At 38.8% G+C, this 144179-nt stretch overlaps 1 protein-coding gene across 4 annotated transcripts; it reads right to left on the bottom strand.

Moving 5' to 3' along the window:
* Window positions 1–31011: 31011 nt before the first annotated feature.
* Window positions 31012–137317, bottom strand: LOC146004622 (uncharacterized). 4 transcript variants are annotated; one of them, XM_083143508.1, is made up of 7 exons: window positions 137270–137317; window positions 77903–77949; window positions 76359–76562; window positions 71655–72790; window positions 51529–51735; window positions 43073–43180; window positions 31012–31448 (listed from the first exon to the last, which is right to left on the bottom strand). In XM_083143508.1, the coding sequence occupies exons 2-7, from the start codon at window positions 77921–77923 to the stop codon at window positions 31307–31309; spliced, it is 1818 nt and encodes a 605-aa protein (XP_082999634.1). In that variant the 5' UTR covers window positions 77924–77949; window positions 137270–137317; the 3' UTR covers window positions 31012–31306. The 4 variants fall into 4 exon arrangements, with proteins under 4 accessions (XP_082999634.1, XP_082999633.1, XP_082999635.1 ...); XM_083143507.1 differs by having other exon boundaries at window positions 137249–137301; XM_083143509.1 differs by lacking the exon at window positions 137270–137317 and adding an exon at window positions 137188–137246.
* Between the last annotated feature and the right edge of the window lie 6862 nt (window positions 137318–144179).

Genomic DNA, 144179 nt, shown 5'->3' with positions numbered 1-144179 from the left:
TCGGTATTTTTTTACTGTTAGGGTAGGTAAAGTTTCCTAAATATATGAGTAGGGTTCCATATATTCTTGTTCTTGCATGTTATTCATATGATGTGATCAGCACAACTCTCCAAGTGCCTTTATTGCATGTTTCCATTTTATTGAGGCTTAGTGATTCCTAGAGCCACTTTATGCATGAGAGCTTGAAAATTTCGATCTCAGGTAACCCACAACCATATGTCAGAGTATTTTCGAGTATATTTTATACTTATTATGTGCCACAGGAATATCACTGCTTGCTTAATTTTTAAGTATGTTATGCTATTATTGTGTTTTTAGCTATTGCTTACTAGATAATCTATACGAATTGTTTAATATTTGTACACTTTGGACTTATATGAGGCCAAACTTTTAAACTAACTAACTCCCTAGCCTTCTTAAACCCGAAGGTTCATGGCTGCAGCAACACAGGCCTTCCATCTTTCCCTATCTTGAGCAAGTTCTATATACTCTTTTCCATCCCTACCGATTTCCATTAGGTCCATCTCAACGTTGTCCCTCCATCTTCGTCTTGGCCTTCCTATAGGTCTCTTACCATCAGGTTTCCCAACAAGAATCCTTTAAACTCCTCTTTCCTCTCCCATTCGCGCTACATGGCCTGCCCACCTAAGTCTTCTTGATTTAATTATTCTAATAATATCTGGACATGAATACAAATTATGTAGTTCTAAATTATGTAACCTTCTCCACTCACCTGTCTCCTCATCCCTTTTAGGTCCAAAGATTTTCCTAAGGATCTTATTTTCAAATACTCTCAATTTATGTTCCTCTTTCAATGTAAGGGACCAAGTTTCACATCCATATAATACTACAGGCAAAATTACTGTTTTGTATATTTTAACTTTTAGTTTCTTAGATATTAAACGAGAAGACAAAAGTATATGAAGAGAGAAGTAACATGCATTTCCTGAATTAAGCCTACTTTTTATTTCCTCTTTAATATAATTTTCATTTGTTAATATTACTCCTAAGTAGCTCAGTTGGTAACGCGTCTGACTACCATGCTAAAGGTCCCTGGTTCGATCCCCGGCCGGTTCAAATCCGGGAACTTTTCTAACGATGGAAGCGGCTCAGGTGGCCACCCAGCGTCGAATAACATGGGTACCTGGGGGAAACCCTGGGTGGTAAAGGCGGTCAGGGGCGTGATGCTGATCACATCACCCCCACTCACGACCGGATCAAGAAAGTGTCGGGCATTACCCCCACACCCCTATACGCCTTCATGGCGTGGTGCTATACACAGGGGAACACTTTACCTTTTCTTCTTCTTTTTTAAGTATTTGAATTTGGAAACTGGTTCAAACGAGTTGTTATCAATAATTAGATTTTGATTATTACCTACCACTTGGTTTCGGCCTGTAAGCATATATTTAGTTTTCTCTTTGTTAACTTCCAAACCTATCTCTTTAGCTGCTTTGAAAAATATTTTAGCATTATTCTTAATTGTATTCACATCATCCCTCAGTAAGCCTACATCATCTGCATATGCTAACAACTGAGTCACACCATTTAATTTTAGTCCTTCTTTAGTTTCTTTTACCTTCCTAACAGCATATTCTAAGGCAAAATTAAAGAGCAATGGAGATAATGCATCTCCTTGTTTTAACCCATCATGAATTGTAAATTTGTCAGACATATTAATACCCACACGAATTTTACTTTCTGTTTCACTGGTGCATATTTTTATCATACTAATAAGCTTCTTAGGTATTCCAAACTCTACTAATATATTATATAATTTATCTCTTTTGACCGAATCATATGCTTTTTTGAAATCAATGAATAGCTGATGGACATTTTGATTATATTCCCACTTTTTTTCAAGTGTCTGTCTGATGTGAAAAATTTGATCTGTTACGTTTAAATCCACATTGATAATCACCTATAATTTCATTAGCATATAGGGTTAGTCTTGTTAAAATAATGTTAGATAATATTTTATATGTTGTTGAGAGTAGAGAAATTCCACGGTAATTATTGCAGTTCATTTTATCACCTTTTTTAAACACAGGAACAATTATGGATTCTTTCCACTGTTGAGGGATTTCTTCTTTATTCCATATTAAACTAATTAATTTATGAATTTGACATATTAATGAATTTCCACCATATTTAATTAACTCAGCTGGTATTAAATCAATGCCAGGTGCTTTGTTATTCTTTAGCCTGTTAATAGCATCTTTAACTTCAGTCAAGTTAGGTTCTGGGACTAAAGGTTCTGCTGTGTGTACTTCATTCACTTCTGATTTATCTCCTACATGAACATTTAAAAGGTCATTAAAGTAGTTCTTCCATCTATTTAGAATATCGCTTGAGTCAGCTAGAAAATCACCGTCTTTATCTTTTATCAAGTTTACTTTAGGTTGCCACCCCTTTCTAAACTCATTTACACCTTTATATAAATCTCTGATATTTTTGTTTTTGCTGTTTGTTTCAATTTCGTTAATTTTGCTTTTCAAGTAATCCATTTCTTTTACTTCTAAACGTGCGGTTAACTTCTCGCTTTATTCTATTATAATTGTTTAGATTTGTATCATCAGAGTTATTTAACCACCTAAGTCTAGCCTGATTTCTTATTTCTATTAGATTATGACATTCATTATCAAACCATGGCTTACTTTTTCTCGGTTTATGGTATCCTATACTTTCTTTAGCTGCTGATTCTATTGCATTACGTATGTGCTCCCAATTCTTATTTACGTCTGTTTCATTTATATTTTCATCATCATTTAAATCCTGCAAAACATCAAATCTATTTGACAGTTTAATTTGGTAATCTTTCTTAATTCTTTCATCAGTAAACTTTCCTGTATTAAATTTTAGAACTCTTAGATTTTGTTGCTTATGATTTATCATTGAGAGTCTTTCTCTTAATTTAGCAATTACTAAATAATGGTCACTGGCACAGTCAGCACCTCTATGTGTAGGAACATCAATTGTACTATATTCCTTTCCCGGATTCTCTGGAGTAAGAGAACGCGTTTGCGTTCTCGGCGCATGTTGAAGGGTGTGCGCCTCGTCCAATGACCGCGCGGAGGGGAGGGGCATCCACGGGAGGGTGCAACTTGACTGCTCATTCTTGGTACAGTAGTTCCGTAGTAAACATGTCAGCTCGGAAGTCTAGGGGAACTCTGCATTCAGGAGAGCGCCGCATAGTGTTGAATGTGTTCGAGAACCTATTTGAACGAGGTGGTAAAACAGTACTTGAATGTGTTTTGGAGACAGCTGCCCTAACGGGAATTGGGAAATCCACCGTCTATAATATCCGGAAGGAAGCGAAACAATCGCGAGGAAAGGATGGAACATCCCTGTTGGAAACGCCGGGCAAGAAGCATCCGAAACGAGCTCAACGATTTGCAGACTTCGATGAGTTTGCGCTAGAGGCATTACGAAGGCTTAAATTTTTGTTTCTCAAGTCTACCTTTTGATAATAGTGATTCATGTGGTAGAAAGAGGGAGTGGATATTCAATTTTTGTTACTTAGCGTCGCTTTTCTGCCACTTCTAGCTAATCGCAACAATGAGTGATGACGTGAAATTGATGAAGAGACACTCATAAACAGTGCCGCAACCACAGGGGCAGAGGGCATTGCCCCCCCCCCCCCCAACCTTGGACCGAAGTCCATTCTAGGGGAAGCAAACATGGAAGTAAAAAACTAGACTAGGAGAATCTAAGAATAGCAGGACAATTGGGTAGTCATGATGGAATTAGTTTCTAATGTGTTTCTTGCATTTTTCTTCCAGACGGCCAAGGGCACTTGCAAGGGGCACAGAGGGGCAATTGCCCCCCTTCGATTTCAAATTTTATACAAATAAAAATACATTTCGTAAAATTTTCTTGATCGCTTCGCTCGCAATCTCTCCTATTATTGTAGTCAAAGTTCAGAGCCATAGCTATGGGGCGGCGGGAGTCGGCCCTGGGAGCCAAACGATCTATAGTAAAAAATGTTAAAGATAATGCCATGGCGCTCCGTAAAGTTATTTGCGCCCTATTAAAAGAATTTCTCTCTATGAAACTTAATATGAAATATTAATGATGACACTGTAATCCCTGAAGTCATGAATCAATCAAGGGATTACTATTTATTTGTCAGGTGTCAAAACATGTATTTCAACTATAATATAATACAATTCACACAATATTTTGCAAAATGGTTAACGTACCAGTAGGCAAACGTTGTGTGTAGTGATGCAAGAGTCTCCCCTTTGAAGGAAATAGAGTCCGTGGTGGACTAAGGGACCCATGTTTTAATGTTTTAGCAAGTTCAAAAAAATGTATTACAAATTTTTACACAAATCTTCAAAGTGTAGATAATATGTAACCATTAATATTTAATTAATTCAATTTTTCTTGCATAACACAACACAATGGTGTTGCTGGATTCTCGTTAGATTCCTTTGTGCGTAAAAATCTTACATACTGGAAACTAAGACGGAATCATTATAAAGCATTATTTTGAAAGGACTCACTTAATCAGTTCTGCAGAGAGGCCCAAAGCTGTTGGTACATAATAATCATCTATTAACATTATCGACCTGTAAATATCAAGTAGATACAGTCCCTATTAGCCTATTTATGTTAAACTTATACAATATTCCAAATTCTTTGGCAATCTTGAAAGGTCATTATCGAAATATTGCTATTTGATGTTTTTTTGTTTGTTTGTTTGTTGCAGTTTCTGTTACTTATCTCTTTTGGGGGAGGGGGCAAGTGCCTCTGCGTACCCTGCTATATATGCCAATGCGACACAAGATATTAAAGCCCCCTCTAGGATTGACTTCGCCCCCCCCCCCCCCTACAAAGAATATTTGGCTACGGGCCTGACTGGCCATTGTTGAGAATAAGAGAAGAAATTGGCAGCAGAAAGCGTTTAGCTTTACGGCCCTTATACCGCGCAGCACTTCGTTGCTTTCATCCCGCACCCTTCCCCACCCAGTCTGGCCCCGCCCACAAGCTTACCCCTCTGCGCGTCGGTACTCCAGAGAATCCGGAAAAGCAGTATAGTATGCCTTCTCTTATCAATGAGAATATGATCTATCTGATTATGAGTTTTACCATCTGGAGAAGACCATGTATATTTATGGATATCTTTATGTTTAAAAGTGGTACTTTTTACAATTACATTCTTTGAGGTTGCAAAAGTAATCAATCTTATACCATTATCATTACTTAATTCATGAAGACTTTCTTTACCAATCGTGGGTTTAAATGTCTCTTCTTTGCCAATCAGTGCATTACAGTCACCTAACAGAATTTTCATATCATACTGAGAAAATTTATCAACTCTGTATAATCATCTTTAGTATTATCATCTTTATCTTCCGTTGGTGCATGTATGTTTATTAAAATAATTTTACACCACCTACCCTGTAAAACTGCATATGATATCCTATCATTAATAAACTCTACTGTTTTAAGAGCCGAGATAATTCTATTATTTATGAAAAACCCTGTTCCAAAATTATGATTTTCAGTACCACCATAGAAAAAAGTATAATTTTTAGTTTTACAATTCCCTTCTCCTGGCCACCTACCTAACTTCCTGGACAGCTACTACATCTAATTTATACTTTACTATCTCATTAACTGTACATTGAAATGCCTTAGGCCGGTAAAGGCTCAGAACATTCCAGGTGCCTAATTTAATATCCTTATTCCTAATGTAGATCTTATCCTTAGTCCAGGGACCTCCCAAAGTAGTCCCCACCCGGAGATCCGAACAGGGGACTATTTTACCTCCGGAATATTTTACCTTGGGAAGATCCATGGCCTTATATTGCTTTTTCTTGACTTTTTTTTTTTTTTACAGTGCAGAGTTGTCAGCTCTACGCCTAACCCCCAATATGAATGGAGGAACTACTACACAAGACAAACACAAACACATTAGACAGCACAATTACTACACAAGACAAACACAAACACATTAGACAGCATAACTACTACACAAGACACACACAAACACATCACAACTACAACACAATATAAACACAAACACACCACAACTACTACACAATATAAACATAAACAAACTACGCACCACAACTACTACACAAGACAAACACAAACAAATTAGACAGCACAACTACTACGCAAGACAAAACAAACATACTAGACAAAACAAACATACTAGACAGCACAACTACTACACAAACATACTAGACAACACAACTACAACACATGACACATACATACACATCACCAATACTACACAAGACAAACAGAAATACATTAGACAGTATAACTACTACATAAGATAAACACACTAGATAGCACAACTACTACACAAGACAATCCCAAGCACACTAGACAGCACACCTATTACACAAGACAAACCCACATACAAGCACACCACAACTACTACACAAGACAAACACAAACACATTAGACACCACAGCTACTACACAAGACAAACTCATACACTACACAGCACAACTACTGCACAAGACACACAAACACATAACAACCACTACACAAGAAAGAAACAAACGCACAGAAAAAAATGTTTGGACACTAATTTTACAGGATCTAATTTTAAGAATGTGTTTTTGTCGACAGAATGCATAAAGTGTTTGGCAATGATACTAGTTCATTTCTTATAGTGTATGTGGATGACATTATCATATTTTCATCATCACTGTAAAGTCATTTAAAACATGTGGACTACGTGTTGAAAACTTTGAAAGAAGTAAATGTGTCCATCAAATTATCGAAGTGCACATTTTGTAAAACTGAAGTGAAATTTCTTGGTCACATAGTATCAGGTGAAACCATTGCTGTAGATCCAGAAAGAAATATAGCAATAACTGAATATCCTACTCCAACAAATAGAAAAGCGTTAAGAAAATTTTTAGGAATGGTACATTGGAGGAGAAAATTTGTGGATAAGTTTGCAATGATTGCGGCTCCTTTATACGATTTACTTAGAACGAATAAGAATGAATGGAATGAAGCACATCTCCAGGCATTTAAACATCTGAAGGAATTGGCTTGTCTCCGGAGATGTTAGCTCAACCTAACTTGAACAACACTTTCCATGTAAATACTGATGGCAGTAAAATAGGAATCGGTGGAGTCTTATGGCAATATTCTGACGATGGTAAAACTTTGATTATCCAGTATGCGAGCAGAGTTTTACGAGGTTCAGAATTAACATATTCTGTGCATGAAATAGAATGTCTTGACATCCTTTTCTCCGTGGAAAAATTTTCAATATAACTATTGGGCAGACCATTTGTAATACACTGTGACCATCAATCACTTTCTTGGTTAAATTCAGCAAGATCGCTAAATCCAAGGCTTAATAGATGGGCTTTGAAATTGCAAAATTATGAATATACAATTCAGCAGTTCTGCAAATACGGCTGCGGACGCGTTAAGTAGATATCCAATTAACTCACAAAACAATTTGTTTTCTTCCACTTTACATGTAAACTGCACAGATATTGATTTACTTGAAGAAGATAATACTTTCTGTATTCTCTTTCAAATCCCCCTTGGAAGAACCAAAATGACCGAAGCTGAACCCATGAGGAGAATGTGCAAGTTATTTAATTCAGTTTCTAAAAATAATCCAAGCGTAGACCTACTTAAATGTAATTGTAGCATTAGATCTATTCGCTGAATTTCTGTGTTTTGTTTTGTTTTGATCATTGAATTTTGGTTTTCATTTAGCTTGTAAGGTTATATACAACAGTTTAGCGTCATTTATTATTGTTTTGTCTCTGTGTTCCCTTTGCTTCTAATCTAATAGTTAATTTCTCACAATTTGTCTGTCCAACGACACAATGACATATCTCATTTTTTTTGCGAAATTGAGTTATTAACATCGTTGTGATCATACCGGTGCCCTGCATCACCTGGCAAATCGGCGTAAATTAAATCCAATTAATAAGGAAGTTATGAATAGGCCAAACTAAAATTATATGGCCGCGGTGGCTCAGTCGGTAACGCGTCTGACTACCATGCTCAAGGTTCCGGGTTCGATCCCCGGCCGGTTCAAATCCGGGAACTTTTCTAACGGTGGAAGCGGCCCCGGCGCCTACCCAGCGTCGAATAACATGGGTACCTGGGGGAAACCCTGGGGGGTAAAGGCGGTCAGGGGCGTGATGCTGATCACATCACCCCCACTCACGACCGGATCAAGAAAGTGTGGGGCGTTACCCCCACACCCCCTATACGCCTTCATGGCGAGGTGCTATGCACAGGGGAACACTTTACCTTTTTTTACAAACTAAAATTATTGTGTGTCTATGAGGACTGAAATCCCTTTACCAAGAGGACTGTAACTGGACGTTTATTAATATTGTTTATTTTTCCCCTTAAATATAACAATATAATGACAAATCACAGGACAAGTCGATGTTAGCAGATGACTACGTGGCTCTTAAGTCCACCTGCCAAACTTTTCTTACCATGCTATTTAGCCTTATAGGTTTTTATTCTTGGTACTTTTCAAGAACTATTGACTTTTTTGAGTGTTTGATTAATACCAGGGGTTATTTGTATCTGTTATACTGTATCATTCGAAGCTTCTATTTTTTATTCTACAATCACTATATGTCCCTGAGGACTAACTTCCACTGACTGAAGCTTAAAGCTTAGGCTCTACAGCATGTTGAATGGTTAATCACTGGTCAATATGAACCTTACAGAGGCTTGTAGGAGGCATAGGAAAACATGCCAGAGCCTTATTAGAGTGCAAGAAGCACTTTCCAGGGAGTACTACGAGGAAACGAAGTTGATTTTTTGAGTGCTTTACCAGTTACACAGCCAATATTTGCTATTTCAAGTAACTACATGCACCAGAACATCTTACAACCCAACACTAACTAGACTTCAATTTATACTATATTAGGTGCTAAATGTAGCAAGAACACTGATTGTACATACTTTTGAGAATCCAACTATATAAGTATATTTTTATTGATTACTAACTTTCGCAGACCACTCAGGAAGACTGCAAAATTCACTAAACATAATACTATAGTGTAGGTGATTGCATGAAAAGTAGAAATTATATGAACCACAAGATTTCGCTTTTTTTGCTTTTGTGACTAATCGTGACGCTGAGGATGAATGGATGGCCAAAAATCTGAAGTACTAGAGTACTGTTAGCTTTCAAAATTGAGGTTATACTGTACTGTTTCTTAAATATTTTGTGTTTGGCACGCTTAACAAGTTCCACTTACATCCATTTCAGGACAAATATTGCTAAAACTCTCAAATTTACTGTGTACAAGTTGATATTTCTGCTATCAGAGGAATTAACAACCCTATTTTACAAACAAAAGGTATTGTTTACACTTTATTTACTTCAATCAGAGACTAATATTTTACAGTAATAGAATCATTCAGCCCTAGTCAATACTTTACTGCATCAGAAAGTTTGTTATTAATCTAATAAGTAGAGCCCGGAAGTTCAGGCATTTATTTTCGTTAAAATAGGCAGGCAAAAAGGCATTTATAATGTGGAAAATAGGCACTAAAATTAAAAAAAGGCAAAATAAACCGAAAAAAGGCACATTTGGAAGTCACTTACTTTTATCTATAATTTCTGGCAAATGTTAAAATCTACATTGGGAAGAGCATTTCAATTTTCACCAAATCCATGCACGTAATCATGTAACTTACCACTTGATGGCACACTAAATTTCAGCATGATGACAACTACACGATCCTTTCCCTCCAAAGTGCAGAACTAAACTAAAGATAGAGAACTTTATTTTGGAATCGATGCAAAGGCCCTTGGGCATTAGTGCTGTTTCTTGTCAATAACCTCCTGACACGGACGCTGGACGTGATGACGTAATTGTGAAGATGTTCTATAACAGGTTTTCAGCAGTCAATCATGCACAAGGAAATGTTAACCGAGAGGCAATATCCTAACTCGGCATGAAATACTTTTTTCTCACACTTTTCTCCTTCAACAATGTTGAAACATGCATGAGTTCAATATTAATTAAATAAGGCGAAAATTATTTACATAATAAACGGAAGAAAAATAATTGTGAAAAATAAATGTCAACAACGTTTTTTGGGAGAAAAATAATTTATATACACAGTTTTTTTTAAAAAAATGGCCCAATTTCATTGAAAAAGGCAAAAAAGGCATTATAATTAAAAATAGGCATTGGGGTCCCAAATAGGCAAAATAGGCAAAATGAAAAGGCTTCTAAAACATTCGAAACAACATAAAAAAACGTATATCCGGACAAATTTTATCAATATATGCAGTAGATAAAAAGAGGCATTTTGCCAAACTTCCGGGCTCTACTAATAAGTATGCTATTTTGTGCTATTCTAAGGCAAACATTGTTTAATTTACTGGCAAACTTTTGCACAAATTTGATATATTCACTACCTTCAAACCAAACAATTGTACTTATTTAGCGCATTTCATTTATATTTCTTGTAATTAACTTATGTTTCTTATAATTAACAAACTAAACTAATTACTTTGTCATGTTAAAAACCTTATTTTTTACTATTTCCTATTCTATCAGGTATCAGGTTCTATATTGCTGTTTTTTTCTCAATTTATGTAAGAGCACACTCTGGTAAATACACACATATTCTCTTTTTTACACACATACTTACACACTTATACGAACATACATGTGACTTTTTTAAATATTTTACTATGAAGTTTGCACTGTCGCTATTCAAACAAGGGCAGGCAATGTAGTATTTTTGAGTATTAGTAATCCCAAAGTGCTGTTTTTGGTGTCCAAGTTCAGATGAGAACTGAGCTGAGAGACTGCTATGTGACTTTTTTTCATGGGATTGCATGTGAACTGTATGAATATTGAGCACTACTGAGGGTGTACACTTCCAAGTTTTGCTGTTATTTTCCTATAATTCTGCGAGTCTGTAGAGAGTTCTCCCTTTTCAAGCAGTTTTCTTTCATTGATTGGATACTTTTTGGGAACTTAGCAGATTTTTATGTTATAGCAGATTTGTGTAGACTATTTTACATGGGCTTTTGAGATATTGAGTGTCTGCTGTAATGGTAGTAATTATCTTTCCTTCTTGTGTTATTGTTCTTGTGGTGGTTTCCTATTTTCGGCCAAGTTGCAGTACTTAGAAAAATCGCTATTGACTTATTGATCTATGAAGCTCCCCTGAATAATCATTTGCATGATGCCCTATACTCCAGGCTGTACTTTGTTCTGAGTGCTTTCTTTTGAAGCCTTAGTGTTCTGATAGTACAGTATTATTAACGTAGAGGTAAATTAGTTCGTGAAAATATGTATTTTTTCTGATTAACTATAGTCGCTTAGTTGTTTTAGCTATGTGCTACTGCTGATGTTGTTAATTTCCTATTCTCATGTGCTATGTATGGTGTAGCTTATTTGGGTAATTTGAATTCTGTACTGTAATTAGCCTTGGCTGTGCCTTTTATTCCTATGTTGCTGAGTTTCTCCATAAGCATGCCCTGTTTTACTCTATCCTATGCCTTGTTGCTGCTCGATATCTGAGGTATGTTGCTGCTTGATATCTGAGGTATGTTGCTGCTTGATATCTGAGGTATGTTGCTGCTTGATATCTGAGGTATGTTGCTGCTTGATATCTGAGGTATGTTGCTGCTTGATATCTGAGTTAGCTTGTTTGACTACCCATTATTTTTGCTATGGCTGTGGCTATTGATGTCCCTTTATGAATTACATGTTGGTTTCTGTTTATCCTTGTTGCTGCTTGTTATCAGAGTTAGGTTGTTTGACTTCAGTGATATCCATGCTTACCAAAATTTTAAGTCAAGTACACAGACATTTATATATCAATGACACTTTTTCCAAAACTGAATAAAATAGTTATGTACGTTAGTGCATAATCTCGCACATTTACATTGTAATATAATTATAGAGGAACGCCAATTTACTGTGTATCGTACAAGCACTTTTAGTTTACAGTGTTATTCACACCAGTGTTTATGAAATAGTTATGTATGTAGTGTACAAATACATTAACTTTTGGCATACCACACACCTTTCGGCCAAGCTTCAAAGTCTTTTGGCAAGTGTGGTGTCACGTACATAAAATTCTGTATTGCACATAAGATATTCGTCAATAAACGCTACAATAACTTCCTTCTCATTACTGACAAAGAATAGTACAATCATGGTTGTTTAGAAATAGTTCAATGCAATACTACAAATTATCGATGTAATTCCTCGTAGTAATTTTGCATTATTAATACACAAAGTACCTGCGTAATGAGCACATGCAAAAGATTGTGCTTATGTAATTAAATATACATTGTATTTTGACGGTTTGTTTCCAAAACTTACAAAAAAGAATTGCTGATTCTTCTCTAACAACTTTGAAGTCATTCATCTACACAAAGATTCAAATTGAAGCTGAAATAACTACAAAGTCAGCTTTTTTTCCAAGATGGCGTCAATGCTGTTATATATCCAACCTGCTCGTTGGTGAATGATTATATATTCACTTGAAATAAAACGGCTTAAAAAATATCTACTTAAAACACTTTGGCTATGAACAGTACATTGATTCGTTTTCTGACATGTTTCCATGTGGGAGAAAGAGAGAAGCAGTTTCCTTACCTCTGGTGAAGACAGAGGATGACGACGTAATCCCTTTGTCTTTGCCTGTCATCCAAGATTTTGGCAACCAAGACCTACCTATCTGGATTTCAGTACCCAGTATCTTCCAACAATGATACTCGTCGGGCCGAACTCATGTTATTCAACCAGACACTGCTGCATTCATCACAATCACGGAATCAAGCTCGCAGCCACACATTACACGAAACTTCAGGCGTCTATTTCCTGTTGTAGTCCCTTTTTCCACTCGCTGCAGTTGTTTGATGAAATGTCCCGTGGCAGGCGCTGGTATGTAGCCAACTGTGCAAAATTGTAGCCTTCATAGTTAAATGATAATCGCTTTCCAAGACAAACAATACTTTTATGTCAATACAAAAACGTGTTATTTAATTCAGACACGTAAACATTCACATACTTCTCTTATGGATAAATTCCCGAAGAAGAAGTGATACCTAGGGATAATCTCGGAAACATTATCTTACTAACGGATTGTATGCTACTGCCACCTGTTGTGATTCTCGCATATGAATTGTACTTGAGACATCATCGTGATTCTCTTGCCGCAAATACTGAAACAGGCAAATGCTATGATTTCAAATGGACATTATGATGCAAAAATTGTCATACTATGAGTATATATAAAAGCCGTGGTAGCTCAGTCATTAGGGCATTTGACTACCATGCGAGAGACCAGTGTTCGATTCACGGCAGGGGAGAACCGGAAATTTTTCAACCTGTTCAAGCAGCTCCGGTGCCCACCCAGCGTCGTATAAAGTGGGTATGTGGAGGAAACTCCTGGGGGGTAATGGCAGGCAGGGGCATGATGCTCATCACATCCCCCCACCCCCACCTTCAACCATGATCAAGAAAGTGTAGGGCCCTAACTCCACACCCCCATACACCTTCATGGCATGGTACAAAGCACAGGGGAGCACTTTACTTTTACTTTTCTACAACTATATATTCCTGCCTGAATAGAACCCATTTGAACTTTGCATGCCGCGGTCTGTATCTAGACATTTATATTATTTCACAACAAAAAGCTTTAAATTTATACTGATATTTTACTATATTGAATATATGTTTAATACTCCAAAGAAGTGCTTTTATTTTGCCATATTTTCCAAGGCTTAAATGTCATATATACCTCTCATCAAGGAATTCATTTATCTTATTACTTCAACTCTCTTGTTCCAAATCTAAATTTCTGACACACACCGTCTGTTACCTGAATTTCTCTGATAGCATAACTCCATCATAGTAGATTGTATGCAGCATAAACTATTGCCTCCCTCCCATGTTATCTGTGACAAGTTCTTAGATTCCCAACAATGTATGTTAAGAGGTAGGGATTGTTCATCGCATTGTTGAGTACGCAATACTGTCAAAACATTTTGCTTAGCATTTTCTGGAAGAGATTAAGGAATTGAAGAGACGTAAATTTAGAAGGTTCCACTAAAAACGTATCTTCTGAAAAATTAGCAACATTACCATGTCCAGCAGTTTGAGATCTGGGAAGACAGAAATGCTACAGGCTGGAGTGAAACAGCTCATGGAACTTCGTTCGTATCGAGGCTGCTATGCCGATTCTTGTCCACACCTGCTGGAAATTGCATCATTGATGACAATGTTGCTCTGGACCAGCAGATGGCAGCACCAATGAGATATGAAAATGTATTTGATGGCTGCCTGATACTCGAATACAAGATGAGAGTACCTCTTCAGAGGATGTCCAACTCCTCAACCGAGCAGTTTTTGGCTTCGATTGTAACAACAGAGTCTGAAGTTAGAAAAACAAAAAAAAAGTATGTTCACTTCACTTCCACTCCGATTGGTGTGGGGAATTTTTTAACCTCGACACACTCTTCACTTTCCTTGTGTCTTCGGGGAGTTCTCACCATTAAGACCACATGCATTGTTGAAATGAGTCTCAGCCAGAATTTGAAAGCAAGAGATTGGTTCGTCCAGAGTTTCCAAACACAAAAATGAACAATTTTTTGAGGAATTGACTAAGAATTCTAATTGTATCTTTTTATTTATGACAAGAAGATAACTTCCACAGAACCTTGACAATGCAAAACATGGTTATTTTCAGTGCTTCTAAAGCACTATATAGTATATTTGGAAGAGAAGAATTTTGCTTCTTCTCTTCGACCTGTCGGCGACTTTGAATGGGATTAAATGTATTTTTCTCCCTTTGCATCGCTCTGGCTCCACTGAGCCTTCAGTTGGAGGTTATCCTCCCACCCTCCTGTTCTCCCTGTATATCTGTTCACAGCAAGTTCCCATATTAGGCACGAGGTTTTTTTCAAAGTTAATCAAGAACCCTTTGTGACTCTAGGCTTGTATTTGAAGATACAGTGAAACCCCGATTTTACGTTTTCCCGCTTAATACATTCATCCATTCAGGCACCGACAAAAGGTCATGTTAAATAATAGGAAGTTCACCTCGATTTTACGTTCGCTTTAACTCCGGTTTCCCGCTTTATACGTTTTCCAAGCCGTGACGATGTCTTAAAATTTGGCAGAGACCTGTTCTGTTGACTATGCCTTCTGCCTTCCTTTTGCTTTGGCAGCTGTTTCATTCAGCACGCAACCTTGAACTTCCAGATGTTAGGCTTTCGTGCGAGAGGAGGGAGGGGGGAGTACAACTTGCATTTGTCATACCTCCCTTGAGGGAGAGGAAGGGAAAATGGCACTTCTTGCATTCCTCATGAAGATGAAATGGGCCACTCCTTCTGCCGCAGGTTCAGACAACAAGCGCACTGTTGCCAAACTGATTCTCTCTAAATGCTGCCTTCCCTAGAGTTTAGACACAATGTGTGTGACTGAGGTGTCTTCGTTCGCCCTTCCCCTCCAGAAAAATGCAAGTGGAAAATTGACAACGAGACTCGATCACCACTTACTTCTTTGCCAACACATTTACTGAATCCTTCCTAGTTGACGGGAACGAAAAAAGAGGGGGGGGGCTTGTTTGGAAAAACCTTTCCTTTCTTCTTCTTCTTTGCAACGTTGAAAATAAGTATTTGCCATACTGGATAGCAACTGCACTTTTTCTTCAATGGAAATTCGTTTAGATTCCTAAGGAAATATGATTGGATGTAGTTCGATTATTTTTAATCTGAAGTTTTTTCACGAAGGCTATATCATTTGGTTATCAGAATGACGCTGAAAACGCACAAGCTAAAGTGATAATTTTTTTTCTATGGGCAGATAGAACGATTGCTCACTGACGGAAAAATATTTGTCAAATCAATTGTGGGTGTGTGGGGGGGGGGACGAGGTTGGCATAAATGGTTCTTCTACGTGAGGCAGAGAATGTTTTGATTGATTGATTTGGTGTTTTAGGTCCACTTTATGCACAGTTAAGACTAATCGGGACTGGACCTACAGTTTAAAGTGGAATCCGAACCACTATGTGCCTACACCAGGTATCGAAACCGAGACCCCTTGATTACAAGGCAACAACGCTACCACTGTGCCATGGGGGAGGCCCCAGAGAATGTTTCCTCTATGCATATTGCGTGTTGTAAAGTGATGTGGCCAGTAAAAATGAGTGAATAAACGAAGGGTGCGGCAATATTTTCTGAGCAGCCAAATTTAGTGCACATATAAATGTCATTAAAATGCGTATTTGGGCGAAAAGAGCAAGGGGGCTGCCCAAGCATGGTGCTGATCACACTGCCTTCAAAAATTGGCAAAAATTCGAAGAATATGTGGGGTAAAGGCAGCCAGAGCATGCTGCTGATCACACCATCTCCCATATCCACCTATATATATATACACACACAGGGTGGCTACAAACAATCAGAAATGAAATTCCCTGACTTTTCCAGGTTTTCCAGGACAAAATTTACATTTTTCCCTGACAATTACAAACTAAACAAAATCTATGTTTTTGCAAATGGAAATAATAAACTTATACAGATCCAGGTATGGATTTGTTAAGTACCAATATTATCTTCTATGAAATTGACTTAATTTATCTATTCTCTATGATTTGAATTCAAACTGCAAAATAGTGAATTTGCAAAATTATTACAATTCACAAGCTAGGGAAGGATTAGAGAATTTTGTCATACAGAGCAATAATTGATTATTTTTAAAGTTACGACTAAATGAGAAGAGTGAAGAGTGGATGATTAAGAAATACAATTTGTAATTTATCGACTCCTTATACATTCGCGGTATTATATGTTGATATTTCCACTGAGGTTTGGAACCCTCTGCTTGCAAGAACCATGAGTGCGGACTCATTTTGCAATGCATCAAGCTTCTTCTCTGTAAAGCAAACAACTTAACTCTTCCATATAAGTGAAACAATTGAATCAAATAAAATAAAGTGTCATATTTCCTTACATTGTCAATGGGATTTCTGCTTCAGTACAGTATATCCAAGTGAAGTACTGTGAAACTGACAACATGCAGTTATACCATCAATGCTAACGAAAAGGGTATGTAGGTATTAGAAATTTAACGCAAGGAATTTATAGAATTGCATTGCATAGGTACCTGATTTAGCTAACCACACATTAAAACAGAAAAACTCTAATAATAAAAGCTTCTAAAAGTTCATATCCTGAAAAAAGCTCCAAGGGTGCCTATACGCAGCACTAGTGATCGGAGAGCGACACACACAGATGCAGGATGGAAGAAGTGGCATGTAGCTGTAATCTGGTACAGTCGCAATGCAGCCTTTTTAGGACACTTCTAGGTTAAACATTGCAGCTCTCATACAGTCTCCCACCGACTGCTATGTAGCCTACATTGCACGCTCAGAATTTGGCACAGAGCCACCAGCAATTGTGTGAGGTGTGCAGACCGGACGTCGTTAGTGATGTCAGACAATGGTGCAGACAAATCACGGAAGGCCAATCGAATGTCCACAACCCCATACAGCTGAGTACACACGGGCCCTTTGCATCACTTCAGATGAGAGATCTTGGACCACTTCCTGTACAGCCCTGTCCTTGAATGTACGGACTTTCATCTCTTTGTTTAACTGAAGAGGTTTCTGGCAGGGCAAGGATTTGACAGCTACACTGCGGTAGAGATAGTTCCAGTCTTTGCTGTCAGACACATATACCATGGGCATACAAAATTTAGTGCCATGCTACGACAAATGCCAGAACAACGGTGGTGATTATGTTGAAAATTAGGTTAAGACTCACTGTTACTAATGCAATAAATTACAACTGATATTCATGCTTTATTTATGCCTAATCAGTAGGGATCTTCATATTTTGTTATTTTTTTCAAATTGGTGTATTATCTTATTTTTTACTATACGGTATTATTTTTCCCAAAATTCACATTTTCATTTTAGCGCATTTTCTGGCAAATATCTGAAATTATACCTTCATGGGTTTTTAAACTATTGTTTCAAATTGTAAGTCACATGGCTTACGCCTCTTCGTGAGAGTTTGATATCTTGAAAGGTATTTTCCATACCCCTTTTTTAATTTTAAGGTAAGGATTTTAGATAATGGAATTTTCCCCATATATATTGAAGGGTGCATAATGACCATAAGTGGTGACGTACCCATAAAATTAAAATCAACCAATCTCAAGTGACAGATACCGATCATATTATGGCACCAAAAATTGACATTATCTTTTTTGACTTGTTAGTGTTACGTTTCCCAAAATTTGCGTTTTTGTTTTAGAACATTTATCTGCCAAATATACAGAAACGTAATACTCCATTGCGCTTTTAAACTATTATTTTAAATTGTAGGTCACATGGTCTACGTATTTTCATGACAGTTTGATATGTTGGAACAGATTTTTGAGGAAGTAAAGTGCTCTCTTGCACTTTTCCATGAAGGTGTGTAGTAGGGGTGTGGAGTTAGGGCACCACACTTTCTTGATCACGACTGAAGGTATGGGTGATGTGATCAGCACCCCACTCTTTGCTACCTTGATCCCTCAAAGTTTCCTCAAGGTCCCAGCTTCATATGATGCTGGGTGGGCACCGGAGCAGTTTGAATAGGTGGCAAACATCCCGGTTCTCTCCCGCAGGAGATCGACCATGGGTCCCTCACATAGTAGTCAGATGCCCTAACGACTGAGCTCCATTATTACTTGCTCAACAAATGCCAATGGTGCGCACTTAGCTTGGTAATTCAAAACATATCTCGTGTGACAAATACGAAGATGTGGCTCCTGTGTGACGGTAGATACACACTCGATCTCCTGTTAGAACCCTGCCACTTTGCTCTGTGATGCAAACGGTTTTGATAGAAGTTGAAAAAATCGTGGGAAATGCATGATTTAATGTGGCTGTCGGAATTATTCCATGTACGTATAACTCTATAGTTTACTCTTGAGTAAAATGTTGGAAAACTTGCATGTTCTATGTACACAAACATGGCCTAGAAAAGACAAGAATGTTGGATTTCATGGAATTTTTCGTTGTTTTAGAACATCTCTTTAAAAAAATCGCTAAATTCTCCAACAATTCGCATTTTATGCCAAATTTACATTATTTCGATATTTCGAATGGGAGAAAAATGTGTCCCACATTCCTAAACATAACTTCTCAGCAATTAACATTTTACACCGTTTTGGCGTTTGCGAAAAATCAATGTCCCTACTAATTGGAAATTACTTTCTGGACACCCCTCAAATAAATCAGTAGATGGAAAGTGAAAATTTAGCAGGGATGGCAGAGAGAAGTCAATTCTTGAAGAAAGTGATTTGCTTTTATGATTGAATGATTCGAGTAAATATGATATTAAAATATTTATGTATTTCTTATTAGTATTTTATTTCATAATATTGGACATTAACATTACTCAGTGAGAGATTAATGACCATATCTCATGAGTTTAAACAAACAGGACATAGAGTGGTGTTAATTTCATTGCAATACTAGTGTTGCAGTAAATTTGAGGTTGGAAGCATGCACTTGCCAATTTTTTTAACGTTCACCAATGCAGATGTATGTTTCACTTTTTCGTGATAGTATTCAATATGTATCCGATTTGGTTGGATTCTTCTTGATATCTAAGAATAGTGCAATGTCATTGTAAACGTATGTTAACTTGTGCGAAACCAGTAATACGTCAGGATGATGAAAGAAAACCTTCGTAAGCACTGCTACATTAAATAAGGTGAAGTGAGCCAGAAGAGTAATAAAATTCCAGCAGCATATTTGCAGTCTAAAGCTCGTCTTGTTTATGCATGCGATTTTTGTTGGATGTTGCAGTCCACGCAATTTCTGTCGCATGTTGTAGTGAGATACTTTGTCGGGTGGCGATATTCGACAAAAATCGTAGGTATGTTATTTCAGTTTGCCCAACAAAATGCCTTAGGGTAAAAACACAGTGCAGCACAACGACCCTTCCTAATCGAAAGAAGCCTGGTCAAGCCATAAAAATGTCAGGATATAATGAATGAACCAGATGTCGGACAGGCACCTCGAGCAAGCCTCTCCCACTCAAACTGGTCCCCATTCTTTCCGTTGAGCGGAACTCTGTCAAAAGAAACTGAGAAAATGAGGAGGGTGTCTTCCACGAAGGGGAGAAGTGACCTTGAGTGGACCAATCACAGAACCTTCAACTTGAAACAAGAGACCCAAGATCAAACCGTGTTTGATCCTGGGAACATCTTGCGATGAGCGGGGCTCCACCATGTTTTTCCCCATTTGACTCCATGGTTTTGAATTACCGGAAACTTGTCCCTGAGAGTTTCTGGCGATTAGCGATGAGGGATGTGCTTCAGTGTTTTTACCCTTACTTATGATGTCCGACAACTATCGGACGGTGCCACCCGCTCTTATCCCTTCCATCTGTTGACAAGTCCCCTTACTACTCCCATACGGAGAAGAAAAAATGACAATTCCATGCATTTTTCATGTAATAATTAGAGGCTTAACCTTTATTCCCCTGATGATACCATATGGTATCATCAGAGTAAGGTTGTACTCACCCGATGATACTATATGGTATCATGTTGCTGATTACGAAATGAATGTGCTTTTTGGACCTTCATACTATTATGTTTGGGTGGAGACTTTTGACACAGGTCTGGATCAAGCCTGGGAAATTCATATTGATGACCAACCTCCCCCTCTCCGCAACATATCCATGCCACATTTCCGAACAGAGTTTCACATTTTGGCTCATTATTCAACTTCTATGGGACCCAGGAACATGAAACATGTTTCAATCTCTTTGGAAACGTCCATTCTTTGAAGAGAATACTAAGGTTTGAGACTTCTCCCCAAAATAGCAGGAGAAGGGGGAGCGAACTCCAGCTTTTTATGGTTTTTTCATTGAAATTTGGTGGTCATGCTCCCAAACCCCCCTTCCTCGGTTCGGCATTCTGAATTGTACACGGTTGCATTCTATGATGTTTTAGCTGCAAAACAAAACTTATCCGAAGTAGATTGCTCCCATACTGCAACAGTTATAACAATTTTCTGAGCAATATGAAAATTACCTATTTATCCTAAAAAACAGAGTTTCACATTTTGGCTCATTATTCAACTTGTATGTCACCCAAGAACATGAAACATGTTTCATCCTCTTTGGAAACGCCCATTCTTTGAAGGGAATACTAAGGTTTGTCACTTCTCCCCAAAATAGCAGGAGAAGGGGGAGCGAACTCCAGATTTTTATGGTTTTTCATTGAAATTCGGGGGTCGCGCCCCCCAAACCCCCCTTCCTCGGTTCGGCGTTCTGAATTGTACACGGTTGCATGCTCTGATGTTCTAGCTGCAAAACAAAACTTATCCGAAGTAGATTGCTCCCATAGTGCCACAGTTATAACAATTTACCTCCTAAAATGCAAACTACCTATTTTTCGGGGGGAAAAAAATCACTTTGGCTTATTATTCAACTTGTATGAAACCCAAGAACATGAAACATGTTACGTTCTCTTGAGAAATGTCCATTCTTTGAAAAGAATACTAAAGTTCGCGCCTTCTTCCCAAATAGCGGGAGAAGAGGGGGCAAACTCCAGATTTTTTTTCATTGAAATTTGGGGGTCGCCCCTCCCAAACCCCTTACTCGGTTCGGCTTTCTGAATTGTACACGGTTGCATGCTCTGATGTTTTAGCTGCAAAACAAAACTTATCCCAAGTAGATTGCTCCCATAGTGCCCGAGTTATAACAATTTTCTGAGCTATATGCAAATTACCTATTTTTCGTAAAAAACAAAGTTTCACATTTTGGCTTATTATTCAACTTGTATGGCACCCAAGAACATGAAACATGTTTCATTCTCTTTGGAAACGTCCCATTCTTTGAAAACAATACTAAGGTTTGCACCTTCTCTCCGAAATAGCGAGAGAAGTGGGTGCAAACTCCCATTTTTATGTTGTTTTTTCATAGAAATTCGGGGGTCGCCCCCCCCCCCACCCAAGCCCATCGTCCTCGGTCCGGCATTCTGAATTTTACACGGTTGCATGCTCTGATGTTCTACCTACAAAACAAAACTTATCCAAAGTAGATTGCTCCCATAGTGCCCCAGTTATAACAATTTACCTCCTAAAATGCAAATTACCTATTTTTCGTAAACAAAATCACATTTTGGCTTATTATTCAACTTATATGGCACCCAAGAACATGAAACATGTTACGTTCTCTTGATAAATGTACATTCTTTGAAAAGAATACTAAAGTTCGATGCCTCTCCCCAAAATAGCGGGGGAAGAAGGGGCAAACTCCAGATTTTTATGTTTTTTCCATTGAAATTCGGGGGACATGCCCCCCCACCAAGCCCCCTTCCTCGGTCTGGTGTTCTGAATTGTACAGGGTTGCAGACGCTGATGTTTTAGCTGCAAAACAAAACTTATCCCAAGTAGATTGCTCCCATAGTGCCCGAGTTATAACAATTTTCCTCCAAAAATGCAAATTACATATTTTTCCTAAAAACAAAATAATCACATTTTGGCTTATTATTCAACTTGTATGGCACCAAAGAACATGAAACATGTTTCATTCTCTTGTGAAATGTCCATTCTTTGAAAAGAATACTAAAGTTTGTGCCTTCTCCCCAAAATAGTGGGAGAAGATGGGGCAAACTCCAATTTTTATGTTTTTTCCATTGAAATTCGGGGGACATGCCCCCCACCAAGCCCCCTTCCTCAGTCCGGTGTTCTGAATTGTACAGGGTTGCAGGCGCAGATGTTTTAGCTGCAAAACAAAAGTTATCTGAAGTAGATTGATCCCATAGTGCCAGAGTTATAACAATTTTCCTCCAGTGTGTGTTCGAATTTAAAATTCCCGCCGAGAAGCCCGGTCCAGAGAAATTTCTCTGTCTTTTTCTCCTCCTGCCATCACTGGTTTCTGGCGCCGTGGTTGTGTTGCGCATAAAAGGGGCCTAAAAGTTGAGGCCAAAACTTACGAACGAGATTCCTGTTCCCATGCAGAGTTCCATAAAAATATCTTTAAATAAAAAAAAAGGTCAATGAAGACAAAATTCCCTGACATTTCCCAGACTTTTTTTGACAGCCCAAATTCCCTGACCACCTTTTTCTCATTTGCAGGGGGGTGTTTGTTTTCTCATTGTGTTGGGCGATAAATCGCAATATTGAAAAAAATATCGTCCAGGTGATATCAACTAGACGAAATATCGTCACGATATTTTAGCAATATATACCGTGTCGGCGATATATCGTCACGATATTTTTGGTGATATATATAGTGTCAGCGATATATTGTCACGATATTTGGCGATATAAACGGTATTGTCAATATATCGGCATATTCGGCGATATATCATCACGATATATATCATGTCAGCAATATATCGCCGATATCACGATACGGAAAAAAATACAGTATTGTATCATCTGTGACAATTTTCTTGATGATATATCATGATATAAAATTTCCAATATCGTCCATCCCAAATCACTAGTCTTGTAATTACTGAAAAGGGGAAAGTATTTCTGCCCTGAGTATTTCTTGTTCCTGCGGAAGTGAGCACCCGTACACGAGACGTCTTAACCAATTAACATAAAGACAAAAATACTTTCCTCTGGCATCTAAAATTACGCAGTTGCTCTTCAACCTGAATACGTGCATTGAAGGAACATAGCGTACTGCAAGTGAAAGAAAAATATGCCCATCTTCCCCCCACATGAGCTCATTAATCTGCCATTGTGCAGAAAAAGATTCAGCCCCTGTCTCATTCTTTAATGCCCCGCCTCGGAAATCTTGCTCATATGTCTGAAGCATTGACATGACAACGTGGGAGAGCTTCAAGCAGTGATCCTTCTCCCCTCCCCCTTCTTTCTTCCCACCTCCCTTCGGGCAACTTGGCTGGGAATTAGCACACTTCTGACAAGATTTGTTTAGTGCCACTCCACCACCTGTTTGTCTTCCCCTCCCTTTCATTAGAAACTGGTGGGAGTTGTGTCTGCGAGCAACGGGCAGCTGGCGCCAAATGTTTCATCTCCTGGCTCCAGAGCTATGACTCATCCATCCACTCTGAAGGGAAGAAAAATGGCATTATTTTGAATCTCCTCTCCCAAGGTCAGGGTGGCTACAAACAAGCAGAAATGAAATTCCCTGACTTTTCCAGGTTTTCCAGGACAAAATTTACATTTTTCCCTGACAATTACAAACTAAACTAAATCGATGTTTGTAAATGGAAATAATAAACTCAAACAGATCCAGGTATGGATTTGTTAAGTACCAATATTATCTTCTATGAAATTGACTTAATTTATCTATTCTCCATGATTTGAATTCAAACTGCAAAATAGTGAATTTGGAAAATTATTACAATTCAAAGCTAGGAAAGGATTACAGAATTTTATCATACACAGCAAGTTTAAAATAAAATACTTGCTTATTTTTCAAGTTACGACTAAATGAGATTACAGTGAAGGGTGATTAAGAAATACACTTTGTTATTTATCAGTTTCCTTATACATTCGCGGTATTATATGTTGATATTTCCACTGAGGTTTGGAACCATCTGCTTGCAAGAACCATGAGTGCGGACTAATTTTTCGATGCATAAAGCTACTTCTCTCTTCAATGTAAAGCAAACAACTTAACTCTTGCATATAAGTGAAACAATTGAATTGTACAAAAGAAAGTGTCATATTTCCTTACATTATCAATTGAATTTTTGCTTCAGTACAGTATATCCAAGTGAAGTACTGCGAAACTGACATGCAGTTATACCATAATTAGAAATTTAACGCAAGGAATTTATAGAATTGCATTGTATAGGTACCTGGTTTAGCAAACCATACATTAAAACAGGAACACACTGTTAATAACAGCATCTGAAAGTTCCGTTTTGAAAAAAGCTCCAATGGTGCCTATACGCAGCATTAGTGGTCGAAGAGTGACACACAAACATGCAGGCAGGAAAAAGTGGCATGTAGCTGTAATCTGGTACAGGTACAGTTGTAATGCAGCCGTCTTAGGACAGTTCTAGGTTAAACATTGCAGCTCTCATACAGTCTCCCACCGACTGCCATGTAGCCTACGTGTAGTAATCAGATTTTTTTGCATGCTCAGAATTTGGAACAGAGCCACCAGCAATCGTGTGAGTGATAGTATGGTCAGATGATGGTGCAGACAATTCACATAAGGCCAATCGAATGTGCACAATTACAATTACAATCCCATACAGCTGAGTACACATGGGCCCTTTGCATCACTTCAGGTGAGAGATCTTGGACCACCCCCTGTACAGCCCTGGCCTTGCATCTACCGACTTTCATATCTTTGTTTAACTGAAGAGGTTTCTGGGAGGACAAGGATTTGACAACTACACTGCGGTAGATATAGTTCCAGTCTTTTCTGTCAGACACATATGCCATGGGCATACAAAATTTAGTGCCATGCTACGACAAATGCCACAACAAAGATGGTGATTATGCAGAAAATTAGGTTATGACTCACTGTTACTAATGCAATAACTTGCAACTGATATTCTTGTTTTATTTATGCCTAATCGGTAGGGATCTTGATTTTTTTTTTCAAATTGTTTTAATTTTAATTTTTTACTATTCGGTGTTATTTTTCCCAAAATTCACATTTTCATTTTAGCTCATTTTCTACTGTTTCAAATTGTACGTCACATGGCCTACGTCTCTTGGGAAAGTTATTTTTCATACCCCCCTTTTTAACTTTAAGGTAAGGGTTTTCGATAATGGAATTTTCCCCGTATATACTGAAGGGTGCATAATGACCATAAGTAGCAATGCTCCCAAAAAATTTGCATCAATCAATCTCACATGAAAGATGCCGATATATTATGGCACCAAAAATTGGCTTTTTTTTTTTTTTTTTTTTACTTGTTAGTGTTACTTTTCCCAAAATTCGCGTTTTTGTTTTAGAACATCTTTTTGCCAAATATACTGAAACTTAATACTCCATTGTGCTTTTAAACTATTATTTTAAATTCTAGGTCACATGGTCTACGTATGTTCGTCACAATTTGATATGTTGGAACAGATTTTTGAAGAAGTAAAAGTAAAGGACTCCCCTGCACTTTTTGAAAAAATCGTGGGAAATACATGATTTAATGTGGCTGTCTGAATTATTCCATGTATAACAAGCATTATAGTTTATTCTTGAATAAAATGTTGGAAAACTTGCACGTTCTATGTACACAAACATGGCCTAGAAAAGACAAGAACATTGGATTTCATGGAATTTTTTGTTGTTTTAGGACATTTTTTTAAAAAAATCGCAAAAAAACCCAACAATTTGCATTTTTATGCCAAATTCGCATTATTTCGATATTTCAAACTAACTAACTAACTCTCTAGCCTTCTTAAACCCGAAGGTTCATGGCTGCAGCAACACAGGCCTTCCATCTTTCCCTATCTTGAGCAAGTTCTATATACTCTTTTCCATCCCTACCGATTTCCATTAGGTCCATCTCAACGTTGTCCCTCCATCTTCGTCTTGGCCTTCCTATAGGTCTCTTACCATCAGGTTTCCCAACAAGAATCCTGTAAACTCCTCTTTCCTCTCCCATTCGTGCTACATGGCCTGCCCACCTAAGTCTTCTTGATTTAATTATTCTAATAATATCTGGACATGAAAACAAATTATGTAGTTCTCAATTATGTAACCTTCTCCACTCACCTGTCTCCTCATCCATTTTAGGTCCAAAGATTTTCCTAAGGATCTTATTTTCAAATACTCTTAATTTATGTCCCTCTTTCAATGTAAGGGACCAAGTTTCACATCCATATAATACTACAGGCAAAATTACGGTTTTGTATATTTAACTTTTAGTTTCTTAGATATTAAACGAGAAGACAAAAGTTTATGAAGAGAGAAGTAACATGCATTTCCTGAATTAAGCCTACTTTTTATTTCCTCTTTAATATAATTTTCATTTGTTAATATTACTCCTAAGTATTTGAATTTGGAAACTAGTTCAAACGAGTTGTTATCAATAATTAGATTTTGATTATTACCTAACACTTGGTTTCGGCCTGTAAGCATATATTTAGTTTTCTCTTTGTTGAAAAGGGGATGAAAATAAAGCCAATATTTTAAATCTAACAAAACTTCAACCCCCTAAGGCCTTAGCGGAGATTATGAAAATGGGGCATAAGTTTGCCATTAGGGATGAAAACTTCGAAAAAGAGGAATTCGTCATAGCGGCGGAGAAAATAGTGGGAAAATTAGACGAAAAAGAAGATAAATCCAATGTCAGGGTAAAAATTCGTGACATTATAGATGAACAAATGCACCTAAGTATAAGGGAACAAGGCCCACCCGTTACCAATCATAGGGCACCAAAGGGGAAAACGGAAAGTAAGCTTAGGGGGAGTCTTCGTAATGTGAAAAAATGGGTTAAACAAAGTGACGTGTATTTGGTTAGATCGGATAAGGAAAACAAGATGGTTATTATCGGGAAAGAGGAATACCATAGTAAGTTGGAAGATAGCTTTAGAAGTAATGACTACGAAGAAATCAAAGTTAACCCCATTAATAAAATCAAACGAGAAATCAGAAAAGGCATTGAAACCAGTTTTACCTTGGGAAGCGCGGAAAAAAAGAAATTACTTAAGGGGGTTAAGGAAGGGAATATTCCTACGGCCTTTGGGATACCTAAGACCCATAAGGAGGGGATACCCCTCAGACCCATCATCCCCATGTATGCACATCCAGGATATGGTTTAGCTAAAGAAATGATTAAGAGGATGGGAAAAATGAATATGGACACTCCGTATAGCGTCAAAAACTCTCTTATGGTCAAAGAAACTATTGAGAAACTCACCATAGGAGAACGGGACGTAATCTGTAGTTTCGACGTTATTAATCTGTACCCCAGTGTCCCCCGGGACAAAGCTGGAGATTGTTTGTATAGATGGTTGATTGACCAAAACGTTGAAATCTTGGTCGCCTGGGAGTTTGTCCGGTGGTTTTTTCTCATTACGGGGTACAATTACTTCTACGTTAACGATAAAATCTTCCGACAAAAAGAAGGGTTGGCCATGGGCAATCCCATCTCTGGCCTTGTGGCCAACATCTTCATGCACTACGTCGAAAAAGCCGCTATGGAGCATGTAGGGGGGAGGGGGGAGGTAAAATATTATGGGAGATACGTAGATGACATCCTCATCATAGGGAATGAAATCAAACTTGACAGCATTTTCGACCAATTGGGGAAGCAGGACCCCAGAATTGGGTTTACTAGGGAAGATATGGCCAACGGAAAGATCCACTTTCTTGACTTGTGCCTTACTAAAACCGGACAACGGATCGTAACCGGGGTCTTCCATAAACCGTTGGCTGGAGAGTTGTACCTCCATAAGAGATCCCAACATTCCAATAGGACTAAATTAAATGTTTTTCTTAACTTTTTCATTCGCGCCGAAAGACTGTGCAATGACGAAAAAGAGAAAGAGAAAGAAGGGGAATGGATAAGGAAGGTGGGGGTAAAGAATGGGTATACTATCCGCGACCTGGAAAAAGTAGCTAGGAAAGCCAAAAGGATTATTAGACAAGAAACATCGCAAAATGACAAAGAGGAGGAAAAAACTGAGATAGGAAACGGTGAAAAGAACGCATATTTTGTCGGGATCCCGTATTTTAAGGGGGTCTCAGAGAAAATTGAAAAGTCCGTGAGGGGTTACGGAATAAAATGTGGGGTAAGAGCGCCCCGGAGTATAGAAAAGCACTTTACGTCCTATAAGAAAAGGAGGGGGGATAGGCGCAATAACCCTGAAGAGCGGAAGGGAGTGTACAGGATAGTGTGTGAATGCGGAAAGGAATATGTGGGACAGACCGGGAGAAGTATGCAAGTTAGGTGGGGGGAGCATGATAAGGACGTAAAGGAGGGCATACCCAAAACAGGATTATCTGAACACATATTGGTTAACCGACATAAGATTGCTAAAAGGGAGGTTATTAGGGAGGTTAACAATAAATTGGACAGAAACGTATATGAAGCTGCCTATATATGCGCGAAAAATTGGAACAAACTTAATAGGGACGATGGGAAATTAGAAGACGGCTGGGTTAATTTCTTTAAAAAATGGGATAAAGCCGCAGTGAATAGGGACGAGATGGGCTTCCGTGTTACTCCTGAGGTTAGGAAAGCCGCCGAGGTGGAAGTCGACTTCTCCTTGGATTGGTGACTCCCGAGCCCCAGTTTGGAAGGATTGAGGAGGGGAAGTTTTCTTTCCCCAGGTACGGGCTGACACCGTGCATTCGCCTACCCCGAGCACTGGTCAGAAGTTCGCCGACTTCAGCCTTGGACGTTCTTTTGTTTTTTTATAGTATTGCGCGGTTTTAGATGTGTAATTTATATTCTTTTTTAGAAAGTGTCCTTCATGCAACTTTTTAACCTAAATCCTTAACCTTCACTTTCACGACGAGGCACCATGTCAGGTGTCTGAATAACATCGTTTCAACCTGAAGAAGGAGGTAGTGTAACCTCCGAAACGTAGTACGAAAAATCTCATACTCACACACGTAAGTTGCTGATTTTTAATCTTTTAGCCTAAAGTTTATATTTAATTGTGAGTAATTCGCACATTATCAGTATGATATTTATGTATTTATTATTAGTATTTTATTTCATAATATTGGACATTAACTTCACTCAGTGAGAGATTAATGACTATCTCTCATGAGTTTAAACAGGCAGGACAGAGAGTGGCGATAATTTCATTGCAATACTAGTTTTGCAGTAAATTTGAGGTTGGGAGCATGCACTTGCCAATTTCTATATTGTTCACCAATGCAGTTTTATGTTTCACTTTTTCGTGATAGTATTCAATATATATCCCATTTTGTTGGATTCTTCTTGATATCTAAGAAAGTGTAATGTCATTCTAAACGTATGTTAACTTGTGCAAAACCAGTAATACGTCAGGATGATGAAAGAAAACCTTCGTAAGCACTGCTACATTAAATAAGGTGAAGTGAGCCAGAAGAGTAATACAATTCCAGCAGCATATTGCAGTCTAAAGCTCTTCTTGTTTATGCATGCATTTTTGTTGGATGTTGCAGTCCGAAGACATTCAACAAAAATCAATTCCATACGAGTGTCATGCATGTAATATCTGTCACATATTGTAGTGAGATACTTTGTCGGGTGGCGATATTCAACAAAAATTGTATGTATCAATGGTGCCACCCGCTCCCATCCCCTCCATCTGTTGACAGTTATATATCTATCTCTCTCTCTCTCTCTCTCTGTCTTTCCCCCTCTCCCTCCCTCCTCCTGCCATCACTGGTTTCTGGCGCTGTGGTTGTGTTGTGCATAAAAGGGGCCTACAAGTTGAGGCTGAAACTTAGCAACAAGATTTCCTGTTGTTGTGCAGTTCCATAACGATATCTTAAAAAGTCAATCAAGACAAAATTCTTTTTTTTTCTTATTTTTTTGATTTTGTCAATCAAGACAAAATTCCCTGACTTTTTTTTTGACACCTCAAATCCCCTGACTTTTCCTGGTTTTCCAGGTCTGTCGCCACCCTGTTGTTTTGTTTTGACGATTAGGAAACATGAGTACCAGAAACAAAGCTAGTTTTTTTCTTTTCCTCTTGTTCTGTCTTCTGATAAACACCTTGAACACACAGAGCAGTACAGGAAGGAAATGCACATGATGCTAAGAATAATATAATCGCCATTAATCATCATTAATGAAGATCTGCTGTGCTGACAATTTGGCAATTCTGGCAAATACCAAAAGAGCTGATTCCCCAGAAATGAATTTAAAATGGTTCGGTGCAAACTGATTGTAATGTAAATGTCTACAGTTTCCATCATAAGGCACAATGTGCAGTGAGGTGATCATGTTACCTCCCTTGTGACCGAGATCAAGTCATGTAGAGTCCATCTCTACATAGACAGTAATATGAATTGGTTTGCTTCACACAACTGAACACAGCATTTCATTTTCTCCAGATAAGAAGTGTTGTTCGTTGTTTATGTTGACTGAATTGGATTCAATAATACAAAAATTGAGGCAGTATAAAGATTTATTTACAAATTTTTAATGTAGAATTACTCAAAAACAAAAATCTTCCAAATAAAAGTATTTCTGTAGTGCCCAATACACTACTAGCTAGTTCATGGAAAAATAGTCATGTGCACCTCTGTATCATACATTCCAAACTAAAAATATGAATTTGTACTATTTTCAAAAAGAAAATGAGGTAATTCCCTGTCCTTTTTCACACACACATGTGAAAGCTTCAACACTACGATCATCAATACACTTAATAAAAATTTCACAAACATCCAAATATTCGTTCCTTACTTTTCCTTAACAACTTCTATGACGCTGTCATCTTCCTTCGGTGGAAATCTTAAGAATTCATCTAAAGGTGGTCCATCCTTGCCCTGTGGATCCAGCGGCAACATTAAAATGTCACCAACCCAAGTAAACATGAGTAATCTGCAATAAAAGAATTCAAATTGCAAACATACATACATAGGAATAGGCACCAACGTAGAAATTCATATACAATAACCCGTAGATGTTGAGGCTCTTTTCAGTGCTATTTGCCTAAATGCCAAAGTTTTTCGGCGTCAACTTTGACATCATGTCCTACTCAACCAACCATTTATATCTGAGAAACTATGAATATTAGAGTTATGAACCATATTTCAATTTGTTTAATGTAGATGAGGCCATGAGCAGTGACAGATTAAGGTGGGTGCTATTGATGCTGCAGCATTAATTAGGCCCATTCCTGAAATAGGCCCAGATGAAAATAGACGAGATTTTTCTGAAAGCTGAACAGTTTTCTTTTGCTATATTAACCTGAAAAAAAATCTTAGAATGAAATTTGGAGTCCCAATTTCGGACACCTAGACACAGCGTTACTTATTATACAGTTACTATTATTCTTTGTGCTGTGACATAACTATAACGTCGTCATGTTTATTGATCACCAAAGATTTCAAGTTAATGCTTTCAATGCAACATCAGGCCCAATTTCATCTTAATCAGGCCCTGGCCATGAGGCTATTCTCATAGTGGACTCTCACACTTGAACAGATGGAAAAAACGAAAAACTACGGAAAAACTAGTTTATTTTTATTAAAAATGAACTTTACCCCAAACCCTGTAGACATTCTTGGCACTTTAAAAATGTCTACTTTATGGCATAGTTAGGATAATTGGGACTGGACCTACAGTTTAAAGTGTGATCTAAACCACTGTGCAATGTGCCTCCAATGTAAAGGCAGCTGGAACATGGTGCTGATCACATCACCTCTAAAATGACAGAGATCGAGAATGTGTGGGACCCTAACCCCCCATACATAGTTTCCTTAACCATATATCAGGTTAGAATGTAATGATCATAAGTTACAGCAGTTTAGTCTATTTATGACATTCTTTTCATGGGTTAACGGTCATCCTTCTGATTTGCAACCAGACAGTGACAGTATGTTCTGATGTCACATCGTGACATTCGTGGGGTAAAGAGGGTTTCTTGTAGGTATCAGGAGTGGCACCAACCAATGTCTAAGACCTCAGAGAATTTAATAAAATATATATTGCATAAATGGGTCGTTGTAAGGATGGTTGCTAAAATACAGCACATTCGGTTTAGCCTGAGCTATGGCATGCGCAAAGGGGGAAATTTGCCATCTGCTGCTCACAGAAGCAGTGTTGCAATTTGTGTAAGTTACAATTCCACCAGACATGAAAATGGCAAAGACTATATGCTGTTGTCTCATTTAAAAAACACACAAAATACTTTTGCAATCGTTTAACGTTCAACACAAGACCACTGTCAGCTTCTTTCTTCATAAGTGTATGCATGTTGAGAATAATTTATCTACTCTGACTGTCCATCACTTTGCTTCCTCCAATCTTCTTTGCAGTTGTCACCTCAGTTAAATAAAAACACCCTAAACAACACAGGTCAACAATCACCTTCCTCGCAGTAACAGGATCTGCCCACATGGGAGGAAGAGGAGCATGAGGGAGGATGCCTCTTTATGACAGACAGACAGGTGCATTTCAGAGGCTGCTTGCTTAAGCCTCCTCCTGCATGGTATATCCATCAACAGCCAAGGTTCCACAAAATGCTTGCAAATAAATATTGTCACTGTTTACTTTTTGGATTGTATTTACTTGAATTCATACTTAATACAAAAGTCTGATGACTAGCGGCATGGATATTTTATTTTTGACAAAAACATAAAATGTTAAATAACACATTGTAGCATTAATTTTTCATGTTTTTCAAAGGTGTGAGGTGCATTTTGATACCATGTTACGAAATGATGGGAAATAAACTCTTAAACACGAAATTTAAGGTTTATTTACTGATGCAACACCTTCTGAGGTCTGAATTATCCTGTGAGTTATGCAAATCACAGAAAATTGATTAATTCTGCTGTAAATATTTGAGACGCAAAAATGGACTCCACACAGGAATAAACTTCATACTCTAACAACTATAAATTAGCTATTACAAGCAAAATGTTAATTTTTTGTAATAAGTATAGTTTTCACACAGGTTTTCATTCACCGTTTGAACACTAAATTGCCATTTCATTTACCGCTTTTGATCCAGAAATATGCCAAGTTCTTGTACCAAAATAATGATATTTTATTCACAATAAATATGTGGCTCTATTGATGACATATAATGTTCAAGCCACTGGTTGTATACTCAATACTTGGTTTATAACATTGCATTAGCAGAAACAGGAAACTTCATGTTGCATAAGCATCTGCTTCTCAAGAATATACAAGTGGGTCATTCCATGTGAAATAAACAAAGTCCTCAACCTTACATTTCTTCATTCATTTGAAATGGACATTTGGCACACTGGAAGAGCCACATGAGGTACGATAGTATGCAAAGTTGCAGATCCATGTCTTTTGTATTTCCGAAATTACAATGTTGCAAACTGTGCGATTTTGACCATTTTTTTCCAACATCATGTTAACTTTAAATTACAATATTTCGGCAACCAGGGCACCTATAGAAGCGATTCGGATGGCATTGGCAAGGTCCTGAAAGGCTCTATCACGTGAGATATAGTATACCTATGCCAGGGTAAAAAAAAAAACAATTGAAGGTGGTGTAAAGAAAACTTTGGTAGCAATTTTTTCAAAAATGGGTCTTTAAACTTTTTCCAAAAAATTACATGTCATACATACACTAGGGATGGCCAAACGGATCCGGATCCGAAAAATCCGGATCCGTTTGGATCCGGATCCGGATCTGCTTGGATCCGGATCCGAGAAATCCGGATCTACTTGGATCCGGATCCGTAAATTCCGGATCCGGATCCGAGAAATCCGGATCCGGATCCGAAAATCCCGGATCTGGATCCGGATCCGAAAGTTCCGGATCTGGATCCGGATCCGAGAGTTCCGGATCTGGATCCGGATCCGAGAGTTCCGGATCCGCGGATCCGGATCCGGGTCTGAAAGTTTCGGATCTGGATCCGGATCCGAAAATCCGGATCCGGATCCAAGAGTTTCGTATCTCAATCCCATTATAATATTACCACACCTTAGTCCTACAAGAATTTTTTTCAAGTGTTGTTCCTAAAATACTTTGCTACGCATCGGCTAACACACTCGTGCACAAATGTCCGAAGTGATTTTGTAAATGCCATTGAAACGAATATGTATTCATTCGAATGTATTGGAAATGAAAACACACATAAATGTGAGACATTCCATTCCAGGATGAAACCTTTAACACATATAACAAGATAGAAATGTTATAGAAAAATTATACAATTGTTCTACAGTTACAGTTTTACAAATTAAAATAAAACATTATAATATATGTAGTGTTAAATAATTACAAAGTGTAAGACTAACAAGGGAGGTTATCTAAAGGTCCCCCTCCGATTTCCATGAAACTTGGCAGTATAGTGGGGCCCAAAGGAAGAATTACGTGTTTTTTTGTTTCAGCTAAAAAACGGTTTTAGGGGGCAAAACCCCCTCAAATGTCAAGATGAGGACAAATTGAAGTGAGGATCTGACCCCTGTGTCTTTCCGATTTCCATGAAACTTGGCAGGTGTATAGTGGGGCCCAATGGAAGAAATACGTGTTTTTTTGTTTCAGATAAAAAAACGGTTTTAGGGGGCAAAACCCCCTCAAATGTCAAGATGAGGACAAATTGAAGTGAGGATCTGACCCCTGTGTCTTTCCGATTTCCATGAAACTTGGCAGGTGTATACTGTATAGTAGGGCCCAATGGAAGAAATACGTGTTTTTTTGTTTCAGATAAAAAACTGTTTTAGGGGGCAAAACCCCCTCAAATGTCAAGATGAGGACAAATTGAAGTGAGGATCGGACCCCTGTGTCCCCCTCCGATTTCCATGATACTTGGTAGGTGTGTGTATAAACGGGCCCAAATGAAGAAATACGTGTTTTTTTTGTTTCGGCTAAAAAACGATTTTAGGGGGCAACCCCCCTCAAATGTCAATATGAGGACAAATTTAAGTGGGCATTTGATTTGTGTGTCCCCCTCCGATTTCCATGAAACTTGGCAGGTGTATAGTGGGGCCCAAAGGAAGAAATACATGTTGTTTTTTTTGTTTCAGCTAAAAAACGGTTTTACAGGGCGAAACCCACTGAATTGTCAAGATGAGGACAAATTGAAGTGGGGATCTGACCCCTGTGTCCCCCTCAGATTTCCATGAAACTTGGCAGAAGAAATACGTGTTTTTTTGTTTCGGAAAAAAATTTGTTCTAGAGGGCAACCTCCTCTCAAATGTCAAGATGAGGACAAATTGAAGTGGGGATCTGACCCCTGAGTTCCCCTCCGATTTCCATGAAACGTGGCAGGTGTATAGAGGGGCCCGAAGGAAGAATTACGTGTTTTTTTGTTTGAGCTAAAAACTGTTTCAGGGGGCAAAATCCCCTCAAATGTCAAGATGAGGACAAATTGAAGTAAGGATCTGACCCCTGTGTTCCCCTCCGATTTTCATGAAACTTCGCAGGTGTATAGAGGGGCCCAAAGGAAGAAATACGTGTTTTTTTGTTTCGGCTAAAATACTGTTTTAGGGGGCAAAACCCGCCTCAAATGTCAAGATTAGGACAAATTGCCGTGGGAATCATCTGACCCCTGTGTCCCCCTCCGATTCCCATGAAATTTGACAGGTGTATAGAGAGGCCGTATGCCCCCTGTTTCTTCCTATGCCATATTTACGTGGTTTCGGGGACTTCAATTTCTCCTCATCTTGACATTTGAGGGGGGGGCTCTATACACCTGCCAAGTTTCATGGAAATCGGAGGGGGAGACTTAGACCTCCCTAGTAAGTAAGTGTATTAATTAATTACAAACCGCGCACCTGAGCACACACACTATATATATATATATGTGGATCCGAAAATTCTGGATCCGGATCCGAAAATTCTCGATCCGGATCCGAAAGTTCTGAATCCGGATCCGAAAGTTCTGGATCCGGATCCGGATCCGAATCTGAAAATTCCGGATCCGCGGATCCGGATCCGAAAGTTCTGGATCCGGATCCGGATCTGAAAATTCCGGATCCGCGGATCCGAAAAATTTTAGGATCCGGATCCTAAGGATCCGGAACCAACCGGATCCGGATTTCGGATCCGCCAGGATCCGGATCTGGCCACCCCTAACATACACTAGTACTCAATAACTGTACAAAATTTGGAAATGGAACGCCAATGGGATCCGGAGTTATGTAAAATTTAGGGTAGGGTATTGTAGGTTAGGTAATGAATGATCACAGATTTTGATAAACAAATTACTGATATTCAAAAGTAAAATTGTAACAGAAATGATATGCAATACTGATTGAATTAACGTACATGAATAGGATGTTTAAATTTGCAGTTATTATACATACAGGGTGATTCAAATGTCCGGTCCATAGAACTCCTATTAGCGTACATAGCGATAAATGGAAAGAGGGGAAAGTTATTGGTAATAGGAGAGTTTCAATCTAGAGTGCTTGAATTTTTAACATATCGTGCACTGTTTAGGTTGTACACTGGTACGAGCCTCATTGGTAGCCGAAAATGCCACATGCTTGGCCCTGAATACTGCATGGCATCGCAATACAGTACAGGGTAAATTAAGAATTGATGACAATAATTACAGGTAAACTAAACAAATGTTTGTACTGAAGTATAAAAATGTGAATGTGTGACACGAACAGTGGCACAGTGTGAAGTACAGTCAACTCTCGATTCTACGACCCCGGGTATAACGACCCTCTCGAAGTAACGACCCTTTTCCCGGGAACCATGAAAAATTTAGAAAAAGTTGAAAAATTTCGAAAAAAAGTTGAAAAATTGAAGGAAATCGGCCGAAAAATGCATCTCTTTCTCCCAATCATTCCCTTCACGAGCGCTCTACCGCTCACAATTGGGTCTGAACTAAAATTAGACACCACCACACCATGCTTGAGTGATATCCAATAGCACTTGACCTCTGCCCCCCCCCTCCCTCAAGCGCACCAATGTTACCCCGCACCCGACAGCCGCTATCCAATGTGCCAGGCTTGTTTTGCCACGCTTTCTCTTGGATACGCGAGAAGAGAAGATCGAATGTGCTTGGATGTTATTTTAAATCGACCTTGACTTGTTTCCTTGTCCTAAGAGCTGCTGAAAACTCGCAGGTGAGGGGGGGGGGGGGGAGCAGCCCGAAATGACTGCTGGACTTGCAGTCTTTGCCAATGTGTATGGCAGGTCAAGCTCTTTCATCGATAAATACACCACCATGAGAGATAAGATCGCAGGAATGTTCCAAAATACAGATGCGTGGCGCCTGGAAGTCTGGTCCATCTGTCCAGCTCTGACCTAGATTTCAGCAGGTTCCCGTGAGTGAGCAACTCTCGACCTTGTAACCCACAACTTCCAGTAACCGCTTTCATTTAAAACATGTTCTTTGTTCCCTGCAACACTTCATAAAAAAGCGAAACTGTTAGAGATAATCAAAGCCACATAGGCGAACTAGAGATCGTCAACCTGCTTAATGCGTTGTCATCCAGGTTTCCACAAAAGTTTACTTCGATCTTACGTGCATCATAACTCCCGTTTCCCACTTCATACGTTTTCCTAATTGTGTCGTAATATCTGCCAAAAAAGTGTTCCGTTGGCTGACTGACTTCTCCCCTTTTTCCTGTCAGCAAAGGGGGGAGGGGCGATTTTTTTGCTCGTGTGCGCACACGGGCTGATTACAGGCGAGGGTGGAAGTGGACCCACCCCTCTTCCTTTAACGTCTAAAATGGGGCAACCAGTTCTGGATATATTCTTGAAAATGAACAAAAACAGAATAAAAAAAATAACCCTCCCCCCTTTTCCCAGCTTATTCTCTGCCACTGGTATGCACGGCACCTCCCCCCCCTTTTCCCAGCTTATTCTCCGCCACTGGTGTGCACGGCAATGTTGATAATTGCAGAATTCAGGTCTTTTCTTATGCTGTTGTCTGCATAGGAAATATTACCCGTATTATTGTCTGTTGCATGGTAAAACGTAAAGCAAGGGACATTTCTTTCTTCTTTACACTACTGTTAAAAGTTCCGTCTTCGACAGTTGCCAGTTGCGTTATCTTTAAAATGCTGGGATTTTTCTCTTCCGCCACCTGTTGCTCGAACTTCCAACCTGTCTCCTTGTTTTTACGATGCAGCTGGCGCCAATGTTTTGTCTAGCGTCTCAAAGCTCTTGCTTGCCGATAACAGCAATGACTCATCCAGCGTGAAGGAAAAAGTTATTGTTTTGAATCTCGCAAAGCTGTTTTCATTTGACGATAACGAAATTCGATCTCCAGAAAGGAAAACAAGAGTTAAAACAACTTCATGTTCTGCGCCTTCTGATAAGCAAAGTTGTAAATTTAATTCACATCCGCTTTTCTTCAGAACCATTCATGTGAAGAAAAAAAAAAGTACTCAATGTAGGAATGGTCGCTGAGATCGATTAAAAATACATTATTCAAGGGGAAAACTTTTGGAGGAGTGGGTGTTTGACATCAGGAATACTCCTAAATCCAACATTAAATCATCGATTAACGTGAGAGTAAATAACGATCTACCATTTTGATATGTAAAAGGGCGCAGTTTCATAAAGCTTGTTTTAAGTTCATTTTATGCTGATGGGCTAATCAGGACTAAATATACAGTTTAAAGTGAAATTCAATTCCAAACCTAAATGACTTTCGACTGGGACTGTTTAATGACGTGTCCTAGAATACGCATTGGGTGAAGACAGATCGCAAGTTGCACGTTTCCTTTTTCACACTGGATAACAATGCAAGTCAAGGAAGGAGTTTAGACTGCTCCCTTGAATGGGGAAGGAGGGTGAATGAAGTTGGTTGAAGCAAAGAAAACGTATTTTTTTTTCCGATGTAATTTACACAGCCGAACCAGAACGAAAATTACAGCCCCGCCCTTTTTTTTTTGTCTGGTGCCTATAAAGGTTGTGTGGTTTCTCCCGAGACATCTAATCTTACCAGTTAATCTTGTAACAGACAATGCTCCACTAGACACGTATAAAATCCAACATTCATTCTGCCCGATTATCTCCCGACTTTTGCTGGCGCCAGTGTAACTGGTGTCAAGATTCTTCGAGTTTCGCTTGCAATAAGCAAGAGATTGTTTTCCTTTCCATAGGTCTCGGTGCAAACAGCTTTCTCATGAACTATAATTATAAGAATTTCCTGGAAAAGCAACGACTGTGCGCAATTGAAAGAAAGTAACATTATTTTTTGTGAAAACGTTTTCATGTTCTATTTTCCTTCTCACAACACGCATCCTGTGCATAACAGGTTGTATAACTACCAGGATAAATGGTGTTACCATCTCCTATGCATCTTTGCATCCGTTTGAGCTCCGTTTTTAACAGAAAATTGGGGCAAATTCCAATAACGACCCCTTCGAAATAACGACCCTTTTCCCGGGAACTGTGAGAGGTCGTTGAATCGAGAGTTGACTGTACTTATGTATTGCAGCCTGATTCTCATTTCTGAGCTTTTACCCTTTCTAGAGGTCGGGAGAAAGGAGAGGTCTGCACATCACATGTTCACATTTTTAATACTTGCTTATTTTGCATGTAATTATTGTCATCAATTCTTAATTTACCCTGTACTGTATTGGGATGCCATGCAGTATTCAGGGCCAAGCATGTGGCATTTTCAGCTACCAATGAGGCTCGTACCAGTGTACAGCCTAAACAGTGCACGATACATTAAAAATTCAAGCACTTTAGATTGAAACTCACCTATTACCAATAACTTTCCCCTCTTTTTATTTATCGTTATGTGGGCTAATACCTATGGGACCAGACTTGTGAATCACCCTGTATTTATAATAACAGCGAATTTAAACATCCTATTCATGTATATTAATTCAATCAGTATTGTGTATCATTTATGTTACACTTTTACGTTTGAATATCAGTAATTTGTTTATCAAAATCTGTTATCATTCATTACCTAACCTACAATACCCTACCCTAAATCTAATATATATAACTCCGGATCCCATTGGCATCCCATTTCCAAATTTTGTACAGTTATTGAGTACTAGTGTATGTATGACATATAACTTTTTGAAAAAAAATTAAAAGAGCCGTTTTTGGGAAAATGGCTACCAAAGTTTTCTTTACACCACCTTCAATTCCTTCTTTTACCCTGGCATAGCCATGCTATATCTCGTGTGAAAGAGCCCTTCAAGACCTTCCCAATGTCATCCAAATCACTTCTACAGGTGCCCTTGTTGCTGAAATATTGTAATTTAAAGTAATTTAAAGTAAACATGATGTTGGAAAAAATGGTCAAAATCGCAGTGTGCAACACTGTAATTTCAGAAATACAAAAGATATGGATCTGCAAAGTTGTATATTTTCCTACCTCAGGTGGCCCTTCCAGTGTACCAAATTTCAAATGTATCAAAATATGTGAGGTTGAAAACTGCCTCTTGATTGTTTGATTTCACATGGATGCCCCAAGTTTTCTTTTTTCAGGGGAAAGGGGGGGGGGAATAATAGTTTTTCACTGAACTTATAACAAAATCAACCACAATGAGCACACCCTAGTGCCTTCATGAATGTTCGGTTACAATTGTTTTGGAAGATCTCATTACTGTTAAACAAGTGAATGTGGTGAAAAGAGTGTAAAAAATGTACATTCTTTTGTGAAATATTCTTTAATTTTTGTTATTTGCTGCTTTCATTTCAGCTGTACAAATTCTGAGGCACTAAAATGCATTACCCTTTTGCCGCCCAAGGCCTTTTTCACAAGTAAGCCTCTATTGCCCGAGCCGATTTTGAGCAAAGTGCAGAGTTTCAATTAAATGAGTGTAGATCGGAGGCTAATTGCCCTAGAGAGATGAGTGATATAGCGATGTACGCGGAATGAACCAGAGATTCAGACTATATCAATTTTTTGCAAATTCGGCGTATATGTGGTGGGGAGGGAGGGGGCTAACTCTCAAAATTCCAAAATTTCGGGGAAAAAAATTTTGTTCCCCCACCCTCCCCTCAAGCAAAAAGTACATGACAGTGTCGACATGCACATGGAAATGATTTCTAACATGTAAGGAACACAAAAATATTTGCATTATTATCATATGACCAATGTAACTTGAGTTATACCCCCAAAAGGAATTGTCGGCACGCCACTGATTCAAGCTTCAAAATGCAGCGGTATCTTGAAATGACTTTAGCTCAGAGACTATTTGCCCCGGAGATATGAACGATATACCGTTGTACGCAGAATGAATCACAGATTCAGACAATATATAATTTAGACACATTCGGCGCACATATGGAGGGGGAAAGGGGGAAATCCCCTTATTTTTATTTTAAATGGGGTTTCTCCCCCCCCCCCCCCCGCCCCCCGAAAAAAGGGATATGAAAAGTTCAAAATGCACATAGAAATTATCGCTGACAAGTAAGGAACACAAAATTATTTGCATTATTATCATATGACCAATGTAACTTGAGTTGTACCCCCAAAAGGAATGGTCGGCATGCCACTGATTCAAGCTTCAAAATGCAGAGTTACATTGAAATGACTATAGCTCAGAAACTAAATGCCCTAGAGATATGAAAGATATACCGTTGTACGCAGAATGAATCACAGATTCAGACGATATATAATTTATGCACATTCGGCGTACATATGGAGGGGGAAAGGGGGGAAATCCCTCAAAAAAACTTTTCTTTAAAAAAATGGTGTTCCCCCCCTAAAAAAATGTCAAAATGCAAAATTTATGCAAATTTGGCGTATATATGGAGGGGGAATGGAGAAAACCCCAAAAATTATTTTAAAAAATTGTCACCACCCAAAAAATGTCCTTGCACTTGGGCACAAAACGACAAATACGCACAACATTCACGGACGAAAAGCTAGAACGTAGTGAAAAATGAGCACCAATTCTTGCAGCTGCTTGAAATTCTATTTTTAGACAATGCTGGGTAACCCCTGTTGCCACTTGTGGACACTTGTGCTAAAAAAAAAACAAAGGTTTCCTTCAGCGCACTTCGAAATTCCATTCTCACAACGCAGATTCAACAACCAGTTTTCCCCCTCCCCTCCCCCACCCCCTGCATGCGACCTCATGGAAAACTTTCATTTTGACATCGGATACTGACAAACAAGCTTCCTTCGAATGCACTTAGCAGGAGGGAATGCAAAGCATTGCTTTAGAACAACAAAGCCGGTCTTCCTTTGTCGGCAAAAATTTGACGTTGAAAAGAGCCGCAAAAGAGAAGTACCTTTTCCCACCTTTTCCCCTCCATTTTCATGAAGACAAAAAAAAATGCAAAAAACCATTTCTGTTAAATACATATGTTAGGGACAATATAAAAAAATAAAATCGAAATACTAGCCAAAAATAGAAAAGTTATAACGTAAAAACTACGACCTTGACACAGCATCTTGATCGAGACGCTTGGGACAGTGAGGGTTACATTTGGGTATCTCGTTCGAGACGTTTGGGCGGCAAAAGGTTAAGTACATTCTGTAAGTGACATCTGTAGAAAATTCCACTTTGTATGAATGCAAATAATTAGAACTACTAAATTCAAATTCAGATTTAATAAAAATATTAATTACCTGTTCTTAATGGTATCATGCCAGGCTTCGTTTTCCAACAACAGGTCTCGGAAATTATCTGTAGAAACAATAATTCCACCCACTGTAGCCGCATACTGAACGATGAATCTGCAAAACATGCACAGTGTGATATTTCCACAACAGAACAAACATTACCAACCACCACAGCACAAGGCAAAATAAAATCTCACCAAGAAGATAGCCTTTGTATGCACTAGTGAATGTACACTGATCAATAGTTACTAGTACATTATAGTACTAAATGCACGGATATGAAATTAGGCAGGTGGCAGAAGTTTGCGCTGTTGCCACGTCGAAACAAAACCCTGTGTTCGGAGGTTTAAGAGAATGAAAGATCTTGTTGTATAGAGCAACCACACGAAAAAGAACCTTCCGCGAAAAGTCTCCGCGCAGCTTTCCCTTCTTCTGTTCAGCATGGGCCATAAAGAAGAATGCTCCACTCTCCCCCTCCATGCAGGAGTACGGTGCACAGTAGTCGCGGGTCTGTGCAGATTTTTGTGCTTGTGGTTCCACTATTAAGTTGATACTTGTAAAACAAATGTCAATTTACACGATCACCAGTCTGTACTGAATGGGACTTGAAAGTGCCCCAGAGAGAGGTTGGTCTGATGCTCGAACTAGGCAACACAGCCTAGTTGGTGTTGCCACACAGTGCGTAGACACCGGCCACCTTTGTCCCGCTCTCGCCTTTCCCATATCTGGCACCAGTGCCATTCTGCTCAGTTGCCTGTTTTCATGGCCGTGATTAGTATACTCGTCTCAATTAGTACTCCAGCATTTTATTTCTGTACACAATATATTTGTAGAAGATACAATTCAAACTACAAGTGTATCAATATACAATGTACCCGACATGCTTACTTATTTCCTGTTACTCCGCTACGGAGCATAGGGCCTCAACGAAGCATCGCCAGCGGACTCTGTTTCCAGCCATCTTCCTTATCTCATTCCAGGTCTTTCCTGCTTCCCATATTTCTTGCTCTATTGTCCTTCTCCAACTCATTCTTGGCCTTCCTCTCCTACGTTGTCCTTGTGGGTTCCAGCTCAATGCTTGTCTCTCTATTGCCGATGGATCATTCCTCAATGTGTGGCCAATCCACTTCCACTTTCTTCTTTTGATCTGTATTGCCACCGGTTCCTCTTGCGTACGTCTCCATAGATCTTCATTTGAGATAATATCTGGCCAATATATTCCCAGAAGTTTCCTTAGGCATCTGTTTATGAATGTCTGTAGGTCTTTAGTATTTTCTTTGTTACTAACCACGTTTCACATCCATAAAGGAGAACTGACTTCACATTAGTTCTAAAAATTCGTAGCTTAGTTCTTATTGAAATTTCTCTGGCTTTCCAAACTTTATATAGCTGAATAAATGCCACATTTGCTTTCCTAATTCTTGATCTAACATCATCTTCTGTTCCCCCTGTATTTGTCACCAAACTCCCCAGATATGTAAACTCCTTAACCTCTTCAATATTTTCCTCATTCAAGTGGAAATTTTCCATCTTTTTTACATTTGTTCTTAATGATTTTGTCTTTGTACTATTTATCTTTAAACCAACACTTTTCCCTTCCTTATCCAAATCTCCTAATTTCTTTTCCATATTACGGTATGTATGAGACAGCAGACAAACATCATCTGCAAAACACAAGTCTTCTAGCTGTTGGGTGAGACTCCAATTTATACCTCTCCTTTTTCCTTCCGTTACCCTCTTCATTACTTTATCAATTACCATCAGAAATATTGTTGGTGACAAAATACATCCTTGCCTTACTCCTGAAATAACTGGTATTGGATACGTAAGTATTCCCTCATGCACAACTTGGCATGTGGAACCATCATAGGAGTTTTTAATAAGATCAATCATATGTGCTGGAATGCCATATTCTTTTACAATTGTCCACATTTTCATTCGATTTACAGAGTCAAATGCTTTCTGGAAGTCCACAAATATAAGGTACATATTAGAGAAATATTCCATACTCTGTTCTATAATAATACGCAGTGTATTTATCTGATCTATACAGGAGCGGTTGCTTCGAAAGCCTGCTTGTTCTCTCCGGATCTTTTTCTCAACACATCCTTATTACTAAATTCGTTAACCCTGTACAATAAACCTACAGTCAGTAGCGTAGCAAAGTTACCTGGGGTCCCACTGAAACTAAAATATTTGGGGCCCCTGCAGAAAATTGAAGTACCTTGTCACACTATAGTTAAAAATATCTCAATTAATCTGAAACACGTAGCAGGTGTGAACAATGTGAGAAATTTGTCTCAGTTCTTATTTGAATATGAAAAGGCTTTGAAAATTTGAGATGGAAAGTTACATTTTAAATACAACACACAAAACAAATATTAGTGGTAAAAGTTCATGAATTACTAAGTTTTATTGGTTATTGTGTCACAGTGGTGGCGATTGGGTTCCAAAACTGAAGGGGGGGGGAGGGCAAGGGGAGTTTACTCTTCCTTGGTAGATAAGGTTTTGCATAGTGCGGAGGCAAAAGTGGCATAAAATGGGGGGCAATTGTCTCCCTAATCGCCGATACTCATTGTGTGGCAACAAGAAACAGACTGGTCGAGCAACTGAATCTTCCTACTGAATTCATAACTGTAGACAATTTATACTCGAAAGATTTATATCTATAAAGGTGGGAAATGAGGGATTTCTTTCCTATTTGAGGCGATCAGCAAGCATTTCTGAGGGCCCACAGGTTAAGTTGGCAGGGCTCCTCTGATTGAGCCAGTACACCCCTGCTTTTTATCGCAGACATCGTCTTATGATATGTTACAGGGAACCCACTCGACCACATCCCCCATAAAAATATAAAACAGTACGTTTTTTGTCATGCCCATTGACTAGTACAATACAGTAAACGTATTCTAAGTTCACAGACAAGAAAAAATAGATCGGGTGTTTCTACTTAGTGGTCATATCAGTGAATTTCGAGTTCTAATTTTGTCATTGTTGACATGCTTTTGTCTATTTTGTATTTCTTTTTTTTAATAACCGACATTTTCTGTTGGATTTGTGAAATTATATAAAACTTCAGGAGCTTAGAGAGACCAATGCGAGGCCCCTACACCTACCCCCCCCCCCCCTGCCCCTGCATCGCGGGGATGGCTGCTACGCCACTGCCTACAGTACTAGTCACAGCAATACACTAGAAAACATGGATATTTCAGTACATCAATGTACAACTATGAAACATGCTTGGAGAAGAAACACACATTGAAAAAGGTCGAGGAAAAAGTGGATGGGTGCTGCAAGGAGAGCAAGTGATGATATGTAGCACATCAACTGTGCAGACAGCACCTCATTTACCGAGTAACGCATCATTAGGGACATTGAGTTTTCATGATCCACGAAAATGTGAAATGTGAAGAAACGTTGCAATTTCTAACATTCTGCAAATAACTACATCACCAATGATGAAATATGTGCAAATTTTATTCGCGAAGTAACGCGAAATGTGTGCTTTTCAACGAAATTAACGCCTTTTCATGAAATAGCTGCGAAATATCATTGAATTAAGTAGGAAACGTGCAAAAACCGGCAATCGAGGCGGTGTGTTTACACTGCCGATTTGTGACAAAACAGTTGTCTAAAGTAACCTACTACTAGCAGTTGTAAAAAAAATGTCTTCAATCACATCGGAAAAAGCTGCAAATTGTGATTTCTCATGTGCATAGTCTCCATTCAAAAAGTTTGCTAATTGCCATGCTCATCAAGCTGAATTTATCTTATTCTCTTCACAGCTGTCAGTTATATTCAACTTGCTAGATGCAGCAATGATTTCAGGATTAGTCTGTCTGCGAAGAGTAAGATAAGATAAGAAAGGCTTGGAGAATGAATCACCCTCCCGCGAAGCCAAAACTTAAACAAACGTACTCTCTCAGTGTTCACCATTTTCTAAGTAGATTCATTGTTAGACTTGAGAATATATAACACAAGCAGATGCTGATCACAAAACTTATTACTTTTTTTTTAATATGTTCTCACCATTCAAAAGTGTGTGCCGAAAAATTTTTTACACCACTGGTATATACCGCCAACCTAACATTTTTTTTACCGCTCTCCTCAGTTTATTTACCATAACTTTGTCTCCCTACGCATCATTGTTTACTTCCAATTGTTGCACAATTGTGGCAATATGGGAAACCCAGCATGATGCAATTTTCCTCAGGTTGTTTTCACCGAGATTTCCAAACTCCTTAAGAAATGCACTTACCCATTGTGCAACCATCAGACATGGCTAGGTATTGTTGCTACAGGCTTCATGCAAGTCTCCAACCCAACCCCTCTTTTCTGTTATGGCATTTGTGATATGGTTGTATTTAGAAGTGCATCTTCCATAACCAACCATTGACTGCTTCCCCAGCTTTGGCCTGACTTGTGTCAGTGTAGTGCAAGTGTCACAAAAGCTATCAGATGGAATCACGAAAGTTCAAACTGCATCCTAGTCCACAGCATTTGGAGGTGCAGTTGCCAATGAAACAGAGTTATAAAAGCATGGACACCTTGCCAAGATATGCTTGTCGGACTCGCTATGGAAGCTGGAGGCAGAAACTATAGTGGTGGTTGTTCAGTTCTGCATGAATCATAAAATTGCACAAAATGGAAGTTGCGGAGGTAGAACTCAATGGCAAGTGTGTCATTCAATACTTCAAATCACAACTTTTTCAAGTAAGTATTACATGGGTCATTCCATGTGAAATCAACAAGGTCATACACCATACATTTTTTTGATTCATTTGAAATTTCGCATACTGGAAGGACCACTTGAGGGACGAAAATATGAAAAAGTTCAAGATCCATATATTTTACATTTCTGAAATTATAGGGGTGCAAAATGTGAGATTTTGACCATCTTTTTCAACATCTAGTTCATTTTAAATTGCAATATTTTGACAATCAGGGCTCCTTAGAAGAGATTCAGGCGGCATTGTAAATATCTTGAAGGGGTCTTTCAGAAGAGGTATTGCATGTCTTTGTCAGAGTAAAAAAACAATTGAAGGTGGTAGAGAAAATTTTGATAGTAATTTTAGCCCTGTACAGTGGGCTGAGGAAGGGCTAAAAATTCTGAAATGAGAATCAGGCTACAATACGTGCTTCACACCGTGCCACTGCATGTATCACATAAGTCTTTCTACTGCTTCAAACACTGATGATTTAGCAAGTTTTTGGATCCAATTTGTGATGAAATGAGAATTTCTCTCAATGTGATACGGTGCAAGGAAAAGCAGATCAAAGTAGGCAAGTCATATCACAGGAAGAGAACAGTGACCTCCCCAATATTGTAGCGGTAGCGTTATCGCCTTGTAATCAGATTGGATACCCAGTGGAGGCACATAGTGGTTCGGATCCCACTTTAAACTGTAGGTCCAGTCCCGATTAACCTTACTGTGCATAAAGTGGACTTAAAAACAAAAGCCAGTCTTTACAGGAAGAGAATAACAGGATGGTGTGTGTTAAAGTACATGCAATGGCAAGATTACACACAATTTTAGGTACAACATCCAGTGTATTGATAATGGAAAACTTTTCTTGCGAACACTATCCATGCAAGCTTCATTTAAACTACAAACTTGTGAAAACCTCAAGGAATGATTATTGAATATTCTGTGGGTGCATGGCATCACATTAAATGAAGTGCATTCCATTACAATGGACAATGCCTGCCGCAGGGATGCAGTTAAGACCTCTGGGACGAGGAGACTTCATGAGAAAACACTGACCTGGCATCAAAGTCCCGGTAATTATGTCTTAAGTGGCACAATATGTTCCGCACATACACTCCAACTTGCTGCATGTGATGTTTTGCAACAAGAACCAGCAAATCCTTGACAATAGAAGCACATATCATTGCGAAGGTGCTTATAGCACAGAATATGAGTAACTTGCTTAAGTTCCTCAAGATCTTGAAACGACGTACGGGCTGCTTTACTAGACGGGGGTCTGCATATTACATGATCGTGCAAGTCAGTTTTGTGAGGACATAACTTCAAGCAATGGGTTATTGCATGTCTGAACAGTGGACAAATTTAGAATTTACAAATTTATTGGAGGCTGCAGGGCAAGCAAATGGTTCCAGAAGATTGCTGCACCATCTGGAAAGCATGCCAACTAGCCGTGTAACATTGAACCGCAAATATTCTTGTTATGAAACAACAGTCATTTAAGGTAAATTTCAAGACATTTCAAACAGTAGATAACAACAACACACGATAATATTATTGGTTCATATCAAAAAAAGGAAAGAATAATTATCATTGATCACATCATTCTGCATGCTTGGTTCATCTTTTTATTATTATTATTGTTGTAACTGGATGTATTAACTGATTTCCTACCATCTTTGAATTTTGTCATATACTAATTTCGAACACTCTAATTATAGCAAATATCTGTTAGTAAAACAGCAATGTTCACATCTGCTGATCAGAGAAATTTTGGGGGTTAACTTTAACCTCTCATCACAGGAACTTAAGCTTAGTCCAACTTTTATGCAAAACAGAATCAGAGTTCAGCATGACTGCCAGTCAATTTTACCGGCTAATCCAGGATCAGTTGTTTTATACAGTCAGTCCGAAGAGGTCCTGCTCACAAAGGAAGCTTGATTCAGACTAGAGTGCTGCATCAAGGCTCTTTTGCTCGATCGTCTAATAGTTTGCACAGATGGTGCTAGATGGCTTACAGAATAGACTGTTTCTTCGCTCGAGCATAAACGATCAGTATACGAACATGCTTCATGAAGCAAGAGATGCAGTGAAATTGAAACTTAAGTGAGCATAGTCATCATCTCAAAGTTAAAGTGTAATATAGTCTATCTTATCCATACATACCACTATATGAAAATGAATAGATGATAATGGGCTGAAACTACCAACACGAATTTTACACATACATACTATATTTGTACGATTATTGTCACATTGAAATGATATTTGATGTTCTATATATTCGAGCGAATCACGCTCAAGCGTGGGAGATCTGATCGAGTTTGAGCGAGAGAAAGTGGTCCAATGCAGTACTCTAATCCAGACCTATTACATGAAAATATGATGACAGGGCCACAAGATTTTGTTGCCACTGTTGGAACTGAGTAATGCAGTTTGCAAATCAGCATCCAGTGGTGACATCTCAGTGACCTGCGTTACGTTGTGCCTGTTCGAGTGATGCCAGGAGAGATGGCCGGATTTCCAGGATTGTCAAGTAAGGAGATTAGATTAAAACTTGAGGGCTGGGAAAATAGCTCAGTGGGGGTGGATGAGAAACAGTAACGAAACCCAGCTCTCAATACGGTATGAGTGGTCATTACTCAGACAATGAAGAGACATCCCAACCCCTTCCATCTGCTTCCTCTAACTGGCAGGCTTCCGAATCTGGATCTCTGATGCATGCCCTGGATCCAAGACTAGCTTGTTGAATGAGAACTCATTTCCCTTAGACTCTTTCAGACTTTTTGTTAATGACAAAGTTCTCAATATTCTAGTGGTGAAAACCAAAACGTAGATGACCACATCTGAACACTTCTTAGCTTGTCCCGAGTTACTCAGGGTGGCCACTATAGGACCATCATAAAATTCAAGTAGAATTCCCAGTTGTCAAGGCAAAATTTCAAAAAATTCAAGGGTATAAGCAGATGTTTTCTCTGTTTCAACCTTATATATTACAGCCTCTCACCACCCACTAACACACACAAATATATTAACGATATAAAGGATCTGTGCAATTCCAATGTTTCCAAAAAACCTAATCCAATTAAATTAAATGGCATATACACTATACTTAAAATATTTCATTTAAGTGCAGAGTTTACTCAGGACAAAAAACATCTACAAGCACAAGTTTCAAATGTTACAGGATATACTAATCTACGAAAAACTTTTAATTGTATAAGAATTTCAACTCAAATTTACGTAACTAAAACTACAAGATATCTTATCTTGCAATAATCTTTCATGTCAGATAGATTGTTTGGCGAACGACACTAACAAAGTAAACGGATTGAGAGAATTATGTTCTATATTCCATGCAGCATTCTTTTCATTCCGCAATAAAAGCTAAACCATGAAAAACTTGCCTCAGAGCATTTATAAATATGTAATAATGTAATGGGCTTCGAATTAATAAAAGTTTTAATTTAACATATCTGGAGAGAAAAAATCAGACAGAATACCCAGAGACAATAATTTGTGTATAATTCTCGGTGAGTACAGAGAGCCACCCTGTATTAGATGTGGTGTGCCATTCTGCATAATGCCACTTGTCATGGAGTGACCTCAAGTATCTCTACTGCACTCGGCAACAGAGGCAGAGGGTGTGATCTTCAATTGTCAATTAAGTACAATGGTGTTCCTCCACCAATTTTAACATACATGAACGTAAACATTAAGGTATTTGTGCGCAGGCCACGCACTATGATAGAAACTTACCTATCATCGTAGGAAGATCTCATTTGGCCATCCACAAAGCGACTAGGAGTGAACACCACCAACTTTTCCTTGTTCAGGTTTTCAAGCAAATCATTTCCCTGTTTTCTTCTGTACTGCGGCACGAAGGCCACAACTTTGTGTCCTCTTTTTACAAAGTAGTCAATACATATGGCAAGACCTTTTGTTGAAAATGTTTTATTGCCATGGCTGAAAGAAAAAGGTCACGATAATTAAAAGTGGTAATGTATAGGGTTGAACATAAGGAATTTTGTCATATTTTTTTGTCACAGGAAGTGCTGCATAGAGTAACCTTGTAGACTGATAATAAATTTTTACTCTACAGATAATGTACAGATTACAAATTTACTGATATTGGCATCCTACAATCTGATATAAAATTGCAGGTTTTGTAACAAGAGACTGAAATATCCTCCAGGCAACTGAAATACGTTAAATTTGAAAGTAACTTGCATTTGCACATTTACTTTACAGAATAAAGTACATGATTTTATAACTCTATATTTAGGAATTTTACACTAGATTTCAAGTTATTTATAGGCATACTGCATCAGTAAATTTATCCACAAACCAACATGCTAGTGGTTCCCAAATGTAACTGTGGGTTTCAAGTTATAAAGAGACGCTCTTTTTATAAAAGAATGGTAGCATACCAAAATATCAGATTTTACTTTTAACTACTGTATTCTTATTTTTCTGGGAATAATATATGCTGTGTGTTGTGATGCAGTTTCTTTCACGTTCGCTTCATTTTGGGATAAAATTCACTATTTAATATCATGCACAGGATGTTCTTTCTTACTGCAAGTGGTGGGTGCGGTCATTGCATTCCAAGTCATGCAAAGAAAAAAGAAAAAAGGTGAAAGGTGCCAACATACATCACATTTGTTTTTTAAAGATAGATCTCCTTTTGGATAACGAGGGTTAGTCAGGTTTCATTCATTTAAGAAAAGATGTACATTTTGGAAATCTGTGTGTTTACTCACTAAATATATTCTTTTACAGTAAAGAAAAAGGGTATAAAAAACTTACGTGAGTATAATGGTTGCAGATGAACATCCGGGGCAGCTGAAAAAATTCCAAGATGCCGAATTGCAAGCACTGTTGGTTGAAGACTATATGCTAACACACAACAACTGGCAGAGAAGTTAAATGTTGGTCTGCAACCATTATACTCACTCACGTAAGTTTTTTATACCCTTTTTCTTTACTGTAAAACAATAAGAAAAGATGAGTCACTAATAACTGGTAATATTATAAAACTTTTCCAGCTGATTGTAACAAAGATAAAGCTAACATTCTGTACACAAGAACCAACCAGGAATCTTTGCTTAAAGTGTGCTTAAGAATCTATTGCAATTCATCACAGGAGATTTTGTGCAGAATTTAAGGGTTAATAACATTTAGAAAGCAGTAGTTACAGACTTGACACTGACATTTTTTTTTCGAATTTTTTTTTGTTTGTTACTGACAAAATTTCCAACTATTGAATGAAAAAGGCAACTTCACAGCCTTTAATTAAATTTGGCATCTTTACTGTGCATGGTAAACTTCGCTACTTTTCCAATGTCCACGATATTGGCGCCCACCCAGTGTCGAATAACATGGGTACCTGGGGGAAACCCTAGGGGGTAAAGGTGGTCAGGGGCGTGATGCTGATCACATCACCCCTACTCACGACCGGATCAAGAAAGTGTGGGGCGTTACCCCCACACCCCCTATACGCCTTCATGGCATGGTGCTATGCACAGGGGAGCACTTTACCTTTTACGAAAAAGAAAGAAAGAAAAAAAGTCAGACTGAATTCACAGAAAATCAAGATCATCTGAAAGAGAAAAACATGGGAACATTTTCATTTTACAATGTTGACATTATTCTAAGTTTAAATGTATTTCAAAGCATGTGCCCTGTGCAGTGCATGCACATGTGAATAGGTAATATAAATCTGACACAAATATTTGAGATTTACTTTAAAAAAAAAGTATGCAATGGAGATTATGTTTATTATATCCATAAAAATTTTAACAAAATGGCACAACATTGCACTAATAGATATATCGGACCGGTAAAATTTTTGGTAATTTTACTGATAAACCTATTTGCTTATATTGGCTGATACTGCTAGAGTACCAATTAATCTTTCCTATCCCTAATATAAACAATAACTATTATTATTGCGTTAAAAATTCATTTCAGCTCTGGACCAAGGAATTGCAGCAATCTACCAGGTGTGCAGGTTAATAATTCTTAATTTCATCGCTGGAAGCAAGGTTGGTGCACAGTCTCAACTGTTACGTCAATGTGCTGCCAGGACAGTACCTGTCAAAATGTCGTGGATGTGCAACCGAGTGATCGTGATCGTGATATTGGGTTTGTGTGGGAAACATGTTGACTTTCAAACCAAATAAGGAGCATGTGCAGCACGTCCTGCTTTTCTTGTTCAATCAAAAGAAAAAACTGTTACAATGTCCTAACGTGCAAGACGTGTGTGTGCGTTGGTTTCGACGATTCAAAAGTGGCGATTTCGACTTAAAAGACAAAGATCGCCCGGGCCAGCTGAAAAAATTCCAAGATGCCAAATTGCAAGCACTGTTGGTTGAAGACTATATGCTAACACAACAACAACTGGCAGAGAAGTTAAATGTTGGTCGCCAAACCATATCTGATCGTCTTCATGCCATGGGAAAGATCCAGAAGGCAGGAAAATTGGTCCCACGTCATCTGAACGACAGACAAATGGAAAAGCGAAAAACGGTGTGTGAAGTGTTGCTTTCTCAGCATGAAAGTCTTTCTTGCATCGGATAATGACTGGGGACGAAATATGGATCTACACCGAGAACCCAAAATGCAAAAAGTCATGGGTTGACCCAGGACAACCTTCAACATCGACTGCAAAACCCAATCGCTTCGGACGGAAGACAATGCTGTGCATTTGGTGGGATCAGTAGGGTGTGGTGTACCATGAGCTTCTCAAACCAGGTGAAACAGTGAATACCATTCGCTACCATCAACAACTCATCAATTTGAACCATGCATTGATCGAAAAGTGCCCAGATTGGGCGACAAGACACGGAAAAGTGATTTTGCAGAACGACAACGCCTCATCACACACAGGGAAAGGCATCAGAGACACCATTCCTGCACTTGGCTGGGAATTCTTGCCCCACCTGCCATACTCACCAGACATAGCCCCTTTGGACTACCACTTGTTTTCATCAATGTCTCACTCACTTTGCCAGCAACACTTCAACAATTACGAAGATGTCGAACAATGGCTTGCTGACTGGGTCACCTCAAAATGTGAACAATTTTTCTGGAAAGGCATCCACAATTTGATGGACAGATGGACACATTGTACGGCTAGCGATGGCGCATACTTTGAATAAAGCATTTGTTACCATTCTCCCCAGATACACTTGTTTTCTTTCGGATCAATTAAGAATTATTAACCGGCACACCTGGTATTCACCAATTTGGCATTTATGAACTTTTAAATTTTGTGTACACATACTTCAAATACGTACACATACTCTATATGATGAGAACTATCCAGACACCCACCTGAAAATTAAGTACAATAGGGTCTCGCTTATCTGACATAAACGGGCCGGCAGAACGTCGGATAATAGGGAGGTGTTAAGAAAAAGCCTATTAAACATCAAACTAATGTTATAATTTTGTCCAGTCTCTTGATTGCCTCAAGTTTTTGTTTCATCGATACCACAACTTTCTTTATTTTCGTCGCCATTATGTACTTGCATAAATTTCAACTTTTAAACAACACAACAACGTTTGTCAAATTAACACACACAGACACATACACATGTAACAGACAATAAACCGATTCACATACAATGATAAACTGCACTGCACTGAGTAGCGAATGACAGACACATGAGTCATAGTGTAGGCGGGCGCACCACACGGTAGAGTTGGGAGAAACTAAAAATAGACTACACTCATGCTCTCAACTTGCAGTTCTTGTTGCCGATTGATGATTTTTTTTTCCGGTGGTATGTCGGATAATACGGAATGTCAGATAAACGAGACTCTACTGTACAAGTTTGGGCCACCCTCCATGGAGAACACTGGCAGTCAATATGGTGTTGGCCCATCCTTAGCCTTCATGACAGCCTTCACTTCCGCATGCATACTTTCTATCAGGTGGAGGAAGGTTTCCTGGGGAATGGAAGCCCATTCCTCGCAGAACGCCAAAATCAGATGAGGAATTCATGTGGGTCGGTGCGGTCTAGCACAATGTCGGCGTTCCAAAACATCCCAGAGATGTTCTGTGGCGGTCAAATCAGGACTCTGTGCAGTCCAGTCCATTAGTGGGATTATTTTCCTGTAGTTTATGGTTATTACAAGCATAAGAAAACAGTTTTTCGTTGTGACGTTTCAGGAGAACACACGCTCCCTTCATCAGACATTTATTTTCATTTTGACTAAAGATAGTTATAACAATGGTTAGCAATTTTTTTAAACAAAAAGAATCCATTATATAATGGATGTTGTCAATGTTACATTGTTGTAATATAGCAACTTAACTGTGAAAAGAAGCAGTCTGTTTTATTTTCATTTCAGATAAAAAAAAAATTGATCACATTATTTTTTATTTAAAATTATGAATCCCAAATATCATCAGGTAATTCAAAGTCATCATTGTTTTCACAAAGTATCTTGATGTTTTCTGTTGCATTAAATTTTAAAGATGGTGGCTTACTCCATTTGTGAAAAAGAAAACTCCATACTGGATCTATGTTACCATTTTCATTATTCAATTTATTCCAGTGTTCTTCTGCAATGAACGAAGCTTCCCAGACATTCAACTCTGTTTCCCGTCAATCTTTTTAAAACCATTCTCTTTTTAATCAAATGCTTCTCTTCGATGATGTGAGCTGACAAACCTGTTCTTGGGTTTAGATTTATAATGTCCAAATCGTGTTCGTGCCATCTTATTGCCAGGTTTGTCAGCTCACATCATCGAAGAGAAGCATTTGATTATAAAGAGAAGGATTTTAAAAAGATTGACGGGAAACATAGAGTTGAATGTCTGGGAAGCTTTGTTCAATGCAGAAGAACACTGGAATAAATTAAATAATGAAAATGATAACATAGATCCAGTACGGAGTTTTCTTTTTCACAAATGAAGTAAGCCACCATCTTTAAAATTTAATGTAACAGAAAACATCCAGAGACTTTGTGAAAACAATGATGACTTTGAATTACCTGATGATATTTGGGATTCATAATTTTAAATAAAAAAATAATGTGATCAAAATTTTTTTATCTGAAATAAAATTAAAACAGACTTCTTCTTTTCACAGTTAAGTTGCTAATTACAACAATGTAACATTGACATCTTTTTGTTTAAAAAAAAATGCTAACCAATGTTATAACTGTATCTTTAGTCAAAATGAAAATAAATGTCTGATGAAGGAAGCGTGTGTTCTCCTGAAAGGTCACAACGAAAACTGTTTTCTTATGCTTGTAATAACCATAAACTACAGGAAGATAATTCTACAATGCAAGCAATGCATACATACAAGAAAAACATTAGTGGGATGTTGTAGTATGGACGGGTACTCGATCGTATTGAAAGACACAATGGTCATCTCTGAATTGGTCTTCGATGGTAGGCAGCATGAAAGCGGTTAAAATGTCAACATAAGCATGTGCCATGAGATTGCAACATCAAGCAACAAGGGAGACAACCCCCTCCACGAGAAACATGACCACAATGTAACACTGCCACCAGCACTATACAGGCTGGTAGATGTCGTTCCCCAGGCATTTGCCACACCCACACCCTACCATCGAATTGCCACATTGTGTACCGTGATTCATCACTCCAAACACCGGTTTTCCACTATTCTATGGTCCAGTTTTGATGCACCTTGCATCACGCGGGGCGGCATTTGGCATTTGCTTGTGTGATGTTTGGCTTATGGTCAGCTGCTTGAACATGGAAACCAACCTGCCGCACATCACGCTGAACGGTCATGGTGCTTGGCGTAGATCCTGATGCAGTTCAGAATTCCTGTATGATTGTGGCGATGTATGATTTACGTTAAGCTGTATGACCCTCTTCAACACTCGACAGTCTCTGGAGGTCAACATGGGAGGTCGGCCTGCATGCTTTTGTGTTGTACACGTCCCTTCACATTTCCACTTCACTATAACATTGGGAACAGTGGATCTAGGGTTGTTTAAGATGGTGGAAATCTCACATACAGACTTCTAACACAAGTGGCACCCAAACACCTGACCACGTTGAAGGTACGCGAGTTCCTCAGACTGTCCCATACGCTGTCTCATGCTGTCTGCAGACTACTGAGATCACTGACCATGTGATCCACATGATAGATGGCAGTATTGTGTCACTCTCAATGATAAACACACGTTTCGCAGCGTGTCCAGATACTTTTGATAACATAGAGTAGATGGACATTTTTTTAATTACAATTGGACAGGGTTTGGTTTCATGAAGTGCCACACAATCTTTCAAGCAAAAAGAGTAGAACTGACAATTTTTAATGAGTTCACCAAACAAAAGTTTCAAGTAAGGAATTCAAAAGTGGAACTTGATAGTTATTAGCCTTCTAATTTATCTAGTCTCAATTTTTATAAGCACCTGAAAATGGGATCCGTTTCATTGGCTGCAATACAACTGACCCTCTTATCCAAAGCGGGTCTATCTCACAATGCAATAGTGTTATGACTCTAAAATTTTGGGAAAATTCTTTCAATACCTAAGTGCTGCTGTGGGCAAAATTTCAACAAAGTGCAAGACACTTTTTATTTTAGACCACTTAGCATGGAATGATCTTCCATATTTCACAAAACTTCATGTAATCATCATCAGTCATAATGGAGCTGAAAGAATATACCTGTACAATGAATCGCAAACTGACGACTTGACACCATTATGACTGAGGGCCTCCCCAATGCCGGAGTGGTAGCATCATCACCTCGATACCCGGTGGAGGCTCATAGTTTTTAAAATCCCACTTTAAGGTGTAGGTTCAGTCCCGATCAGTGTTGCTGTGCATAAAGTTGACTTAAAACACCATATCAATAAATCAATCATTATGATTGAGGAAGAAAACAAGAAGTTTGTGAAACATTGCCACTTGCAATAAGAACACATTGTTTATATTATATATCGTCAATAAAAAGTTCATGCCAGAATTTCACAAATGTACAACACTTTCGTATTAGCACAATAAACAAGGATTATTGTCGGAATCCCACCCCTCCCTCTGGAGCTTCCCTCCCTATGCCCCCTGAACATTCAATATGCAGTGTTTCAGGAGTTCATGCACATCTCTGAACCTAGTGGACATATCTGGACTTTTTTTTAAAAAAAATTCAGTGCCATTACTCTCTACATATTTGGTCCTCTATTTTAAGACAAAATTTAAAAAATTTAAATGTTCATACTACTTTTTTTCTTTTTAGCACTGCATTTTTGTTACGAATGATAATATTGGAAAATTATGCGAATGGAAGTTGTAGAGCATAAAATTATCTTTAATCTGATAACAATAATGACAAGCTTGCTACTAAACCTTATGGTATAGTGAGTAAAGTTTGAACGTGCTCACGTGCTTTCACTCACTATGTGAACTCCTCTATTCTTGCTGCCTCCGGCAAAAATTGAGTTACAGTGTACTGAATGTACACATTTTGATGTATTTTTGTTCATATGTGGTACATTTGAACAATATTTTTAATATTTTGTAACATTTTAAAGTAGCCCATGAGATAGATAGAATATACAATTTTAATTGTTCTATTTTGCAAATATTACAATGACCTGCATACAAATATTTGCATACTTACCTCAAAAAAATATCACTGTTGTCTGCCATTCATTTGTTTCAAGTACTTTTTTGTAGATTAATTACACTCTTTACCAGGAATCTGCAGCGCAGTGCAAAACAGTAGAGAAGAGGAGAAAGCTAGTGGACGGAACAAAGCAGTGCACACTGCTGTAAACAACTAGTAGCTGCAGCCATGTTTCCCCTCCATGAACTCAGAGCTCACACCTTCTCTCAAGTCCTACCTGTGCAAAGTACTTGTTTTTGTCAATCAATTTGGTACTCAAAGTTCAAACTGGTGGATTAGTGATAAATTGATAAAAGGGATGACCATACTATAGAATGGTTGTAGATTGTATTAGCCCCTGTTGTTAATAATAATGGAAGACATCCAAAGGATGGTCCATAGATTAATTCAAGTCACTATAATCAATAAGGTTTGGAGGAGAAGGCCTAGAGCCTGAAACTCTTTAAGCTTTTACAAAGAGAACAAAGATGAAAATTGGTTACGACTCTGTACAGATCAATAGCAATTACGAAGCAATATTATCAGCTGTCTGGTAATAGTCATTTCAATCACCATTTGAAATATCACTGACATTACTGTTGCACTGGCTGTATGGATGGTTGGATGGCGTAGTGGTAGCGTTGTCAACTTATTACCAACAGTTCTAGTGCTTGATACCTGGTGGCGACACATAGTGGTTTGAATCCCACTTAAAACTGTAGGTTGAGTCCTGAGTAGCCTTTCTGTGTATAAAGTGGCCTTAAAACCAAAATCCAACCAACTAAGAACCTTATTGATGTTCTGTCCTGTTCCAGTTGGAAAAAAGAATGAAAAAAGCAGGACTTAAAAGTGTATCAATCAAGAACTATAGAGACCTTCAGGGCAGCCCTTTAAGTGAAAAACGTTGTCTGGGGAGGTTTGCAGGAGACATGGGTTAGCTGGAGAGGGGGGGAGGTGCTCCTATGATTTAACATGGTAACAATTATACAGCTGGGAGAATGCTTTGCGAAAATCTTGCTAGTTGGGGGATAACATCCCATCCACTCTAACTTCAAAGCACTGCTTCAGGGCACTTTCAGAAACATCATCAATTGTGCTGTCACTATTTTCTTATGGCCAAGAGCTTTGAAAGAACAACCAGGTAATGCGTCCAACAAAAGGAGACTAGCTAATGCCGTTGTTCAGACATTTGTTTTAGGGGTTGTTCTGGAAGAAGCGGTTGCTGATGTTCACATAATTCAGGTGGGTATCCAAAAATTGATGATTAGTCAAAAGATATATTAGTTGGATCAGATGTAGATTTGCTGGTCCCGCAGTTACACTGGCCCCAAAGTACCCTGTTCTTTACAGTATCCAAAAGCTCATTCAATTTCAGAGATGAACTGAGTTATCTGTTTCCTCGTGGCCATTAAAGGGCTTCTTTTTTGAGTGGGGGTGGGTTTGGGGAAGACAAAAGCAGTAGAACTTCTTATCATGTGATGAAAGCCAAGGATGATGCTCTCAAGAATATTTGATTACCTAAGGAAAAAAGTTTATTCTTGCCTTGTTTGGATTTAGTAAATTCAAACATTTAGATGAAGCACGTAACTTCAGATTCATAATTCAAACAAGCAAATCATATTCAAAAATTCATTCTTATTTGGATGAGCTCCCTCCAAGTGACTCAGCAGTATGTCAACATATTTTCATTGCTCACTTACAAATCCAGACATGGTTTGAAAACAAACTAAACCATATTGACTACGATGGAAAAGAACTTGGCCAAGATTTGAAACCAATGACACCCAATCTGTTCCTCCTGATGACTTTCTTCGCCTAATCTCACGTGGCTGCAGGGCAGCTCATGGAAACAAACTTCTGTGGTTGCCAGAGATCAGCATATGGCTGCACTGCTATGCGCGAGCATTGCAACAGACTTCTCTGCCACAATTCTCTAATGTTTTCTGATGAAAATTAACTAGATTTTCAACATTACTTCTAGAATATCATAGACCCCTCTAAATGGTGTATGTGCACACAAAATGAGAATATTTTCAAAGAGGACTAGATATGTTACACACTTTCCCGGGAAACTCTGAAGTAGGCAAAAGAAAACAAGTCCTCTGCGCAAGTAGGACTCGAGAGGGTTTGACCAATGAGTGTGAGAGTACATGGAGGGGAAAGCAACTGCAGCTACTAGTTGTTTACAGCAGTGTGCACTGCTTTGTTCCATGCACTAGCTTTCTCCCCTTCTCTACTGTTGTGCTCTGCAGATGCCCAGTGAAGAGTGGCACTAGGCTACGATAAAGTACTTGAAACAATCAATTGGCAGAGAAGAATGATATTTTTCTGAGGTAATGCAAATATCTGAAAGCAGGTCATTGCAATATTTGCAAAATAAGATAATTAACCCTGTAAGTGTGGAATTTGTTGAACAAGTCGCTACTGGAAAATGTAGTTTTTTTTTTGTCAAATTCAGTATACGCCCTCCACATTGTGCTGTTGTAGTGCGAAAGGCGTATGTATATATACGCCTCATGTTTGTTTCAACTATATATTCGATTTACTGTGGTGTATATAGTCACACAGACGTTTGGTGAGACAGAAACAAAAAACAGTAGCAAAAGAGGAAAAAGACGAAAAGAAAGAAGAAGAGGGGAAAAATTAGTTTTGTCTTCTTCTTTTTCATCTTTTGCTACTATTTTTTGTTTCTGTCTCACCAAACGTCTGTGTGACTATACACACCACAGTAAATCGAATATATAGTTGAAACAAACATGAGGCGTATATATACAATGTGGAGGGGGTTAAAATTGTATATTCTATCTATCTACAGCACATGGGCTACTTTAAAATGTAACAAAATATTAAAAATATTCTTCAAATGTAGCACATATGAACAAAAAAAACATCAAAATGTGTGCATTCAGTACACTAAGTAACTCAGGAGGCAGTGACAATAGGAGAGCGCACGTAGCGAGTGAAAACACATTAGTCTGTTCACACTTTACTCGCTATACCACGAAGTTTAGTAGTTTGCTTGTCATTATTGGTAAAAAATAAAATATAATTTTGTGCTCTAGAACATTTGTTTGGTTACTTTTCAATTATATAAAAGTAAAGTGCTCCCCTGTGCATAGCACCACGCCATGAAGGCGTATAGGGGGTGTGGGGGTAACGCCCCACACTTTCTTGATCCGGTCGTGAGTGGGGGTGATGTGATCAGCATCATGCCCCTGACCGCCTTTACCCCCCAGGGTTTCTCCCAGGTACCCATGTTATTCGACGCTGGGTGGGCGCCGGGACCGCTTCCATCGTTAGAAATGTTCCCGGACTTGACCCGGCTGGGGATCGAACCTGCGACCTCTAGCATGGCAGTCAGACGCGTTACCGACTGAGCCACCGCGGCCACTATAATATTATCATTCATAATGAAAATACAGTGCCAAAAAGGAAAAAAAGAATGTGTACAAATTTACAATTTTTGAAATTTTGTCCCAAAATTACTCAAAAACCATAGGGAATATTTAAAACATGAAGAGGACCAAATTTGTACAGTAACATTGGCACTGCAATTAAAGAAAGAACATTCCGATATGTCCACTTGTTTCCTGGACTATCTAATCATCAAAATTTTACTACCACCACTCTCGGCCACATTCGCGTTTTTGAGGAATGAGTTAAGTGCCTTGAGAAAGAAAATCTACAAATTTGAAAATATTGGCAATCGCTTCAAAATGAAGCTCCTGATTAAGTACCTTATAAGTTATTAAAGGTAAAGGTAAAGTGCTCCCCTGTGCTTAGCACCACGCTATGAAGGCATATAGGGGGTGTGGGTGTAACGCCCCACACTTTCTTGATCCGGTCGTGAGTGGGGGTGATGTGATTAGCATCACACCCCTCACTGCCTTTACCCCCCCCCACCCGGTTTCCCCCAGGTACCCATGTTATTCGAAGCTGGGTGGGGCGCCGGGGCCGCTTCCGTTACAAAAGTTCCCAGATTTGAACCGGCCGGGGATCAAACACGGACCTTTAGCATGGTAATCAGACGCATTACCGACTGAGCCACCGCGGCCACCTTATAAGTTATTACTGTACTAAAAACTTCAAACAGTAAAGCCAAGTTCACTATGAAAATTAAGGAAAAATACATGAATATTAATTTGTAATAGATTTCTTAGGACTGGTTATGTTTCCAATGTTCCCAATTAACATAATCATGAACAAAGATTATATCAGCAAAGGGAAGTTAAAAAATGACTTGTACACTTCTATTGCCAAATACCCCCAAGCAAATATAACAGATAGGCCCCGGTGGTGGAGTGGTTAGCACATCGTGCTATGATACCAGGGGTCCTGGGTTCGAATTCAGGCCTGGACATTGGTGTTCTTTGTGAGTTATCTATCCTTCATCAACTTCATATAATTATCACTCATCCATGTCGTCGCAATTAGCCAAAAATAAGAGATAAGCGACGCTAAATAACAACAATAAAGAATCACATTCGTATCTAAACAGAAATCAAGCACTGGAAACCTATTTTCGTGTAGTGTTACTCTCATTACAGCTGCACAGGCTGGTTGTAGACAATAAAAGTAAGTAAAGTAAAGGCGAAAAAATATATTACTATATTACTATAGTCTTCACTTCACAGAAACAGCCATAATTCGGATGGTCAAGTTGGTAGTTTGCATACGGAATGTGGGTTCGATCCTCTTGGCACAGTACATTGATACATCCTCTGAACCTATGGTGGTGATCCGGTCACTGCAACAAGATATCAAATAGTGGAGTCTACCTCCTGAGCATTTCTATGTGTATAATGTGCAGAACCAGTTTGTCATTTGGGGGAGTGTACCATTTGGGGGAGTGATGTAAGTTCAGAATATTTCCCATCTTGTACCCACATAAAGCGGTTCTGGAGCTCACCCAGCCTTAAATAAATGGGTACTTCGGGGTAAAGGTTGCCTGAGCGTGGTACTCATTACATCACCTCCAAAATGGCCAAGATCGAGAATGTGTAGGTCCCTACCCTCCACATCCTCTTAAAATGTGCCTTCATGGTACGGTACTATATGCACAGGGAACTTAGAAATTATTTTGAGGCACGACAGAGCATATAACACAGGCTGCATTAATGACCCTGTACACATAAACACAGTGTGGTATTTAAGAAATTTCCAGTGGGAGAGAAATTCTACTACCCACCCCACTGCTGGATCCCAAGCGGGCGTTCGGTGGGTCGCAAAGTCGGGCTCAAATTGTATTTACTGTCCTAAAAACCTACAACATTTAAATTACTAAGATATCTTGTTTTAACAATTTTAATTCTACCCGTGTTGTATGTAGTCTAAATTCTACATAATACATTTCTGTTATTCACACTCTACCGGATTACGCTTACTCATTCAAAGCTCCCCAATTTCCTCTTAGTCACGTTATTTCGGTGAGGGAAATTTTTTTTTTCATTTTCAGCATGTGAAAGTAATATTAGTCTTTTAAATTACATATTAACTTTTCTAGAATCAAGTATGCGTAATTTGTTTAAGCAAGCGTAAAAAGAGGGTTACTTGTGCCCCTACAAGTAATTCTGCTGGCATCCATGCTTATGGGTCTCATGAAGTGCAATATCCTTCAAGGTGGGTCCCGGATTGAAAAAGGTTGAGATCCACTGCTCTAGAGACATAATGATTATATAGATATATTAGATAAATAGATAGATTTCATTAATTTTGAAGACAAATTTCCGACGATTCGTAGTTTGGAACTCGTAATGCCCACTTCTTTCACTAACATGATAGCTTCACAAAGAAATCTAGCTCATTGTTCTAAAAAAAAAGCACACTGTTCACGTCAAAAATTCCATGTAGGCTATCTTCATGTACTATTGTTCCACTCATACAAATACAGACGTTCTGTGGTGACGACAAGTTTGAGTTACGTAACGACCCATTTGTAACTTTCACATTCATTCCTGCCAAATTCCGTGGAAAAGAAAAGGGAAGAGGGGGAGGTGGTCTTCAACCCTGGCCACTATTTGACAGTTCCAGGAACATAGCAGCACCTGAGGCCATATATGGCTTCCAGTTGTCTGACAGAAAAGTATTACAATTGAATAGCAAAGTGGGGAAAGTAACAAAATTGCTAATAATTTGTTGTTTCCCTCCATTCCCATCCAGGGATAAAATTTATCAAGCAGAGAGGGGGAAACAAGTATCCAGAGGGGGGAATTCCCCCACATCCCCCTACAAATACCACCCTGCATATACACATATGTATATAATATGTATTCATACATATACATAAATATACACACACATAAGACTGCGCGAGTCGCTTCGGTGACTGAGGATACCAGGTTCTTGACTCGCGATATTGCCACGGAAGTTACCGGGTTCGAATTCTGAAGAGGTAAGAGTATTTGTGTTTGTCCCTTGATCAAATTTCATATGATCATCAAGTCTTATTGCTGCAATTAGCCCAAGTAGGCAGAAAAGGAACATAAAATGTGATACGTGAAGAAAAAAAAAACAAAAAAAAACACACACACAGAGAGAGAGAAAGAGAGATATATTATATATAGTATTTTGGATTTCCTGTTAAAGAAGAAAAAATTTGTCACAAATGAGTATTTGCTTGCAGGTGGAAGGACAAAATAAACCTCAGAAATAAATAGTAAGTGTTGATCTGTATGTCTTTATATATATAAAGAGAGATAAACACTTTATATATGAAGAGGGAGAGAGAGAGATAAACACTTACTATTTATTTCTGAGATTTAATTTGTCCTTCCGCCTGCAAGCAAATACCCATTTGTGACAAATTTCTTCTTCTTTAACAGGAAATCCAAAATACTTGATACTCCTTCCTTTCGTCTTTTTGTAATGATTGCTCCAGTCGTAAATAGCACAGTTAGGCATATTTTCTTTCGCAATGCACTTAGATTCTTCTCACTAAAAGTGAAACGAACAAAAAAAAAAAAAAAAAAAGGAAGCCTGCATTATACATTCAATTTCCATGGTCCCAATAAAACAAAATGAAATAAAATTTTCCCGGATTTTGTATTTTCCTGCACTTTAAGTTCTTTCAACTTGGTCTCCTGAAAAAATTAAGTTCTTTCAACTTGGTCTCCTGAAAAAAAATAAAAAAATGTACAATCGAGGTCCCACTGTAATAAAGAGTACCTTACCAGGGTACAGAGAAGACACCAACAGCATAGATGGGGGGAGGGAGACTCTTGGACTGCCAAAGACTGTTGCCCTCTTGAGATGAGAGAAAACCACTGCCTTGTGGAGGAGGGGAGGCATCCACAAAGGCTAGAAGAAGGAAAACTCTGAAGTAAAACCAGGGCAGGATGGGCTGTGGAGCTGTAGTGAAAGCAACCAACTTACGGAATGGAACTAAATGAAATGGTCTGGTCCTCCAGGTTGGGAGCTGGGTGTGAAGTTAACAACCTTACCGTATAAAATTCACCATTGTTGAGAGGCCAATAGAGATATGCAGGATTGATTTAAAGGCTGTACGACACAGCAAGAAAAAGGACAACATAGAATTTGAGATGTTTGCATAGTGTAGGAAGCTAAAGCAACTGGAAATGGAGATCAAACAATATAAAATAGGCAGAGTAGCAACTCTGGAAATATGATAGAAAGCAAAAGGAGTTATGGATACCGATAACTTCACACTGTTTTATAGTCCTTAGATGAAAATCAACATGTTAAAAGATAAATTCAACAATGTGACAATAGTATCTGCACATGCACTTACAGAAGATAAAGAGTGGAATGTGAAAAACAATTTTTTTGACAAACTTAATCAAGTATACCAACGAACAGATAGCAGCACACGATGCAAAGATAATCATTGGGGAGTTTCATGAAAGAAGAGAACTATAGACCAGTAATAGGAAAATAAAGTCTGCAGAAGTATCAAATAAAGGTAGACTAAGATCAGTTGATTTTCTTAACAAGTAAATAATAATTTAAAAATAATTAAAAGTACATATTTTCCACATAAGAAAACTTATAAGCAAACCTGGGAGTCACCAGATGGATACCCAAAAAATAAAATTCATCATATAATGATGAATAAAACACATGCCACAAGTGTCATGAATGTGAAGGGCCATAGGGGAGGAGACTGTGATATGGATCATTATGTAATACAAGTTAAATATTGACATAGAATGTCGAGATACAGAATACACAGGAAGTAAACAAAAGAAGTATTGTGTACAGAAACTGAAGGATGTGAAAATAAATAGGATATGTAAAACAAGAACTTCAATGATGCCATACAGAAAAGGAAGGAAAGCAACTGGAAGAGATCCTACGATTTAAAGGAAAAAGAGAAAAACAACTGGTTTCATGAAGAATCAGCCGATATAGGCATATCAGTATATCGGTAAAATTACAGATTATTTTACCGATCCGATGTATCTAAAAATATCTGATAATTTAGTGCAATTTTTTTATAATTTTTATGGATACTCTATGCCCTACTTCTTAAAAAGGTAAATGTCTACATATGCAACTTCTTTTGCAGTGCGGTCACCTCGAAACACACATTTATTAAGGAGTTCAATGAACCATTCAGGATCTTCAAGGACCATTTCCAATATTATATCAGATTGGTAGAATATTGGTTATCGGTATCGGCCAAAATTTCAAATCAGCTCATCCCTACAAAAATTAAAGAGAAAAAACAAAAGATAGATTAAAAATGATGTAAAGGAGAACAAAGAGGACAGTAGAAGAATCTACAAAGAGGCTGAGTTCGAGTGTGATTTCCCAACAAATGATAAGGTACAAAAAGGCACTGGCAGATCAAAGAAAAATAAATCACCAGGTAAAGATGGATAAGTGCTGAATTGATAAAAAAAATGAAGATATGAAACATATAAGAAACCTAAATTAATAAACGAAATATGGACATCAGAGATAATGTTCGAGTATTGCAACACATCAATTATGTGTCCAATTCATAAAAAGGGGGATAAGCTACAATGTAGTAATTATAGGGGGATATGTTATCTTGTATAAAACCTTAAAGAAGTTTGATATCCCTATACATTAGTGAATCTCATTAAAATGACATTAGACAATTCCGCAAGCAAAGTCAAAATACAGGGGCAGATGCAGTGGAACCCCGATTTTACATTCCTCGGTTTTACATTTTTCCACATTATACATTCAATCATGGAAGTTCCCAACACAGCAAAATGTTATAAAATTTTCCACGATTTAAAATTTTCCCGCAATTTTAAGTTCTTTCAGCTTGGTCTGATCGTAAAATCGAGGTTCCACTGTATTTGAAACATTCCAAGTGAGAAAAGGTTTAAAGCAATGGGACATGTTATCCACTATTCTATTTGATTTAGTTTTGGAAAAAGTAATAGGCATCATAGAAACATATCCAAATAGAAGCATATTGCCACGAGCTGGAAATACGATGCTACATCATCAAAAATGCCAACCAGCATGCAAGGTTGCAGAGAAGCATCTAAAGAGAGTGGTCAAGGTGAACCCTGGGTTTTAGTGCTGTGAAGCGTGTTCTCATAAAGATTGGACAGTGCCCAATGTAGACATCGTCACGGACCACATGGCACCGTGCTGATGGACCACAGCAGGTACAGTGATGACCTAGTATTTTAAGTATCAGTGTTTAGATGCCTTAATCCGGCTCGTGCACGTTTACTCCCTCACTTGTTCGGCCTGTGCATAGTAAATTGGTGAAAGGCAATAGAGCATTATCATTTACACTTCCTCAAAATTAAGCATAAATACAACCCCTTGCAGGCAAGCAATTAGGCCCACATTTTCCTTAGTATTTTTTGTAACATTTATGCCATGACCAAAATGCTACCGTGTAAAGTGAGAAATTTTATGGCATTTCAGATGGCATGGTATATTTCATGGCATTTCTCAAGGATAGTATTGGTCCTATTTACGTAGCATTTTTCATAACATAAAAAATCAGAAGCAACCTCTAGGTCATGAGTGAAGATGTAATGGCGGCTGCCTGAGACATAAACAATGTATCACTTCACATTTTTAAAGACAATAACTATTCAACCGACAATAACTACTCAACCGAGAGAAATAATGTTTCGTATTAAATGGTTTTTGGTACAAAAGAATGGCGATGCTTAAATACATACTTTATAACGTATACAGTACACGCATGGATTGTAAACACCGTGCACTCACCATAGATGGTGTAGCTCGACGTACCTCTTGTGCTGTATGTATTATACATTGTAATCACAAAAGCGAACTGAAATGTTTCATGAAATGCTTTTGTGTAAAGTACCATTTGCTATAAGATTTTTGGAAGCATTTACATGCTAGCAAAAATGTTAAAGGAAATGCTTTCGCCTAAAGCCAGCCTTAAGCTGGTGAACGGCCTAATGTAGCAATATTAAATAGAACAAGACCATATTATTCTTATGCTGATGACTCATGGTACTCAGACCGTCATTGAAAGCAGCAGCAGAGTTAACCACACAAATACAAGAAGCAGCACAAACAGTAGGACTATTGCAACAAAAGACTTAGCATATGAAAGCCACAAAGAGTATCTCCAAGAAGCCGGTATTGAACATTAATGATAAGCAGTTTGAAGAAGTTAACGGCTTCAAATACATGGGCCTATTGATAACAGCAAAATATGAAATAAAGGAAATTAAAATGAGACTCGCAGAACACATTTTTTTGTGTACAGAGCAATCAGTAAAATTGAAAATAAAAATAAGTGAAGATCTTGAAGAAGGTCAAAGCCCTCAGAGGGTCATAAAGCCAAGGACTAAGTAAGTAAAAAATGCATTTTCTTGATCTCGTAATGCATCAAAAATAATACAACAGGAAAAAGTAGCATTATGGATTCCGAAGATATAAAATCAAGATATCCAGTGAAAAGAAGTAGCATATTCCCTCATGAAGATGGCTGCTCTTAGCTGCAACCTGTTAGGATAATTGAAGGATTACTATTAAATTTAGACACCTGCATTTACTGTTAATTAGTGACTTGTTGTTAGTTTAGATCTGATATTAACCATAAGGCAATTACAGGAAAGGAACTATGAATATGGAAATGATTTAATTATGGCATTCCTAGATGTAGAAAAGGACAGAACAAAGATTTGGAAGGCTCTAAGAAAGGAGTCGAGGAAGAGATAGTGTGTAGAGTACATACAAGGGAAGCAGAGTTGTGTGAAGACACCAGTGGGAAGAACAGAGTGGTTCAGTATAAGTAATGGACTAAAACAGGAAAGTGCTCTTTCTCCACTGCCCTTCATAATTACAATGGATGCAATTAACAAAAAGGTGGGAAAGAAGATAGGAGAGGAAGATATGAAGGCCTTGTTGTTTGCCGACGACTTAGTAATTATGGGGAAACAGGAAAGAAGTAGTACAGAGACAGCTTGATACGAGGGAAATTCCGAAAGTTCGTGGATTGGCAACACTGCGCCAATAAGCAGTCTGTAATTGTTGCACGTGAAGATAGCCTGTGGTATGCTTTGTTAATGTACGAGTGAACGAACATGCAGCTGTTGTTTGTTTGGTTGCTATAAAAGTCTAACTGCAGAGTGTATTACAATGGCAGATGAGAATGATATACCGATAATTACCAGACAAATGATCGCTATTGAATTTTGTGTGAAGTTACACAAAAGTGGCCAGGAACCGTTTGAGATGATCAAAGAAGCTTACAGTGACGAAGCAATGGGCTGATCGGCCGTATTCAAGTGGTGGAAGCATTTTAAGGAAGGTAAACGCAATGTGCAGGATAAGACAAGAAGTAGGCGTCCATCAACATCAGTGAATGATGAGAACATTGTGAAAGCAGACGTTGTTGAAAGAAGATAGCCGTTTATCGATTCGTGAATTGACAGCTAAACTGAATGTTGGTGTAGCAAGATGTCACAAAATCGTTAAGGAACACCTGAAAATGTCTCGTGTTTGTGCAAGATGGGTGCCACGTTCACTGAGTGAAGAACAGAAGGTCCGATTCTTCTGCAGGATAACACTAAGCCACATGTGGCATGGCAACCTGAAAAAAATTAAAATGGGGGAAAATGTAAAATCGAGGAAAATTCTAGAACATTCTGCTATGTTGAGACAACCACCTGATTGAATGTATAATGTGGGAAAATGTAAAATCTGGGAATTTAAAATCACAGTTCCACTGCATATCCTACAACTGCATTAAAATTATACACCTTGTGTAGTTTTGAAATTTGTTGAGTGCCTCAAACTTACATTTAATCTAACATGCAAAAAACACTGACGAGACTTACGCCATAGCAACATTGCTGCCATCGATGACAACAGGGCGGAGACCTTCCGACGGTATACTTTCATCAGGATTATATACATTAAATCCAATATCCTTTGGCTGCGTAGAAGCACTGCAAGATGCTCTGGATTCAACACCACGGCTGGTTGACGTCGCACTGTTAATTCCATTGTACCTTGCGCTACACTGCTTTGGAATGGGTTCACCGTACTTCCGATGTGTTTGAATATCCCTTCGATGATGCGAGTTCCTGTCATTCCGCCTATTTCTAGCACTTCTCGTACGGTTGCGGTTCTTTGGATTGCAATTTTCTTTTGAAATTACAGATAAAGGTATGAAGTCAGCACCTTCTAACTGCAAGTCGCCGCTGCCAACAACCACCACTTCAGATTTCTCTATGCACAGTTCTTCATCGCTCTCGATCTCTATTATAGGAGGACTTGCCAAGTCACACATCGCTCTATCACTTGCATCTTCACTGGATGGTTTTGCTTTCTTCCTCTTACTTGTTTTGTGCCAACTTTTCTTCTTTTCTTCCAAAAGTAGCACGCTCTCATTCAGGTCACAAACAGTTACAGAGTTCTTCCTTTTGCACATGGAATTTATCATCACGGCATCATCATCGCTGTCATCACTACTTGATTCGGAAGATTCCTCAAACCTCTTTGTTGATTTTCGGTCTATCCTGAAGATTTGGTCTTCCGAGACTGATTCGGCACAGGAAGATCCTTCTTCTCCTAATACGCACTCTATCAGGACCGAAGAATCTACGTCCTCCCTTTGCTTTGACGGAGACAGGGACTGTTTCGGTTCTTCTCCTGACGCAGTAGCAACCACTGATGGAAATTCCTGTTCAGAAGAAATCTCATCAAGTTCCCTGCTCTCGTTCAATTCTATGACAACGTTATCCCTGGCTTCTGATATCAAGCTGCTCACTAGATCATGAGTATTAGCTTTCATAGGACTGTTTTGTTTTTTACTACCTTCTGGGATGCTTCTGCTTATTTCGATTACAGAATCATTAAGACTTTCCGCTTGTAAAGGCACAGCCTCTTCTAGATGTGATCGGGAAGTACGATTTGTAGCAGGAACAGCCTTTAAAACTCCATGACCTTGCAAATATTGCTGAAAATATTCCTGCAAAAAAATTAAAGAATATTGTTCACAAGTAGATACCCACGTGCACACATACAGGATACACATACTTAAAAAAAAATACTACTAAAAATGTTACTATTATCACTTGTACGAGGTATGTTTATACTGTGTTTTTTTACAAATGATTGACAACAGCTGACCTTGGGTCTTCTCTTAATGTATTTACACCTGAACTGCTGGCATTAACATAAACTGGTGATTTGCAGGTATTAGAAAAATGATAAGAAAAATATTTAGATAATGAGCTATATTGGATGGGTTTGTTAGGAGGGCTCTGTCTACTAGTAGGTGATTAATTGAAGATTTTGATCCTCTACTGTGACGTCATTCATAACCTTCCGCATAATTGATTTGCTTTATTTTATGCATCTTCTCAGCCAGTTTTGGTTAATGGGGATGAATGGCGATATGATGAGATGGATGAAGAGACAGCCACAAACACAATTCCTACAGATCCTGGCTGTAGGTCCGGGTCCCAGGGCCTCCATAAGTCTGCAAAAGGCAATCCTGGGTGTAGAGCCATGACACATGTTAGTGCAGCGTCTTTATCTGTTAGTGCGATGCCGGCCTAGTAAGAAAATGTTTGCAGTGCCTCCTGTACAGCACCTGCCACCTAGTTATCACTTGAGCATGAAATCTTGACACAAAATTATGTCCCCTTGGCATGAACAACTTAATCTGACACTGTGGTAAGTGTTTGAACAGGAACAGTGGTTATGTGCAGTAGTGAAATGTATCCTATCTCACCCCACATATTTATTTCCAAACTATAAACAGTACACTGTCACTTACAAGCCTTGTAACATATTTTTCTGATCACTCCTCGTAGTTGCAGCACGTGTTCAAACATAGCCACCTTTTCATGGATACAGTCTCACACTCTTCACACAAGGTTAACTGATACTTTCCATTGGGTTTGAATGAGCAACTCTTCGGTTGCTCTTGCGTAAGACAGAGTATCTAAGAAATACAAACCATATATTTTGAGTTTGCAACATCACAGTGCTGAGTGATACATCAACAAAGGAAAATGAATAAAATGTAATATTAAATCTTATACATATTCTGAATGACTTCCAATAGTAACATGGGCAACATAATATCTAGTCAAGTTACCACCACCCACAGCCTATCATGTAAGTTCGGACACACTGCATGACAGTAATAAGGCAGGTTCTGAGTTTGGCCATAATTATAGGCAATGGCGGCAAGTATAAAGCACCTTTAGCATAGGTCCATAACAAAAAATAAAAATAATGAAAATATTGGGTGACCTGAGGGACCAACTGGATCACATAGAAAAAGCATTTCCTGTCCAGTGAATTTCCCTTTTATCGCATACTGTCACACTGGTGATGTGAAATTGCACGAGTTTTCCTTAAAATTGATGTTATCATTTGCCATGTTTGTGCTGCAAAAACAAAATATATGGTAAAGGTAAGGTAAAGTTTCCCATGCATATAACACCATGCCATGAAAGCACATATAGGGGATGTAGGTGTAGGGCCCCACACATTCTCGACCAAGGGCATTTTGGAGGTGATGTGATCAGTACCATGCTCCAGCCACCTTTACCCCCCAGGGTTCCCCCGGAACTCATTGATTTGAAGCTGGGTGAGCCCAGAGCCGCTTTATGAGGGGACAAAGCTGGAAAAGTTCCAATACTAGATCACCCATCCCAGGAATCAAACCCAGGTCTCCCAACTGGGAGCTAGATGCCCTACCAACTAGACCACCGCAGCTCCTACATTTTATTTTCAATTGCCCTGTTTTTAACAATAAATATAAGCTGGCTAAGAGAAAGCAACGTATTATCACTCATGACAGCTACAAACAACTACTGCAGAAACTCCGACAATTCTTATTGAACGAATGCTCTATCATAACCCACCAATGTTGCCAGATATTGAGGAAAATGTAAGGTGTGTATGTTGTACGAGAGGCAAACAATAAGTTCGTGCCCTGACCCACTTACGGTTGTGTCTGATGAATCAAATTCTGTAGTATTACTCATGTATCATTGTATGTGTTGCAAGTTTCAAGCATGAACTGGGTGGAACGACTTAAAGTTACCCAACTCAGGAGCCCTCTGTAGCCTGTTTGAGGCGGCATAGAACTCTGAAATTTGGTGAATCCACTATGCAGACCATGGGGAAGAGGATGGTGGTAAAAATGAATAGTTCAATTTTCTGCCACCAGGTTGAAATGTGGTGCTGTATTTCCATGATGGGTTGTAATAATGACGTAAACTGCTCCAATTGGTTATGGATTTTGCCTTTGCCTTGCAATCTTGCAATAAACGAGAGATTTTCTTCTTGCAACTTCCAGCCAGTAACAAATGTCTTTCTAATTAATAACTCAGCTAAATCACTTAACATAATAATTGTACAACCCATCATGGAAGTACAGCACCACATTCCTACCTGGTGGCAGAAAATTGAACTATTTTTTTTATCGGCATCCTCTTCCCCACGGTCTGTGTAGTGGATTCACCACATTTCAGAGTTCTACGATGCCTCAAACAGGCTACAGAGGGCTGAGTTGGGTAACTTTAATTCTGGCCACTCGGTATCTAATAAACTTTTTGTGTTAGGCATGTAAACATAACAGAAGGTGAGGCTATATTGAAAAATTGAGCCTTCAGAGTTGCAAGCTGTGGTCAAGTATCTACGGTTGAAAGGTGGCGCAGATATTGGGAGATAATCAACAGTAAAGAAGTGGCATAGGGAATTCAGCTGCGGTCGTGAGTCATGTGAAGATGAACAGCGTACCAGAAGACCATCAACAGCCATTGCCCAGGAAACTATCGATCGCGTGCAACAAGTAATCAACACTGATAGGAGGTCACTGCCAGGACACTTGCTGACATTCTTGACATATAAAATGGTAGCATTCATACCATTTTAACTGACCACTTAGGATTTAAAAAAGTAAGTTGTTGTTGGGTGCCTCAAATGTTGACATGCTCAAAAACACAACGGATATCCAATCATGCGGCTTCAAAAGCTTGTGATATCTACGTACCTCATATCCCAGATCTCGCAATGAGGGACTACTATCTGTTTCCTAAATGAAAGGAAGAGCTGCGTGGTAAGAAATTTCACAACGATTCTGATGTCATGGATGTTGTGGAGGGGTGGTTACAGGAACAAGACAGAACATTTTATTCTACTAGAATTGCGTTAGAAAAATGATGGCATAAGTGTCTGGCACTGAGGGGACTGTCAAAAAGGATGGAAGAAATTTCCCGTTACAACTACCAGAAGTGGGTCAGGGTAAGAACTTATTGTACGCCCCTCATATATGATAAACATGACTTCAGAATTGCACTCTACACAGCACTCACGTGCATATGTCCTCAGGGAATCTAAAGTTGATGGTATAAATTCCTAAATAAGAGGGTCCTCTTTCAAAGATGTTTTTACAAGCATAAACTATCTAAATATTTTCAAACACTTGCATATGAAGCTAATTCTACTAACATCTACTTTAAAATTTAAGTTCTTACATTCAAGTATAATTTCTACATTGAGGAAAGAAATCTCACCTTAGCTTTTTGAAAGTTTACATCTTCTTCTAACCTCTTGAATACAACTTCAAACCTTCGTTCATTAATGACACTTGGTGCTCCACGCACAATAGAAACTCCGAACTTGTCTTGTAGAGTGTTATCAAGTTGACCATGGAAACATGTAAAAGATCTTTGTAGAATAAAAATCCCGGTGTGGAAGTAATTCACTTGGACTGTTCCCTAGAATGATACAAGTTCAATGTTTAAAACTGTGTGAACAATCATTCCATCCTCTATTTAAAGGCTGCTTTTACAAATTTCTCTCAGCCTTAGGAAAAAATACCTCCTACCTCCACTTCAAACGAGTAGCAATATTTCTGACTCACCCTGTACTTCTCCTCCTCAAGTCCCTGGTGAAGGAGCCTTTCAATCACTGTTTTAGGGGTTGGGGGGGGGGGGTGCGTAACCTAGACAGCTCTTGGCAATGTACACAAAATAATGTCTGGGCAGGAGTTTTTCATGGGCCCAAACAGGCAGTAGATGTGGATGGAAAGTGACTGTGACAACTGGGTGGAAGAGGCAACCTGGAAAAGCTGCATCACATGTTCTCGGAAATAGAGGTCTTTTGAGACATACAGAACATCATACCATTAGCTGGCTGGAAACTGGACAGCAGCACTGAGAATATCACAGCTCTCTTGACCTTGTGTAACACCCATTAGAAGCAACAGGGAAATGTGCAGAAGGTGAGTTCCTGTAACATGGCAATGGACGCACCTTCATATAAACTAGAAAACAAGCATCACCATAACTAACTTGGAGTTCCATGTGTTGCAAAAACTGCCATAATGCCCTTACATGGCTCCAGCAAACATTGATGAACTTTAAGTAGCTGTCCAGGTGTTCACATCCAAAAGGTGGTGTCGTAAGGGCCTGAAAAAGGAGCCACACCTGGCAGATTTGGCTGTCACAAATTTTGATATAATATTTAGTTTTATGAAGAAAGATATGACAAATATCACAATAACCAGGAATTCTGAGACTCAGTGCATCAGGGTTGCTCCAGCTTTTATCCAAAGGTAAATGAGGTGAAGCAAGAGTTGATTCAAAGCTTGGTGGTACAACAATGGAACATTACAACTAACAACCCTCCCCTCCAAACAACCCCTCCCCACACACACACCAACAAACACGCGCGCGCGGGGTATGAATATTGATCAAAAATATTCTTGCTCATTTTCTAAAAAATGATCCAAAATATGTTTAAAAAATTGAGAATTACATGAATCGACATATCTGAGCACATATGGCTGAAACATAGTGCTAAAAAAGGACTGCACTTTTGTTATTTTGCATTCCTTTTCTGCCAGTTATGGCTAATCACAACAACGATGAATGATAATCAGATGAAATTCACAAAGGGACAGTTGTAAAGGAACCCAGTGGTGAGATCGAGTTAACCATCAAACGTCCTTGGTCACGAAGGTGACTAAAAATATCACAGATATCTATCAAATTACAAAAACAACCAAGCATGCTTTTCTTTTACTTTACCAAATTGCAATTCCTTATTAACTTACAACTGAAATATCATCAGCCATTCTTCCTTTCTTCAATTAACAGTCACCTGCAAAAGAAATGCCAATGAGAGAAAAATGAATAAGAAGTCACTCAAGAGATTGTCATCAAATTGCTGCCATACGTACGAATATAAAGAGAAAATCTGTTTTCCATTAGTTTGGAGAGCATGGCTAAAGTTTGAAGCAAGCACAGCACCTACCTTACTTATTTTTCCAATACTAACTGTTACATGTGTAATGAGCAATTCGAAGACTCAGGGTTGCTTAAGCTTTCCCCAAAGATAAATGAGGTAAAGCAAGACATTAACCAATGCTCCGTGGCACAACAGACACTCAGGTATGAATACCGATCGATCAAGCATTTTCAGTTCCTCCCCCTCACACACACAAAATTTAGATAAACCAATTACACTGTAACAAGTCACAAAGCAGAAAATGATTACACACAGTTGCAGTAATACACCTAACACACACTATACATACCTAATATCCTGAGCATTTGAAAAAAGGAATAATTCATTTCATAAGTAAAACTCTATTAAAACATTATATGAACTTCTAACATAATTGTTTTTATTTATTATGAATATAAGTATTTATGTATTTTATGCAAAAAAAATTAGGCAAAAAAGCATTAGGAAATAAAGAAAAAAAAACAGTCGCAACAAGAACAACAAGGTCTCCTTCCAAGCGAAATGTTTACATGAAGGGTTTGTTAATAACAAAACAACTCATGCCGCTATAGTTTATTTTCTGAAACAAAGTGTTAAACACAACAAAATACAAAAAAGCATGCATAGTAATGTCAAATAATTTATGATTAGTGACGTACAAGGCTCGTTCAAGGTTGACCGGGACTTTTATTTCTGCAGAGGAAATAGGTAGCAGAAGAAACACCAAACTATGTCAGTTTTTCAAAGTATTCTCCGTGCGCGCCGAGGCACCGTTGCCATCGTTCTGGCAGCTCCCGAATTCCTTTGGCGTAGAAAGAACTTAGTTGTTGTCGTAGCCACTGGAGGACATCGCTCCGCAGTGCTTCGTCTGTCGTGAATTTCTTCCCTCCCAGATGGTCTTTAAGGGGTGCAAACAAATGATAATCACTGGGGGCTAAATCCGGACTGTAGGGGGGATGGGGCAGAACTTCCCAGCGCATGTCGGCCAGAGTTGTTGTTGTCACATTGGCCGTGTGAGGGCGGGCATTGTCATGGAGAAGAATGACATTTCCAGACAACATCCCAGGTCTTTTCTTGCGAATGGACTTTCGTACAGCACCACTCAACAATGTGGAGTAATACTGGGCATTAATCGTGCTCCCTTTGTCCAGAAAATCCACATGGATAACGCCCTTCATGTCCCAGAAGACACTTGCCATGATCTTTCCAGCGGACGGCTGCGTTTTGCTTTTCTTGGGGGACAGGGAACCTTTATGCCGCCACTTCATGCTGCGTCTTTTGGTCTCTGGGGTTGAATTGTGCAACCATGTTTCATCACACGTGATGATGGATTGCAACAATTCATCACCTTCTGCTCGAAACCGATTCAGAAGCTGTTCACAGACCGTCCTGCGTGTCCACTTCTGATCGAATGTCAGCTGGCAGGGAACCCACCTTGCACAGATTTTGCGGAAGCGTAAGTGGTCGTGAATGATTGTCTCAACACTCCCGACACTGATATTCACCTCGGCAGCAATATCCCGCACTGTTACTCGCCGGTTCTCAAGAATCATTTGCTCAACACGTGTGATATTCACTGGTGTGACTGCAGTCGGGCGAATGTGTCCATGCGCTTCATTTGTCACCAGCTCCCGTCCTTCGAGAAACTGCTCACACCATTCATACACTCCTGTCCGCGACATCGTTTGTTCACCATACTGTGCTTGCAATCGTCTGAAAATCTTAGCTCGTTTCACTTTCTCCTTCACGAGAAATTTGATTACACACCACTGCTCCACAGCTACAGACACACTGCTTGCCGCCATGTTCACTGCAACTGCTGCGCATGCGCGAAATACGTCATGCCGGGCACTAGTTACTCGCGAAGGAATACATTACGTCACCCGCACGTTTCATCTGATCCGGCTATTCATCGATTTTTTACGTACGAAAATCCCGGTCAACCTTGAACGACCCTTGTACAATTATGTGTGAGTACACAGTGGTGGAAGAAAATACTACCCCCAAATGACTCTATGGGGGAAGAAATTCTTTCCACCAATTATATTATCAAGAGAGAATAACTGGAAGATGAATTGGAGGAATTATTTAATATTACATCATGGCAATATTGTTTCTCAGTCTGTTTTGGATGTTGCATTAAGCATTATGATAAATAAATGCATCGCAACATAAGGCTAAGCATTCTTCAAATCTGACAAATACATCTCATTTATTTTGATGGGTGTCACATAAGTGTCATGGTAAAAGATTTTAGCAACATCAACTCCAAGCTCAATCAGATTGGGTGTCTGAAAAGAGTATTCCAGTTTGATCTTCAACCCATGACTAATTGGGAAGCTCATTTGACAATCTCTTTGTTGCACTGCACTGCCAGCAACTCCAATTGGGATCTATTTCTATTGGCCAATTATCCTCCAGGGTGTGTGATCGGGTGCAGGTGGCAATCTCAGTTTCAAAGTGGATCAGGCTGGCCACTCTATGACCATGATAAAATTCAAGTACAATTCCCGGTTTTCAAGGAGAACTTTCCAAAAATTCAAGGGTACACGCAGATGTTTTCTCTATTTCAACCTTACGTATTACCGCCTCTCACCACCCACATCATACACAAACAAATATATGCATTAACAATATAAAGGGTCTGTGCGATTCCATGTGTCCAAAAATTCTAATTCAATTCAATTAAACAGTATATATATTTAATTTAAGGTGCCATTTCTCATACTCGAACTAGAAATACATCAATAAACACAAGTCACAAATGTTACGGGATATAGTAATCTACGAGAAATTGTAAATTGTATAAGAATTTCAAATATACCTAATCAACTTCAAGATATATTATCTTGCAATAATCTTCCGTATGTCAGATAGATTGTTCTGCAAAGGACAGTAACAAACCAAACAGACTGAGAGAATTGTTTTTATTTTCCATGCAGCTTTTTCTTTTCTTTTCTTTCCTCGATAAAAATAAAAGCTAAACTGTGAAAAAACTTGCCTCAGAGCATTAATGAATATGTATTAATTCAATGGGATTTGGACTAATAAACATTGCAATTTTTCACGTGTACGAAGAAAAATTCAAGCAGAATTCACACATAATTCCCGGCGCCAATAATTCAAGCATAATTCCAGGAATTTCCGGTGAGTAGCCATCCTGTGGATGCTGTATGACTAACCTTGGCTGCCCCTTTAGAAGTGTTGCCAAGCAAAATCCTGCCTTTGCTCCCTGTGTTCTCATTAAAAGAACATACAATGAGCCAAGGTCGTACATAGGTCGCAAATAGGTCTTGCAGTAAAAAAAATCTTCGCAGTCCAACACACTTTATATCTTGGAAAATTAAATATTTCTCAGGTAACAATTGTTAACATGGATCATGAACTATGACTGTCTGTTGATTACAAGTAAACCTATGTTGTGCTCTAGCAAGTAGAAGATAGAACACTTCAGTGATCGTTATTCAAGAAATATATTTCTGAACGAACAGTTAAAAAATATCAAATTTCAAACACATCTTAATCAAAATTAAATAATCCAATATACACACCCTGGACAAAATATTAGTCACCCCCAGGTAGAACACACAATCATTTTCCCAGCCCAAATTGCATCCTGATAGTACTATGGTGGGCCAGTGAGCAGCAACCTCTGTGATAAAGCTTGAACAGATACCTTGAGAGATTATGAGCTTCAGTCGTGTGCAAGCAGTTTGTGAAATGGATCGCAAGTCAGACGTGATGGAGTGGCAAAAAGGTGCCATTGTGGTTGGGCATGTACATGGACACAAAGTGAATGAAGTGGCCCAGTTTGCAGTGTCAGAGCGGACAGTCCAGAGGGTGTACAAGGAGTGGTGCACCTCCCAAGAAACCTCAACTGCGGCTGAAAAACACTCATGACCAACAGGGATCATTGCCATCTTAGACGTCTTGTTGCTGCCGATCGGTATCAAAGTTGGCATGAATTACTCAAAACAATCACTGAGGGTTGCTCCCATCCAGTTGAAGGAAGGATATTTAGAGAAGAGAACTGTGCAAGATGGACATATGGTACACAGTACCCCGGGACCCTTTGTAACAGTGGTTCACAAAGCAGCACATCTTCAGTGTACTTGGCAGCACCAACAATTCACCCAGGAGGAATGGAAATGTCCGATGAATCGCGTTTTTGTTTATTCTAACGATGCAAGGTGACGAGTGCACCATACGTCACATGAGACTTGGCTTTCCATTTGAACTGTTTCGGAAGCCGGAGGGGGTGTTGTGATGGTCCAGGAGTGTTTTTCATGCCATGAACTGGGCCCTATCATGCAGGTGGCTGAGACCTTGAACCAGCACAGATACCTTGCATTCCGGATAACCATGTGTTGCCCTTTACCATACATCTTTGTGATGCATGAATGCCCCTTTCTTCCAGGATGACAACTGCAACATCTGCATTGCATGATGAGCATTCCACCACTCTCTCTCATCTCAAGTAGCACACTAATTCCCCCGATTTGAATACAATTGAACATCTTTGGGACCATTTGGAACAGAGGGTGAAACACACGAAGAGGCATCCACGTACTATAGCAGAACTGCAAGACCGCCTGATGCGTGAGTGGTTGCAAATTGATGTTGCATAATTTCACAACCTTGTAGCATTCCTGTTGCAGTGAATTTATGCATTGATCCAAGCCAGAGGTGGCGTCACCAGCTATATTAAGTTAGTTCTGGTAGGGAGTGACTATTTTTTTTCCGAATGTGTACATCTTCAAGAGAGAGTAATGCCTTGAGCATTACTCTGCAGTTAAACACTTCATATTCTTGTTATTTTGACTTCATTTAATGCCTATTATTTTGTTAAATGTTAATTGTGTCACAGTCAACCAGTTTAAGAAGAACCACAAATAACTCATTTCACATTTAGTTTCCAAATTGCATCATTATCTCTCACTAGTGACATCGCACTTATTACTTGGTAGATCAAGTGGATCTATCAACCTGACGACAAGAATTACAAAATAATCAAGTTGTCAACATTTCAGCAAGGAAACAGGAGTCATGAGCTATCGGAGAACTATTCCTTCTCCCTTGGCCTTCATGGCTTGTATTGTGTCTTGTACATCTAGTATAAGAGGAATAAACCTTTCACTAAGGTTAATATTACACTTTCATTTTACTATGAAACTCATTGCAGCTTATTTGAGTTTCTTGCTCACACACGAGCAAACGGTAATGCACATTGCATGACAAATGCTCACTACTAGGAATACCAACAGGCAACTGGGATCTCATAAAAGAATCTGTACTCTGTAAAATAATAGAATGCATTTATATGAAGATGTTACCAACAGTCTTCATGATTGTGCAACAACCACAACTTATATCAATCTGGAAAGAGAAAATACAGTGTAAAATACATTTCAAGGTAAATATACATGTACACATGTATGTATAAAATACATTTCAAGGTAAATATACATGTACACATGTATGTATATATAAGGTAGTTTTGCAAAATTTTTAACTCTGACCGATCAAAATAACAGTCTAATCCTATTGTATACACTAAGATTTCATCACAAAGACAAAATATATAAAGGATAAGTCATAAATATGGCTACATGTTTAAGTAAATGTAGTGTGTTACTGTACTATGTAGATGGAAATTATGAATGGTATATTAAGCTTGAAATTTCATTTTTATTTTCATTTTACATAAGTATCATGTGCCCGACCTTACGTCATTAGCCAAAATGGCACTGAACATGTGGCAGCATGGACAATTACATACCAGATTGATTGTGAGACTAGCGAGATGTAATTTTAATTAACATTGTTGCCGTCCACTGTGGGAAAATGCAGAAAATGACTGCTTACGTAAAATTGTTGTTTAGTTTAAGTCCATTGCTGTGCTAATGGCTTTCATGATCATTCTGGTATGCAATTACCCATGCTGGTACATGTTCAGCACCATTTTGGCTAATGTCGTAAGATCGCGTGGATGATACTTATCTGAAATGAAAAATGAAGTTTCAAATTTAACATACCTTTTATAATTTCCATCTACATTGCACAGTAACAAATGTGTACTTCAAATGTGAAGCCATATTTATGACTCGCCCTGTACATATGCAGTCTCAAAATTATTTTCTCTACAATAGTCAACCTTATGCACTAATTTATTGAATCTGCTTATAGACTACATGTAATTTATGTTTCTGCTGATGTAACAAAATGGAATTTAATGAGTCCAATGTACTTGCTGATTATTTTGAGCATTAATATACCATTCATCACATGGAACCAGAGGAACTTAACACCAAAAATGCGATTTTCAGTTTCGTTTAACTTGTTGCCTCTGGAGAGCTCTATGTGAAGTCAGATCCACGTATCTCCACTTCTGATTCTTAGCAGTAAGGTGGAGTCACGTATCTCCAATTTACTGACTCTTTTTAGTTAGATATATTCCTAAAAATACATCATTTCCTCCTTCCCTAAATTTGAAAAATTGGAGTTACGTCACAGGACAATTTAACCATTTCCAATATCCACAAGTATTTAACAGAAATACAATGGCACTTCCATCATGGCAAAAGTAAAAAAGCTATTAAAAATGTTGTTTGTGTATCATGAATAGATACCTCACTACAAGAAAACAGAGCTTCAAAAGTTCCAAGCACACTTGCTAGTTTTTTCCCGTCCTAAAATAAAATAACCTCGAAAGTAAAACAAAAAAAACTGAATACTGGAATTAGTTTAAACTTTAATGCATGGACCTTTCTTTATTCCACCTTGAAGTCTTTCAGGGTAGGAGGTTTTCAAGCACATACATCTTAAATGTAGTCCTGCATCAACAAAAAAAGATTTAAAACTGTGTCCTCAAAGAACTGCACTCTTCTGAGAAAGAAAATTTGTACCCCACAAAAAAAAACAATTAGAAGGAAACTTAAATTTTGGAGAAAAAATCATATTTGGAGAGTCCCTTTGGCCACTGCAATACACAGAAGTAAATTTAAAAAAAGGTAAAATGCAATACTGATTGCATCCTAGAACTGTGCGAAATTGTGTTGATAATGGTTCAACAGGTCATTGTCGTAATTCCCTGCAAATTTGATATATCCAGCTTCCATAGGGTCGACACTATAGTGGAACCACAGGCAAAAGGACCTGTGCATCCTAGTCGCACGTGCAGGGGAGGATGATCGAAGGTCTTTGGCTGCAGGTTCTAATGTTTGTGGTCGCTTATAGAAGTAACATTGTGGATATTTTTCTATAAGATGGGAACATTGCCTTCCTTATACAGTGTTGTTATATTTTTCTCCAAGAAGTATCTGCCTACAACCTTTGTCAGAAAAGTTCCAGGACTGATTTTCTTATTCTTTACCTGTGATATTCAAACACAAGAAATGGTTGTTATTCAGTTACCTGATATGTGTTCTGAAAAGACATGGCCTTGGAAGCGTTTTCATGTAAACTCACTAGGTGATGGACGTGGATTCCGAGCAGAGAGTTAACATTAAGTTCTGCATTAAGTTAGGAAAACTCCTAGTGAAACATGGAATATGATGCAACAAGCACGAGGTGACAAGGCATTATCGAGAAGCTGTCTTTTTCAATGGCACAAAAGGTTTCAGGAGGGCAGAGATTTAGTGTACGATGATCCCGGAGGGACAAAGACAATGTTGATCACATTTTTTGATGCTAAAGGTTTGGTGCACCATGAATATCTGCCTGAAGGACAAACGATAAACCAAAACTTTTATATTGACGTCCTGAAACGTTTGCGTCAAGCAATTCGGAGGCGCCGTCCTGATTTGTGAGCATCTGGGCAGTGGTTCTTATTGCATGACAATGCAAGGCCAAATACTGCTTTATCGGTCCAGGAATATGTGGCCAAGCATCGTATCCCTGCTCTACCACATCGCCCATATTTACCCAAACTGTCATTTTTCTTCTTCTTCCCAACGCTGAAAACGCTGCTGAAAGGGAAGCGTCATAAAGATATTGAAGCAATCCAAACAGCTGTGCTGAGAATCCCAGATGAAGCTTTCTCTGCTTGTTTCCATGACCTTCAGAAACAGTGGCAGTTGTGTATAGATAGCCGAGGGGACTATTTTGACAAGACCTAGGACCATTAGTTGGTAAGTTGAAAAAAATATTTTTTAAGAGCTCAGTTCTGGAACTTTTCTGACAAAGGTAGTATTTTGAATGTGACTTTGCATTATTCAAATATACACCTTCTACATACTACATTTTCTCTTCACTTTGGTTTATTGTTGTGGCCACAAGGGTACGTCAATTATGAATTTTTGTGTCAAATTGTGATTCTCTTCTTCTTTCATTGTTGGGAGGTAACATGTATAAAGATCACACCCACTAATAATACATGGCTTTCACAATAGAATATTTTTCCCTCCAAAATGAGAATGGAACACATATCAAGTAATATGGAGGTAATGTTTTGAACACCAGGTGGGGGCCAAACACAATTCAAATTTCATAAAAATTAAGATTTTTAAAATGTTTTCTTCTTCTTCTATTCACTAAATGATTTTTTTTTCGACATAAGCTTGAAGCCTAGACTGAAGAAAATAAGTCATAATTTGTAACTCTAGCATTCATAGTTACCTAATTATAAATTTCTACTGAAACCCTTGAGAATTCGAAATTTCCTGCCAAAAAAAGCACAACTTTTGCCTTAATGTTTTTCCCTCTGAACGTATAGGCATCAAGGGTACAATTTTTGAGTTCTGAATGGTTTTTTCTCAAGGATGCAGAAATGAACACGAAATATACAGAATATGCAATTCACATCTACTGTGCAGCTCACAATTTAATCTTATTGTTAAGAGACAGTTAAAGTCAATTAGAATCTTCTTGTTAAGAGACAGTTAACATCAATGAGGTAGCAACATTTTTCTGCATTCTTCAGCATTTGTCTGTTTTATGGTTATATAAGGGTCAGTCAGTGGAAAACAGGCCACCCTATGTAACTATGAGCACACTTTATAAGTAATCCGTAGGTGTTGAGGCATTTGTCCCACTCTCTTGGCAGTACGTCAATTGTAGCCCTATTGAAGGTTGGCAGTTGCTGCAACAATCAACAAATCACTGTGTCCGAGTTCAACTGGCGACCAGACAGTGCCCATTTCGGCTCACCAAAGATGACATAATGGCATGAAGACATATCCAGGAAGTAAGGTAGGTGCTGGAGGGTTTCCCACCAAAATCTGTGTAACAGATTTTAGAAAACATTGACCATATGTGGACGTGCATTATCATGCAACAGCACCACCCCGGACGACAGCAAACCTGGTCTCTTGGATTTGATGGTATGACGCAGGCATGTAAAAGTTTGTGTACCACATGCCAGTAATGGTTGTACCTTTCTCAGAAAATTCGATAACCAGGGGCCCCTTGTGGTCAAAGAACAATGTTTCATCATGTTCAACACCATGCCATGACTTGCCCCTGTGGTCTGTGCAACGTGCTCCACTGTACAGTGTCGATCCTGTTGAATGAGGTCATTCACACGTTGGATGAGGTCATCATATCCGACAGTGGGAGCTGGCGTACTAGCACCTTCTGCCACTAGGAAACACACGATTGCTTGCAACTTTTCCTTACTGGCCTCTATGATATGCAACTCCCTGCATGTCTGCATTTCACATGGCTCACCCTCACACTGCTTCATACAAGACTCCAACGCGACTGCCATCTGAAGGCAACAACAGAACCCAACTCCTTCCAGGCATCTATCTATACATCGATATATACGAGGTGATCTATTTTCCACTGACTGACCCTTGTAGTATAAACAGGTAGGATATTCTTTCATAATCACTGCTGATTTCCAGATGACTGAGAAAACTGAGTCCCACTTGATGGGCATCAAGGTACCAATCCTAGGGTTACCAGACCTCCTCTTTTTCCCAGACATGTCCTACATTTTAACCTTGTGTCCGGTGCCGGGGAGGAAATTTGAAAAATACTGATGTCCTACATTTTGAGCATCACAAAATTTGAATTAAGAAAATGTGTGTATCAGTTGAACAGAGAGAAATCATGCAACTGCACTCCCAACCTCAATAGTGAAATTTATTTTAAGTCAGGCAAAAGAATAAAAATTGCGCTGTGCTAGAACAAAGAAGTTTTGGGTCACATTCAGTGCTTGGTTGGGATTTCTTCCTTGGACGTTTATGCCGATGGAAGTAATCCTACAAGAAATTTCCCAATCATATTCATTGTTTTGATTGTAAAGCAGGGGTTATACAGAACTAAAAACCAACCCAAATGAAACTGCTGGAACCGTTTCAAACAGAGGGTATATTCTAGGCTATCTACGAGGCAGGTCCAGAAAGTAAGTTTCCCGAATGGCCAACAGATAGCAGGCCATGCGTTGCCGAGAGGTTAGTGTGCATGCGTGAGAGATGCATGACATGGCAATCTTATGCAACAGACAGCACTCTCTGGCAACTCACAGTAGCACCATAGTAGTGGACGAAAATGGCGGCTCTTACTCCAGCTCCCGTCGACAGTAAGGTTCAGTCAGTGATAAAGTTCTTGAACGCACAAGGCACAGAACCGATCGGAATCCATCGTCAGCTGTATGGGACAGACATCATAAGCAAGCAGATAGTGCATCGCTGGTGCAGGCAATTTGCAGAAGACCGGCAAAATGTACATGATGAGGAGCACACTGGGCGGTCCTCCATTGTTACAGACAACCTTGTGGAGCAGGTGCGGAAGAACATTGTGGAAAACCGTCGCTTCATGATTTAGGAACTCAGCAGTCACTTTCCACATATTTCTCACTCCTTGTTGCACGAAATAGTCATGAAGAACCTGTTGTTCTGGAAATTGTGTGCCAGGTTTGTGCCAAAGCAACTGACACCCAAACACAAAGCAAAGTGCATGGGAGCAGCACTGACAATTCTGCAGCGGTACCACGATGACTGCGACAAGTTTCTGGACCGGATCATCACAGGCGATGAAACATGGGTCGCACACTTTACTCCAGAAACCAAGCAGCAGTCTATTCATTGGCATCACAGTAGATCTTCATGCAAGACGAAAGTCAACCAGACTTTGTCGGTGCAGAAAGTGCTGTGCATGACATGCTGGGACAGACGAGGCATTCTGCTCATCAAGTATTTGACCAGAGGTGAGACAGTGAATGCTGAATGGTACTGTGAAACACTACGAAAGTTGCAATGGGCCATTCAGAACAAGTGGCACGAGATGCTCAGGGCCGGTGCTGTCATGCTGCACGATAACACTTGGCCACATAAGGCTCAGCGCACAACAGATCTTCTGCAGGAGTTCCGCTGGGAGGACCTCTATATCCCGGATTTCGCTCCCAGTGATTACAATCTTTTCTTACACCTCAATAAATTTCTGTCTGGACAGCATTTGCAAAGTGACGAGGAGGTGATCCCAGGTGGCAGACTTCTACGACACAGGGTAACAAAAGTTGATCCTATGGTATTACAAATGTCTCAATTCCGGGGGAGTGTATGTTGAAAAATAGCTAAACAATTGCTGTATCTGTTCCAATAAAAATTTTCATTGCAATTGTGTTTCTTTCTGTAGATGGCCCCAGGGAAACTTACTTTCTGAATGGGCCTCGTACGTTACAGTGAAGCCTGAAGACTAAAATACAAAAGAAAAATCTAGAAGAAAATGAATGTACATAAAATTGCTCATTTCATTGGGGAGAACCATGGTTCACACATGATGGCCCCTCGCTCCACATCCTGCAACATCAGTCTTCTGCAAAAAGCACTTGAAGCTCCCTTCAAGCGAGAACCAATTCATTACTATGACAAAGATGAGAAGTTCAGCTGAGATGTTAACAAATTTCATTCATTGGTGTCTTCTCAGTTCGAAAGTAAAGAATAATGTAATTTTGTAACTGCTGATTTCAAATTTTATGATGAGGAAAAAAATTGTACACACACTTTACTTCAGAAATACAAAATATAAACGAGGATGAGACCCCACACTCCTTTCGAGCTAATTTTCCCAAACAAAACGTTACAGTATGGTGAGATAGTCCAGGCATTCAACTCAACATACTCCACAGATTTCAAGTTATGTTAAGATATTGTTTCATGTTACATGTTAATTGCTGAATATTTGTTTGCCATTGCAGGTCATAATGTAAATGTTGTGGGAGTATTTTTCATTAATATCAGCACAATTACCTCTTGAGAGAAATACATTTTTCATAGATTCTGCAAAAGGTTCGGTACAGATTCGGTATAATTTCAACGACTTTGACTGTTCACAGTTTCACTAGTATATTTTGACTAAACCTGATATTTTGATAAAAATTGGCTCCTCTGAGAATTATGACTGAAAACATGTGTAGTAAGAAGGGTATTGTTTAGTACTGATTACAAGTTTATGAACTTCGTATTTAAGAAATCCTGAAAAAGATCATTATTTTTAAAACTGAAATGTGTCAATTTTATATTATTTCCTAACATGTTCTAGTAATGTATATTATGTGTCGTATATTTTGGAACATGTCCTACTTTTCCCTGATAGTGATCTGGTAAACCAAACCAATCCATATTTAACCTCATGTGTAGAAATGCAGATACAGTTTAAAGTCTCAGAAAAATATGTTTGTAGTTCTAATAGTGATGTGATTATTGAGGCAAATCATCTTGCAAGCAATGGAGTGCTTTCAACTCACATTCCTTACACAATTTCTCTCAAACATTCCACAGAGCTAAATGTGTCATCTGATCTTCTGCAAGGGAAATATACAGATCTAGAAAAGGGAGGAGCATAGGGACTAGTATGACCAGCTCAAAGAACAAGCCATTGGTGTTGCTGAAAAATTGAATATTCGTTTAGTTTTCAAACAAGAGAGAGTATCAAAAGTAAAGAAGCTCTTTGATGAACTTATAGAAGACTATGGGTTCTCTGATAGTCTGCCGTTTTTAGAGTTCAAGTATTTTGTGCAGTATTTGACGCTGTTACAGAAAAAACACTCAGATTCACAAAAGATTCACGCCACATCATCATCTCTTTCAAATGTTCTGTTATTATCCCAAAGGACCAAGTATAGCTGACAATTACAGAAATATTATGAAAAAGATATTGGTCCATTACTCTCATTTAAATTGTTCTCTTCAATCAGCTCTCAAAAGTAACTTATCACAAGTTTTATCTGTATATGAATTTGCAAGAACTTCTTTATGAGAAGTAAAACACAATTCTGCCTAGCCTTGCAGAGGTGTCCACTGCTATAATTTTGTTCTTGCTGAACCAGTGAGTGTAGTACGCGTATTAGCAGAAAGGTCATTTTCAATGCTAAGGAAGATAAAAAAAAAAATGCAAAATTCCATGGGACAGGAGAAACTTAATAAATCACAAGGAAGTTATTGCTTCGATAAAAAAACAACTTATATGCGACCTTGCCAATATGAGATCACAAATATTACAATAAGTTAATTGACTGCCGTTTGGTTAACCTGTGCTCAGAGAATTTATTTTAAGACGTAAGTGATGTTTTGTGTACAGACACATCAAATCTTTCACTGTTATTCATTTTCATCAGTGCATGTTTTTGAAGAAACTTAACAGCGAAGCTAGAGCGCCTTGAATAACGTAGTGTGGAAAACGAACCAAGAAACTGGTTCCCCAGATGGATGAGAACATAGATGGCAGTGCGATCAGTATCGGTGCTAATTTTCTTATGAAAGTAATGCGGCTTTGTTAGTTTTAGGAATATATTATGTAGATTTGTTTGTCTTGAAAGGTGGTACGTGAATTGATGGAAACAGTTATATTTGTGGAGTGATTTGAAGTCACGAAATGGCATTTATTTGGAAAAGAAAGTAAAATAAAATGAACAAATAAATAGCATGCGTGCGTAACACAAGAAGAAACATCGCAATGTGATTCCGGACGTCAGGTCTTGGACTGTGTATTAGAGTTTATTTTATTAGAATATAAATAGTATTCTGAGAGATATATTTCATACCGAGGCGACAAACCACAAGTGTAGCTTGAAAGCCAGCAGTCGGTAATCTATGCAGCCTTTCAAACTGTACGGACACAAGCTCTGACTCCACCGTTTCTTCAAGAAGATTTTAGACCAAAGCGACATGCGACAAACGATACGAGGATTTCACACCAAAGCGACCCAGGTCCTTTGGTCCAAGGCAACTTTCATACCAAAGTGAGACGCAACACATGTCACTTGAAAACGAGCCAATCAAGAGCAACATTTCACATTGTAAAGGCATGACGCTTTGGTGTGTAATATCCCTAAAGCAAGACACTCATTGCATGCGCAAACAACAAACCACGGCAACATGTTGCAAGCTATTGAGGAAATGGCCCAGTTTGAGCGACAAAGCAACACGTGTGGCTTATCGTGTCGCCTAGATCTGTTGTTCGCACAATTATCAGCAAACACTTGTTAATAGACTGAAGTGCCGCTTCAAGGCTGTCGCTTGTCACTTAGTTGGGAACTCCCCCTGTAGTGCGTCGTTTCGTTCTGAGCACCCTTCCTTTAAGGAGCTTTCCGACCGAAGTAACAAGTAGCATGTGAATACGACATATGAACGTGTCGTTTGCTGTTTCGACCCTCATGCGCAATGAATGCTATTTTACAGTCTGGAAGTGTCTGTGTCACTAGTCACATCAGTGTAAACATCCTGTGTTGCTTGTCCCATTGGTCTGAAAGTTTCCTTACACTCATGTTGATGGCATTAAGGACGTTTTGTGGGTTTCCCCTTGTCGTTTCATGCAATCATCATTGCCGCGATTAGTTTAAAGCGGAAGAAAAGAGACAGTAAATATAAAAATATAAATGCTTCAGTGTGTATATCTTTAAGAGAAATAATATTGATGATAATAATTATGAACCTAATTCATACATAAAAATTTAGTTACCAAGAGCATTTCACGCGTATTATTTCTCCCGTATTATTAATGAAAGTATAACGATAACAGGACGTGGTCGACTGTATAGAATGTTCGTTAATATCTTCGCGACCACTGTACTAAATATCATAGCAATTATCACATTTATAGAAATGCTTTATGTAAAAGAATCAGATGTTGCAGCGAAAACTCCATTTACTTCCCTTATAAGCAGACGAATACTATGCACCTAGACCAACACCAGCGCCTCTAGCGGTATCATATTCGAGTGGAACCAGCCAGAGAGCCCAGAACCGTGCAGTTTTCCACACTACGTTATTCAAGGCGCTGTAGCGAAACTCTGAAATTTCCTTCACAAGCATGTGTATTTTATGCCAATCGGTAAGGATTGGATTGGTCTTGCCCAGGATAGCAACAGATGGAAGGCTTGCGTTGCTGCAGCCATAAACCTTCAGGTTTAAGAAGACTAGAGAGTTAGTTAATTATCGTTGACACAGACATTTATTTTGTGTTTTGTTGCAATGCAGACTCTAGATGAAACTGATCAGGGGACAGCAACAAAGGCCATTCACATTAATTGGTCAGATAATACACTAAAAGCTGTAGTATCTAAAGACAGATTGTGAACACAACTAAATGATAACGGCCACACAGATTTTGATGCCCTCTCTGTTAGTACGCACTCTGACAGAAAAAACTAATGGAGATTCCATTCTCAGTCGATAAGCAATAAACAACAATTTATCTCAAACTGCACACAATCAACCAACAGACCAAGGCAACAACTATAAAAATATTTTTTTAAAAAAGACCCAGTCTGTGGCACACAAGCAAAAGTGCAGCCAATTTAACTTGACCATAAATCTTTGCAGAGGATCAAATTGTGCCGACACTGATAGACCATTTTTTTTTCTTTTTTGGATAAATTTTGGTCCCAATATATTTTACACACTTGCACATTTGCGTAACATTTAAAGAAATGTTATACTAAAAATGTTATGTGCGATATTTCATATTCAGGAATATTCCTATGTCTGATGGCATCATAATAACAGTTGAAAAATGATATTGTACTCGACTGTATGTAATTCACTAATAGAAGTATTGTTGATACTTTGCACACTGAGTTGAAAATTCCATGCTTTTATACAGAGAATGCTTTCTTTTGTTTCTCAGGAAATCGTAGAAAACCAAATCTTACAGAGCTCTATAGCATAGGGTGCTAATTCTGTAGTAACGGAGAATTGGACTCCTGAACACACTGCTTTTGTGGTAGAGGTGTATTTTAAAAATAATGTATGGTACATTGCATGGTAGCTGCACAGCACACACTGACTGCCTGTGATTTCTTTCTCTGGGGGGTGGGCACCTCAAGAGCCGCGTTTTTGAACATGTATCCCTAACTTAAGAGATACTGAAGAGAAGAATTAGGGAAAAAGTCCCTGGGGTCTGAAATGGATAATTTTGTTCATTGACTACGTGAGTGTACAACTCGGAATGGTGATTTCCAAAAAACAAAATGAACGAAACAGCGGTGAGTTATTGTTTTACAAATGGTATTATGCTATCTATTACCACTATCTTGCTTTTCATTAGCTGTATGCCCAGTCAATGAAGGACAAAAAAAAAAGGCCAATGTCGGGAATAATTCCGTAAAAGCTGAATTTTGATCAGTTGTTAGAACACTACTGGGTCATTCCACCTCAAATCAATGCAAAAAACTAAGATTTTGTCACCCACCATCTCAGAATTCGATGAAATTTGGTATACAGCCTTCCCTTATGGTTGAAAGAAACTCCCTAAATTTTCTTCACTCTATCTCAAATTGTATTCATTTTACAACACTTCGAAATGTCATTAAATCAGTGTTGTCTGTCACTCTTGACACAAAATACCTTTTCTTACATTTTATTTCTTTTCTCCTTAACCAATGTTCAGATCTCTTTGAAATTTTACACAAAGTTCAATGAAATAATGAGGATTTCAGAAAAATATACATCAGTGCTCAAAACATTTTACAAAAGCCTATAAAAAGACTAATAATGGCTTTGTAGCCTAATTTTTGTGGTGGGAAACTAGGTTGCGAAAACCTGAAATTTCAGCATGTAGGCTTGATGGAACCAAAAGTTTATGATGTTGAAAATCATTGCAAAGACATGCTCTTTCTCTACAAAGAATGTTTTTTTTTATTCCTTCTGACAAAAGATTTAAGTTTTTTAGACATTGCATAAAATTTCAAGGTTAATTTGTACCAAATGGTCCAGCACTGGTCGCTCGACCATTTTTTTTAAAAAAAAATCATCATTTGTTTGTTGTACAAGGCTAGTTCAGAACAGGCATTATTTTTCTAAAAGTAGAGTTTGTTTGAAAATGGCGGCCATTTTTGTTTCATGACTTGCGACATTTTTGGCCTTAGCAGACAGGTGCGATAATTATGATAACTCAACTAAGAAAATTTATAAAATCTGGGGTAAAAGGTGTTGTTTTCAGTACATTTCAGGCTACATTTTACATAGGGTCAAAATTGACTGTTTATTTCAATGTTGAAGAAAAATCTATGTATAGGATATATTTGTTTAGTAGTTAAGCAATGAAATATCGGAGCTATAATTTCTTTAGAGGAAGCACATACATCCAAAGTTTTTGCAGAAAATATTTGAGCTCTGTTACTGGTTCCCGCTTTGAGTTAAAGCTCTTTGAAAATGCTCATTTTCCTCAAAATTTGGGCCTCAAATATATCTGGTTAGAGGGATTTTCCCGATGGCGATGTCATTGCATTATCGTTCTCTAATCAAGGGGTTCGATACCCAGTGGAGGCACATAGTGGTTCGGATCCGAATTTAATAAACTGTCGGTCCAGTCTCGATTAGCCTTCCGAGCATAAAGTGGAATTAAAATGAAATCAAACCAATAACTGCTTGGAAACCTAATAAAAATTAGGTATCTGCAAAAAATTTTGAGATTGATATTACATGGATAACAAAGTTACAACAGCAGGAAGTTTGGCAAAAGCAGGCAAATCTTGCAATTGCAATTATTAATTACTTGCAACATACAACTGGCATAGTAAACCCATTATTACCTATTATCAATGAAAAGTTGTGTAAGGCAGTGTCAAATATTTTCTGCTGAAACTATGGATATATATATTTCCTCTAAAAAAAAATAGCTCTATTACATTGCATAACTACTAAACAGCTACCTATATCCTATACATCAATTTCCTTTCAAAAATGATAAAAAATAACAGTCAGTTTTGACCCTAAATTTCAGCCATTTGCATTAGATATGGTGAAAAAAAAGTATGGAACATAAAATGTAGCCTGAAATGTGTTGAAAACAACGCTTTTTACCCCAGATTTCTATAATTTTTCTTAGTTGAGTTATCATAATTATCGCAACTGTCTGCTAAGGCCAAAAATGTCGCAAGTCATGAAACAAAAATGGCTGCCATTTTCAAACAAACTCTACTTTTAGAAAAACAATGCCTGTTTTGAACTAGCCTTGTACAACTAGCCGACAAACAAATGATGATTTTTTTTTAAAAAAAAAATGGTCGAGCGACCAGTGCTGGACCATTTGGTACAAATTAACCTTGAAATTTTATGCAATGTCTAAGAAACATAAATTTTTTGTCAGAAGGAATAAAAAAAACATTCTTTGTAGAGAAAGAGCATCTCTTTGCAATGATTTTCAACATCATAAACTTTTGGTTCCATCAAGCCTACATGCTGAAATTTCAGGTTTTCGCAACCTAGTTTCCCACCACAAAAATTAGGCTACAAAGCCATTATTAGTCTTTTTATAGGCTTTTGTAAAATGTTTTGAGCACTGATGTATATTTTTCTGAAATCCTCATTATTTCATTGAACTTTGTGTAAAATTTCAAAGAGATCTGAACATTGGTTAAGGAGAAAAGAAATAAAATGTAAGAAAAGGTATCTTGTGTCAAGAGTGACAGACAACACTGATTTAATGACATTTCGAAGTGTTGTAAAATGAAAACTGTTTAAGAATAAAAAAAATAAGGGGTTTCTTTCAACCATAAGGGAAGGCTGTATACCAAATTTCATCGAAATTGGGGTTAGTGAGTGACATGACTTCGTTGCAATAGCTTGGAATCACCTTACTAGTAGTGCGAAATTCCAAAAATCCCTGCCTCTCCTCACGGTGCCCCCCATCAATTTCTCAAGTGTCTCAGTTATTGGCCTATGTCTCCGTAAAAAATGATCATAGACAGGTAATTTTTCTTGAGTCTTAATCCTCATTAGATGAGCTATAAAAAAGATTGTTTAAATTTTCGATAATGTTGGTGGTTTTGCTGCAATTTAAAAAATAATCTTTAAAAAGTGAATTTTTTCTAGTACTTTCTAAAGCTTTTGCCTTGTAACTTTTGAACAAATTAAACGACAAGAAATTGTTTCGAATAAAAGTTGTAGCCTAATTTATAAGCTTTAAAACTATATCAGTTTTACTTTTAATATATTTTCATGAAAGATGTGCCATAAAATGTGTGTCCAAATGGAGGACAGCACCAAAATAGGGTGTCTTTATCATAGTCCAGCAGTTAAGTCCGGAATCATTGACTTTTCGATAAAAGCAAGAGATTTGGTAGAATAAATTGTAATACCACTTATGACATGTTCAGTTGAGTAGCCAATCGCCATTTGAGTGCTGATGGCCGCAATCTTGAAAAGAGTCTGCCATATTGGTTATTTTTTATTTGATATATCTCGGGAATGCTGGCACCTGTCAACTTCCGGATTTTTCAGAAATGCTCCAAGTAGTGTAAACTTTCATAACATATCAATAAATATATTTTTGAAACATAAAAATAGTGGTTTTGTAGAAAAACTCATTATAATACTTTATGTGAATAACTGCGAGTTAAAAGTCCAAAAATTCTCGTTCCAAACAATAGTTCGAGTTTTATTTTTTAATTAGGGGCCATTTTGTGCTCACGTTGGCAACACTGCATGCTTGCATTTTGCGCATGTGCGTTAGTTACCGACATGTCTTGCACGTAACCAGGTGCCATTTGCACGTTGTGAAACGCTTGGTGTGGTTGTGGTGGACAATGGAAGGTGCAGGTGATTGAAGATACATCAGTGATCAGGTTTTTGACCTCGAAAAATGTGAAAGGGGTGACGAACTGTTGAGCCATATCGTAACTGGGAACATGTCATTTGTGTCCCTCTACATCCCCGAAACAAAACAACAATCCAAGGAATGGTGCCACACATCATCTGCACAAAGGTGAAGTTTAAGCAGGCAACCTCCACGAAATGCATGCTCACAGTCTTCTGGGTCAGGTTCGAGGTGCTTCTGATTGAGTTCTGTCGAATGGACAAACAGTTAATGCAGCCGTGTATTGCAACACTCTCAAGACACTTCACCGAGCAATACAGAATAAACGACGAGGAATGCTGTCTTCCGGTATAATGTTGCTGGACGGCCACACACTGCAGCTGCCACACAGTTGCTCATTGACTCATTTGGCTGGGAGCAGATGGACCAGTCTCCGTACAGTCTGGATCTGGCCCCCAGCGATTAGCACCTATTCCTCCACTTGAAGACTTTCCTCACTGGGAAGCGATTCAACAGCGCCGATGATAAAACAAACCGTGACGGATTGGCTGTCTAACCTGGCGGTAGATTTCTTTGATGAGGGTCTACAAAAGCTCATCTACCGCTACGACAAGTGTCTCAACAACTATGGGAACTACGTTGAGAAGTAGCTTAATGTACATATGAACAGCCACAGAGGTAATTAAATGTATTCCTTTGCATGTTTTCGTTTATTTCAAAACGGACCCTAAAAAAATAAATCTCATATTTTATATTTTGTAACGTTATGAAATGTTTGTCAGAAAACTTTAGACCAACTGAACCCTCAAAATATTATTTTTTATATTTATAAATTTACCTTAAATAACATTTTTAAGGGAAATACAATTAATAAACCACCCAATTTGATTTGGGAATCTCTGTAGCAATGAAGCGCATAGAGAAAGCGAGTGGAAATCAGGAGAGCTGGGTTGACAACACATACAGTAAAACCCCATGACTATATGTGCTGGAGGTTATTTTCAAAATAGCGAAATTTTATTATTCTAACATCCCTTGCTGACATAAGTGGATCACAATATCCCATTCTAACCATGTCAAAACGAGTATAAACGATTGGGATGTTTCCCAGTAACTACACATTTCCAGATGGCTGTAAGCTTAAAACACGTTTCTCTTCATAAACTTTTATCCTCTTGTATAATATATAAGAAACTAAAAGTTACAATATGCAAAACAGTAATCTTGCCTGTAGTATTGCATGAATGTGAAACTTCGTCCATTATATTAAAAGAGAAATATAAATGAAGTGTATGTGAAAATAAAATCTTTAGAAAAATATCTGGATCTAAAATGGATGAGGAGACAGGTCGATAAGGTTACATAATTTAGAACTGCTTAACTTGTAATCTGTCCAGATATTATTAGAATAATTAAATCAACAAGACTTCGGCGGGCAGGTCATGTGGCACGAATTGGAGGAAAAAAAAGAGTTTACAGGAATCTTGTTGGGAAACCTGATGGTAAGAGACCTGTAGGAAGGCCAAGAAAGACGAAAATGGAGGGATTATGTTAAGATGGACCTAAAGGAAATCGGTAGGGATGGAAAAGATTGGATTGACCTTGTCCAGGATACATACCAGATGGAAGGCTTGTGTTTGCAGTAGCCATACACCTTCAGGTTTAGAAATACTAGAGAGTGAGTGTGTTATGCTCAGAACCTTTCAGCCTTCAAGCGTTAAGAACGTCCAACTAAAGAAACCACCTGGTGTTGACATGTTATGAAGTAAATGAGTTGATAGCAATCACACTACGCAACAGTTTGGATACCACCTCAAACTTCAACCCATTCACGTAATGTAACAGCCCTGCTGCTTTTGTTTTAGACTCAATGTGTGTACTCCACAAACTGCATAATGCATAATGCATAATACCTTGTCAATTGTAACACAGAACCTGATTCAAGATATCTCGGTTTTGAAGACTAGTTCAAGCAAGGAACCAAAAAAAGGCCAAAACTCTCAGTATGACAAATTGAGAGAACTTCACATTGTTCACTGAGAAAGAGCCTTCATGAAATAAACTCCTTTTTATAGACTACATCAAAATTCTGTGAAATCTACAGTGGGTTTTTCACGTTCAAAACCCCTTACAACCCAGCACGAGGTACTATACTCTGTATCGGTAATTTATGGAGCAAGCAAACGAAAGTATGTCTCTGCCCAAGTGGGGATCCAACAATGAAAACTTGCAAGGAAACGGGATTGCATGGAGGGGGGAAAGGACTATGGTTACCAGCTGTTTGCATCAGCCAGCGTGTAGGGGAGGGTGGGGACAATTGTAGCATTTTTCACAAAAGTGAGCATAGGAGATGAAGGAGGAGAGAGTGTTACATCCCTGGATCTTACAACAGCACGACAATAATCTTTGAAGCTTCCTCTAACATTTGGCAAAGATACGAAGTCACAGCTTCTCTATAAATATTTAAAATATGTGTTTGAAAAGGACAATGCAAACGTAACATTTTGCCCCAATGGGTAAAATGTTGTAACACACAATGGAGTAAAATGTAACAAAGACATAGAATATGATCAAGATACACAAAAGTTAAACATATACAAACGTAAATACGCTACAGAGTTTTATATGAAAGCAAGTATAAGATTAATGTGTCTTTACGTTTTCGTTATATATGATATAAACCTCAGTTTAGCAAACATTTGTCATCTAAATAACAACAGTAAACATAATGAAAACCTAAAATTAAACTTTCTTCAGTGAGCAGGAACAATGATAACATAAAAATGATTATAACTGTTCGCAAACAAATTAGTTTCACCTTTAACTCACTGCTTAGTTCTAAATATCATAATGAACTGTATACAGTAATGTGGAAATTCAAAAATGAAAAATATAGTCTTATATATATTATATATATGAAAAGGAGAATAGATCAAGTAAAATGTCAGTATTGTTTATGTAACAGTGTATCAGTGATTTAATTTTACGTCTGAATATTTTGACAGGAAAATTAATTTTCTATCATGCAACAACGTGTATCGATAAATGGGGTAAGTTGTAACACTGCTACATTTAACCCCACACATTATGTTACAACTAGCCCCACACCCTTCACATTGACTAATATCAAAGTTTCAGGAACAACGCTGCACTTCCCGAGTGCCACATTTATCTGTTTTCTACCCGATACACCCATGCTTTGTTACATATCATTTGTTTCTCGTTCCCCTTACGCATTTCAATCTCCGAATGAAAGAACAAAGATTTCAAAATATTACTCACCATGCAGAAAAATCTATTTTTATTTCCAGACCTTTCCAGCTGCATCCACTGCATGCCCTAACTGTCACACAAACACACGCCTGCAACGGCGCAGGTGCTGTGAGAAACTTGTTCCTGCAACTGACAACATAAGCATGGGGGAGGCACTGTTACAACTAACTCGCCACTTGCTTTCTCCACCATTATGCGCTGCATCGCTCCAGAGATTCCCGTGATAGTGTATAGATTTTAAGTGTTGAATGGGAAATTTTGCCTGTGTTAAATTATAAAAATGTAGGATTTGAATTGAAGATCTGATCAAAAAGGACACCAATGTAATGAGAAATTCATTACAAAACATTTTTTTAAAACAAATTTCAGTATTTTTGTGTCATCAAATACAATGAATTTCAAATAATAAAACAGTTTAAAAGAATTTCAATTACTTCTACTTTTAGAAATCTAATTGGGTTGTTTATAAATTTCATTTCCCTTACACATATTATTTAAAGTAAATTTATAAATAGCTATAAAAATAATATTTTGAGTGTTCAGTTCGTCTAAAGTTTTCTAACAAACATTTCGTAACCTTACAAAATATAAAATACTATTGTTTGGTTCAAGAATTATTAAGACTTTTAACTTGCCGTTTTTCACATAAAGTATTATAGAGAGTTTTTCTACAAAACCACTATTTTTATGTTTCAAAAATATATTTATTGATATGTTATGAAAGTTTACACTATTTGGAGCATTTCTGAAAAATCCGGAAGTTGACAGGTGACAGTGTTCCCGAGATATATCAAATCAAAAATAACCAATATGGCAGACTCTTTTCAAGATTGCGGCCATCAGCACGCAGATAGCGATTGGCTACTCAGCTGAACATGTCTTCATTCTAGTTTTTGGACTTTTAACCACTGTTATTTTTTAAAAGAGATTTAGCTATGTTTCGGAGGCTGAATCTGCCTCCGTCTTCAGGGTAGAGTGTAGCCTGTTAGATCATATAAATGGTCTATAAATGGTTGCCTTGGAGGATTATTCTTGGTGGCAGATTCAGCCTCCGAAACGTAGGTAAATCTCTTTTAAAAAATAACAGTGGTTAAAAGTCCAAAAACTAGAATGAATAAATCACCACTGATTAGCTACAAAGAAGAATTGAACATGTCTTAAGTGGTATTACAATTTATTCTACCAAGTCTCTTGCTTTTATCGAAAAGTCAATGATTCCGGACTTAACTGCTGGACTATGATAAAGACACCCTATTTTGGTGCTCTCCTCCATTTGGACACACATTTTATGGCACATCTTTCATGAAAATATATTAAAAGTAAAACTAATATAGTTTTAAAGCTTATAAATTAGGCTACAACTTTTATTCGAAACAATTTCTTATCGTTTAATTTGTTCAAAAGTTACAAGGCAAAAGCTTTAGAAAGTACTAGATAAAATTCACTTTTAAAAGATGCAGCAAAACCACCAACATTATCAAAAATGTAAACAGAATCTTTTTTGTAGCTCATCTAATGAGGATTAAGACTCAAGAAAAATTACCTGTCTACGATCATTGGTTACGGAGACATAGGCCAATAACTACGACTCTTGAGAAATTGATGTTTGGAGGGGGGCACCACGAGCAGGGGCGATTTTCCACTACTAGTAGTGTTCTAACAACTGACCAAAATTAAGCGTTTACGGAATTATTCCCGACATGAAACCTTTATTGACTGGGCTATATTGTGTTACCATAGGAAATATATTAAAATTATATATATTACCTGACTCCATGTATACACACACACACATATACATATAGAGAGAGAGAGAATGAGAGGGGAATAGAATGAGGAAAAGTGAAAGAGCGAATAAACACACATATGCGAGGTAGGAGACAGTAAACACTTACCATCAATAAGAAATTATTATTATATTTTGTGGTTTTGCCGCATATTCACCAAGTAGAAACACAGACTACTGAAGATGGTATCGGTACATCAGTGTATGATTGATTGATTGACTTGGTGTTTAAAGTCAACTTTATGCACAGTAAGGCTAATCAGGACTGGACCTACAGTTTAAAGTGGGGTCCGAACCACTATGTGCCTCCCTTGATTACAGTACATCAGTGTAGCCAGAAAGAACAGATAGATAGATAACAGGCATTGGCATGAAGGTGGTTTTGCCAGTGTTTACTGCATGTTAGATGGTGGGTGAATTTCAGGAGAGCAGGAAAGGGGGTGGGGGCATATATTTGGTTGCTAGGTTGAGTCCGGGGGGAATAGTGGCGTGCATGCCTGATATGTAGGCCCTGTCTCATCGCCTACAGGAAGGGGTACCTTAGCATGGTGGTAATATGTGGATAATGGCCACACGGAAACAGTCGTTAAAGGTACCAATGACATCTTCAATAATCTGTGTTTCTATTTGTGAACATGCAGCAAGACCACAAAATATAGCAATAATATCTTATTGGTGGTAAGTCTTTACTGTCTCGTACCTCTCATATTTTTGTTTATCTGCCCTTCTGGCATTTTCCTTATTTTATTCCTGTGTGTGTGTGTGTGTATGTACCGTGCATTCATTTCGATCTGCAGCCGAGAGATCGGGAGAAGCGTGGCGGGCGGCGCTGACGGAGATGCCGACATTTGCGGCCTGTAATGCCCGCTTATTTTTATAGACATATGCAGACATTTATATAAATATTGCAAAACAATCACTAACCTGTGTTATAACACGCAAAAGTTCTTCTGTAATTCATCCAAGTTCTGCTCTTATATACACAAAAAAATACGCTTTAGAAACGATGTTAAGAGCCACAGATAATAAAACATTTTAATCACAGTTTTGACCAGTAACGTCCTGCTTAAGTTTATATCCTTGAAAGAGTTTTGTGCCGATGGGGATCGTTTGGAGGTTTTGAATGTGCAACACTGTATCAAGATTACGCTGTAGAAGAAACCGTTAAAAGTCAATAGTGTTCGTGAGCTTCCTTGCAATCCGAAATCTCCGAGCTCGAGTTTTTTGTTCCTTCGCGACTAGATGAAGACAGAGTTGTAAATATAGTGGCGAGCAATGTAAACCAAGAGCGTGTTAATTTCGTACTGTGCGCAAGAGTGTTATTCTTGGTTACTTGCAGTTAGTTGTTTGTGTTATTGTAGTGTAAATGTGTGACGTGTCAGTGAGACAATTGGAATGCCAGCCGCAAGATTCACGTTAGAACAAAGATTTTTTTATGTATGACACGTACCTACGTGAAAACAAACTCGTGTCGAGACGTGTGTAGGTAATTTGTACAGAAATTCCCATGCGTTCCAACTCCACACAGAGATACGGTTAGACATCTTGTCCTTAAATTACGAGAAACTGTATCGTTAAATTTTAAAACACCTAAGCAAAAACGACGGATTCTAACCGAAGCAAAACTCGATGATATTGGTGCAGCGTTAGAACGTTCTCCAAACAAACCTCTACGCCATGTTTCACAAGAGGTGGGCGTGTCAAAATCATCGGCACATACAGTCACTAAGCTACTAAAATTAAAACCATACTCTTATAACACAGGTTAGTGCTCGTTTTGCAATATTTATATAAATGTCTGCATATGTCCATAAAAATAAGCGGGCATTTCAGGCCGCAAATGTCGGCATCTCCGTCAGTGCCGCCAACCACGCTTCTCCCGATCTCTCGGCTGCAGATCGAAATGGACGCACGGTATATATATATATATATATATATATATATATATATATATATATATATATATATATATATATATATAATGCTTCAGATGGATGGAAAAAACGTTTGTCTAAGTGTAAGTTCAATTAATCAGAAATGGACTAAATGGGAATGGATAACAGTTCATTACGCCATCGCAGAGTTGAAGAGTTATACTAGTGAGGAGGATCTGCAGTGAGTGCTGCATAAGGATCACTTCATGTCAAGTATCCTAAGTTGGAGGATGGCCTCTGCTCAACAAACCTCAGTTTTGATGCCATTTGTATAAAACCTACTTGCATGCCCAATGTACAGTCTAGTTGAAGAACCAGAGCCCTCTAGTGATCACTTTTCTGATGAAGTAGTCAAAAAGAAAATAAACTTTGTAAGACACATAACATGTAGCAACTTCATATGCTGTAAAGTTCAAAAATGGTAGAAACCAAGATCAGAAAACAGTAATGCATTTGTCAGAATTTGACTTTAAAGTGGCCAGTAAATTTTATTGCTTAAGCAGAGAACATACGCATACCGATTGGCTTCTCAATTTGGTTTCTACCATTTTTGCTGAACTGAAACCGAACCATGATATCTAGTTCCAACATATTGTGTGTTTGGAACAGGAATGCTAATCAGGACTGGACGTACAGTTTAAAGTGGAATCCGAACCACTGTGCCTCCACCGGGTAACGGACCAGGGACCCCTTGACTAGAAGGTGACAGCAGTACCACAAATTCTCTAAATGTTAGTGACAATGGTTCTAGATTAGCATTCAACATTAATTGGACACTATCCATTGCCCAGTGCTATAAACTATACTTAATCTAACACTACACTTTGAGAGAGTACCTCTTCTCTTGTTTTCAGGTGAAATTTCTTTTGGTGGGGAGCACTGTGGTCAGAGCAACAGATTTCTAGTAAAAATGACAGATCTGTCGTAGGCTCGATTCCCACTACCCACAAAAGAGATTTCACCTGAATTGAGACAAGAGGTGCTCTAAACTTAGTGTTAGAATAAAAATGGTTTAAAACACTAGACAATGCCCAATTAACATTGCATGCTGAGGCATTACCACTACACAATCAGGGAGGCCCAACATATTTTGCGTTTTGCAACAAATGTAGTAACACGACGAAGTTAAAAGTTCTCTTATTAACTACTTCCATATCAGAAAGTGACCACAAGTCTCTGGTACCTCAACCAAACTATATACAGGATTGAAACTCTGCGGACTATCTATGGAACCAGTAGGTAGATAAAAATTCCATCAAAACTAAAGTTGGTCAAGCAGCAGCCCCTAGGCCACTTGAAATGAAATGACACCTATGTGTCTCTTGCAGAATATATGGGGAAAAGAGATTTATACTTCATACTAAATATCACAAGTTTTAAATTGTATCTTGTGTTCAAGAAAAGGCACGTAAGTCACAAACTGCGATTTTGTGGCGCTTTCAATTAAGTCTCACTAAATCAATTAAGCAACATATTATAAGTATAATTTTATATTGGGCACGTATAAAGATTCTAAACAGTTAAGATTCAACATGTACATTATGTCTGTAATGTCAGCTACTAAAAGAACAAACGTAATTAGCTGTCTGATGTACAATTGCAGTTTTTGACTTAGGTGATTTTTCCTGAACAGCTTATATATACTTACTCACGATGCACTAATTTATATAGAGGATGTCATCATACAACACCAACAAACTTTTTACGACATGCAACTTATTGTAATGTGTTCAGCTCATTGAAGCCTCATTTCGATTTTACAAGCCTTTCAAAAAAAATTTTTTCTTTTCATCATGTATGCAGCCACATATCACTGATTCATGTTTGCCAGTGGCATTTATTTTTAATGCCTGATAAAATGCTAGCAGTAATAGTATGCACTAGATAGATAGTAGAAAGATTATTATGCCAGCAGATAGATAACATCTATTTGGGAGTTATTAGGTTCATCTTTTTCTCACACGCAGGTCCTTGTCTTATTTGAGTACACACACTGCCTGTAGTGATCTAAAAACTTTCTAGTTTGTCAAAAAAATATATAAATGGCAACCCTGAATCTGTTGGTCCTGGTTGCACACGTACAGAATTGAAAAAGCACTTTTGTGAAGGTTCGTGGGCATTGAAAAGGGGCTTCATTCAGTTTCCAAGTTTGTCAGTGCTGGGCGACTGCATCCCATATACACAGTGTGTCCCAAAATAATATTTAAACTCTTTGAACATTAATAACAGAGAAACAATTAAAGATCGCTTGAGTTAACTTTTTGTATTTGAAGCTGCAATATCTATGTTCAGTGAGAGCAGGCATTCTGTTGTTTTTTATTCTGTCATAGTCTGCCAGGCTATAGGCATTAGTGTACACAAAATGGAAGAGTACACCAGATACTGTATCTCACTTTAACACCGTTAGATTTCCACCTGTGGTGAACTACGAGGAACAAAGCCACTAACATTGGATGATATGTAACATGGGAGGAGACTACCTGTGCTTCACTTCCGGTGGAAACCATATCTGATGTTTGTTGATCTGTTCTAAAGCAGTGCAGACGATTCAGTGCTGCCAATGAACATCTACATCTTTAAGATGAGGGGCATCAAAAAAACTTCATACTTTTTGTTATTAGTGACCCTGATATTAACGTTCAAAGAGTGTAAACACTATTTTGGGACACACTGTATTTATGAATACCTTTTAACATAAATTGTATATTCACTACTTGGACAGGTAAAATGAACACAAATCCCATAATATGAAACTAAAACTTTTAAGTCTTTTAGTAGCTGGTATTCAAATCACATAGAAGTTCAATCATGTGAAAAAGCCATATGCAGAGAAATCAAGGCCAGCAGGTAAGGCAAAAGAACTAATTCAATTCCTTCCTTTCCTTTACCCATTAGACTATACTTATCCGCAGTACACTCTTTACCTGATAAAGCTCCTAAATGTTTTCAATTTTCAAAACTTAAAATCTTGAGTTTCTTACCATGGGAATTTGCAGTATTTCTATCTAGCCACGTAAGTCAATACGTTAAAAACATAACATGCTACACGTTAAACAACTATGGGAACTTACCTGTGCAATTATTTTCCATTGGCAACTACTGACTTCATTTACTTATAATAATTATTATCAAAATGCAAAAGCATGCAGTAGATAAATAGATAGAACTGACCTGATGCCAACACTTGTACATGCCATCTAGAAGAAAAGTATTAATACACTGCACGTAACCAAATGAAGGTGCTAATGAATTCTGCCACTGTCTCAGCTTGACTTTTGAGTTCTCATTTCAAAGAATCAATTTGCAATTTCAGCTATGAAAAAAATTCCTCCTAGAGCATTCATGAGAATATAAAGGGTGTCTCAGAAATATTTTAGTTTTTGAATCTGCCCTCTGGGGCAATTCACACATTATGGAGATATGAGATAGATCGAAATCGCTTGGCAACATTGTTAATATTTAGTTGCCATGGAGCACTTTAGAGGGCAGCAACGTGCTTTTTGTGTTTGTGCATTTTATAAAAATAATGATTCTTATGTTGTTGTGCGTCGTTTGTACCGGCAACATTATATCCTGGCAGGAATGAGAGATGCCCAAAGTGCAAATTTAATTAAATATTGGGTGAGAAAGTTTGAAAACATTGGAAGCATTACGACGAGTAAACCGCCGGAATGTCCAAGGTCATCAAGATTGAACAGAAACGTGCAATGCTTTGGCACGTGATCGAAAACTTTTGTTCAAGAATAATTGAATGTGAAAACTTGAATGGTCACTATTTGTCCAATACTCTTTTCCACAACTAAAAAAATAATGTTGATGCTTTCATTTGGTAATAAATTTATCTTTATACAAAAAATTTAAGTATTTATTTTAATAGTTTTAAAAATGAAAATATTTCTGCGACACCCGTTATGTCACTTGCTCGTGTCTATATTTCTGTAATAGTTTTTTTGTTGCTGTAAGTCTAATGTGTACAACATATAAAGAGACGTCAGCAAATGTGTCTCAAATGGCTACTAAAAGAATTCTGAAACAGATTCAAACTTGATTGAATGATTGAATTAAAAGTTCAGGTGTGTCGACACTTTAGGCCATTTTGCACCCTTCAATATATACGGGGAAATATCCCCTTATCTAAAATTCTTACTTGAAAAAGTTAAAACAAGGCAAAAAGAAACACAACACATTAAAAAATAAGAATATACTAAAAGCTTCCTCACAGACAGTGGAAGAGACTTCTCAAAAATCTAAAAGCATTTGATAGAATACCGTGTCAGGGATGACAGACAGCTGGGAAGATTAAAAGTCTGTCTGAGTAAAGAATGTGCTGAATACTTAAAACGACGTTACATTGGAGGGTCCAGCCCCTGCAGCAAGTGACCATGTGTTAGATGGATATGTCCAATACGCAGTCGAGTGAGAACCTCTTCTTGACGAGAGGGATGGTGGGTTCAATAGTGTGAACCTTGAACATCATTTTTTATTACATTTACATATGACCTTATTTCTCAACATAACCCTCAGCAGTCCTGCTGCATTTTCCCTAATGCCATGATGGATGTAACTAAATCAGCAGCCGAGAGTTGTGAGCCCGTAGTAGCATCCATATTAAATCTACAAGTAACATCTATCAGTTGTCTTATTCCACTGTCATAGGAAGAGCTAAATAGTTTTGGCTCATAACTTTTAATGGTGCATTTCCAGACCAGATTCCTTATCTCATATTGGTACTTGGGTCAGTCTCCATCCACCCTGCCAGTTTGAATCAAGGTCACGGAAACACTTTGTATAATGTGCCTGAACCTCCTTTTGCTAGCAAATATTGAAAATTTTGAACAAATCAAGTTTGATGCTCTGTAAACCAAGTGGGGGACAGAAGAACAATCTTAAAGTGCTTGATGCTCAACATATTAAAATTTGGTGAGGGTGTTTTTGCAAATAAGGAAGACATTCATGACTAAATTCTGCCAAAATTAGACCCTTTACAATACTGAATACAACAGACATGGAATTAGAAAATGAAGAAATTACAAGGTAAAATATGGTTATAAATACATTAATTTTTAATATCTTTAAAAAACTGTAAAGTGACAAATTACTTAAAAATTAGTTGAAATGCTCTGAAATTGATGTCATTACTAGGTTGGAAGAATGATAGAAGGAATGGTTTATTTTTGACTGAACTGAAAAATCTGTCATCTCCCAGGAAAGTTGTAATGTATCCCCACAATAAGCAATAAACAAAAAAATAAATTACAAACTGCAGCAGCAAACACAAAATATGATTTGACTGAGCATTAGAAAAAATGGGAAATTACAGACTAGGACCAAAAGCATCTTTCTTACCAATTGATTCCCACCCTCGAGTTTAATCTTACACTTTACACAAGCACTGTAAACAAGAAACAGTTTTTTATGAACACCATTCTTAGGCAACTCTCTTCCCCACAAACAAAAAATGCATAATTTTCAACACTGGCCCAAAGTCTGCTACCCAACCTATGAAACAGGTTGCACTGTCATCTAGTGATGCCTTTCCAAACTACAAACATTATCAGCCATTCCATAACTGTTGATGACCTATTTACTGACTTTTTCTTGTACTTCTGGTAGACATCAGCCATTATGAACCACACACTCAAAAGTCATCAGACCAGAACCTCAAAAAAAAAAAAAAAAAAAAAAAACACTTACCTTAATGCTTTTATGAGTAAATAGCTGGAGGATGGTTACAAAATATATATATATATATATATATATATATATATATATATATATATATATATATATATATAGGAATAGGGTCAGAAATGGTGCCAGAAGGGCAGATAAATACAAATTATGAAGGAGACAGTAAACACTTACCACACGAATAGAAATAATTCAATATTTCTCGATCTGAGTCGCATTTTCAAGAAGGAAGATAAAAGATCGAGGACACTTTGAGTAGAGGCACAGAATACTGACCGTAGCGTCTCTACGGTCAGTGTTGCCAGAAACAGTTGAAAGGAAACACGAAATACTTCAGCCAGTGTTTACTGTAAGGTGGGTGGGTAGTTTCAGGGAGGAGAGGAAAGAGTTACTGGTTGGCTAGGTTGAGTCCGGGGGGTATAGTGGCGTGCATGCCTGCTATATAGGCCCTTTCCCATCGCCTCCGGAAAGATGTGTCAGAGCGGGGGGGGTAAAAGGTGAATGATGGCAACATGGAAGCAGTTATTGAAGGTGGTGTTATGGCTGTTGGTGTGGATGGCCACTGTGAAATCGGAGTTTTGGGTGGAGGAACGGTGATTATTTATCCTTAGATTCAAGGCGTTGGAGGTTTCGCCTAGGTAGAAGTTGCCGCAGATTTGACAGATGAGGGTGTATATATATATATATATATACAGGGTGATTCTAAAGGTATAGTACAAACGAAAACCACAGATACCTCCCATGAAATAGAGGCGAAAGTTCCCCTTCCACTTTGCCGAGAGATGCCTCCGTGAGGAGCTAGACAACGCCGAAAACGTGTGAAAATGAACTTCACACCTCTGTACAGCCAGTACCAGTGAAGATAGAAAGGCGGAACAAACGAAGTCAAAAGGAACACCAAAGTCGCCCATCCGAAAAACACTAGGCGGCAGCTGCGCAACGCATCCGCATGGGGTTCCACAAAGGAAATAGGAGTGCCCCGCAAGACAAGTGAAGGGAAAGGGTAGCGATCGACAACGGTAGGGAGAAAAGAAGCTATGAAGCATGAAGTAACAATTGCACAGCGGGAAACAAACACCATGACTGAAGCAGTGCAGTCGAGAAAAGTAGTGTGGGGTTGCAGAACCACGGGAGGACGACGTAGGATGTAAAAACACACCGAGAATGCAAGCAAAGTGGTCCGTGACACTCGACAGGCAACAGACGCATACATGGTTTGGGGCAGAAATGGCGGCGCTGGCGGTGCAGTGCAAGGGGAGTCCCCAAAACACAGTGGGGAGACACCGCAGCAAGAACAAAGCACGGTGCAACAAAAGAGAAAGAGGACCGGACGGGGAATGGTACCTGCCAAGGAGACAACAAATGCGGGACGAGGGATTCACCGTAGCAGCACCGAGGGAATGTCACACAGAGGTCGTGCGCCAGCAGGACAAACACAGCAACTACGGGCACAGGAGGTTATTGCTAATGAAAGGTGCACGTACAGATAGGACCACGTACCCCGTACTGACGTTGTAACAAACGTCGTGATGGGGCCCAATCAGCCTCTTAGAAATGAAGCCAGAGGCACATCGCTGGGTGGGAGCGGGCGAAAGGCTGCTGGAGTGTCGTACGGACCCCACCACTCCGTATGGTGGACAACACTAATGGACGAGGTCGGAATGTTTCCATCCCGATCACCAGGTCCACCATTCCCAGACCTGACGCGGCTGCCTGCTTCCGAGCGCAACCCCAGCCGAACAACTCTAGTCCCTCCTCGGCCGCAGCCTTCCGCTCCGAAACCAAGCGTGGCCTCACACCACGGCAGCCTCACACTGCCGCGTGGGTGTGAGACCGGGTCGAGCAAGGCTGGACAGATAAACTGCATGGGACAATTGTGTAAGGAAGCTACGTGGGGCTATGCACGTCTGTTCAACTGCTGGGTTACCCCACATTGGTGTACACAAACACCACACGATCGTACGTAGTGCTCCCCATCGGCTCGAGCAAGACGGACGAAGTACGTGTTGTGGGTGAATGGGGCAAGAATGAAGGACGCTACATGTGTTCCACGATGACAAGGCCCCAGAGTACATGGCCCCACCTGACGGCAGTGGTCAGGTAGTGAAGAGCACAGGCACAGGTGGCTCAGGAACGTCAGCTGATTGTACCACAGCGCCATGCGGACGTGTGGGCTGATTGGAAGTGCAGCGTCAGGGAGTGTGTCAGTGAAAGAGCCGGTGCGGTGGTGGTGTGCTTGATGTACGACAATTGAGTACGTTGTTTCGAAGCCGTTGTGACCAGTGTGTGTGTGTGTGTGCCACCTGTGCACTGCAGTACAGTATTCCATAATTGGCATTATCCTCACCGTACCATGGAACGCTACACATTTGTAGAACTGAGGGACATGCATTTTGTCTACGGCCTTGCAGATGGCAATGGCCGAGCAGCTGCACGCCTTTATTGCAGACGGTATCCGGAGAGGCGACAACCCGACAGCAGGTTGTTTTCGAACGTGCACCGTACCCTTGGTGAATCGGGTGTGTTACGTGCAGGCCATCATGTCGGTCACCCAAGACATGTGCGCACCGTGGCGGTCGAGGAGGACGTACTTGCTCGCGTGGACGACACACCGTCCACTAGCACCCATAGCATTGCACGTGCAGTGGGAGTATCACAGTCGACAGTGTGGCGTGTCCTTCATGATGATCTGCTGTATCCCTATCATCCACAGCGAGTCCACGCGTTGCAGGCTGAGGATTACCCACGACGTGTGGAATTCTGTCAAAGACTGTTGCAGTTTTGTACAGACGATCCCCGTTTTTTGCGCCATGTGCTTTTCACGGACGAGGCAACATTCACCCGTGAGGGCATCTTCAATTGACGAAACAGCCATGTGTGGGATTATGAAAATCCACATGCAGCAGTCGAGGTGCACCATATGACCCAGTTTGCAGTGAATAAATGGGCAGGTATCATCGATGAACAGATTATCGGTCCATACCTGCTGCCACCACGTTTAAATGGCCGCCTCTATCGCACCTTTCTTGCATCAGTCCTTCCAGAGCTGCTAGAAGATGTACCCCTCAACATGCGACATCGTATGTGGTTTCAATTGGATGGAGCGCCTGCACATTTTGATGGCACAGTGCGAACCCTTTTGCACTGTACCTACCCACAGAGCTGGATCGGCAGAGAGGGCCCCGTCCCCTGGCCCGTCCGTTCGCCTGACCTCACACCAATGGATTTCTTCTTGTGGGGCCATGTGAAAACACTCGTCTACGAGACCCCGGTGCCTGACAAGGAAACATTGGTAGCACGGATACTTGCAGCATCGGCCGAGGTGTGTACCATGCCAGGGATTTTTGATAGGGTTTGCCAGAATTTCCTGCGACGCTGCAATGCCTGTATTGAATGTGGTGGTCGTCAATTTGAGCAACTTTTGTAACAACGTCAGTCCGGAGTACGACTACGTACTACGTACTATTCCTATCTGTAAGTGCACCTTTGCGTGGCAATAAACCTCCTGTGCCCGTAGTTGCTGTGTTTGCCCTGCTGGCGCACGACCTCTGTGCGACATCCCCTCGGTGCTGCTACGGGGAATCCCTCGTCCCGTATTTGTTGTCTCCTTGACAGGTACCATTCCCCGTCCGGTCCTCTTTCTCTTTTGTTGAACCATGCTTTGTTCTTGCTGCGGTGTCTCCCCACTGTGTTTGGGGACTCCCCACGCGCTGCATGTGTTTGTTTCCCGCTGTGCAATTGTTACTTCATGCTTCATAGCTTCTTTTCTCCCTACCGTTGTCGATCGCTACCCTTTCCCTTCACTTGTCTTGCGGGGCACTCCTATTTCCTTTGTGGAACCCCATGCGGATGCGTTGCGCAGCTGCCGCCTAGTGTTTTTCGGATGGGCGACTTTGGTGTTCCTTTTGACTTCGTTTGTTCCGCCTTTCTATCTTCACTGGTACTGGCTGTACAGAGGTGTGAAGTTCATTTTCACACGTTTTCGGCGTTATCTAGCTCCTCACGGTGGCATCTCTTGGCAAAGTGGAAGGGGAACTTTCGTCTCTATTTCATGAAATAGGTATCTGTGGTTTTCGTTTGTACTATACCTTTAGAATCACCCTGTATATATATATATATATATATATATATATATACACACACACACACACACACACACACACACACAGAGAGAGAGAGAAAGAGAGAGAGAGAAACACATTTATGTATCGTATCTAAAGATATCTGTTTGGCAATTACATGGAGATAGGTAATCCAATCTAAAAAGTTCATGTTTCAATATTCCGCGCAGTTCTTGTTCACGGTTGACTTTGCCACCTGTTTTATTACATTTATGTTTGTATGCTTCACAACTTCTCATATGTCCAACCCTAAAAGAAGTCCTGGATTCACAAATTTGGCATCATAGCACTCACAGGCAACAGAGTAGCTAATTTTGAGATCTATCCTTCTACTAAATGTAAAATGCTGTCATGAAAGATGAAGGTTGAAACTACAAGGGTCATTCAAGGTTGACCAAGACTTATATTTCTGGACAGGAAATATACATACAGTAGGCGCCCTCTAGTTCGGCTTCAGTTGGTTCGGCCTGCCCTTACTGATTTCCTTTTTTTTTTTTTTTTTTTAGTTTTGTAGGCCAATAATATCTTTTAACAGTTCAGTTTTTACTTTAGGTCATGTTGTCGACAACATCACCTTGTCAGTAAGTACTAATTAGACCAGATGTAGTTCGTTTTTTGTACAGTAAAATACACTTAAACATGGTTTAAACTACTATATAACTAATTTTAATGTATGCCTGTACCATTTATAGGATTTATTGGTCTTTTTTGCATTATTTCGGTTCGTTCGGCCTACAATTCGGTCTCGGGGTGGCCGAACTAGAGGGCGCCTACTGTACATAGAAGCACCAAACTATGTCAGTTTTTCAAAGTATTCCCCCTGAACATCAAGACACCCTTGCCATCGTTGTGGAAGTTCTGTGATGCCTTTGGCGTAGAAAGAAGTAGGTTGGTGTCGTAACCACTGCTCGACAGTGTTCTTGAGTTCCTCATCTGTCTGGAAGTGCATCCTGCCCAAATGCTCTTTAAGGGCCCCAAAAAAGTGGAAATCACTGGGGGCTACATCTGGACTGTAAGGACTGTGTGGTAATACCTTCCAGTGTGTTGGCCAGTGTTGTTTGGGTCAAATGGGCCGTGTGTGGCCTGGCATTGTCATGGAGAAGAATTACATGTTTCGACAACATTCCAGGTTTTTTCTTCCAAACGGCCCCACGTACAACACTGATATTGACTGTATGCGCTATGTCACGCACTGTTACTAGCCAGCCTTCAAGGATAACTTGCTCAACATTCGCGATATTCACCGGAGTGACTGCAGTTGGGTGAATGTGTCCGTGCGGTTCATTTACTATCAACTCCCACCCTTTGCTGAACTGTTGACACCATTCGTACACTCTTGCCCATGACAGTGTTTGTTCACCATACTGTGCTTGCAGTCTACGCCACATTTCAGCAGATTTCACCTTCTCCTTCACGAGAAATTTCATTATACACCACTGTTCCACAGCAACACATACACTACTTGCTGTCATCTTCGTTTACACTACTGCGCATCCGCCAAATGCGCCACAAAGGATTGTGGTTACTCGCAAGGAATCATGGTCTGTCCTGCCGAAATAATGCAGCGCTACATTGATTCATTAATATTTTACTCACGGAAGTCTTGCTCAAACTTGAACGACCCTTGTATAAACCAATGCACAAGCAAACAGAAATTAGAAATGTATACACGGTTTGAAACACTGAACTGTGTTCTGTTCTGGCTGCAGGAAACAATTGAACCTGTAGCTGAAGAAGAGATGGCAGCATCGTTAGTCAAGTGAGGTTCAGTGTCCTCCAATGAAGATTTTCTTTGTTACTTTTCACTATATATATTATTTGCATGGTTCACTCTACCCTCATGACTCAACCTCACCCTCGCAAGTATTCTACAAGGTGAGATTTGAGGTCTGTTCTCTTGAGAATCACCCTCTGAATGGCTGCTTGCAAATGAATACCGCATTTGTCAAAAACCCAGAGCTAAATAAAGTGTCACTTGAAACCTCTTCAAAATCAGAATCTGAGCCCTCGTACAACGAATTGTCCTCTGTACCACTCAGTGCATTAGTGATGCCACACTTCTTAATTGATTTAACAATTATCTTAGTTTCCACAGCATCCCATTAAACTTTGACCCATTCACAAACTTATTCCTGATGGTGCAACCTCAGTATCGGCATACAAGACCCTCACTGTTTTTGAGACCTACAGTGTGTTCAACGAAAAAACTGGCCCCACGGTGCATGTTTAATAGTTTGCCGATTTGCCTGTTTCGTTGTTGTGTCAGTCTTGTATGTACGTGTACTTGTAGTGGGGAGTGAGGGGTCTGCGAGGAAGGGGTGAGAGGGGAGGAGAGGAGGTGGGATGGAAGGAAGGAGGGTGGATGGAGCGTAGCGTAACAATGAAGGGCTGTATTGTTTTGTGAGTCACCATCAGTTTCCTCCATGCTTTCCGAGTGTTGTGTTGTTAGATTGTGTTGTTGGTGTTGTCCGTTAGATAGTGTGCCTACCATGCCATTTAGTGCTAAAGAACGGGCTTTCATTGTCTCGCAGCTGTGTGAGCAGACCCTAAGAATATGTTCTTCTCTTGGCATAAGCACCGCAAAGATTTGTGAGGATATCTTGTAATGGTGCCTCGAATACCCTCCACAACTTCTTCTGGTAGTACAGACCTCTGCCGTTTAGGTTTCATGTTTAACAAGGACCCTGTTTCACGGAATTTTTTTCCATATCCTGAATTGAGCTTTTCGCAGGAGCGGCCTTTACAAATGTCGCTGAAAATTTGGCACGAGCATCTGCATATGAATTTGTTCTAAAGTAATGTTCCACAATGAAAGCAAGTTCTTTAGCACTAGCACTATCTAACCGACAACTCCAACAACACATTGTAACCAACAACACAACACTCGGAAAGTGTGGAGGAAACTGATGGTGATTCACCGAACAATACAGCCTTTCACTCTTACGCCACACTCCATCCACCCTCCTTCCCTCCATCCAACCTCCTCAACTTCCCCACTCACCGCTTCCTCGCACCCTTCACTCCCTGCTACAAGTACACGTACATACAAGACAGCCACAACAACGAAACAGGCAAATGGGCCAACTATTAAACATGTACTGCGGGGCCGGTTTTACGTTGAACACATCTTATACGCTGGCAAATGTGGTAATTGTATGGGAGAAAATGGATAGAAAAATTAATTCTGCAGAAAACATGCAGTAAAAAATCACCAAGTCAATGAAGTAAGAGGCAATGTTACTGGCACCACATACTTCTACATGCTGGTATGAGAAATTTCTGCAAGCATTGCAAATGATACATTGCAATGTGCATGGCAAAACATCACCTACCACCTTCATGGCATCAGATGTGGGAATTGATTTAATTTTTCTCATATCTGGGTGGCCACGGTGGCTCAGTCGGTAACATGTCTGACTACCATGCTAAAGGTCCCGTGTTCGATCCCCGGCCGGTTCAAATCCGGGAACTTTTCTAACGTTGGAAGCGGCCCCGACACCCACCCAGCGTCGAATAACATGGGTACCTGGAACCATGAACTTTTCCCAGACATTGAGGAGGTCAGGCATATCACCTTCTACAATTGAAAGGCTCGGGTGTAAAATACGGTTAGGTGACATTTAGGTCATTTCTGAGTTCATTAAGAAAAAAGGTTATTATTTATCTATACTGTAGATATATTGTTCTTGTGTTGTGTTTACTAATTTCAGAAGCGTTCAATGAGTCCAATGCAAATTGTATGATATGGCAATTTACTCAAAAATGGAAGGATGGCACATTTTACTTTGTAAAAAATGGAAGGATGGCACATTTTACTTTGTAACTCAAACATGACCAAAATGTCACTTACCATGTTTTACACCCGAGCCCTTCAATTAATAGAACTATCCCAGAAGAACAAGAGTAAAGTGTGTCAATTGTCAGGTGTAAAATGAAAGCAACAAAGTCAACCCAACTAGAAAAAAATATTTCTTGTGTGTTATTTTATGAATCTCCAAAAGATGTCTGCAGCGTTTTTCATCCACCTGCCAAGAGTGTATAAACAGCCACTACCAATTAGTCTTCATTCCAAACTATGTTGGCTACATTACATTTAATCTACGTAATTTAGTAGTGAAAAATAGAAGTTAAAATGTTCTTGGTGGATGTCCTCCTGCACACCTATATCCCAGACTCACTCTCACTCACACTCACTCACTCTCTCTCTCTCTCTCTCTCTCTCTCTCTCTCTCTCTCTCTCTCTCTCTCTCTCTCTCTATTTCACTAAAACACACACACACATACAAAAGAAAGCTCCTTACCTTTTGAGAAAATGGTAGATGTATGAATGTACTGTTGATACCAATGCTCATTGTGCACTCTTATCCTATCCACACTTGTCTAAATATATAACAGTAAAAAAAAAATTACATGCAGTAGTGAAATGTGTAGACAAGCCAGGGAGCAATTTACATATACAGGGTGTGATTTTAATGAACCACAGAAACGTAGGACATCAAAACAAACAACTTTTCTCAGTAACATTTTTATCGTCGGTGAATCGTTTCGGCGCTACAAAAAAAGTTTTGCCACCTGAATGCTAGCAACCCAACACAACATTTGATCGCATTCGAGACATCATTTCCTGTGTGAAGCTGTACATGCCAGGGTTTCTAGGAAAACACATATTCTTTGAAAGGTGACATAGCTACAAAAACAGCCATCACATTACGTAACATAAAACAAAGCAAGAAAATGCATTCAATAACCCAACGGAAAGTGAACCAACGATACAAAAAATTGTAGAAAAACAATGTATTCAAAAGGAAGTGGTAATATCAGATTTTGTCTCTCATCCTGCATGTCAAATATTTGCAAATCTCATTGCCAAGTTAAGTCTATCCACTTCGTCCATCTTATACTGGTTGTTTGTGACACACTGAACAGTTAACAAAATGAAAGAACTCCAAATTCTAAAGGTTAGTAACATATAATGTAATGTATATTCAGGGCACTATGAGGCAAGGGACAAAAATGGTTCAAAATAAAGGGAGTAGTAGTAATAGTAGTAAAACAAGCTCTCCGACGACTGTTTATGTACACACCGGATACACATGTAATAGTTTGCATCTGTGACATGGGAGTATATTCGATGCTGATTCATCATTAGGTTGTTACTGTGGTTGTACGTGTTTTAGCCATAATGTAACAACGTGAACCTTGGATACTTCCGTTATCAGCAACACAACGCATGTATCAGGAAACAAACTTGTAGATATCAACCTTGCAACGAGGTTTGCAAATATTTGATATATAGCTGGGAGTAAACAGCTACATGTAAGCCGCTGTAAGTCCAATAAAATTTGTTGTTGATGATGATATTTCACATGTAAGCTGAGACAAAATCTGATATTAACACTTCATTTTGCATATGTTGTTTTCTATCATTTTTCGGTAGCTGGTTCACTTTCCCCTTCGCCTGGGATGACTGCTGGGCTTCTGATGCTGGTGATACAGTGGATGTTCGGGTGTACTGGATGTGTTCCTTGCTTAGTTTTACAGCTCATAATGTGGTTGGTAGTCTGCCATTTTTCACAAATTGTGTGTGTTCATTGCAACATTGCCATGTGCTGTTTCTCCTGAGGAAATGACGTCACCAGATCCGATCAAATGTGGTGTTGGGTTGCTAGCCAAACAGGCAACAAAATGGGCTTTTTTGAAATACTATAGCGCCAAAACGACACACCAACGATAAAAATGTTGCCGAGAAAAGTTGTTTGTTTTGATGTCCTTTATACATTTCTGTGGTCTGTGGGTGCCATTAAAATATACGTACATAAAAAGGAAAAGAATAATGAGGAAAACACTCATCAGTCACAAGAAAAATTCAGATACACCCCACTTCCACTGAAAGTTTTTGACAAGCCTGGCTCGAGAACTACATTTTTAGTACTGCATACAACTTCCTTTCTGGACCTGGAAACCCTGCAGGTCACATTATTGCTTCTATCACCTGTCCTACTTCCCTTCCCTTCCCTTCTCGCAGCCAAGAAAATTTGATTTTTTCCTACGTCTGGTGAGCGTTCCCCCTTTTACTTGTTATTTACCACTTGTGGCCCTCCTTCCTTTTTCCAATATATATATAAAGTTCCTTCCTTTCCAGGCACAAGACTAGATTAAAATCAAGCCAATCACACCTTGGATTTGAGCCACACAAGCATGAAACATCACGTATTTTAAAAAAAAAAACACTACATTTTACATTAAAAGTGGTTTTATGAGTAGTATGAGATAACAAAGGTACAGGCATGTAAAGAATTGAGGAGAAGACTTGGGAGTCTTTTTTTATATCCGAAAGAGCCACAATACTACTCCATGGAACAAACAAAAATTCAATTTTAGGACCGGCAGAAAAAGCTGACGGTCTTGAAATGTGTATATAAATAAAACAATTAATGTAATGCAAGGTTTAATAATCAAAATTGCTACGAAAATAATTGCCATTTACAGTGCTTCCATTAATTTTCCTTTATTTTGAAAATTGTGTCCGATAAATGATAAACCTCCATTCCTTACACATTCATGTAGCCTTATCTTTAAGTTGAAAGTCGACCTCACGAACATTTCATTTGGAATTGCCGCTATTTCCTTGCGAATAGCTAACTTGAGAACATCAATTCTGTGAGGTCTTTCAACATACACTTTTCATTTCAGGTAGCCCCAGAGGAAATAATCACACATCGTCAGATCCAGGGAGCGAGGAGGCCAGGGAACATCACCATTTTTTGACACTACACGCCCAGGAAACATTTCCCAGACCATGCACATTGAGATTCTTTTTCAGACTTGGCCCTGTCTTTCGAAAAGTTCTGACCCAAAGCAGTATCATATTCTGACTGGGTACACAGCCGTGACGATCGACATGGAACTCCCTTCAAAACCATCATTGGGTTCGGACAACGGACTCACAACTTTTAAAATATGCTTCTATCGCAAAAGCACGATGTCACTCAGTCCACTGGTCCATCTAAACTGAAATGGCATTGAGCGACGAAGCCAATGAGCACTCACCCCACTCTGCCGTTGAAAGATCTCACACAACAATCCAATTGTGTCAAAGGTAAACAATTTTTGAACCATTTGAACAACAATTGGTAATCTCAAATTAGGTATTCCCTATTCGCAACAAAATAGCGGCAATTCCGAATGAGGGCAAGGCTACATGAATGTGTAAGGAATGGTCAACATTTATCGAACACAATTTTCAAAACAAAGAAAAATTAATGTAAGCACTGTAAATGGCTATTATTTTTGTAGCAATTTGATTATTAAACCTGGAATTACATTAATTGTTTTATTTATATACACCTCTCAAAACCGTCAGCTTTTTCTGCCGGTCCCTGTATATTGTCCACTTTATGCACGCATAGTATAATAAGAACTGGATCTACAGGCTAATTGAGAAGTTATAGGTGAATATAGACGACATTAGTTTACCAGCAAAATTGATCAATTTGCATCTAATTGGCATAATGCTGCAAAACTATTATTAAAATTTATGAAACTGTCATTACCACTGGATTGAAAATCATTTCACAATCAGCATTAAGGCCACAACCTCAGAGAAATTTACATCTACATTACCCTTCTACCACCAATCCAAACTAAATTGATGTATATAAACTTTCGCCCAAGCAGCATACATTGATGTTTCAAGAGGTTCACTGATCCCTCAATCAAGTAACAGCACTGGGTGCTCCCATCACAAGAAAAACAATTTTGATTCAAACTTAAATTGTGGAAAATAAAGGTACCCAATACATTAGGTACTGTAGCAAGCTTCAATCTTTAAATGGCTGACAGCTGACGCAGCCACATGATTTATGCACTACACACCTGATAGTCAATTAAGCAATAAGACCACATGGTAGCAATTATCACGCCATTTCTCCAAAACCAAACAGGAAATTTCAATTCTGTCTCTTTTGTTTCTTCATATCAGAGTCGAATATCGCCTACTCAAATTGCAAACAAAACAACAAGAGCTTTTTTAATTAGTATTTTTTTCCCAACAAACAACATTATTAAAAATGTAAAATAAAATATAAGTGAGATTTCAGACCAAAGTGACTGCAACTTTGAAAAACAAGCCAATCAGCAGCAACGTTTCACATGATACAGACATGGAAGGTCACGTTCAATTGGTCAAATCCTCAACCAACACACTCGTTGCTTCAGTATGAATAGTCAAAATATGAATGGGTTACTAATACAGGGTGGCTACAAACAAGCAGAAATGAAATTCCATGACTTTTCCAGGTTTTCCAGGACAAAATTTACATTTTTCCCTGACAATTACAAACTAAACTAAATCGATGTTTTTGCAAATGGAAATAATAAACTCATACAGATCCACGTATGGTTTTGCTAAGTACCAATATTATTTTCTATTAAATTGACTTAATTTCTCTATTCTGTATGATTTCAATTCAAACTGCAAAATAGTGAATTTGGAAAATTATTACAATTCACAAGTTAAGGAAGGATTATGGAATTTTGTCATACGCAGTAAGTTTTAAATAAAATACTTGATTATTTTTAAAGTTACGACTAAATGAGATAAGAGTGAAGAGTGATTGATTAAGAAATACAATTTGTAATTTATCAGTCTCCTTATACATTCTCGGTATTATATGTTGATATTTCCACTGAGGTTTGGAACCCTCTGCTTGCAAAAGCTATGAGTGCGGACTCATTTTTCAATGCATAAAGCTACTTCTCTCTTTTCTGTAAAGCAAAAAACTTAACTCTTGCATATAAGTGAAACAACTGAATCGAACAAAAGAAAGTGTCATATTTCCTTACATTATCAATGGGATTTCTGCTTCAGTACAGTATATTCAAGTGAAGTGCTGTGAAACTGACAACATGCAGTTATACCATTAATGCTGACGAAAAGGGTATGTAAGTATTAGAAATTTAACGCAAGGAATTAATAGAATTGCATTGTATAGGTACCTGATTTAGCTAATCAACACATTAAAACAGGAACACTCTAATAATAAAAGCTTCTGAAAGTTCATATACGAGGGGCATCCTGAAAAAAGCTCCAATGGTGCCTATACGCAGCACTAGTGGTCGGAGAGCGACACACACACACATGAAGGCAGGAAGAAGTGGCATGTAGCTGTAATCTGGTACAGTTGCAATGCAGCCGGTTTAGGACAGTTCTAGGTTAAAGATTGCAGCTCTCAAAAAGTCTCCCACCGACTGCGATGTAGCCTACATTGCACGCTAAGAATTTGGCACAGAGCCATCAGCAATCGTGTGAGTTGTGCAGACCGGATGTCGTGAGTGATAGTATGGTCAGACGATGGTGCAGCCAATTCACGGAAGGCCATCAAATGTGCACAAACCCCTAACAGCTGAGTACACACGGGCCCTTTGCATCACTTCAGGTGAGAGATCTTAGACCCCTCCCTGTACTTACAGCCCTGGCCTTGAATGTACCGACTTTCATCTCTTTGTTTAACTGAAGAGGTTTCTGGGAGGGCAAGGATTTGACAGCTACATTGCCGTAGAGATAGTTCCAGTCTTTGCTGTCAGACACATATACCATGGGCATACAAAATTTAGTGCTATGCTACGACAAATGACAGAACAACGGTGGTGATTATGCCGAAAATTAGGGTAGGACTCACTGTTACTAATGCAATAAATTACAACTGATATTCTTGTTTTATTTATGCCTAATCGGTAGGGACCTTGATATTTTGTTATCTTTTTTCAAATTGGTGTATTTTCTTATTTTTTAATTTTTACTATACGGTGTTATTTTTCCCAAAATTCACACTTTCATTTTAGCGCATTTTCTGGCAAATCTGAAATACCTTCATGGTGTTTTTAAACTACTGTTTCAAATTGTAAGTCACATGGCTTACGCCTCTTCGCGAGAGTTTGATACCTTGAAAGTTATTTTGGGAAAGTTATTTTCCATACCCCTTTATTAATTTTAAGGTAAGGATTTTAGATAATGGAATTTTGGTGTGGAGTTAGGGCCCCACACTTTCTTGATCACGGCTGAAGGTGGGGGTGATGTGATCAGCACCACACTCCTGGCTACCTTTATCCCTCAAAGTTTCCTCAAGGTACCAGCGTCATATGATGCTGGGTGGGCGCCGGAGCAGTTTGAATAGGTGGAAAACATCCCGGTTCTCCCCCGCAGGGGATCGACCCCGGGTCTCTCAAATAGTAGTCAGATGCCATAACGACTGAGCTCCATTATTACTCGCTCGACAAATGCCGATAGTGCGCACTTAGCTTGGTAATTCAAAACATATCTCGTGCGACAAATACGAAGATGTGGCTCCCGTGTGACGGTAGATACGCAGTCGATCTCCTGTTAGAACCCTGCCACTTTGCTCTGTGATGCAAATGGTTTTGATAGAAGTTGAAAAAATCGTGGTAAATAAATAATTTAATGTGGCTGTCGAAATTATTCCACATACGTATAACTATAGTTTACTCTTGAGTAAAATGTTGGAAAACTTGCATGTTCTATGTACACAAACATGGCCTAGAAAATACAAGGATGTTGGATTTCATGGAATTTTTCGTTGTTTTATGACATTTCTTTAAAAAAATTAGCTAAAGCGCCAACAATTCGCATTTTTTTTTGCCAAATTCGCATTATTTTGATATTTCGAACGGGCGAAAAATGTGTCCAGACATCACTGCACATTTCTAAACATAATTTCGAAGCAATTACCATTTTTCACGGTTTTGGCGTTTGCGAAAAATCAATGTACCTACTAATTGGAAATTATTTCTGGCCACCCCTCGTATAAATCAGTAGATGGAAAGTGAAAATTTAGCAGGGCTGGCAGAGAAAAGTCAATTATTGAAGGAAGTGATTTGCTGTTATGATTGAATGATTCGAGTAAATATGATATTAAAATATTTACGTATTTATTATTAGTATTTTATTTCATAATATCGGACATTAACTTCACTCAGTGAGAGATTAATGACCATCTCTCACGAGATTAAACAGACAGGACAGAGAGTGGCGTTAATTTCATTGCAATACTAGTGTTGCAGTAAATTTGAGGTTGGGAGCACGCACTTGCCAATTTTTATAACGTTCACCAATGCAGATTTATGTTTCACTTTTTCGTGATAGTATTCAATATATATCCCGTTTGGTTGGATTCTTCTTGATATCTAAGAATATTGCAATGTCATTGTAAACGTATGTTAACTTGTGCGAAACCAGTAATACGTCAGGATGATAAAAGAAAGCCTTCGTAAGCACTGCTACATTCAATAAGGTGAACTGAGCCATAAGAGTAATAAAATTCCAGCAGCATATTTGCAGTCTAAATCTCTTCTTGCTTATGCATCCGATTTTTGTTCGATGTTGTAGTCCATGCAATTTCTGTCGCATGTTGTAGTGAGATACTTGTCGGGTGGTGATATTCGACAAAAATCGTATGTATCAATGGAACATATTTGTTTGCATGTTCCTTCAGTTTGCCCAACAAAATGCCTTACTACAACGTCTGACAACTATCGAACGGCGCCACCCGCTCTTATCCCCTCCATCTGTTGACATACTACTGCCATACGGACAAGAAAAAATGATAATTCAATGCATTTTCCACGTAATATTTAGAGGCTTGACCTTTACTCCTCCGATGATACCAACCATATGGTATCATCAGAGTAAGGTCGTACTGGCCCGATGATACCATAAGGTATCATGGTGCTGCTTATGAAATGAATGTGCTTTTTGGACCTTCATACTCTTATGTTTGGGTGGAAACTCTGACACAGGTCTGCAGCAAGACTGGGAAATCCATATTGATGACCAACCTCCCCCCTCTCCGCAACATATCCATGCCACATTTCCGAACAGAGTTTCACATTTTGGCTCATTATTCAACTTGTATGGCACCCAGGAACATGAAACATGTTTCAATCTCTTTGGAAACGTCCATTCTTTGAAGAGAATACTAAGGTTTGCGCCTTCTCCCCAAAATAGCGGGAGAAGAGGAGGTAAACTCCAGATTTTTATGTTGTATTTTTTTCATTAAAATTCGGTGGTCGCGTCCCCAAACCCCCTATTTGGTTCGGTGTTCTGAAATGTACACGGTTGCATGCTATGATGTCTTAGCTGCAAACCAAAACTTATCCGAAGTAGATTGCTATCAAAGTAGCCGAGTTATAACAATTTTCCTCCAAACATGCAAATTACCTATTTTTCGTAAAAAAAAAAAAATTCACATTTTGGCTTATTATTCAACTTGTATGGCACCCAAGAACATAAAACATGTTTCATTCTCTTGAGAAATGTCCATTCTTTGGAAAGAATACTAAAGTTCGCGCCTTCTCCCCAAAATAGTGGGAGAAGAGGGGGCAAACTCCAGATTTTTGTTTTTTCCATTAGAATTCGGGGGACGTGCCCCCCCCCCCCCAAGCCCACCTTCCTCGGTCCGGTGTTCTGAATTGTACACGGTTGCATGCTATGATGTTTTAGCTGCAAACCAAAACTTATCCGAAGTAGATTGCTCCCAAAGTACCCGAGTTATAACAATTTTCCTCCAAACATGCAAATTACCCATTTTTCGTAAAAAAAATAAATTTAAAAAAATCACATTTTGGCATATTATTCAACTTGTATGGTACCAACATGAAACATGTTGCATTCTCTTGATAAATGTCCATTCTTTGAAAAGAATACTAAAGTTCGCGCCTTCTTCCCAAATAGCGGGAGAAGAGGGGGTAAACTCCAGATGTTTATGTTTTTCTTTTCATTGAAATTCGGTAGTCGCTCCGCCCAACCTCCCCCCCCCCCCATCCTCCCTCGGTTCGGTGTTCCTAGTTGTACACGGTTGCATGCTCCGATGTTTTAGCTGCAAAACAAAACTTATCCGAAGTAGATTGCTCCCATAGTGCCCAAGTTATAACAATTCTCCTCCAAAAATGCAAATTACCTATTTTTCGTAAAAAACAGTTTTACATCTTGGCTTATTATTCAACTTGCATGGCACCCAAGAACATAAAACATGTTTCATTCCCTTGAGAAATGTCCCTTCTTTGAAAAGAATGTAGCAAACTCCAGATTGTTGTTTTTTCCATTGAAATTTGAGGGTCGCACCCCCCCCCCCTCCCCAATCCCGCCTTCCTTGGTTCGGCGTTCTGAATTGTACATGTTTGCATGCTATGATGTTTTAGCTGCAAAACAAAACATATCCGAAGTAGATTGCTCCCTTAGTGCCCGAGTTATAACAATTTTCCTCCAAAAATCCAAATTACCTATTTATGTTTCGTAAAAAAAATATTCACATTTTGGCTTATTATTCAACTTGTATGGCACCCAAGAACATAAAGCATGTTTCATTATCTTGAGAAATGTCCATTCTTTGAAAAGAATACTAACGTTCGCGCCTTCTCCCCAAAATAGTGGGAGAAGAGGGGGCAAACTCCAGATTTTTGTTTTTTCCATTATAATTCGGGGGACGTTCCCCCCCCCCCCCAAGCCCACCTTCCTCGGTCCGGTGTTCTGAATTGTACACGGTTGCATGCTATGATGTTTTAGCTGCAAACCAAAACTTATCTGAAGTAGATTGCTCCCAAAGTACCCGAGTTATAACAATTTTCCTCCAAACATGCAAATTACCCATTTTTCGTAAAAAAAATAAATAAAAAAATCACATTTTGGCATATTATTCAACTTGTATGGCACCAAAGAACATGAAACATGTTGCATTCTCTTGATAAATGTCCATTCTTTGAAAAGAATATTAAAGTTCGCGCCTTCTTCCCAAATAGCGGGAGAAGAGGGGGTAAACTCCAGATTTTTTTGTTTTTTTTTTTCAATGAAATTCGGTAGTCGCTCCCCCAACCCACCCACCCCCCCCCCTCCCTCGGTTCGGTGTTCTGAGTTGTACACGGTTGCATGCTCTGATGTTTTAGCTGCAAAACAAAAGTTATCCGCAGTAGATTGCTCCCATAGTGCCCGAGTTTTAACAATTTTCGTCAAAAGAGTGTTCGAAGACAATGAAGACGAAATTCCCTGACATTTCCCTGACTTTTTTTGACACCTCAAATTCCCTGACTTTTCCCGGTTTTCCAGGTCTGTCGCCACCCTGTAATATAATACCTTCCAGCCAGCTCTTTTATATTGTTTTCCTTAGACACTCAATAATGACAATTTAAAGAAAAAAAAATCTGCAGCACATTCATTGTTTTTCAAATAAAAATAGAGGGTTAGGTCAGCAGGCATATTTTTAAAAAAATTCGAAAATTATGACTTCTTTCTTCTTTGAATTCCTTATTTCAAAGTTTTTTCCAAAAGTTGGGTATGTGGTGCTTCCCTGCAAATTTCAAGACAATCGCCAAGAGGGTCGGAGCTGCAGATAATAATTTTTCACAACTGTATTCAGTAACAGTGATACACGTCTTTACTTATATTACGTTGTACATATTTATTATTTTTCCCCAAGAAATGTAACAATTTTCAATGTCTTAACACATTCCCACCCAGAAACGACTCACAGCATCAATTTTTTTTCAGTTTATTTGTCACTTTCTCTCCCCCCCCCCCCCCCCATGTTGATTGGCGAATGAAAAGGAGTGCACCACGTGACTTTGGGGGAGGTCCAATGCGGTACCTGAAACCATGTCGGGGGGAGGCTACAAATTACCCAACATGTTTGGATCCTTAGAGGACCAATTGGGGGGAGGGGGGTCATCAGTAGGAACCCCAACAGGTCAAGTTCCTATCCACCAGGCTGAAAAAGTCTATGAAAAGGTGCCACTTTCAGCCTCCAGGGCGTCATTTTCAAAAACTCGAAAATTTAACACATTTTTTAGGTAAGTTTGGATTCAGAAAATACTTGGGTGGCAATTTAAATGCCCCTCCCAGAGCTGGGCGTGAATGTGTTAACATGATTGAATGGTCATAATAGTGTTACGTACTAATGTTTTTATTCAGTTTATTGTGGCCAAAGCGAGTTCTCAAATGTGAATTATTCTTCTTTCTTTAACATCATTATTGGGGTAGATATACAAGGTGAGTCAAAAGTCAGGAACCATAGGAGTAATGGATTAATCGTACGTCAGTGGCTGGATGATCAGTTTCTGGGGAGGTGGATAGGACGGCAAGGCCCTGTTGTATGGCCACGAGGTCCCCTGGCCTCACACCATTGGATTATACTACCTATGGGGTCACCTGAAGGCAACCTGCACCATCTGCAAGGGAGGATAACGCAAATACCGCCTGTGACAATCCTCAGTGTCCTGAAGAACTGGGAGTGTTAACTGAACATGTGCCTTGTTGAAGGGGGTCAACATATTGAGCATATCATACACACAATATACGATGAAGTGAATAACACTATGGTTCCTGACTTTTAACACCCTGTATATTTTATTTCCCATGAAGTCTCGCCCCTCTATGAAAATAGTTGTCCTGCTATGATTTACTTTCTACATTATGGCACATGTGAAAATTGCACCTGAAAAGGTCCCTTACAGAACAGGCTATCATAAGGTAATGGTTAACTCAACAATGAATATATGTCATATCAAACAGAGGCTTCCGAAACCAGTTCCGTTTCTACCTTTGTTATTCCAGTTATTACTCATGCATCTGATATTGGCTTTCTCATCTCATATGTTTAATAGTTGAGTTCATATTTTCCACATATTCTAAATCTGAACCAGTGTTAGTTCCCCTGCTCCTTTGATTCAACAACTGCTGCTCATTATGACAGAGTATTTGTACTCTTTGAAATATCAACGTTAATTAGAAAAAAAATACATAATTAGATGTATGAAAGCAGTGCATGCACACTCAAAGTATAGACTACATGTAAAATAATGTCAAATACTTTCAGATCTGTCATAAAAATGCATATAGAAGAACAACTGCATTTTCACAGAGGTATGGTTCTTGGAAATTATCCCAAACACAAACAATTATGCAAAAGATAAAGAGATTCAATTAATGACTACTTCATTTTTATTCTCTCTAAAATTCAATCCTTCATATGTCACACAATTGTCTTTGGGTCATTCCATACCAAGTCAACACACTTTTCCACATCATAATGTAATTTAATTGATTGATTGATTTGTATTATGGGCACTTCAGCATGTAGGCTATTTCAGCCCGTCACGTTATATGCAGTTAAGCCCCTTAAATAAAACTAAATGGAGGGCAGGCACCTAAAAAAGAAAGCAAATGTCTCTGTACAGCAGAGGCTATAAAGGGACACAACATAGGACAAACACAGTCCTACAGAGGATTATCCTGGCCATAGCACCAGATGCCAGAGCCTCGTTAGCCTGCAAGCACCAGTTACTGGGGTGTACTACGTGGAAGTGAGGTTGACTGTTGGGTGCCTTGCTACAAGGTTCCCCTTACATGCCCCTAATGTAATTTAGTATACTGAACGACACCATTTATATGAGGAAAACATCCACATCTCAAGTTAGCTTTTGAAGTTGCATGCCCTTCAAGGAGACAAATTTAACCAAGAAACATGGAAACAGCATTTATTAATATTACATTAAGTTCAAGTAATTCATCTATAGACCTGGGACTTGACATGATATGCAATACAAGTGTGTTTGTGACCAAAAAATAAAAATAAAAGTATAATACAGTCTCTTCTGCTCTTTTTTCATTCTCCAAAAACTGTTCATAATGTTTTTACTTAATCACTAGAGTGTAAATTCAGGACATAATGGGATAATTTGTTATATGACATAAATTTTGAGTATTTTGTTCATTTGAGTTTGATTTTTAAATCCACTTTATGCACAGAAAGGTTAATCAGGATGGGACCTACAGTTTAAAGTGGGATATGAACCATTATGTGCCTCCACTGGGTATCAAACACAGGACCCCTTGAATACAAGGCACTGGCATTACCATTATGCCACAGGGGAGGCATACGTGTTTTGTTGAAAATTGCACTGAAAACATATTTTATTTTTCTATGAATCCGGTCATAGAACTTACAAAAATGACTCAGAATTTGTCATGCTGACCACACGTCACCCCGTAACTGGTTCGATGATCTCACGTCTCTGGAGAGACACTGCACAGGGATCCACTTGACACTTTAGCACCAGTCCTGATTAGCCTATCTGTGCATAAAGTGAACTTACAACATGAATCCAAACTCACACCTCTGGAGGAAGTGAGGCTGACATTCAGTAGGTAGGATTGCATATAGCAGAGTGCCACGAGGGCACATTTAGGGGGTGTGGGGGTAGGGCCCCACACATTCTCGATCTCAGCTATGTGATCAGCAGCTGCCTTTATCCCACAGGTACCCATTGTGATGCTTTAATAATTTTTCTGCACAGAAGTATCTACCCAATTTCAACACAACTTGGTACAATTCTAGGAATAAACCACTGCTACATACTACATGTGGTAGCCATACGGGTGCCAAATATGAATTCTTCTGTAACATTTTGATTTACTTCTTTTTTTTAACACTTTCATTGTTAAGAGTTTCACTTCCACTAAGAGTCCCACCATTCTGGGGGGGGGGGGGGGTAGTTCAAAACCAAATGATACAGTAGCCAAAGATTTTGAGAACCTTTCATCATACAATGATACACATAAACTCAATTAATTTCACCAAAATCTGAGAATTTGTGTTGATTTGGTGTGGAATCATCCCTTTACTAACAATGTGCTTTCATGTTGATATCACTAGGAAAGCGGACAGGATTATTTTTGCACTTAAATAAACTACTGAAAATTTCTGACAATTACAATGTTGATTAAAATTGGGCACAAATCCAGGACACAATTAACTACAATCAAAGAAAGTAATAAGTACTTACCACTGTATTCTGGTTTCATTAATGCCAACTTTTATTAAATTACAAACGTTCACATGCATTTAATCTAATTAAGCTTATGTAACCAATGTTCTGTATACTTAGAGAGAGTTAACTTACAATTACACTGTTGTATTGTATCATGGTTCGATTGCATAACAAACTTTGCATTTGTAGTTGGAATGCATTTAGAATACTGGAAATGGTTGTGGAAGTAAATTTGAAGGTCAGTGTGTTTCTCATGCAATAGATGAAGAAACGTATAGATATACTAAGACAATTGAACTATCAATCCTAGCCTACTTAAAACATAAAATAATAGCACCGTAAGAACATAGGGGCATAATTAGTATAATGCAAAGAGCACAGAACCTGACCAACATTACACATCAGTAAGTAATGAAAATAAAACCTTATCAGTTTGCTTATAGGCACGTGTAGAATTTGTTGTCATGTAGAGAGCAAACCTGTAAATGACATCACAGTTCACAATCATAACCTACACCTAATAAACATTGAAGATAGGAATGTGCACATTCACAATCATGGAGAGGAAGTCCTATGATTATTTTATATGTACATTTTTCGCATCTATTTCCACAAGCATATACATCCCACCCAAAACATACAAGACAGCACATTTTATGGTGCTTTATTCAGACCACATGTTGCATTTCAATTATAATTATGTTCAAGCCACAGTTATATTCAAAACACAAGGACCTTTGGCTCCATCGACGTTGTGTAAATACACAAGATTACTACACTTGAGCGATGCTCAAGCTGCACAACACCACAAGCAAATGAATATTCTTCATAGTGAAAATTAGGAAGACAATGAATTAAAAACAGTTTATTTCTATGGCTACTATATGTGTGTCCAGTGTAATATGTGCCCAGTGTATCTGTGTGCTGTCCTTCATTCTCGCTGCATAAAATTATGAGACATTTTTCACAACATGGCAGGGGTTATTTTTCCAAACGCCGCTTTAACAGCTGTCCTCAACTCATCATTGGAATTATAATGTTGTTTTGACACAATGTCCTTTATGTATCCCCCGAGAGAGTTATCACACGTTGTCAAGTTCGGACTTCTTGCAGGCCATTGCAAAGGCACCGGGGATAATATTATGCACAACAGAACACAGAAAACTCTATACACTAGATACATAAGATATATGAATGGGTAGGGACTTACGGGCCACCCTGTAGAAAGAGTTGCATTACCAAAATATACGACTTAACGGTTTGTAAATGTACGGCTTTCATACGGAACATGCCTGGGATAGGTGTGTAGTGGTTAAAAGGATATTTTGTGACATATAGTTGGTTGGTAGCGTTAAGGAAGGATTGGGGGAGGGGGGGTTGAAAGCACATGTGGCAACTCCATCGAGAAGAAGCTTAAAGTGTAAACATGTTCTGACCATATTGGGAACCAATGCATCAACGAAGTGCTGTTTTTTGCGAGACAAATTTGTGAATTTAGTTCTCTGAAACTTTGATATTTCATACTCACAAATATACATGCAACCTCACTTTCATGAAAATTCGAGTTAGGCCATTGCGCTCTGAAAAAGTTCTAACATAACTCAAATGGGTAACAGTTCCGTATATCGGAAACATGTTACAATCTGATATTTTGTGTTTCGCATGGTTCGTACTTACCAATTGTGTATTGCGGAACATAGTTCAAGGTGCCATTATGCTTTCTACACGAAAACAAACACAATTTGTCACATACAGAGTGATTTTTTGGTAAATTTCTCGTATTGGACAAACGGATTTCTTCAAATTTACAGGAGAAATTACTTACCAAATCAGTTTCTTTATACTTGTGGAAGTTCGGGGAAGTGTTTTCTCGCATCGTTCATTGAATTTTGCCGGTATATTATCTAATTTTCGATATAAATGTGTGACTGATGCACGTAACCTGTGTGTGATGATGTAATCCCAGTCAGTGTTTACAAACACATGTTTTTGTAACTGAAGAAGGTACGTTTCCGCAAATTGTTTGTGGGGCTATGTGTCAATGGTTCGTGGGGCTATGCGAGAATGGTGAGTGGGGCTACGCATATTTTTAACTATTGTAACCTATACGTGACCCTACCTAACCTAACCTTACCGGAAATGGTTCGTGGGGCTATGTATCAATGGTTCGTGAGCTATGCGTCAATGGTTTGTGGGGCTACGTAGGTATTTTTGGGTGCAGTGGGGTGGAAACACTGCATGCCGAGTACGGTAGTGAAACTGTGATCGCCATTTTGCATGTTACCGAAGGCAAAAAGAAACTAAGAAAACTTACTCGATCGATATGTCGCAAATTGAGCCACCTTCAGCTATGTTTCTCAATGCAGAATATTCAAATTAAATGAACTAGCAAATTTCAGCTGCTTGTCCGATACGAGAAATTTACAGATTTTTTTATTCCTTTCTTCGCTTCCTTAACACACAATATGGCGGGCACATCTTGACTCACGTTGTGGTTATGCAGTGTTTCCAACCCTATTTACCGAAAAATGCCTACTATTGTGTTAGTCACCGGTGAAAATTGTACATTATGCACGGGTAGCTGACGGATAGGGCTCGGGTACCCTTTTCTACACCCTCGATTTTTCGCACATTTCAAATATTCTCGTTACAAAAATTAGTTCTTCATAATAAACGATGTTTCTAAATAGCGCGGAAAGTAATTTTTTACATCTACGTGCTACGAAACTTACGTTTTTTATGAAATTAAAATTCCCTGTGTAACGTCAAAAAGGTTTTTCACAACTTTATGAAAAATAGAAGTTAAAATGTTCTTGGTGGATGTCCTCCTGCACACTTATATCCCAGACTCTCTCTCTCTCTCTCTCTCTCTCTATTTCACTAAAACACACACACACACATACAAAAGAAAGCTCCTTACCTTTTGAGAAAATGGTAGATGTATGAATGTACTGTTGATACCAATGCTCATTGTGCACTCTTATCCTATCCACACTTGTCACACACAAATTAAAATTCCCTGTGTAACGTCAAAAAGGTTTTTCACAACTTTATGATGGCGAATGATGCATTCATGTCACAGGCGCAAGTCTGAAGATTTCGGATCATCGATTTATGTCACAGGCGCATGTCTGATTTTTTTCTTTTTTTTCTTATGATTGACTTGTGCAATAGGAACATTTGCGATTGCGATATGTTCTTTGTGTGATATATTGGCGGATTGGACATTTCAGACATTAGATTTCATTTATGCGACTTCAGAAATTGGAAATAAAAATATTTTTTTAGCAACTGCATGCCGTATAGGGGAGGGTTGCTTTTTCTAAATGACTTGTTGGATGGGATAATTTGCGACTTCTAATTTTTATGATGGGAAGGGAGTGGAGGTTGGTATTCTGTGGAAAAGGACAACAACGACTTTCAACGTAGGAGTTACTTCATTTTTGGACTTACAACGAACCATTTGCGCTAGCCCCACGAACCATTGGCGCTAGCCCCACGAACCATTGGCGCTAGCCCCACGAACCATTGGTGCTAGCCCCACGAACCATTGGTGCTAGTCCCACGAACCATTGGCGCTAGCCCCACGAATCATTGGCGCTAGCCCCAAGAACCATTGGTGCTAGCCCCACGAACCATTGTCGCTAGCCCCACGAACCATTGGCGCTAGCCCCACGAACCATTTACGCTAGCCCCACGAACCATTGGCGCTAGCCCCACGAACCATTGACGCGTGGATAGGTTAGTTCAGTTAGGTTGAGATCGATAGTTAAAATTTGGTGTCGTGTTAGTATCACGATCTAGAAATTGGAAATAATTGCGAACCATTGGCGCTAGCCCCACGAACCATTGGCGCGTGGATAGGTTAGTTCAGTTAGGTTGAGATACATAGTTAAAATTTGGTGTCGGGCGAAGCAGATACGTAAGTACGAATGTCAAAAATTGACGAAACGAAAAAATTAGAGGTGACCGAAGGATAGTAAATTTTTACCGCAACTTTAAACGGCTGTACAGTCGTAATTACTTCTTTCCGCGCTCCAATTTTTTTTATTCACAAATGGGATCACATAACCTACGTAATGAAAAAAAAATAATTTCAAAATTCGAGGGTGTAGAATAGGGTACCCGACCCACGGATAGCCCCACGAACCATTTCCCATAAAGTTAGATTACGCAAGCATAGTGGGAAAAAAGGGGTTGGAAACACTGACAGGGGCTTACGTCATCAAATGTACGCAGCATTCTTTATTTATTTGCGTGGGCGAGGTTCAGCTTCGCGAAAGCAATGGCAATTGTGCGTCGGTGAGTTATTTCTCTTAAAAAATACATGATTTCCCGGTCAAATAGATTCCACGATGAAAGAAAATACCTCGACGAACGTTGGAAAGCTTGTAGAAACTCATTTCCGTAAGTAGTTTGTATTTCCGATATACGGAACTGTTACCCTCACACGTTCACACTTTAGTATTCAGCCTGTTGGCATATTTACAATGAAACAATTCCGAGAATGTTCAAGTAAGTCCAGATATTGAAATAATGCAAATAAATACCGTGATTCCAGTTAAACTTGCCTGAAGGTTTCACATTCACACACAGATTATAAGCAAGTCAAAGCCGAAGGTCGAAGAGTGTTGCCACAATCTGTAAGCACAATTTCAATTTGCGAGGGGTAAAATTTCCCTTTTTCGCCCATTTTTTCCCTTCATCTAAAGAATTAATAATAATAAATATTATCTTTGACCGATATTCATACGTATGTATAAAATATTAAACAATTTCGAATCCCGGCTTGGGCATGGCTTTTTGAGTGCCAATTCATAAATTTTAGGGGTGTGCGAGATCCCGAGCAGTCGGGAAATAACGAATGATAATTTTAAAGAGTCGTTAAATCTCAACGTTTTCTGCATTGTAAGTGTCTGGAAATCATCGGAAAAAGTTAGTTTCTTTCCAGAAATGCAAAAACAATCACTTAAGGTGAAAATGACGTGTAGAATTCGAGATTTCCAGAGCTTCTGGAAATTTCGAACATTTCCCGTCCCGAAAAATTCCCGACTTTGTCGAGAAATTGAGATTTTTTCCCTTCCCGAATGTCGAGATTTAAAAAAATTGTCCCGTCCCGACAATGGACATTTCCACTCAATATTCTTTATAACAATTTTAAATACTACACCCTGAAAAAATGACCCCTGCAAGTTCTCGCGTTTCTCTGCGTCCAGTTTAAGGCAGAAACGAGCAGTGGCGCAGGAACGTTTTTCATTTGGGGGGTACAAAATTCAGCCTGCCATATATATATATATATATATATATATATATATATATATATATATATATATATATATATATATATATGCAATCAAGTGTCGCAATAATAATAATTAGGATAATTATATTTAATTAAATTAATATATTAATTAATTAAATATGTACATTAATTAATATTGTATTGTTATTATTACATGAATAGGTAAAATATAATAAAATAATAGAAACATAACAGCAAGTATTCATTATCTAGCGTACGTGTAGTTAAGATCACCAAGATTTGCACAAAAACAACTGCCCTGGCAAGGAATTTAATGTCAGATAGAAAAAGAATTGAATATTTATTGAATAACAAAAAAAGGAGTTAGATCCAATTAACTAAAAGTAAAGTTCCTGATTAATATTTTATGGATATTATCATTAGTAGTGTGCATAAATCTTTGGAATCCTTCAAAGCCGTATGAGCCAAATTCCTTGCCTTCCAATAAGTTCAGCGGAGAAAACCATCGATTATACAGGGTGCAGCAGAAATAACTCCGGATTTCATTCATGAATAACAAAGCAACGATAGATGTTATGCAAAATTTTATTTCACAGTTGGAAAGAACAAGGATTACCATTTTGTTTCCCATATGTACCGAGACAACTCCATGAACGCCCCTACTTTTTTGAGGAAGACGGCACGCAGTTAATGTAACGTCTGACCGTTATGTATGGTGTTACGCAACTCCCTGCAGCCGCAATCGAACGAACGTGGCAAATTGCCTGTGTGGTTCCAACCTGATGGTGGGACAGCACACACAACATGCGTATCGATGAACGTGCTACGTGAAATGTTTCCAGAACGTCTGATCTCACTTCGAGGTGACATTCCATGGCCAACTCGTTCCCCCCGAGCTCGCACCCTGCGACTTCTTTCTGTGGGAGTACCTGGAGGCTAACGTTTAAGAAGGAAGGCCGAGGACAGCCAATGATCTGAAAGATGGTATCTGACAGGAAAGAGCGGCAATACCTACCAGACATGACTAGTAGGGTAATGCAGAACTTCAGGGCGAGACTTCAGAAATGCGTACACTGTGCAGATCGGCATTTGGAGGATATCATTTTAAAACAAAGTCAACTATGTCACACAAAATGGTGACTTGTGGCAATTTTGACAAAAAATAATTGGAACATTTTGTTCTTTGGAAATGTGCAATAAAATGGTAAACCTTATTCTTTCCAACTGTGCAATAAAGTTTTGCATAACATCTATCGTTGCTTTGTTATTCACAAATGAAATCCGGGAGATACTTATTTCTGCCGCACCCTAACTTTAAATTGTTACGCTGTTCAAGCATGGTATTGGCATTGATGGAAATTGAGTATAACAAATGCTAAACAATTATATTTTGATAAATTACTTTTACTACTTTGTAAGTCTTTCGGGGGGAAGGGGTCCGGACCCCCTGGACCCCCACAAAAACGTCCTTGATACCTATGTATAATGTGAAGCCATGAGAAATATTCTCTTTTAGAACGGCACACACGAATGTCCTGTTATTTAATGCAAAATATGCATAAATATTTTTCATTGTTTTTGTTAGAATTAAAGTTTTCAAAAAAAAAAAACGATTTTAAAATCAGATAACAATTCTGAAACATATAAGGCTAAGCTCTGGACCTCATTCTCGGCTTATTTGGATTTCACGGAACGGAAAATCAGGAGTGAGGGGGATTTTGAGCCACCCCAACCAGGAATAATCATCTCCCACCCACTGGATATAGAAACTATATTATATAGAGTTCCACTTCAGTTCCATTCATTCTAATTTTAAAATTCCCATAGCTACGTATAAAAATATTTTTAAACAATTTATGGCAGATGTGTACCACACCCAATGCCTTTTAGAAGCCATGTATTTGGTATTTTCTCAGACATCTATAGGGTGTTGTATTAAAAAAAAAAAATGAGTTCAGATGGTTCCCAATCAATTCGTAAGAAGTCTAACTTTGAAATATTTGTGAAAAATTTGACAAATCATTTATTTGTAATATAATTAGCTGTACCTAATGACGCTCTTCAAGTACTGAAAGTAATATCATTCGGTACATTTACAAAACCGAAATCCTTCAGCTCTCGGAAGTAGCAAGGAAAGCCATACGCTCAAATTTTTTTTCTTTCTTTTCAATTTTTGGTGGACAATGTGAAGAGCCGGCCAAGGTTTATTTTCGTATGTAGTGGTATTAAATGCAGATACATGCGTGTGTTTTAGGATGACATATCAATTTCTCGTTTATGTGAAAAGGTAAATTTTAATGTAAGCAGAAACATGTGCGCGTCACAGTTAAAGATTTTCGCATCTACAAAGAAAATCCAAAACACATTCCCACCTCGCCGGACTCCGTGGCGGAGGGGTTAGCATAGCGCGCTATGACGCCTGAGGTCCCAGGTTCGAATCCTGGCCTGACCATGGGTGTTATTTTTGAGTGTCCATCAATTTCATCATATCATCATCACTCATCCTCATCTTCGCGATTAGCCAAAAGTGGCAGAAATGCGAAGTAAAATAAACCAAATCAATCAATCAAATATTCCCATCTTACTCCCAGAGACCTTGTAAATCCAATCCAAAATCTACCAATAGAACCTGCAGTGAGTCTCATTTATCTCGTGCATTCATCTGACTAATGTAATTTTCTTACAATTTGACTATAAGAGTTTAATATAAAATAGTCCTCCCTCTGATAAAATCGCAAATTGCATCCTGTTTAAATGTCTAGGAAAGATTTCATTTCACCTAGGAATGATGTCGCGATTCGATGAGTCAAGAATTGTCACAGCCTCATCTCATCTCCTGTGAGGTGAGGTCCTTCTCGTTCTTGTTTGTGCTTATTTTTCTTTCGGTTTCCACTCTGAAGTTATGAAAACTTATTCCAACTTCACCTCATTCTCAGATAGGCTAATCGGCACTCTATTTTTTTAAAAAATATATATCTTAATATATAGGTTTAAGTATAGTTTTCCAACACCTTCTTACAAATTTATGAAAAATATGGGTGAGGTACAGGAGTGCATTGTAAACCCCCCCCCCCTCCAAGTTGGTCTGTCGTGTCTCGTCTCGTTCGTGTAAGTGTTCCGTTTTGGAAAATTCCATTATAAATATTCAAAAGAAAATGGGGTCAGTCCTATACTCTTCTGATGAAGATTTGTATCTTATCTTCGAATCGACGCGACCACTGCTTTAGAAATGTGTACCCCCCCCCCCTTACGCAAAGCCACAATCGTCTGCAGCGTAATTCTCTGAGAGTCAATCTGATTCTATCGTTCCACACACATTTTAAACAATTTTCATCTCCTTAAAGAGGTTTCCAAGAACTTAGGTCAATGAACTAACTACTAGTAGCAAGCACAATGTACAAAGTATAATAAGTTTACAATTAAATGTTTTGAATTTCTGTGGTAAGTACTATAATGCTTAATATTTATAAACAATAATACATTTTTTTATTGGGCGAATTGATAATAGGTAATTTTAACAGTAGCACCTTCCGTCTGCTGTCAAATTACCAAAGGGGGGTACAGGGGGTACAACTCGATTTACGGATTTAGGGGGTACAGTACCCCCCTTCAAAAATTTGCGGGGTATATGTACCCCTGTACCCCCCGTTCCTGAGCCACTGGAAACGAGCCTTCCAAAGTTGCGAGGCAAGCGTTGCGCTGAAAACACGCCCCACCATGTTCAAATGTCACGAGATTAGGTAAAGCCATCCGAAGATCGCCGATCTTGCACGAACGCGTGACGTTACCGGAGAAGCAGTGAGCTCGGCTCAAGCAGACGGCCCCTAGCATTTATATGGGAGATTCAGAGAGCGAAAGTATATTATTACTTTTAGGGGGGGGAAACTAATAATTGTCATCCTCCAAGATGGTAATGAGGCATCGTTTTAATGATTAGTAACATAATTGAAAACGCGCTACTTTTAAAAGGGGGCAAAGTACTTGTGAAAAAATGTATTTTGAAAATCCATATAAGGGCTATCCACCGGAAGGAAGTACCTTCGCGCGGACGCCATACTTGTAGCACAACAACTTCCGGTTCGTAGGCTCACAACATGCCGCTAAAGGGAGCTGATATTGTGTCATGTATGAAAGGAACGAATGGGTGTGTACAAGGAGGATGTAAACTACGATCAGGGCTAAATAATCTCTCACGGATATCTCTTCATCTATTTCCTCGAGATCTAGGCGCCAAAATTATTGCATTCAAGCTGTCAGGCGTGAAAATTGGAAGCCCATTAGCAGGAGTAGACTCCGCAGTAATGACAACGGATGTGCAGGAACCCAAAAAGTCGGAACCTAAAAAAAAAAATCCCGTTCCGATCCAGACTTCGGAAAAAATGATAGAGTTTAAAAGTAGTTTATTCCCTACATCTTTTTTTTTTTTTTGGTACTAAATGTCCGAAATTAATTGAAATTAGCAGTTTTTATTCCAGAAATGCAAAATAAATCATCACCCGAGGGTGAAATTTTCCGCCCCTATAATCTCGCAATTTAGTCGGGAAATAACATTATTTTTACCGTTTTGATCGTCAGGACTTTAAAAATACCCCGTTGTAAAACGACGTCTACTTATTTAACGTGCCTGACGTCGTTCTGGTTCTACATTACAATGGTAATGTCAAACCCACAAAAACAATTAAACAAATAAACAAAAGGCAATCATTAATAACCTATTTACCTTCTGTCCCAGGGTAAGTGCCATCAGTCGGAGCCTAAGAGATTACATAGGGTAGAACAAATCACACCACAGGGTTAGTTCTATATATACTGTAATTTCTATAAAAGAGCACATGCATGAACATTACATCATTGCCCCTTTCATTCATACATTCACTCACTCATTCATATCTCGGCAATCCAAAAGACATGAGTAATTAGTACAATAATAGTTCGGCGGCATGTTTAAAGTTAGCTACATTGATTTAAACTGTTCTTAATTTGACATTTACTTTTGCTTTCCGGGAAAACCATGTTCCGGTAGGAGCTTAACCTGTACGACAAAACACCACTCCTTTTATGTTGTTGTAATTGAATGTTAATCTTTATATTGTTACGTTTGAGGTTAACTAGGATCACTGTTATATAATTATATTGGCAATTTATAGCGTCGTACAATCTGAATGTGAAATACTTTGGATAAATGAATACTTGGAAGCTGTACGGTTTTACTAGTTAAAATTATCGTTGATACAATTTAATCACCGTAATAAGCAATGTCTCCTCGAGATTTTTTACGTAATAAGCGAGTTCATTGGATGTCACGACGGGGCGGACGAAGCTTATCCATTTTCACGTCCATTCCGGCTTACCTTTGTCGGCTCTGACTGAAGTCCTCGTGGTGGAGAAGTGGATGCTTGGCGGCTTGGTCAATAGCTGCCTTCCGGACGATAAGATTGGATTTCCGCATCTTCAAGGTTGGCAACTAGGTCAGACGCCCCCCCCCCTAGCGGGGCCTTTCTCTGTCTCTACTCCATCTTGATAGTAAACAGCCACGTGCGAAATAAACACAACACGGAACGGTGCGACACACAAAGTGTATACTTTAAGCGGGTGGTTCGCGAGAGATTGTGCACGATAACACGTCGAAGAAAATCTGAGTAAAACTGTGTCTTCCGCTTCTCCGCGCGTCTATTTATTTGCTATTCAAAAGGTTCGTTACGGTACCCTCTCTGTCCAAGCGTTAGTAAATCGTCCTCAAGTCGTAGCCTCTTGTTCTGCTATCTTCGCCCGTGTATTTGGAGTTCTTTGACCCTTCTCCAAAAGCACCTCGAAGAGAGGTTACCCAAAGACCGGGCCCATTGTAACCTGCACGTTCGCTGCCGAAGAGAGCGCCAGGGAGTCTGTAGTTATTGTTGTCCATTCTCGTTGCTTAACCTTTAATATCTGGCTTAATTTATCTCCTATCAAATTCTGCTTTTGGGATTTCGTCGATTATAATCTGCTGCTGGGCTGTCTTTAATTTCGGTTGAATCTGATCATTGGTACTAAAGTTGTATTTTATGTTTTTTAACCCGAGGATCGGCCTCTTCTCTCGGGAAACAGGCTAGTCCTCCGCGCTCCGCCGTCCAACTCTCGGTGTACAGCCACCATCCAATACATGTTATTGCTTATTACGGCGATTAATTGATTTACCTGATAATTAGCAAGATTTTATCGTTATACCGTCCTGTTTCCTT

Source organism: Lepisma saccharinum, chromosome 22 (genome assembly GCF_977018435.1).
Source record: "Lepisma saccharinum chromosome 22, izLepSacc3.1, whole genome shotgun sequence".
NCBI lineage: Eukaryota > Metazoa > Arthropoda > Insecta > Zygentoma > Lepismatidae > Lepisma > Lepisma saccharinum.
The sequence above is the reverse complement of the archived record's forward strand: the minus strand, read 5'-3'. Positions and strand labels throughout refer to the sequence as shown.

What these genes read in the sequence shown, in the direction of transcription:
- LOC146004622 (XM_083143508.1), bottom strand. Translation starts at nt 77,923, where the DNA reads ATGGCTGATGATATTTCAGTT. An exon ending in TAAACTTTCAAAAAGCTAAG is followed by an intron (nt 72,791 to 76,358) that starts GTGAGATTTCTT and finishes ATTTTTTTGCAG; the next exon opens with GAATATTTTCAGCAATATTT. An exon ending in GGCAGCAATGTTGCTATGGC is followed by an intron (nt 51,736 to 71,654) that starts GTAAGTCTCGTC and finishes TTTTTCTTTCAG; the next exon opens with CCATGGCAATAAAACATTTT.